Here is a 138839-nt window from a genome sequence, read left to right on the forward strand (position 1 = left end):
CAATTGAGAAACAGTGAAATGTTAGTCATTGTCAGATTCAATACTGAAAGCAGACATCACATGTTTTGTCTTCCCACCTTGAGCTCCCTGCTTACTGTTTGGTTTTACAGCTTCACTTCCACAAACTATTGCAGAATCAAAGTTATTTATGCAATCATTAAAGAGAAGCCTGAATAATAATTAAGAAAGACATTGTTCAAATTTGTTGTGCATAATTAATACTTTTATAAGGAATAATTTATGCTCAAGGCCCACTGGTTCTAATGGATGAGCGATTTATTTTCTTTTTTACTTTTTTTTTATTAAATATTGTATTGACTTTGGGCTTTAGCTGCATCATCTTGATTGTTTAAACTTTCTTTTTGTACTTTTAAAATGAAGTGAACTGTGATTTCCTTCAGCTGTAAAAATCAAGGAAGCAGATTTGACACTGCAACAGAGACACCGTTTATAAAAGGTACAGCCGAGTCATCTTCATTGTTTAGGAGTTTTATTTTTATCTGCTTGGAGGAGGCAGAGTGAGAAGCAGCTACACCTTGACTTCAAACAGCTCTGTGGCACTGATAAGCTGAGTCAGGCTGAGGACTCACGTCAGCAATCTATTATAGAGAGTTATCCTAAGGACTTTATCACTTAGGCTAGTCTTCCCAACATGCTGTACAATACAAAGCCTGACACCACTGGTCAGGTAGAGCCAACACTAAGGGTTCACCTGTTTGCAAACATGACGCAGTGAAATGCACCACACAATGTTTATCTCATGGTTGTAAAGGATTTATAAGGAGATACAGGTGTTGAGCTACTTTGAGCAAATATCTGTAATGTGTGTTGCATTTGCCTGAGAATACAACTAACCTCTTATTTGACGTCATGTGACGGATCTTTGATGTTTTTAATCAAGGACAAAAGTCACGTTAAACTATGGTGGATGGTGTTAAAAGCTCATAATGTCATATTGCTGTGTCCCAGAAACCATAGGGATTTAGTGATATGGTTACTTTTTTAACTTCCTGTTTATTCCAACTAAAAAGACAAAGACAATCCAGGCCATATTTCATTTAAAAAAACATATTAATTAATTTATAGCTACCTTAGACAACAATTAATATAAGTATTCAAACATTCCTAAGCTAACACTACAGTTAGAAAACTGTATGGCTAAAATAAATTATCACAGAAATGTTAGCTAGGACTGTAGGCTACTTATCTAAACTTTTGGCAAAGAAAACTATAAGCAAAGAATAACCAAGAATAAGCAAGCTAACACTTTAACACTGTTCAAGCTAATGGTAATGTTAGCTAGGAAATGATGCCTTTGCTATTGTACTGTTTCCATTAAAAACAGTAAAGATAGCTAGGACGCGGTTAATGCTAGCATTAGTTGACGTCTAACTGTAGCTAATGAGTTATCACATTTATTGTTTTAATTTGAAAACAGCCCCCTATTTCTTCAAATGTTCACAATGAAATGGATGGATAGTTGGATATTTAGCAAAATATAGAAATATAGAATTCCCATCCTGATGAGATGTAAAAGGAAAATGGCCGTTATTGGAATATGGAGAATGAAGCAGAAATAAAATAATTCACGTGAGTCAGCACTTTCTTAAAAACTCTCCTGCTGCTGGATGTGGCAGCAGATGGAAAATTGGCTTGAGATCTTAACTGGCTTGATAGATGCCTTGTTGACTCCTGAAAGTTTGGGGGAGTTGATAAGAGGGACTGAGAAAAACAATGAAGAAGAGATCGGTGGAGGTGAAGAGGGATGGTAGATACAGGAGTGGGGGGAGGAGTGAGAAGCAGATAAATGAAGGTGGTGAGATTATGCAATAGTGAATCAGCAGGTAAGCTGCTGATCTGCAGCTGCCTCACACACATGGCCCTCACTGATGCTCTGGATTTTTTGCAGGACTCACGGGCATAGACACACGCAGACAGACCATTACTTTACACGCACATGTAGACAATCACATCATATCTAACTCCTTGTTACCAACTGTTACCAAATCCAGAGTGAAGCCGCATTAAACAAAATCCAATGTTTGACAAGCTATTAAAGAGAAAAATAATTAAATACAGCAATGGAAAAATCTTTAATGACAAAATCCAGGAGTGAGAGAGTGCATCTGAAGTCAATACCTGGAACACACTACAGGCCGACTTGTGAGTGATCTGGTCACTCTAGTGGAATTTAAAGCAATGCTGCAAGACCACCAATCTAAATCAATTGGGAGTTGTCTATGTTAATAGCCCTGCATTGGACACTTGGACTTGACTTTTAATGTGTTTGTCTGATGTGTGTATTGGCCATGCATCTACTTTGTGTTTTTGATGTCTGTTACTTCAGTGTTTTTTATTATTTTATTTGCCACTGAAAAAGAGATTACAAAATCTCAATGAGACTACCTGGTAAAATAAAGGTAAAATTCAAATTTAAAAAAAACAGCACTCATGCTCAATAAGTCAAGGAAAGGTTTGAGGTTTACTCAAGGTAATTTATTTATATCGCACATTTACAAAAAACTATTTTAAAGGTTGATGATCACTTATTCCGAAGAGACTTGAGATGGATAAATTGTTCTTAGGCATGATTGATTTTTACATGATAAAAAGGTCTTTACATCTGCAGGATGCTGCTGATGCAAAATCACTCTCTGGTCTAGGCTATAAGGCAATAACCTGCACATACCTTCCATTTAATCGGTCACAAGGAGTGGTATGCTAAAAATGTTGGGAACCACTCTTACACAGTGTTTTCTGTTGTTCTTTTGATATGCTGTTGCGAATAAAACAAACTAAGTTAGCTATATAGTCAACCATCCCACTCAAAATAAAGAACACTACTGCACACAGCATTGATGCAGGGAGAGCCACAGTTTAAAGACTCAAACAGGTAAGCCCATTCAAACACATGTAAACTCTATGCATGGCCACTTTATAAGACAGGCTCCTGTTAAACTGTTACTGCCACCTAGTGGTTTCAGATTCAAAAGGCTTCGGTTCCTAGAGGGTGGAAAACCTTGTGGTGAATGTAGCCATAAATTGATGTTGTTGTTGTTTTTTAGCAAAATGATACAATCAGGGCTTCCTGCAAAGTCTCACAGAGGCCAAAAGTTCACAAATTAAAAATCAGTTTGGTCAAATAGCTTGATAACTAACCCAAAAACCTGGCTTTTTATAAAACATGATAATGTAAGTCTAGGCACATTTTTACAAATGTTATTTATCCGCCTTTCTTATCAAACCAAAGGTTTGTATTTGACACAATTTGCATATATTTATGATAAATAGATTTTTGTTTAGTGGTATATTTTGTTGCTGAACTGTCTGCATGCATGCACTTCCAATTACATGCTCTAGCAATTCCAATCATTAATTGCCGCTACAGTTGCTTTACTTCCTCTTTCAGGATCATCAGATTCTTCATAAAAACAAGAACTCGCTGGGTAAAATGATGGCACTAAGAAGGAGGAAAAACTGCAAAAAGGACAGCAAGTCAACCCAAAAAGTATTAAAAGCTAGATCTCTACGGGTTGTTTTGTGTGTGTACTGTCGCTTTATGGGCGGTGGGAAAATACATGAACATTGGTTGCTTTGCTCAGTCTTATGCAATCACAAGCCTGGAGGTCTGCCTACTGCAGCCACTCACTGTGCCTGAATGAAAAATGCCACTGGGTGCAGACGACTCTATGATCAGTCTCTGAACGTGAAACTTCAGTTAAAGTCAAACAGGAGGTCAGATACTATCAAGAACAGCTGAATGTCTTCCTCTTGACACCCCGTTTCTGCAACTTACAGCAGAGAGTCAGGAAACTATACTTCCAGTAAGGTGAGAGCTTAACCAACTGTAAGTGAAAATGTAATGCCGTTTTCAAATAATAAAATTAATTGTCTCTCTGAGCACCCATAAGTCTGTTGACCCACAAGTGTCATGACAATCATTTATTCATGGCTATTTGATTTTCTTTGACTTTACTTTAAATGCATGACATTTTTTTAATTTATTTTTTTTGTCCAACACTGGACAGATTAGCAGCCCAGAATGCGAAGTCTCTGCTTTGTCCGATATATGAAAAAACTGTGGGATCCAGCACAAACATACCGTCTTCTGAGAGTCGCTAACCTGCACAGATCTGCTTGTCACATGCAACACAAAAAGGTATTTGTGTGATTTGGATAAAAAAACACATTTTTGTTTTGTTGAATGTCGTTGGCAAAAGGGTGAATATGATGTTTGTTTGGGTGCAGAGGAATTTAGAGTTTAACATAGTAGAGGTACTGGAAACGTGTTTAATGCAGGTCAGACAGGACTGATGGTTAAAATCAAGTCATTTTGTTGTATTATTAACTCAGCCTTTTTCTTAAACTTAAGTCAACTTTTTTAGTTAAGTGCAAACAAGTGCAGTTCAATGGGACAATGCACTGATCACACACACAACTTTTGAGTTTTTACAGTGTGAGAAAAAACAATCATGTCAAAGCAATGTCATCAGGATTAAGGTTTGGAATTTCATTACAGCTTCATAGCACTGGAGTACAAAAAAATACATGGACAGTTACCAGATAGGAAGGGTTAAATCATAAATTATTATTCTATAAATAATGATTAAAAGTAAAATAAGTGGAGGGACAATTAGTTGAAAAATTACATTTCAAAATTGGCCATTTTCAAAGACATAAAACAGGGAGAATGAAAGATGCCTTGGCTGAGGTATGGGTCAGAATCCAAAGCTAAACCAGTTTCCCAGTCCCCTGTTTGGTTTAAGCATCATTTTTAAATAGGTTAGCCATTAAACAGGATAGTCTTGATGACCTTTCTGACCCACATGTCTGTGACTATAGTTAAAGCCTTCCAGCATGCACAGGGGCAACAGATTTATTCATATTATTTACAGTCTGTTGTATATTCCCATCACCAGTTCATTGAGTTTGACATGTTTCATATTGATAATCATATGAAAACATAGCCTATACTGCATGACCGACTTAAACAACAGAAAACTAGAACAAATAATTAATGAAAAAGTACGTTTTAAAAAGCAGTCATTATTGCCATTATTTATGTTGGTGTCATCTTGATAATATAAAAGTATAGGCTAATGTAGTAGGCCTAGAAGCGACGAATGTCGTTGTTGAGGAGAGAAGCTTTTATTTTGAAATCTTCGACACTCCCCATATTGTTGTTCCTGGTTCAAGAGCAGAAAGAAACCAGAGGCAGACAAACTTTTGAGTAGATTCCGGTTAGTCCCTAACCTTTGCAGAGCTCCTCCTGCATTACTGAATTATTAGATTGTGACCTTAAAATGCGTCAGTTGTATTTAATGTTTGATTTAACGTGTAGTAAGCTAATGTCTGTGTAGACTTAGTGAAATGTGAAGTGATCTGCGACATCCATCTTGGATTCACGTGTTCATAGTGAAACATTCTCGATGAATTAAACAGTAATTAAGTGAAATGTTGATTACAAAATGTGAGAATATAAATAGCAATGTCAGTTAAATAAAGATAAAGCAACATCAAACACCCTCTCAGCTTAGCATACAGACAGTAAATATCTATAGTAATATTTACAGTCTATGATAAATATCCGTCCAAGGAGAGCAGTAACTTTATATCGGTTCTTTTTCAACTGTTCAGCGGCCGTAGTCAGCGCCCCCCCCCCAGTTATAACTTACTTTTTTCTTTCCAGGTTTTTTAATGTGATAATTATTGAAAAATGAAAACGTAAATGTGCTGGTTGGCAGGTCTTTTATTATATTTGTTTATTTTAACCTTTGGCCAAGGCTAGGCAAGCTTTTTCTATCTCGTTTCAGTCATTATAGATTAACTTGAGATACATTACATAGGCCTAGTTTTTCTACAGAAATGCCTGTGTTGTTGACTTTTCCAGCTTATTACTCAAACATGTTTTAAATAGACTGTTTTCCGGTGCATATGGTTCCAAAAACCAAACATAGAGTTGATTCCACTATATCACATTCTTGATTAAAGAAAAGGCCTATCTTTTGATATATAGGCCTTTTCTTGTAGGTCTGGGCAGTCAGGGCAATCGTAAATGCTGCCCTCTAAGTAGCCTTTTATAACACTTGGATATAGTATCATTAAAAGACAGTTAAATCTGAAACTATTTGCTTAATCTCTACCTACTCATGGACATTTTCTGAACTAAAGTGTTTGAATGCTTGTCCCACTTTTAATTTCTGTTAAATCGCTCCAGGTAATGGAGGACAACAAACCATGGGCTCTGTTCTCCGAGGTGGGCGAAAACGGTTACCTGGAGGAATTCACTGATATAATGAAACAACACTTCAACATCGTCTGCCTCAAAGACTTCCATCAAAACTCCCAGCTGTACGGTCCTAAGATCCAGGCCATGTTCGTGTGGTACAACCTCCCCCCGTCCGAGCCCTCATTTCTCCGCTTGCTCCCCTCGCTGAAGGTGGTCTCCAACGGAGGAGTGGGCATCGACCACCTGGATGTGCCATACATAAACAGCCTGGGAGTAAAGGTAGCCAACACACCTGGTGTGGTGAGCGATGCCACGGCAGATATCGCAATGGCTCTGCTGCTGGGATCTGCACGGAAGATTGTTCAGGGTGAGTTAAAGCAACAAACAAACAGGCGACTAAACTAAATCAAATCAATTCCATTTAGTTAGTTATCCGTTTTTGTTATTCCAAACGTCTGTGTTTTATGTTGAACTAGGTCACCAAATAGCCACGGACAAAAATACCACCCACACACCACTAGACCTGATGGGAGTTGAGGTCACAGGGTCGACTCTGGGGATTATTGGAATGGGACACATCGGCTGCAAGATAGCTCAAAGGGCAAAAGGGTTTGACATGAAGATCCTGTATCACAATAGGAACAGGAGGTCAGTTTCATCATAGAAAAAGTTCAACGTGATTTTGATCATTAAGAAGGGTTTTGGTTAATAAAAAAGATGAAAAAAGAACATCTGAGTCACTGAGGTCAGCTGCAAAAAAGACAGTTGATTGTAAATAAATAAACTACATATATTACACAAATATCTCAATAATATGTGTTGAGCTTCTGAACTGACATGGAGCGCATAATATATATCTATATTTTTTTAAAGATTTATTTTGGGCTTTTCGTGCCTTTAATGCAGAGAGAGGACAGTGGATAGAGTCGGAAACCAGGGAGAGAGAGTGGGGAATGACATGTGGAAAGGGGCCACGGGTGGAGGTGAACCTGGGCCTACCGCTCGAGATGAGAGTCTCAATACATGGGACGCATGCCCTAACCATTGTGCCACCAGCACGCCCCAGTGCATAATATATTTGATCTTGAGAACAAAATTGTATTGTATTGAGTATAATTTAAACAAGTTTTAGTGATTTGTTCTTACAAATGTATATCCAATTCTGGCACTAAACCTATAATTAGGTATGTAGTACATTGTATAATTGCAATGTGACACATAATAATGTGTCACATTGCACCGAGTAAGCTTTCTCAGTTTGCAGATATATCACTGCTGTAATGACATATATTTAAAACATATTTAAACTAATCATAATCCTGTTGAGCTGCACTCTGTTTACTGTCAGCTTGATCTCTTCTCTGTGCTGTTCAGGAGCTCTGAAGACGAGCAGGCGGTCGGGGCGAGTTACTGTGAGAACATGGACGACCTGCTGCATGAGTCAGACTTTGTCGTTCTGTCAGTCAACCTGACCCCGGAAACCACGAGTCTGATCAGTCACAGAGAGCTCTCCCTCATGAAACCCACAGCAACACTGGTGAACATCAGCAGGGGTGAGCGCCATTTCAGTTCAACAATTGCAGAAGTTAACTGTTGCAGTTATTCTGAAATGAAACCTGTTGTCTTGTTTCTTGTCATGTCTCAGGTCTGGTGGTGGACCAGGATGCTTTAGTCAAAGCGCTGCAGTCTGGAACCATTTGTGCAGCAGCATTGGACGTGACTCACCCTGAACCTTTACCAAGGTCTTACATATTATCTTTAACCTGAGTAATATTTCTATATATATTCTATTTTGTCATTGTACCAGCCATAGCAGGAAGCTAAATTAACTCCATTGGATCTGCAGAGTCCCTCTGCTCCTTTAAGAAAAAGCTAAAGACCCAGCTCTTTATGAATACCTACTAACTTAATGATGATGGTCTCCATATTATTGATGATGATGATGATGATGGTAATGACGATGGTTTTTGTTTGATAACAATGACTTATAAGATGGTTTCTATACTGATTAGAGCTCTCAAGAACTGCCCTCAATGTTGTGCTTTGCCTCTGGTCACTTCCTGTCAGCACCTGTGTGTCCAATCAGACTCAAAGCTGAACGTTTGCTCTTACTGACATTGTTCCCTTTTTTCTAGATCCTTGCTTGTGTTGTTCTTACTCTCTGATGTACGTCGCTTTGGAGAAAAGCGTCTGCTAAGTGAATTGTAGAATTGTAGACTTGAACATAAAGTTGGGTATTTAACTATAACATTGCCAGATACTACAACATGAGTTGTTGGAAACCAAAAACTGAGCTATAATTAAAAACTGTTGCTGTGCTGTGTTAACGATTTCAAATCCACATTTTAAATTCACCATCTTAACTACCTCCTCCTCCTCGTCCTCCTCCTCTTCTTCTTCTTCTTCTGCAGGGATCATCCTCTCCTTCACCTTCCTAACGTGCTCATCACTCCCCACGTCGGCACCAACACTCATAATACAACAAGAAAGATGGTGCAGAGGATGGTTGACAACGCCGTGGCTGCAGTGAACGGGCGATCTATTCCCAATGAAGTCAAGCCAAAATAACTAACTGATTCATCTGGCTCCAGTTGTTGCGAAATGAAGTACTTTTTTTAGGTCTTAACCCGTCCAATGATCTACTGTAATGAGTGTTATAACTGTTTAAAACTGTTTTAAAATTACTTAAGTAGCAATTAGACATGTTTAAAACCATAGGTCTGTGAACAAATGTTGGATGAGAAATTACAAGTTGAGATAAATGTGTTAGAGTGAGCGGCACCTCATTTCTTTTATTGAATAGCTCTTACATAAAAAATAGAAAATTCTGCAATGCCTGAAAACAAATAAGATAAGAAGAAATAAAGCTACCTCTGATTTTGCACATTTATATTTAGGATCAACTCCTTCCACACAGCATCATCTTTCATGACTGTCTTTTTTCCATGTCCTCACTATCATTAACAACACTAGCAGAACATTTGTGGTCAGCAGGGTCAAACAAGTTAAATAAATTGAGCCATGGTTGAAATGCCTCTAATAAATTATTTACACTTTTGAAATGATAAACTGATCTTTGTTTTCCTTCCCTCTTGTGCTTCTAGTTACAGGTTAGCAAATAAGAGTATCTTCTGTTTCAGACTCGTTGGGCTGTTTTGAGTTTATCCTTCAACTAATTCTAAGAAATGTTTAACCTTAAGTTTTCTAAAATCATTAAATGGTTCACGTCAGTCAAAATAAAAAAAGCACCCTTTTTGATAATAGTGTAAATGTGTTTGCACTATTTTTAAGCGGAGTTGCTGATCTCTACAATGCCCAACTTCTTTGTGAAGCTGCCGCTGGCCGTGACTATGCCTGATTATAATGCAACTGCAAAAAAAATATTTCAACATAAGAGGAAATTGACGGATTCAAAAGAGATAATATCATGCGGCTTTACCTTTACTATTGGGTTTTAATCCCCAAAATAAAGTCGCTTGTAAAATTAAAATTCAGGCATTGACAACATGTACTAAACCTATCTAATCATCAAGAGTCGACGCGTAGAGAGAGACATAAAGGCCCACAACACCAGGCATGAAAATAGAAGTGAAAAACTGCCGAGGGAATAACATTTTGGGCAAATAAATAACGTAACTTGATCTGCAGCTCTTCTTCTGTTTGACTCTGTGCATCTGCACTCTCAACAACACCATGTTTATCTCTTCACAAAACTCACCGACATCCTTCAAAGATTTCACCCTGGTCATGGTGAGTGTTACATCTGGACTTTTTAGTTTCGTTTAGAGGATAAGACTCTATTATAGTAACTTACTGATATGTCTGATGTAGATATGTGTTATAACAGATGTCTAAGTGCTCTAACTTTATTTTCGTCTCAAAGTCTTGACATACTGTGTCTGTAAACTTAAATCAGTTCTGTAGACGCGTTCAAGAAAGTTGGGCATTTTAATAATAATAATTATTATTATTATAATAATTATAAATTAGATTTATATAGCGCTTTTCTAAATACTCAAAGACGCTTATATATTTTATTATTATTTGTTTATTATTATTTATTTATTTATTATTATTATTTTATTATTATTATATTACATATTTTAAAATGATAATCAACAAAAATCCTACGATAGTTGGTACCATGTGATATGTTTTAAATTCCCTCACCATACTGTTGTTAGCTTGCAGACATTTTTTTTTTTTAACCGTCTTTATTGACAAATTTAACAAAAAATGTTTATACATTCTTCTTAAAGAAGATGAACATACAACAGCAAAATACACAGGAACAAGTTAATTCAAACATAAATCAAGACTAGGGGGGATTATATGTAAAAATAAATAAATAAAAATCAAACTTTTCCAAAAGAAATCATCAGGCAAATGTAAGCAGACAACAAACTGGAGCAAGGACAGAAAAATTCAACAAGGGCCAGAAATCAAAACAACAAGAATTTCGATAAGTCAGCACTAATCTTTCTAGCAATCCTGCTAGATTTCAAAGCTGGCGACATTTAGCCTACGTATTTATTTCCACCTAGCTGCTGCCAGTGTGAATCAGCTCCCTTCATTTGACTTTGAACTGAGCTTAAAGTATTCTGTTGATAGAACTATTTCAGGTATGTTTTTGTCCTCCCAGCATGCCATGTGTTGTCCATAGTTTTGGTCATTAGTAAATGTTTTTATAATCCTCTGATTTATTTTTCTGTCCAACTTAAAGTCCAGACTCTAGACATGAAAACTAACTAACACTGTTAACTGTGTTCTCTCCTGCAGCCAGCAGTGGCTGTTGGTAATGTGGGTCAGCTGGCTGTGGACCTCATGGTGTCCACTCTCAACATGACCAGAGCGGGATACATACACACAGACTGCCTCATACCTATGTCTGGTAACAACCCGTATGCCACCTGCAGAGGAGATGCAGAGGAGCTGCACACACCTGCAGAAGGTGATGATTGATCCCTGCTGACACACACACACACACGTCTTTGAGTCACTGATGTTTGGCTGATTTAGAATATTAAATATGCATTCTGTCGTTTTAAAGAACAGCAAAGAGAGACCTGTTTTGATTAAGTTGTAAACTAGTCAATTCTGCTATTAACACCAATTAATGATCCTTCTTTCCTGTTTCCCTTGACTGTGGCGCCAGTGGCAAAGTGGTTAGTTAACGTGCATGCACAGGAGGCTTTGGTCCTAGGTCGACCTGGGTTCAAAACTCGACCTGTAGCTCATGTGGCTCACTCCCTCTCTCAATTTCTTGATTTCCAACTCTATTCACTGTCTCATCTCTCCAATAAAGCACCCAAAAATACAAAAAATCTGGTTGATAAACCTGCAGTACAAACACTGATCTGTATTGAAAAATATAAGATTCCAATGCCCAGCTTGGTCCTCCACATTGTTTTTAAACTGTGAATAACTTGTAAGTAAGCTCCTCTAAAGTTTATTCTGTTGCTGGCTTTGAACACATTCAGAAATCAAATCATTTAATCGTTCAACCTTTTTTCCATCAACAGTGTACATAGCAGCAGAACTGAAGTTGGCAGTTCTTCAAATCAGGGCGCCAATTATTCAGGTAGTTGGTGACATCATTTTTTTAATTGTATAATTCAGGATTTTTAACTGAGTTTTAAGAACATGTGAACTAGTTTTTAGACTATCCATGGACCTGCATTGATAGCTCTTATTATGCTCTATTGCAGACAAAATCCAAAAAGTTCAGGCAGCTTGTGGTGACATGGATCAAAGCCAGCGGGTTCTCCAGGACCGTCATTCTGTCCAGCAGCCACGCCTACCAGAGGGACGACCAGCAGCTACAAGGGTACCGAACACAAACTCATCAACATCATCGTTGACATTCCTTCTCTGTGTGCTATTTCAAATCACGTCTTCAAATCAAACGTGTCTGTGTTCAGCACTCCTTTGAGGTACCTGGCCACTCCGTCTCTGCATAAGGTGAGCGAGGACGCGTTTAAAGAACTCGGCTGGAGGGAGATGGAGCGAGTGCCGGCCTTCCCCGCACTGACGGACGCCAGCACAGAACCACGCCTCTACATCCCTGGAGGAGGAATAACAAAAGGACTCTACACAGACAGGTGCAGAGAAAGGAGCGACCTCAATTTGAATCTTTGTTACAGTTTATATTTATCATTTTGCAGAGATTTAAGAAGTAAAAAAAAGATTCATAGTTTTGTATTTTCAACTGCATGTTCATTGTTGTTGATATTACACTTTCACACTTTCAGCACATGTAGCTGGTTAGTATTTCGGCCCAGTTAGTCATAGTAAAGTTCTTATCTACAACTAGACTTTCTCTTGAGTAATAAATAACAAAACACAAATCGTAAATACCACACAACATGTGGTGTTTTTATCTGGACACTTTAACAAACTAGCACAAGGTTTATGTTCTTAAGATCTTTTTTTTGTATTTTCTGATCATGCGTGCTGAATGATGTGTTCAGTTGTGAGGAGGATCTCCCGCTGGCTGTGCTGCTGCTCTTCTGTTCGGAGGGGGACAACATCCCGGATTCCTTCACGCTCGTCAACCACCTGAACGACTGGCTCCACCTGCTGGACAACCCTGTGAGTGACACACTTATGCAGACAGTCTTAACTCCAGTCTGGTTGAAGAGATATTTAACCTCTAATACTTTACAGTATTGAGAGAAACTAGAGAGAAAAAATGGGAATTAGTCAGCACTTAAGAACTCTTCACCGCAGTACAACATGTGACTTGAGACTGTACACTCTCTAATCATTTTGTCTTGATTCTCGTTGCAGAGCAAAGAGCCCAACAAATGGAAGATCCCAACTTCCTGGAGTCTTCTGTTTGGCAGCGGCATCCCTCCAGCGCTGTTCTGATACTCACATACCTGGATTTAGTTTTTTTTGCTATTTTTAGCTCCACTTCTGGGAAATGCAGTAAGCTCCAAAACCTCACAGATGTTTTCTTTGACATCTGGGCGGTCCAGTTGTAGCACCTTGGTATTCTACAGAGCCTTGTGCATTAGTGGAAATGTATTACTAGTGAAATGATGATTGTTTTTTTGTGCCGTAAACTCATAATACCAAGACCAGGAACTAAATGAAAGGACGTTTGTCTGCTCTAAACAATGAAAACAGACATAAAGCAAGGATGTAAAATAACAAGAAGCTCCAGCTTTTCCAACATTCATCACAGTTTACTATTACTCTTAAGATGTATAGACCAAAACGTACCAACATGCACTTCTGGAATACTGCATCCTTGTACTGCAGCATATCAATGTATTTTTCTAACAAATAAAAGATTGCTACAAAATGCAGAAGGAAGCGAGATTATCTGGAATGATTTCATATTCTGTTTTTAGTGACGCCCACTGGACCCTGCCCTCGCCTGTTTAACTGAAAGTGTTTGGAAAGGTGCCATCCTGTATTCCTGGCAGAACCGCCTCTCTGTAATTTGATTCCTTCCTACAATATGTTTGAGCAGTACATATTGGTAACAAGGAGAGAACACTGTGATTCATACGTTGACCTTTTCAGGCTCGTTTGCCAAGTTTGTGGTTTCCCTGTCTGTCTGCATTGTTTTGGGTGGTTTCTTTGTGGACTGTTGGGAGAGGAATGCCCTGACAAAACATTTTTTAGAGGTGAAACTTAAGAGAAACCAGGAAATGAAGACTTCCACTGAATACTGAATATAGTATGTGTCCTTTAAGATGCAGATTCCATATGAACAATTGGCAACAAAAAGTAATCAGATAAAAAATATACTTCAATCCTATCATATTGTTGATTTATATTGTGCTTCTATGTTCATAATGTTCAAATGAAAGTAAAAGTTCAGTGTCTTAGAAGTCAACCTGCGACATCTCAACACCACATTCATAATTAGACTGTTAGCTTAGATTTGCAGAAAGACTCAGAACAGTGAGTTGTACCGTGTCAAAATCTGCATTATGAACAAGTTGCTGAAAAATTGATTGTCGTTAATGTGACAGACATTTCTTAGCTAGGGGCAGCGTACGCTACTTTGCCAAGTAACTGCAAAAAAAAAAGAAGACATTTTCACCATTTTTACTAATACAACTTTTGTGTAATAAGGGGATATTTAGGGGAGGCTGAGGCTCAGTTGGTAGTTGTCGTCTCTCAACCTGAAGGTCAAGGGTTCAATCCCCAGCTCCTGCAGCAACATGTCCGATGTGTCCTTGGGCAAGACATTTAACCCCACATTGCTGCCGCTGCTTCTTCAGTGGTGTATGAATGGGATTAGTTACTTCTGATGGTCTCACTACATTGCAGCCTCTACCATTAGTGTGTGAATGTGTAGGTGTGACCTGTTGTGTAAAAGCCCTTTGAGTAGTCAGAAAACTAGAAAATAAATATATAAGCTCAAGTCCATTTACCATTTAGAAATGTGATAATCAGTTTAAACGATGAAAGCTAACAGCTGCTTCTACATTTTTTACAGTCAGTGTAGGAAACTAATAAAAGACATGTCCTTTGACAATCAACAAACATGTTCGGAGTGTCGTAACAAGAGAAGAGCCAGGACAGCTTTGTATGTAAACTAGATCAAACCAGTTTTATTTTGTAGATTACACTCTAAGAGAAAGAGAAACTTAAGACAAAATGCATTTCAAAAGGAGAACAAGTCATCAAATCAGCTTTTTCTACTGTTTTCAAATATGTAACATTGTCGTCCATCTTTTTTCTTTTTTTCCATACAAGCAAAAAATATGTCTTTTTACACACATCTTTTTAAAAAGAATATTATATACATCATGGAAACTTTACATGCCACTGAATTTCTCATGTGGGAGGAGGCAGTGCTTTTCATGAACACCCCCCTCCTCCCTCTTTGTGAAAAACTTCAAGTAATCTCATATAAAAAATAGAACATTTTTATTTGCACCTCTGGAAAAAAAGGGTCATCTAAAAATACACATATGAACAGCATTATAAATTGGCAATGCATAGCCCCTATTATCACTCTTAATTTCATGAATGCAAAGAAGCATAATAGAATGAAAACGCTGCAAATAATAAAGTTAAAGCAAACAAAGAGGTGGTGACTCCAGAAGCAGCACAGGCTGTAGTTGAGCAATGAAGCGCTGGTGTGTTTATCTGGTAAAATGTGCTCTCTTCAAAGAATGTCGAAGTGTCGGCTGTAAACAGTTTAGAGAGGATGAAGAGATTTGGGGAAAGCTGTGAGGAGGACTAAGGCGGATTTGAGAGTGACTTGCTCCTATTAAGAGAAAAACAAGGGAGGTGCCGGATTGGCTGAAAAATGCTACTAAGCTTGGATTTTAAAAAAAGAAACGTTAAAGAGAGGACAGCTGGCTGTTGAGGTGGAAGGAGAGGAAGAAGGGCACAGAGGTTTGGGAGAGAGCTGGAGTTCCCTGCCGAGGTTTTGCTTTTTTGCTGCCAGAGCTGGCAGTGCGTTGCTGGCCACAGGTGGCGGTTAGCAGTCGCTGGTTTTCGCCCTGTCATGAGATAAAAAAATATTTAAAGGTTGAATATAAAAAACAAACAAACACAACAGTCAGTTTAGCTCAAGACAGATTGATGGTATTTTTTCCACAAGTTCTTGTTAGTGTTTCCAGTTAGCTCAAATTCAGAGATAAATCCAGACCACAGACAAGAAGAAACGAAACTAGAGGAGCTGTTAAAATGACACACTGTGACCTCTTCGATCACACCGATGTTAGATTAAGAATCAAAAACAAAAGCAGGAAACCGTGTTTAATAAACATGTCACACTGTTTTTCAGATGTTTTAAGTTGAAGACGTTACTTTTTTTGCTGTTGTTGAAAATTGAAAGGGAAGTTATAGCATCAGATTTGATGATCTGCACGCTGAAAAGCAGACACACTCAAAGGATTGTCAAAGCAGAGAGAGGAGCTTCTGAGTGAGCGATCGGATTGGGTAGGAAACATTTGTTGGCTGATTTCTTTAAATATCCGATGAATAACTCGTGAAATTTAAATCATTTTTCTTTCATCAATGCTCAAGTGTCCATGCAGGTCATCATCATCCTGCTGTGATGACTCAATGTGAGCGAAACACTTCAAAACGTGAGCGTCTCTAACGTACTGCTGGTGAATATATTGTCATAAAACACACAATATACAGAGCTAAAGAATGAGGCAAGGTGGGACAAGATGCTGAAAGGAAGGAGGAAGGAGAGGAGCAGGTGTGTGTGTGTGTGTGTGTGTGTGTGTGTGTGTGTGTGTGTGTGTGTGTGTGTGTGTGTGTGTGTGTGTGTGTGTGTGTGTGTGTGTGTGTGTAAGAGGAAATAGAAGGGGAACGGAGTTAAGATAATCAGATGAAGTCATTTGTTAAGAAACTAAAATAAGTTAGATAATAAAGCACAATGAATAATCTACAAACCTTATATTAACATATATCATAAGCTAGTAAAAATAAAGGTTTCACCCCCCCCCCCAAGGTACAGCGGGATTCTATGGTAAACGCTGACTAGCATTTTAACGTACAAAGCTATGGTTTTTGGTTTAGTGAAGCGGAAAAGGAGAAGTTGTTGTGAATAATGTCATCGATGATACATAAAAAGGTGCCAAATTGTTTTCCCAACTCAACGTGACATTTCAGAGCTACAACAACCATAAACCACAAATGTACACACATACACACACCACACACAAACACCATGCTAGAGTGCAGCCAAAAAAAAAAATCAACCAAACTCCAAAAACCACACGAGCGAAGCAAGTCACAAAAACAAGAACAAAACCTCAACTGAAACTAAAACACAGCAGACACCAGGCTCAAACTTACACACACACAAACACACACACACAAACACACCTTTTTGAACAAGAGTAGGCGGGTTTTTTTGGTTTGTTTTGTTTTTTAAAGCGGTGGGTAAACTTCGTCCTCTAAATGTGCTCTCCATGGTTGTTGTCGCTGTCACAGAGGGGGGGTAGAGACACACTGCCCCCCACTGGACAGGCCAGCTCTTGTTATGTGCAGCAAATGCAGCCCAAGCTGTCCGAGAAGAACCACAACAGCAGAGAAAAGACCTCGTCAGAAAAAAAAAAAAAAAAAAAAACGGTACGGGGCTGCTACTCTGGGGCCCAAATTACTGGAACAACACTGACATATCACACAACAAAGACAGGCTTCTCAGAAATGACTTAGTGAGCTGCACAGTCATCAGAAATAAGTGCTGCATCAGGTCTAGCTGCCTGGTCTCAATGGGAGCTTGACGTATATATGTCACTTAGCTGCACTGGAGGCTCCACACAAAATTATGAGGGGAAAATAAAAAGAAACTGAAGCCTACGCTATGCATGAAGTGTAACTTCTGTTTTCAGGAGGTTGAGTCATACACAGGGAAAACATACTGTGTCTGGTTCAAATAACTGTAGCTGAAATCAGACTCATATCTTTTGTGCTTTGGCATCGCTTTGAAATCATCAGATGTGTAGTGAAAAGCAACAACAGTTAGATTCAAACATGATTAGATTAGATCTGGTTCTGAGCGGTATAATAAAAACAAAGTATGGAAAATCAATCGTAAGTGGTATTGTGATGTTGCATGACAGTTGCAGAGTTTGTTTCAACCAGATGATGTGATCACCTTTTTCTCTTCTTCTCGGAGTCGCTCGTCTTGGGCTTGCTTTGGGGTGTTTTGGCTGAGGCTGATTTGGAGATGCTGTCTTCTCTGCGTCGTTTGCTGCATAAAACAAAGAAATGGATTTTAAAAAAAAAACATTGTTTCCTGTTACTGGGAGAGGTGTGGAGACAAAAATTGGGAAGTACAGAGAAAATGTCACCTTTACAAGACCACATGTGAGACCTACTTATCTAGAGCAAACGTTTTAAAGAACTATCATCTGTTATCTTGCTTACTTATTTACGATGGAGGATTAGGACCACGTTAAAAACATTTTTTTATATATATATTTTGAGATTAAAGTTGTAAATTTACGAGAATAAAGTCATAAATTAACGAGTTGTGAGACCAGCCTGCGTGGAAATGATGAAGGTATTTAAAGAATAAAGTGGTTATTTTAGTCTATATCAGAAGAGCAGCAGCATCCTGTTCTCAAATGACAAACATGGAGCATCAATACTTCAGTAAAGGTTTCACTAATAAGGAAATGTGTAGTTTGTAAAAAAAAAACCAGTGAGTTCAAGAGACGTTTTCACTTCAACTTTCAAGGAGTTCTTTATCTGTAAAATGATGAACAGGACACAAACTGTCTCTGCACATGAGACACTTTAACAAGGCAGACCGGTAACAGACACAAATAGTTGTGTTGGGGCTTTACTTAAAATATCAGCACCCTGAAAAGATACTGCAAGAAACTGTGGCTTTTTTTTTTTTTTGAAGAATGAACCACACGGATTTGGAGGAAGTTGTCTAAAGAGGAAAAGACTCTACTTTCATCATTTTCTACTTTCATCATTTCGCGCAGGCTGGTCTCGAACTTGTTAATTTACGAGATTATTCTAAAAAATTTACGAGTTCAATCTCGAAATTTAAATTTTTTTTTTTTCCAAATCCTCCATCGTACTTATTCCCTAAAGTACTTTTAAAATATTTTGTGAAAAACACTTTTGTATAAATAAATTCAATTTTTTTCTATTTCTTTGTGACTTTAATCCGTTGTCGGACAAACATGTCATTGGACAATCATTCTTGTGAAGGTCTGGATTTAAGAGGATTAGCCGGGGGTGGTCAGAAGGATTGTGTGGATGGGGGATGGATAGGACATTTTTCAGAACTGTGATCATTTTAATAATGTTATTGTCCTACACATGATACACTTTTATGTCTAATATATACTGCAAACAAGGGACCGATGTCAGGGAGGATTTTTTCTTTTTTCAACAATTGATCAAAAGCCTTTATTGTCCAGACTACCAACAGTAAACTGAAACACTTTTTACTTAGAAATTAACAATTATTCAAATAAAATATATAAAAAAAACAATAAACTTGAATTGAATAAACCTAGTTATATCAGAGATCAAATAAGCCAACACTGAAGGTTATATGCTAATATCAGGACGATTTATAGGTCAGGCTAAAGTATGATGACTCATTTAAAAAGCTGAACTTTTAAGATATTTATAAAAAAGAAAAGATTTAACAAATGAAAAAAAATGTGTTAGCCGTGGAAAGTTATGTAACCAAAATTCTCAGAAATAGTTTGAAAATCGGTTTCCTCACTGAGGTGATGACCGCAGACACAAACTGACCACAGATCTGATTATTTTTAACTGATACCATGCAACCTTTTCACTAACACACTATCATCACTTTTTCTGCTTGTCTGTTTCATTCAAACATTATAACATCTTAATGTGAGCGTGAACCTGAAATGTAACCCTTCTATATCAAATAGTTTGAAACTAAGATTATCTAATATCAAATAACCGAGTCAGATCATTTATTCAGCTGTTTATATCATGGTGCATGTTTTTTCATTTACTCACTGTGCTGTGCTGCCGTCCAGCTCCTGTTCTTTGCAGGGAGACTGCGCCGGTACCTTGCCATCCTGTCTGTACTCTCCCCCCTCCTCCTGCTGACACCCCCGCTGGTTACCGTTGCACCGCTCTGTCTGACACCTTGACTGAGTCTGAGCTGAGGGGGGAGACTCCAGTATTGGCTCCTGGTCTTCTTTGGACAACTCCCGCCATCGGTTCTACACAGGTACAGCAAACAGCAAGAAGTACAACAACGTTTCTATCAATCAGATGGTAGTTTTTCTCTGTATCACTCACAGGAAACATGCTTAAGATTAAAGTAAGATGCAATGTAAAAATACATGTTACTCTCAACAAAAAACAACAACAAATTAAATGTCTGCTACAACTCACATGAACACAAAGCTACATTTTCTTAAATTTATATATTATAAATAATGATATATTGTCACTCTGGACACAAGATTGTGAATTTGATTTTATTATTAATCAGAATTGCCACTCTTCTTTGTTTTGGATTTTAATAAGCTGTGAAAATGTGAAGGGATTAGGAAGATTTTAAAACAGAGCTTTAGAAATTTTGGTGCTTTTTATTCTTGTGATTGTTTACGCATTCACTAGAGCCAAGGAGTCAGTTCATGGTCGCGCAAGAGTTGCCCGTCAACAAACAGCTTATCTACAGAGACAACAGCCTTGATTTGTTTTTTCTACAAACTGCTTCCTTGAAGGAAAAATAGTCTTGCTTCTCACCATGATTTCACAAGGAAATTAATCTATAGTCCGTAGTTTGTACCTTTCGGCTCTTTCTCTTTTTTCTTCCTGAGTTCTTTGTGTTTGTAATGTTTAAAAGTTGTGATTATGGTCCCGCTGTTTGTGGTTCTTTTTTCTGCAGCTTACAGATCGTGAACACAGTGGAATGTGATTTTATCAATTGTTTCAGGTTGGATTTGGAGTTGAGTAGCATGATTTTTTTCCCAGGTTGTTTTCTTGATCAGAGGGGGAATGGTCCGAGGACTCTGGTAAACTAGAAAACATAATGTTGTCTCGAATAAATGCGTGTATAAGTCCAGAACTGTCCGTCTGTTATGGTTGACATTTCAGTGGGAAGAGTTTGGATTGAGTTTTTTTAACTGTTTGTTCTCTGTAGTAAGAATGAGGATATGTTCCTGACTGAATTCCAGACTTTGTTGTAGTCTCTGAAATTCCCTATGTAAGAGTTAATGAGTCAGGGGAGAGGGCTCGTTTCACACTGGAGGGTAGAGCTGGTTGGACTATAGCCAAACATGTTGAGCAGGTCATGAAGCTCATCAATCAAATGTACCAATTTATCCAGTTTTATCAATTGATCAGAGCAGCACAGGGGTTAAATGTTAGTCCTTAGCATATATATATATATTTTTTGGGTTATTCTGTCAAGCAACACAGCGCTGCCATGTTAAATCGTGCACCAGTCTTGAAAATGGGATCACAGCATCATTTAACTGTTTTGGCATATCGTAGAAAGAGTGAGTGTGTCATAGTGAGCGATAGAAAGTGTCATGATGTGCTGGTACAGTACAGCTACCTGTAAAGAAGAGTCTCCCTTGATGTACTTGGCTCCTTCCAGGACAGCCATGTAGGAGAAGCGCAACTGGTCCGGGGTTTGTATCAGGCCCATACGGCACTTCCTCATGTCCAACAGGATGCTCTTGATGTCCACTGATGAGGGATCTTTCCTCTTGTCCATCTACAGGGCACGGTCATGTAAATTAGCTCTCCAAAGCAGGATGAACCCCGACCTTCTCTCAAATCATGACTCATTTAATGGTTGTATTTTGAAAGGAAATTGTAGCCGGACACATTCTTACACCATTACACATCAACGGCTTATACAGACCGAAACCTCATCATGTTTTAAAGTATTTTCCAGCATTTTCAGCGCAAAAACATAACTAAACTGAACAGCTCCAAAGTAAAAAGACAGATCCAGAGTTCATTAAAAAACAAGGAGGCAGGACTTACCAGAACTACACATGTGTCAACTAATGAAAATGTCCCTGAGCGTCCAATTCCAGCACTGCAGTGCACCACGGCTGGTCCGTGATCAACCCCGAGCGCTCCTGATTCCCGCACTTTAAAAAGGAAGTTTAGAAAGGATGCCGGGGACTCTGGGACACCAAAGTCAGGCCACGTGGTGTAATGAAAGTGGTAGATCTCTCTCTTCTCTCCTGTCTGTGGAGGCAGAAAAAAACAGAGATCCCATCAGCAGGTTAGAAAAAACCTTTTTATCTGCAGTGCTGATTTTCATCAGTTCTGTTTGAGGTCGGGGGTTATTTCAGAATATATAGACGGCTCAAGCAGGCAGACATTCCCAGTAGTTTCTGTATCACTTCATGAAGCACGTTATGAAAACTTGTCATGTCATGCCAAAACAACAATTCAAGGAAAGCTTGTCCTTATTTGTTTTCTTGGCACTTGATCTGCGATCGTTCTTTTTTTAGGCAATAAGGAAAAGAAGAGTTCACTTTTGAAAACTGTAAAAAAAAAAAAACTTGATGAACAAGGATGTTTCAGAAACCCTCAGACATCAGAGATACATGTGATCCCTCTTGGGGCGACAGGCATTAGTAATTTCAGTTCTCCTTTGCCGATTCTTACTGGGAATGCCCCCTTGTGTTAAGTTAAATTTTGGCCTACACTCAAGTTCTGAAGCTCCAGGACTCTGGTGGTGTAGTACGACTTTGTGTCTTCTGACAACAGCGTGACCAGAAAGCACGTGTCTCTGAAGGCCATCTCCCTCTCCTCAGCCGTGGGCCAGTACTGGGCACACTTTTCCTAGCACAGAAGAAAACAAAGAAATCTGGTTAGGGAAACCAGTATTAAGTTCAACACACATGATGAACAGCACAGGTTAGCTGGGCGGCAGGGTTGGCCTTGAGGTAAAAGCAGATGTCACTAAAAAGGAAGACGGTTTGCTCCTTGGCATCAAAAGGGAAGCTGGATGATTTGAGTTTAAAGAATGCTGAGTACAAGTATCAATTTGTACACCTTATTAAGGAGTTTTCTGGTTGTGAATCAGACTAAAATTAGCATTGATGACGCCGCTTTACGACCAAGACCATCAGCTAGAAAATGGATAATATCTATTTTTTTATTTTTAATGGCTGTAATTATGCCACAGGGCACGAGTCAGACAAAGCAATGCACTGTGAGCTGCTGGAAAGGCTTTTTTTTAAATTTCCTACAGAAATCAATTGTCACTGGGTGATTCATATGAATGTTAAGAGACAACAGGATGAGGTTTTTTAGATGAAACACATGCACATGTTGTGGACAACAATCCAGAGGGTCAAGCGGTGACGCATGTACATGCACAGTTACTTTTCAGTTGAGTGATCGTCTTGTCCATGTTATACTATATATATATTTTCTGGAAGTGTTTGATAACTTCATTGAGGGATTGACGCAATAAATGTGTAATTTATAGAGATCTAGCTCTACAGATCAAACATACATCGAAGAAAGTTATTGGCCGTTATCCAATTTTTTTTTCTCCCCAATATCACCCATAATAACATGAATCAGGCACCAAAGGAGGTTTGTGACCCTGTATAAACCAGCTCTCTCAGAACGCTCTGTTTTGGTGTGTGTGTCTCTTTAAATGCAATGAGCCCCCCTTGAGTTTTCTCCGTAGACATCACTCCTCTGTAGAGAGAATAAAAAAAGCGGCGTGTGTAAAAGTTTTGTTCTAGGGGGTGGAGTCCATAGGTGGAGATACCAGGGGAGGAAGGGGGATTTCTTTTTACCAAAATCCCACTGTGACATCACAAGGAGAGCACATTTGAAACGGAGAATTTCTCTCTTTGTTATAAGACTTATGCAGACCACAAACAAAGGACTGGATGGGTTTAATTCAAATTTTGTGGGTCAGTAGTCACTCAGGAAATGCAAATATATGTTCAAAAACACTGTCAAAGTGGATTTCTCATAATATGACCCCTTTAAATATTTTTCAGAAAACAGAAGTCAAATACTGTGAATAATACTTCAGTCAGGTGAACAGCTAACTTGTCATCCCAGTGTTGTGTTTTTTACAGTAAACAGACAGGGGTCAGAACTGTTGGGATAAGTCTATTATGCAACAATCCCTCTGCAGGATTGGAGAGCTGGCCTACATAAAAGATCCTTGACAGGTTAATAATACCCATGCACTAGGTGCCCTTTATCTTCCTGTTTCCAAGAAAACAGTGAGAGTGAATCTCATGGCCGAGCGAGAGCCTAGCCAGCTGCTTTGTCGAGAAAGATAGAGAAAGAGAAAGATAGAGACAAAGAGAAAGAGAGAGAGAAAGATAGGGAGAAAGAGGAAGAGAGAGAGAAAGAGAGAGAGATCACAGATGCTCTGCGTGAGAGAGACAGAGAGTCAGTGTGTGTGTGTGTGTGTGTGTGTGTGTGTGTGTTTAATCGTTGCAGGATCAGAGGAAATAAAAGAAGTTGGGCTTCATCCCAGTTCCCTCCTATAAATCTGTGACCACATTAACTAAACATTAAATTCCAGTTCTCCCTCTTAAACCTTGTCTACACTTTCAAAAACATGTATGAAAACTTTGAGGTGCACTGCATGGTGTGGACAATAACAGCTGAATGTTTCACTTTGTCTGGAGTTTCTCCTGCCAGCCCCCAAGTCGTTTTTCCACAGAAACTCAGAGTGAGCCTACGTCTGATCGCAGCAGGACAAAATCCGGAGAATTCACTTTGAGCAAGTGGGAGGGGGTGGTGGTGTTTATTCCCTGTGATTGGTACACGACCTTAGACTGTATGCAGCGACTATTGTTATCTCCACGCACGTGATGAAACAGCTAAATGAAAATGTAAACATAATGTTCCACTCTTTCCTTGATATTGTGAACTTGTTGAACTTGTTGAATTTCAAGGGCATTTCTCTAGAAATGTACAGGAGTGCATGTGTTAAAACAGCTTTACAGAAGAGGGACGCTTCCCCGTAGGCCATTAAACAGAAATCAGGATTAATCAAACAAGCTGCTTAAGTTATTCACAGTCAGCAGGCTCCAAATTTTAACAGTGTGTGTGTGTCAGAACAAAATTCTGTTTTACTCACCGAGCCTTTCTCAATGACTCTATTAAGCATGATGACAGCCTTGGTTTTCTGCTCCCAGATCATGAGCCAGAAGTGGCCGCATGTGTTCTTGAGGGGGCCCTGATCACACACACACACACACACACAGTCAGCGTTTACCATAGAATCTCGCTGTACCTGGGGGGGGGGGGGGTTTCTTGTTAGTTTCTTAACAAATGACTTCATCTGATTATCTTAACTCCATTCCCCTTCTATTTCCTCTTATTCACACACACACACACACACACACACACACACACACACACACACACACACACACACACACACACACACACACACACACACACACACACACACACACACACACACACACACACACACACACACACACACACACACACACACACACACACACACACACACACACACACACACACACACACACACACACACACACACACACACACACTTTGGATTGGGTCCAGCAGGACAGCGGAAAGTCTTTCACAAATGGAATGTGTCAATCTGTGTCGCACTAATAATAACACTGGACTCACTTAATACATCAGCTGAGCAATTGGCTGAGGATTGATGTAATCAATGTGATGTGAACAGTGCAGAGGATGATAAAAAAACAGTTTACTGAAAGGTCAGAGCAGGTTTTTATCAATCGAGAAAGCTGCGCTCTATGAGGTAATGATACATTTACATTTCTCATGGCATGAAAGGGTGGGAAATACAAGATGGGTAAATATTGTAACAGTAACTCACTGTTTGATGTCATGTAATGTAGGATGTTATTGACTGGGACACCAAAAGCAGAATTGCATAAGTTTCTATTATTAGAGGCCACTCAAAACTTGATCAACCACAGCAAACATTAACCCCGATCTTTGCCTTATTTACACATATTTATTTATTACTTGTCCTTTAAAGCTCAGTTAGCAAACTTCCTGTGGCTATACTCTCAGTGATCAGTCTTTCACAGAATAAAAACATACAATGAAATAAACCGCATAGAAAAAGTGTTTTTGACTTCACTCTTCAGAAACAGATGATTCATAATGCTCAGTAATGGTGGATATATTAAGCATAAGATTTGGGTTATTGAGTTAGTCATTTGGAGGGTTATATAACTTTTAACAAAACAATACTGCTCCTCTCTTCCTGCTTTAGAAATAAAGAAAGCTCTGTGAGCTCCTTTGATTTCGCCTGGTTTTAAATGTCGGTGTAATTACATGATTAGTAGACGTGTGTCTGATTACAGTCGTTTAACATTCATTGAGACGAACCATAACAACAATGATTTCAACCCAACTGCCACAGCGACTGGTGGTGTTCTGCCGAAAGCAGCTTTCTTAAAAAAGAACATCTTCAAAAATGTAGACGTCAACACCAAGCAGCTGACTGGGATCAGTGTGAAACTATGGTTTTCAGGTAGCCATTAAACTGGGATAAAAAAAAAATAGATAAGGTTCACCTGGAGAGATTCTACCCTGCAGATTTCTTTCTTTGCCATAAGACGTCAGTTAAATGACCTCTGACACATTTTATTAGCTTTACTAGTCACTACTTTGAATATCCAGACGATGGGAAAGTCATCATTATGGTCTGTAAAACACAAAGTCATGTGCACACAAACAACATCGTCCACGGGCAAAGGGGTTGTGAGGAAAAAAGCTTTTGTTAAGACAGACATCTATGTTGATTTGTTCATCTAAATGAAAGTAAATATGACTTCATTGTCTGTCATCTTAATGTAAGTCTTTAGCCTTTGTCTGTTATATTATCTGTCATACAGACAAACAAAGGATATCAAACAGCTGTGTCAGATTGGAACACATGGAGGGATATTTTCATTATTCATTGTCTTAAAATAAATGTGTGCACCGCTTACTAAATCACCTCTTCATTAAGATATCAGAAATAACATTAACGTCATTGTTTGTTGGGGATTCAACGCTTCAAAAAGAAATGATTATCCGACTTGGTGAATATGAGAATAGTTTGAAAGATCCATGAAAGTGTTCTTCTCACTACGTCAGAAATTTAAAGACAGAAGTTTTACCAGCTCTTTTTCATTTTTTGGCCACAACATGCACATACCATGTAACCGTTATATAGTGATGATATATTCATCACTTAACATTTTAGGATAACCAAACCAGCACTTCTTTTCAACCATCATGCTCGGTGACATCACATTAACTCAAGTGAACATGCAGTTAGGAAAGTGACACTGGTCAACTCTGCTAATCTGTTGGACATTAACACAGATTTGTTTTTGCTTTCAGTCTGATCAGTCTATCGGAATCGGGTCCTATATTGACATAACTTTACATATCAGATATCAGACTGACGGCGCTGATCCACGGCGCAGATTAAGAAACATTGTTGGGCACTCAAAACATTCTCAACTCGCACAGTCTCACTTTGAAGACGTTCAGACTGAACTGTAAGAAGTGTCAACAAATCGTCAACATCCAGACGGGATGGAACAGTTACTTCTATATGATCAAAAGTACAGTTCTTACACTTCAGTTTAACAGATTTAATTTGAAAACCTTACAGTCAGTGTTACTTCCTGTTTGTATACGAAACCAGCACAAAGCAGGTTTGCTACAGCGTTGTATAGACTTACACATAATACCATCAATAACACTATTAATTATGATCAGTATCAGTACATGTGTATTGGATCAGAACTAAAAAAAGGTTAATCTGTGCATCTCTATTTTATACTTTGAATTTTTTGTTGGAATAAATGTAACATCCTTTAAATTGAACTTGTTGCTCACACATATGTAGCATCTCCCCCCCCCCCCACTGGAACAGAAATCAAACTTTAGGACTTGCCTGTGTTAATATGTAGCTTCTCTGGGCTTCCTCCATTACTACCAGACTTGCGTTGATGTAGTCATTTTCTGTGTTCTCCAGCTTCACTCGACTGTGATCAACTGCAGGCAGCATGAAAAGAAAATGACTTCAGAATTGTTGAAGAAATTATTAAGACTTGACTCCACACAATAAGACTCAGTTGACATCAGATGGCTTACGTTGATGAAAGTTTATACATCAGATGAATACTCATGAGGAGACATGATTACTCGCGTCTTGCTCAATCACATCTGCAGAACTTTTCGAAAGGCATCGCATATATCCTAAAAGACATTATCATTATCAGGGTCACACTGACCCACCTAGACTAATCTGTGACTTCTATAACACTGGAACAGACAACAAGTCTACCAAACATCCTTACAGATATCAGGAAAAACAGTTGACACTCTCTAAGCCAGGGACGGGCAACTTCATTCACAGCAAAGGCCACATTCATTTAATTCTCACTGCCAGAGGGCCAAATTGTAGAATACAAAAACGATTACAGTCAATTATGTCTCAAATTGAACGCAACATATACCAGTGATCAAATATTATTATGGACATATTTCTGGTTTTCACTATTTCATGGCAGATTTTGTCATCTTTTCTTCATGTTTCCAATTAATTGATATGTCAAAATTGACCTGAGGGCCACATTGAGGGTTGATGGGGGCCGCATGTCGCCCCCAGGCCGCCAGTTGCCCACCCCTGCTCTAAGCTGTACTTGGTGTTCTAGTCACAGCTGAACTCTATCAGGTGTGACTGACATTAGAGAACAGTGAATAAACACATCTGTACATTATAATATAAATAACTACAGAAATTCCACCCCAAGGATCAGTAGCACTTCTTTTAAGACGTAGTTAGAGGTTTGGAGAAGTTTGGATGGACCTTTCACAAATGTTTACCTACATGGACTGACATCTCTGTATCTGTTTCGGTTGCGATTCTCCGGACACTTTGCCACTTTGTAGGAGCACTCGTGGGACTGATTCCTGATTTCCTGAAGACAAACATACATTTTTTTTCAGGGCAGGAAATTACCAGACAAACAACTAGCATGGCATTAAATTTAATGGCACACTGACACAGTGATTCAATTCCACCTCTAATAATTATAAAAAAAATAAAATAAAAAAAAGCTGAATAAAGAGGAAAACAATGACAGACTGTTTGGAATAAATGTGTCAAATAATCAAAGTGTACAAAGAGTAACATGTACTTTCAGAATATTATATAACCTCATAATAAGATCAAATTGTGGGCAATAAACTCATACATAAAAATAATAAACAATAAACAAGGGAAATTGGGTAAATAACGAAGCCATTCACATTGATCTTCTATCACATGATCATGCTTATGGCAACATGTTAAATATAAATATATCCGAATATATACTAAACTTTTAACATAAAAAGTGTGAAGTTTAACATGAAAAACAAACAGAAAAACAGCCAAACAAAAAAACAGGAGACACATTTTAAAGTGTTTACTGTTATCTTACTAAAGTGAATCCGCACCTGATGTACAGACTATTTATGTTAGCTCTATGCTAACTATGCTAACACACTTACATGGTAGAGTTTCTGCCACCGGCCCTCTGAGTCTATGCCTTCAAACTCCTGGTCCATATTAACTCAGGCGCTGTCAGTCTTTTTCGACCAAGGTTGTTGTTATTTGTTGTCCGACTATCTACCTCATTACTTAGTCCCGTCTGGAGCAGCTTTTGGTCATGAATTGTTTCTTCTCTGCGCTAGCGAGCTCTCGCTAAATGTTTGTCCGTTATCTCTCGGCTGCAGTTGACATCTGAAAAGTGTTCTAGTGCGCATGCGCCAAAAAAGAGGTCCTTCAAGCAGCTTTCAAACTAAAGAGCAAAGATATTCAGCGAGCGATCGAGATGTCAAACACAAGTACAGCATTTAATCTAAAGCAGCCATTTTGAGAATAATTTGAAACATTTCAACAAAAACTTCTCTTTTACTTTTTGTTCAACATGAAAAATGCAATGATTTTAGTAATAGTTTGGATTAGGTGAAGGTTCTACAGAATTTCCTTTTTTAATTATTTGCACAGAGATTCAGGTCTTAACAACAATTTTAATTATTTTTGTTATTGATTATAACGTTTACATTATAATCACATTAAGACTTTTAAATGAATAAGCCTTTACACATTTTTCAAGCTTTAGACCAACAAATATATTCATATTTGACAAGATGCACCAAGTTAATTTACAGGCATTTTGGTTTGCCATTTAAAATACTGACATCATTTTTAAGAAGTGTGACATTATGAGTGGGCATAGCCTATATGAAGCCAGTTTCACACAATGTGAGAAGCTTTAATTTAGTTCTCAAAGAGATCATCATGATATTGAAGAAGCTGGAGATTATTAGATTATTGTATTTAACAAAAAAATATATATACAGTATATTCAGTTGAAAAACAGATTTGTTTTCAAACTGTTAAAGAATCACTGACATTATATATTGTTGAAAACCTCAATTTATCAGATGAAACACCACCATGATGTGAGCTATGTGATTTCACAGTAACAGTAACATCAGTTATCTGATTATCAAGACTGTTTACAGGTAAAAACAAACATTACGTTAGTTACCGTTGCACTCCAAACTGGTCTGCCTTCATGCCACAGCTCAGCTAACTGCTTTTTATCTTTCTGTCTTTTTACAAGGCAAGTTAATACGCAGAGATGAGACATGATTGATAAACAGCTTCAATGCAACACAATACTTGATGTGTTATATTTTCAGGGATGAATTCAGTTTCTACACTATATATTGTATATTGTCTAACTAAAAAATAGTTTAATCAAAAGGCAATCAAAATTTCAATGGTCATGAAATACGCGTGCAGTATGCTGATGCTCTACATAATTCAGAAAGAGTATAAAAGTAGAGTTGAATACAATGTTTTCTGACAGACTAGGAAGAAGCCTTTGGGGAAATCTGGCATACATTTAAAACACAAAATGATCTCTAGCCATAGGGAGAAGTTTAACCTTGTGTCTTTTCTAAACATTTATGTAAAGAAAGGAGTCTTCTGGGAGATAACAGAGAGCAGAAAGTTATGTCTGTGAGTGTTTGTATTAATTGAACATGAAACATTCATTTGGGGGAAACCTGTTTACTAGAAGATAAAGGGGACTGGGTATTTAGGGCCACATTGGGATGATGGCCTACAAATAGCCATGAATGAGCATAGGGGCAGAATTTTTTTTTACTGACACAAATATTTTATGATATGCCCCCAGGTGCCATGTACTGAATTTTCTCTGATGAAGTGATGTATTTGTATGTCTGACAAAACTCCTCTCTGGTAGCCACAGGGTGGTAGTATTTCTTCTGCTAAATGAACACTAACTGGAACATAACACTTAGTTATCAGTTGCTGTAAAGAAGAAATGTTCCACAAGAGCACATAGCAGGCTAATCATTTCATAAGAGGCGATATTAAAATACAAACGATATAATGAGTTTCTGCCATTTTAGGGATTAATCGTTTGTTTAATTTCAAAATTCCTAAAGAAATGTTAAACGATTTATTTTGAGTATAGCCTATTTTGCATCAGATAATATTATTTTACTTAATACCAATTAGTTTTACCATTAAAGTGGTATTTTTGTTTACAGTGTCTTTATATGTTTTGAAACTATGTTTGAAACCAGACACGGACGTAAGCGTTTTATTTTGAAGAGCAAACACTTCAGACCGGAAGTCGGCATGTTTTGAACGCGCTTTGTTCTCCTGCTTCATGACATTATTTAGTCTCACTCGGGGAATGTAGCGAAGCCGTCCTGTGAAGTTTTCATCAACTAATTGTTTAACTACGACTTGCCGAGACATGGAGACGGAGGTATATATTTCTGTTGTGAGGTAACAGGGACCAGAGAGACTTTAAAGGTGAGTGTCAGTAAGAATTAAATCTAAAGCCAGAACTAGCTACGTTAAGGTTTTGCTGTTACATAGATCTGAACTTCCTCCTCTAAGCTAACAATGTTTAGCTTTGTTAGCTTGTAAATTTCCTCATAAAACTGCATAAAGCGTCTTATCGCATTAGATACATGTTGTAGATGTTATGGCTTCTGTCTAAGTGAAACCCTGTAGATTTTAAATTCAAGTGAGCAAACACCAGGCTCTGCAAGTCAGCAACTCTTTAGGCGATTAAAGTTAGGCACTAGCTTCCTGCTAGCTAGCATGCTAGTTAGCCTGGTGGAAAGTGTAAACACATATTGGTCCCTCTTGTTACGAGCCTCTGTGGACACTTATGGTGCTGTTTTCATATTCCTGAGCGCTTTTATTATGTTGCCACTACTTTTAAAACAGACATTTGTGATGAAAATGTAAAGAAGTGTGTTGGTTGGAGACATTTTAGAATATGTAAAATGTAATCCTCCTTTCGGTTAACTGTTTGCATTCACGTTTCATGGCTTTGAAGAGTCAATATTTTTATTTGTCACATGCTCATACAGATGTGCAGAATGTGTGGTGTGTGTGCATCATGTAATCATAGTTCTGTTTTGTTTAGTTCTGTTTATGTTTTTAACAAAGAAGAGCTCACACTTTCGTTTTTGGATGAAATAGCAGATGTTACCAATTTTTTAATTGCTACAGCAAGCCAAGACACTGGAATACATGCTTTGGACTGAGTGTTATTTCAGGCTGGACAGTAAAGCTTCACCGCGGTAGTGTTTTTTTATTTTTTATTTCGAACATGTTTTAAAAATAAAAATAAAAATACACATTACAAACAAAGCAAACAGCAATCAAAGCAGACTTTCTGTAGTGGCTCGATTATTTTTTTCCTTCACCAGTCCATGTTAGAAAAGGGTGTAGGATGAAGTTAAATAACTTATCCAGTCCTACCCCTTTTATCTTTTTAGCTTAATAAATTAATCCAAGACTAAGCTTTCAAAAATAAAGTCGAATAATACAGATAACGAAGTAACAAAAGCAACAGATATCATGTATTACACACATTAATTGGCAGACGGTACAGACCTTACAACTGATATTGATTCAATTTTATATTTGTTAAATATGTTATTCTTGAAAATGTGTTTAAACTGTCCTAATGTTTTACATGTTTTCATTTCATCACTGCAGCTGTTCCATAAATTAACACCCATAGTTGTAATACAGTGTAGTTTAATGTTGGTCCTTACTGCTGTTTTTTTTAACATAAATATTCCTCTGAGATTGTATTTACTGTCCCTCTGCTGAAAAAACTTTTGGATAATCATTTATTTAATCTATTATTGATGCCAGTAATTTATCCGACATTCTTCATTCAGTTGTATTATAATTCTCAACCTTATTTTATTCCTTTATTATTTGTACTTAACGTTTTCACATGAATTGGCGTAATTGTAACTAATTGTAGATCTAACTGTGATTATGACTTTTACCGAACAGGTTATGATTCAGTCAGTGAATGGAAAAGCTTCTTTCAATTTTTATTGTATCGTCACTTTACAGCTCAGTCAATAGGGGTTTCCTGAATAGATAGCACGTCACTTATTGAGTGCAGTGTTTCCTTGTGTACTGTGTGACTTTTACAACATGCATGCTAAATTATTCTGTGCCACCCTCACTGCAGCCTTCTGCTTGTGAGTAACAATATTGATTTGTTGTGTCCTAACGACCTGTTAGTGTTTCACTTAAATCCAGACCCAGATTTGCTGATTGCAAAATAAGTGACAGTGTTTATACTCAACCTTTTGAAGTGACCTTACCTCAAACTTGCCATGACTAACTTAACTTAACTGACTTAAGGGACCTGTAAGTGGTATTTCTCACCACTAATCCAAGTGAAGTGTTAAATATGTTAATAACACACATCGCACTTTCAAACAATCAAGTGTTATTTGCCTTATACCCAAAATTGTTTTCATGAGAGCAAACCTGTATTCTGTTTTTTTTCTCATCCCATTTTTACATACAGGGCTTGCACCACACCTTTAATTTGTAAGTAAAAAAGAGGCCAACGATTATCCAGTCAGAACTGGTTTAAGTATTGATGACCTACATTTACCAGCGACTTGTGTTTAAAACTGCTATGGCTGCTATAGATAAGGGGACGAAAAAGTAATCGTATATGTTTGAAAATCATGTCTTCTTTCCCGTTCCGGAAATGAAAACACCAACTCTCTGTATATGTAAGGAGATGACGTTATTTTTGAAGTTCTTTGCATTTGCAGCGTTTTTTTTGAGCTGCATTTGTACAATCCAGTGATAAGTCACAGTCACACAACAGCCGGTTGACCTCAGAGCAGTGGATTCAAGCAAACGTTTGCATTTTGCAACGCTGTCTCTTATCTACATGCATGGACTTATCTTTACTTTTCTTTTAGCTTGATCAAGCACGCAAACGTTTGTGCACATGTGACAAACAACAGAGACGTCTACAACAGAATGTTTGCCTGAAAGAAAGGGTTGACAATTTACGTTCCAGTTAGCCATTGCTTATTTTGTCGCAAGTTGACAAGAAGAATAAGGTACTATCACAGCCTGTGGCTATTTGACGGTTTAAAAAAGATTTAAATCACTGTGACTCCAAATCATTGACCATCATTTGAAAGATGACAGAATACGATCTTGTCAATATCAATTATGTCATCACTGATTTAAACCTTTGAATAATCAACCTTGTTCTGGTTGTAATGTAGTCTTGTTATGTGTTGCTTTTATGTGATATACTTTTTCTAAAGTTGTATTGTCATTCATTTTATTTATTCAGTTGTTTGTATTTCAGTGTTTGTTGTTGTTTGTTTTGTAGATCATCCTGCCCAGGCACTATGGATGTAAATTAGCTTTAAAACTAACTCCGGCCCCACAATTGTGTTGTGCAAAAATGTAATTGTAGAATTTTCCACGACGTCCCCTGGTAAAATATTCCAATACATTTAACTAATGATTGTTATGTAAGAATCGATGTATACTAGATAGTTTTGCAAAGTAAGATTGGGTTTTAGATGGAAACTCTATTATTTAGCAGTTCATATGAAAAGCTGGGCTTCAAAAAGCAGCTCTTAGCTTGTTCAACATCAGGTTTCCTTATTACTAGGTCAAAGAGGCTTTCCTTATATTCTCAATTTTCTTTTACAGTTCAACATTGAAGTATATAAAACCGTAAATATTTGGTTTTGTATGGACAGTGAATCAGAGGCCTGCTGGTAAACTGTGAGTAGCTGCCTGTCGCTGACGTCCTTCACGGTAACACAGACTTGAGCAGAGCTGTCTCCCCCCATCACATCACCCATCTGCTTCCTCCCCCCTGCTGTTTGGCTGTTTGGGGTGAAAAGGCTGACAGACCGTTAGGAGACTTGTCATGTTTTGCAGTGATTGCTCGATGAATAATGTTGTTGTTGGTTGAAAGAGCAGATTCTATCTGTGTGACTAAATATCTACAGTATGTTCTGGATATTTCACTTCACTGTAAAAAACAACAACATATGAGTCAGGCAATGCATTTTCCACAAGTTTATGCAGGAGCTCAGATTAGTTGGTTTGCAGCAAGTGGGTATTATTTATTGTCTTCTTTCAAGGCAAAACAAAGAACTAGATCACCAATTGGGGGGAAGCTTCGGTACTGCGGTTAAAGTTTAAACCAATCTATCTAGTATAGTATCGAACATTACTGTTAGTAAGGAATTAGTGCCTGCTCCATTGTGTTGTTGGTGAAATGATAACTATTCATCAGACTGGATAGGTTTTGTCATTTGCAAACCGGAGAGTATACATGATGACATCAATAGAGCTTCCCACCCTGAGGATGACGTCTGAGGAACACGATAGCAGTGATAATATGGTGAATGGTTTCACAGTTTTTGTATTTAACCGACTTACAAATTTCATTGTATTAAGAGAGTAAAGAAGAAGGATGCCAGCAAGTTAACAATTTAGATTTCAAACATTGAAGAGAGTGGGCTTTGTGAAGTGAATGCAAGTGTCACTTTTATTTGACCCCCAAGGACACACACAATTTGTTTTGGTTAGTCAGTGTAAATGTTTGTTTAACTCCACAGGACTCTTTTCAAAGGGTCTTAAAATCAGTCCTTGATGGTGAGACCCCCATAGCTGCACGTGGCCTTTACTGTAGCTCACTGTGTGGTCTGTGTGATCATTTCTATGTTGTGGCCACAGTCAAAATTAAACATAGTTCTTAGAAATCCAGAAAGCCTTGCCTTGCATAGCTTTGCAAAAGTGACAAACTAGGCCTGGACTATATGAGTTGAAGATGTGATAAAGGACCAAAAAATAAGTGCATATAAACTGTATATCTGTTTCTATGTTCATCTGCTGTTCTACAAGTTTTATGCAATACCTGTTTGCAACATGTCCTTCCTGAAATCAAGAAACTTCTTCTGGTGGCTTATGGCTAGCTTTAGCCACATCTGACTACATCAAAATGTTGTGAAAGCATTCCTGTTATACCCAGGCCTCCATCCAGTAGTTGCAATGTATGCTGAGTGACTACAAGTGTTGTTTTTTACTCATTGTGAAAAATACAGACTTTAGTGATGTGTTTTTGGAAAGGCTCATATTGTGATCACGATAAAATTACAATTTATTGCGCAGCCCTATAACACACTTCTTGTACATCAGAGATGTGTGAGAACTGCTGATTTTTTTAAAAGTCATTATTGGGACCAGTCAAAGCCTGACATGGCTCTTCTTCATTTTGGTCCTCTTCATAACCCAATGGGCTGCATAGACTTTGCTCCGTGAAGCATGCAAATGGGGTCTCCCCTACTGTGGCCACTTGTATGGTGATGAATGCATAAATAGTAAAAAAAAAAAAGTCATGTTTAACTTGTCTTGGAAAAAGGACATATTTGTATGGTCTTGTGCCTTGTTCTACCCAATCATTGCATCTTCAGTTGAACTTTCACTTGAGTTTAAACAAAGTCATTACCTAACCACACGGTACAGATACAGTTCAGAGGGTCCCCAGCCTTGTTAGCTTTATATTGGACTGTTCAGTAAATAGTGCCTAAACAGCCTTGGAGACATTCACTCCATTACCTGCTGTCCACATGAACTGAGCGTCTGATATCATTCTTTGACTAGCAGGTAATAGACTAAATGGAGATTGATAAAGCTACAGAGTAAGCTAACAGACCGTTGTTGGCCTACTCCTAATGAATGATAGACAGTCTAAAAATATATATTTTTTTAACTTTACATCTTGTTCTATAAGAAGCAGCGACTGTTTCACTCAAGATGAAATATTTCCTCTTAATGTGGAAGGTAAACCGTTTATGTAAATAAAGAAAGCAGCTTCTCTGTAGAGCTTGTAATCCAGTCTCTGAGCTGTGCCTCCGTCTCAAGCCGTAGTAGCTGAATGCATTGTCATGATCAGGAAGTCTGTCCTCTGACTGGAATGTCTCCGGAAATTAGTGTACGCGTTGAACACTTTTCAGAAGAACACTTTGAAACGTTCATTTCCAGTGTTGGGAAGCTGATTATTGCATGTGGGATTTCTTTGAAGGAAGGCATAGGTTACAAAGAACTCAGGAAGCTCACACCCTCTATAGGCCTACCCAGATCTGGACTTGAGCTTTGACAAACACAACAGCGATGCCTTCTAAACACATTACTGAATACCCAAAATCAAACTGTGTTCAAATATACGCTAAGAATTAAAGATGGGAGTTTGGTTTGTTTGTTCTGTCAGTCGGGCACCGTAAAATAAAATGAGTAACAGAGAGAACTCCCATGATTCCTCCAGTTGTTGGAGGAATGTTGATTGAGAGCCCCCTGGTGGCGGAATCTACATACTTTACCTTTAACTACACTACCATTTAATACTTTTTAAGGGTTGTTATCAGGATTCAGTGAACATACTTCTACATCTTTTAAAACAGCACTGTGTTAAAGAAGTTACATTTTTGGTACTTTTATTTGAATTATATTTTCCATATATCATTCTCTTTTAATTTCTCTGTTTTTCTTGGACTGATGAATCAATTCCAGTTTTGAATATAGACTCACTCTGGATGATTTCCTATTTCACCCTTACTTTTTAAAAACCACTCGAAGGTTTAAGGAGATGATGCATTTTCAAATCAGCCAAAAGTCATGTCTTATCTATGGATTAGTTCCAGCAAAAAGAGGAGCATTTTTCAGTGGGGGCGTGTTCAGTGTGTTTCCTGCTTTTATTTGTGCTGCTGAAACTTGTTTACTTTGGAAAAAGAAGAAGCACAGTGGAGCAATGTTAATATGAAAATTCAGGACGGATGTTCCTTGGGAGATTGCCATGTTTTCTTTGAAGCCTATTAAAAGTCCTAAAAATCTAAAAATGCTTTAATGCATTGATGAGCCAGTGTGTCCTCACAGACCTGTAATATAAATGTTCCACAGCAGTTTGGTTATGCACCTAATCTCACCCATCTTTGTGAAATTACAGGCTGTGGAAAACCTGTTTTTTTGTTTATTGCAGTTCAAGAGCCAACATGTTATTGCTTTGTGGTTTGAAGGGCCTTACTTGTTAAAGCCATTACCACTACAGCCCCGAGTGACACATTCTGTTACTATATTTTTCCCCTCCATCTTGGCACATAAACTACCATGTGTCTCCCAAAAAAACTCTGTAACATTTCACTGACCTGTCTCACTAATGGATTAAAATCACATAACAGTGGTAATCTCAACATAGAATCAGATAATGCAAACCCAGTGAATCGCTTTAAGAGTCGAGGGACGGTTGAAACCATTTATTCTGCCGCAGAAAGCTTCCTGGCCCCGGGCTGTCTTGGGAACTGGGACACCATCCCAGTGTGTGAGAGCTGAGAGTTGCATATGATTGCCCTCGAGCTACAGAACTTGGATACATAGATGTATAGTCACAAACACACATGACTGCAGTCACCGGAAAGTCCCACTCACTGCAAGTACAGTGCCGTGGCAGGCTTTTTTTTTTCAATTTAATGACGCCCGGGGAGTGTAATTTCACATTCACTTGCGGGTAGCCTGAAATTGCTCCTCTCTCTTGTTAAAGTTTCCTCTTGCTCATGCAACTTTGCTAGTTGACCTCATACATCATCAAGCTTTGTTATGATGTGGAATTATAGTGTAAGGACATCACTTTAACCAGCAGCAGCAGAAAAGCTTCACAATGGAAGTTGCCTTCATGGTCACTGGCCTAATTTAGGATTGAGGATACTCGGGGATGATGACTCTGGAAACATCCTGTTGAAAGTTTCCAGTTGTTACTATTAAAAGACCCGTTCGCTTTATTACATTGACTTTTTAACCTAGTAAATATAAAGCTGCTTTTTCATGCCTTTACAAACAACAGTGTCGTTTTGTGTCTACAAATTCAGCACAGTTCGACTTCGGCCTTGTTTAGGCTGCCTGTCCAAATCTAGGTTTTTCTGTGTATCCAGATTAAGTTTGGAAGACAAACCATATGAAAAGCATCTTCTATCTGAGCTGCAGTAGGAAATGGATTGCAATGCCTTCTCCAGATGTATCAGACCAGCTGCTTGTACTGTAGTTAACTCCCAAAGCAAAACAAAACTGAAACATCTCATCAAATCCAGTGTGACATCAGAGCAACTGAGCAGTAACCTTGCTGCTCCTCACTGAATGAGGTCGATGTGACGGAGGAGGCACGCACTGTAACGTGATAGTTTAACAGTTTGGAGGGCGGGGTCATGCGTCTCTTTATCACACTTAGTGCATTGGAGAGACGTAACCTGAGTATGCTGTTGTAGTATTAGCATCAGCTGTAGTAGCCTGTTGACGTCCGGCCACACAAACCTGATCTGATCATCGGACCGTAATGATCTGATTTGAGAAACAAATCTGATTTTGAGTCAGTTGCAATCGTTGCCTTGACAATCCTAAAGGAAGTAACAACATCAAACTGAAGTGGTGTGTATGACCTCGTCACCTCACTACCCACTGGTGTTCTCTGCTTTGCTTGCATGCATAGGCAGCTCTGGGTTTTAATTGTCACTCTTAAACTTTCAGGACCTGCAATTAAAACTCATTATTCTTTACAACTTTGCCACAGTGTGATTGGCTTGATGAGATGCAATTATGGTTTAGAATGTTTTTTTTAATCTAGTTTATTTTTAGTTCACAGTTCAGCACAGGTTAACTTTACATTAAAGTTAGTTATAGATCTGAGTCAGCGAAATCTGAATGATAACTCTCATAAAGATATTTTGAACTGTTTACGTATTCATAGTTGAGTTGTTGTATTTTGGTACCCCAGCTTTGAAAATTGTCCAAGTTATTTGACCCAGAATGTGTTTAGCAGCTTTAGTCTTCATGGTACAGGTTGTTTGGTTGGCAAATGTCTAGGGGTTCATTTTAAATGAAATATTTAGGAGTTGTTGACTTATGATCAAATCACCCTCACTGCATTTCAGTGCCATGTTGTTAATGCAGACGTATGCAACTTGGCCGATGAGGAGGAAGAAGAAACGGCCTCTGAGCTTGTACGGCCTCGAAAACAATGAAGGAATCTGTCTCCTGACTCTGCTGCTTAAAAGACTTCTTGACATATCTCATTTAAATGCTGAAGTAGCCTTAGTAAAAGTTAACTGCTGCCTGTATGTCATGGTGAAGGGAGGACAAACCGCAGCCAGTCAGAGTGAGGTTTCTAGGTTACGAGAGTGAACATTTGCACTTTTTGCAGGATTGCTGTCCCAGTTGAGATTTACAGTGGGCTTGTTAATTAGTCACCGTTTGGCTCCCACTGGAATTTTCCTGAAATTAGTCTCTAATGACAAACACTCACACAAACACACACACGCACAAACACAAGCTTGGCACATATACAAAAAAGTATAGGGAAAACATTCTTTGCTTTCATTTGACAATTTTGGATGCTCTATGATTTTTTTAATGTTGAATTTGCAGTTTTACTTTGAAGCCTGTGAAGGCAATGTGTCATTATCTCTATAATAATATGTTCCTTTGTAATTGTAGAGACCCTGATAATCCCGATCTTTTGATAGTCAAGGAAGAGTTTACCTTAAGATGGATACGATCTCTTAACCAGAGTGTGTTTGTTGGAAAAGCACTAACTTTGTGTTGTAATAAAAAGTATTACAATATCAGTGCTGCGACTGTTTTCATGTTTCATATATTGACGGATGAGTTGGATAAATACGATGTCATAACACATCACATGATTATAAAGTCGTATTAAAACCTGATGCAGCTCTAACAGCTGAGATTTTAAAGATTTTTGATGGATTTTGGTTTTAGTCTGCAAAGAAAAAAAACAAAACAGGGCAAGCCACTCTGAACTCTGTGCAAGGAGATGTTTGAATCGCTTATATTTCCAGCTTTGTCTCTGACCAGTTAAAGCTCATTTATATTTGCTGCATTTCTCATACTTATTGTAACATGAGGCCGGATGTTACTGTTACAAAGATGGATTCAGCAGCCAATGTTGAACTTTGGGGTTATACTCCTCGATGAAACGCAAATAGTTGGATATCATCCCTCATTTTATTCTGCTTTTTTTTCTTTTAGTTTTTCTTTAAAGGAACCAGTCCAATGTGAATACATTAGCTGGTTAGGGATCCATCAGCACCATGGAGGCTTGCACAGCACCACACCCACAAACTGTGATGGTTCATTTCTGCCTCAGATATTCTTCCCTTCACAGTCTTTTGTGTTGATGAATGTCAGCAGGACAGAATCCGAAGAATAACTAGCTTTCTTTCATTTTATGCATTTTGAAGCAAGGTGTGGCTGCTCTAGAGACACACCGACACAGCTGTGGCAACATCTGAGATCTGCAATGGGAAAACACTGGATTCTGTCTTGTTTTGCCTTCGGGTGATTAACACACACTCTAGGGAAAGCCTGCAGTCATTTTAGATGAGCAGCTTCACATGCACAAACACACAGATACGCCTCAAAAATTAAAAGGATTATCTTTCCTTAAAGCAAAAACCAGAGAAAGGCCTCATTTAAGGCGGTCTTATCTTAGAATTTAACAGAGTTTTAGTGTTTTGAATTCAGCTGATGTTTTTTTTAACTGATTCTGAGAAACTCCATTGCATGTGCTTCTGTCTTCTCTGAAGATCATTTCACGTTAATGCATTCAGCTTCGCATCTGATTTTCTGTATTTTATTCTCTCTCTTTTTCAGGTTGGTGTCCCACTTCTGAACATCTGCATCTCATCACTGTGATTCAAACGGGGTACAGACAACACAACGACTTCCAGACCTCCTGTAGCTGCACCAAATCACTATGTCCTAGCTAACACTAGTCTGACCCCCTCCCCTGACCATCCTGTCCCTTTAACCCTAGTTCCCGTCCTCCATCTTCATCCCTTTTTCGGTTGTCTCTCCTGATGTGCTGATTTCTGGTTGTAGCAACAGCGGCGATCCATCCAGTGCAATGAGCAGCCTGCACCAGCAGCATTATGGCAGCACAGGCTCAGAGCGAGACCTTCACTCTGCTGCCTCCTCTGTCAGCCTCCCGTCTGTCAAGAAGACCCCGAAGAAGCGCCGCCTGTCCTTACACTCGCTTTTTGGCCGCCGCCGCCGTCATGATCGCGATCCCAAGCGCAAGTCCAGGCCTCTGCAGGCTGTAGCTGGAGTGGACGGCATTGTCAGCACTGAAATCATCCAGCCAGAGGCTCTCCAGGATAAAACCTCAGCGCACTCTTCACTTGCCGCAGCATCGACTTCATCTGTGTCGGGTTCTTCATCAGAGCTGATGGAGTGCCCACTGTGCCTCCTGCGCCACGCACGGGACCGCTTCCCTGACATCATGACCTGTCACCACCGCTCCTGTGCAGACTGTCTGCGGCAGTATCTTCGCATCGAAATCTCAGAGTCCCGCGTCAACATCTGCTGCCCCGAGTGCGCGGAGCGCTTCAATCCCCACGACATCTGCATGATCCTGGGGGACCGAGCCCTCATGGAGAAGTACGAGGAGTTCATGCTCAGGAGGTGGCTGGTGGCTGAGCCTGACTGCCGCTGGTGCCCGGCCCCAGACTGTGGGTATGTACGAGAGCTGAGGGATTCAATTATGTGAAACAGTGCATACAGATACAGTGCATACAGATACAGTACAACTTACTTTTAACATGAAATATGACTTGGTGGCTAAAGGAAGGTTAATACTGGTTAAGATTCTTTGTGCAGCTTTCAATTCAACCAGTAGTTTCAATTATGTGAAATTGTTTTCAAACTTCGACTTACATTTTATGATTCAGAATCTCTATTTCGGTCCCCTGAGATGCACGGATGTTTTGTTCATCTGATACAAAAAAATACCCGTGTCCAAAAATAACACTGAGGAAACCTGGAATAATCAGGCCTTTTTGAAGATGCTTACCTCAGCTTCCACATTGATGGCTGAGTTATAAATAACTTGCAGCAGTAATAGACCTGTTTGTTCTGTCCACCTAATGAGTCAGCAAAAAAGAATAGATTTAAGCATCCAACAATGATGATTCCCATTGTTAAGAGACTGTACCTGTCATTTGCTTACCATAGTCATACACTTAAAAGCAGCATGTTGAACAGTATGGATCATATTAAAACTAAATGTCAAAGAACACATTTTTTTACCCTAAAATACACCTTAATGTGTAAATGTTGAAGAAGCAGAGCAGAGTTGGTTTTCTGGCACAACTTCACCAACTACCATGAAGAGTAAGGCTTGAAGAGGTCAAAAAGCTCCAGCAACACTTGTAGTATGAAGATCAACTTTATTAAACACAAACAGACATATGCCGAAACACGTCGGTCTGATTTGATAATGAAGTTGATCTTCATTTTTTTTTTCAGGTTTATTTATTATCATGGATGAAATGCAACTACAAAGTTTGATTATTGCAGTTGATTAATAGTGATAGTCACTTTGACTCACAATCATGAACATAATATTTTGAAGTTTTAAGCTGTGAAGCAAAAAAAAGTTAAGAATGCTAAACCAAAGACATGTCAGTACACATGTGATGTGTAGCATATATCATAAAAAAGGAACAGAGGACATATTTAGTGCAAAAATGAAATGACCAAAGAGGGAAATAAATCAAACTCCCAGCTATTGAACACAACATCAGGACCGATGTATAGTTAAGAAAATATAAAAACAGAAGAAAGCAGAAAGGTTCTCAAAGACTGAGACTCTTAATAATTTCAGACTTTTTCCAACAAACCCTCCACAGCTCTGTTATATTTGTTTCCCTGCAGTGGCCCAAATAGGCTGCTGTATAGTATTGAGCAATGAAAATGATTAACTTTAAGCTTCATGAGGTTGTGCAAAACATCAGTCCATTCCCTTAAATTTTTTTATAAAAAGTGACAGAAACTCTGCTGATTGTCAGAGGGAGAAAGTGTTTCTCGGGTTTCTCTCTTTCACAAGGAGTTGATGAGTGTAGGTGAGGGTCAGGTCGGGGTCTTGTAGGTTTGGAGCAGGTAGGGATTCAACAGTTTGCTCACAGGGGCCCGAGCTGAGACCAGGTCACTCTGCCTCACCTGTTGTTTAATGCACCTTGAGGCCATGACTACTGACATGTAGACAGACTCAGACAAAGACAAACACACAGCGTAATCGCAATAGTTCATCTGCATTTGCCTCGCTCTGAAAGAAACGATTTCTGCAGATGCTGGAATAATTTATTTGTTTTATAAAAGAAAACTTGTACTGTAAAGTGTTAAACTGTGTTAAAGAGTTTTGAAGCTCTTACTAGCCCACATTCCCTGCATTAATTTGCCATTGTTAGCTAAGTATTGAAAGATTGCCGGGGTTCAGTAATGACTTCACTCTCTTTTGGCTTTGTTGCATCAACACTGCTGACCCTGTCTTTCAGAATAATGGCTCTTTCATAAGCGTGTTTCAGCTCTTCTTGCTCTCATCATCTAATCAGCAAAGCTCTGGCTTCACTGCTATACGCTGACATTCTTTCAAGTTATATAACTACTGGTATGTTCATACTAGCTATTTGACCTTTTTGTGGGGGGTTTTCCAAACCTCAATTGATAAAAAGATTGACCACTTCACATCAGTGTAAAAACAAGTCTAAATATGAACAGGATTATATTTCTTACTCTGATACATTATGGTTATAAGTGTTGGTGTGTGATCTATGTAGTAAAGCAAAAATCAAACCAAAAGGTCGATTTGACATTCACTTTATGACTTTAACACCATTTGTCATCAGCTTGCCTCACTGAGGTGTTAGAGAAGTCTGTCTGGATCCTGTCTAGACTGAATGTTGTGTAGGTATACGGTGCCCACACACTGTTACTTCCTTTACTGCAAAGTGTTTCAGCTTCTTGGGAAACATCGACTAGAGTATCATAAAATTATGCCATGAAATGAATTCCAGGAGGCGAATCTGTTCTTGTTTTCGTCATGTGACACCATAGCACATCAAATCACCATAAAATGTTGTGAACATTTCACAGTATCTGTGAACATAGTCCAATCTTCCTCTTGTTTTTATTATCTCTCCTATCTTTTTAATCACTTCTGACCTGAATTCAAACAATGTGAGGATAAAACCAGTTGATGTTCATGAGGCGAGATGGTACATGATATTTTGTTCATGAAAACATCAAGACAGTATTTTAACACTTATTTAAAGAAAACTTTGATTACAAAATATTTGACTGGAAAAATTATATATTTGATTCAAAGTCACAAAATGCAAAACAATGCAGGTTCATTTTAAAGATCAAAAAACGTTATAACAGTCTCCAATTCCAGATAAGACAATACAAAAAACATACATGACAAAGCACAGTATGAAAAACACACAACATGAATGCAATGCATGGTATAAAAATCACTCAAATGTACTGAAATGTAGTTATCAATTTCCCCCAATTTTCTCCACTTTATACTCATTGATACAATTCCTTTTTATTTAGAGTTGTGTTTTTAAAACTTGAGGATCATAGACTGTGGTTTAAAAAGCTGCATCATTTCAAGAACTGTATTTATAACCCTCATCAGGGACATCAACTTTACAAACACAAAATCTATCTGTGAACAATTTAGCTGATCTTTTTTTCTCCTGTGACGTTTTGAACATGTAACACACACCCTCTGTTCATTTCTCTGTGTGCGTGTGCGTGTGTCTCTGTGTCTCCGTGTCTGAAGTGGCTGCACATGGAGCACGTGTGATTCTGACAAAAATAAATGGAGGTGTTTGTTAGGAACTATATCTTCAGTTTCTGGAACGAACACAGGGCTCTGTGACGGATTCTGTTTTGCTAAGTCTACAGCTGCAGTGTATCTTTTCTCAAAACTGTTGTCACTGTTGCTTCTCTGGTATCAGCTGATCTTAGCATGCCCATTGGATATATTTGTCTAATTCTAACCAAGGGACCAAGTTTACAGCTGCGTATATCATTGAGTTGCCATGGCAGTGGTGGGTACATCAGCTGATCATGTTGCTGCTTACTTAACTTTGATACATTTCAGGGAATGTGTGCAGCATGCTGTTCATTACAGAGTCACATGCATAAATCAAGTCATGATGGTGTTTACCTACAGCATTAGTTTGAGGGGTTTCATGCAAGTTACAGACTTTTTTTTGTGTGTGCATGATGTACGCTGAAGCTTTGTTCTTCTGCACACAGTGATTTCCAGTGTACATCTGTTCCACATTGTCCTCTTTATACGTCAGTCTCAGTGTTTGTTTTTCCTTATCCTCTGTTTCTAATGTTCCCATGATAACCGTGCTATGAGATGCGCTTTGGCTACAACAATCCCAAGGTTAAACTGAGGTTCTCATAAATACACTTACTTTATTAATAGGCTGTGTGCTCTGCTCTCCTTTCCACAGTATTTAAAGTGATCCTTCAATAAAATGACTATTACTGTCTCAGCTTACAAACACCAGAAGGATTTGAGTTTGATTTAGAGCCAGCAATCCAAAATGTATTTTAATGATTATTTTCACAGGTAATAAATATATTAGATTGAGGCAGTTATTGTGTTGTGTCATAAAGGAGTGCAATACTTGAGGGATGTTTTAGTGCCAGTTTGTTAAGTTTGTATTAGATCTGCATGTTTAAAGCCCAGGAGCTGTTGGACTTTGCTTTGGTCATGACATGTAGTTTTCATTAGCTCCTAAACAGACCATTGTAATGATTGATGAGGGATACTATGGTGACATGCTGTCATGCAGAACTGATTGTGCCAGTCTGGCCTGTAAAAAAAAACAAAAAAAAAACAGAGCCCGTAGGGGTGACGGTTGTGGAAAGTCAGCTAATTTCCTGTGATTATGTAGGAAGCACTGCTCATGTTGTCGAACTCCGGAAGATGTAAAACGCTGCAGTAAAGAGGAGGCTTTTAACTGAAACTCACCAGACGTAGCTCATGATTTTACACTCCTCCTCACCTCCACATTTGTCATTTTAGCCCCGCTGACCTCTGGTGTTGTGCTGAAGTACTACATCCCCCCTGTCTTACCAGCTAACCTTGACCACCATGTTTATTTTTCCTCCTTCTTCTCCTTCTCAGTTATGCAGTCATTGCGTTTGGCTGTGCCAGCTGCCCAAAGATCACCTGTGGGCGTGAGGGCTGTGGGACAGAGTTCTGCTACCACTGCAAACAGCTGTGGCACCCAAACCAGACATGCGACACAGCGCGCCAACAAAGGGCCCAAACTTTCCGGCTGAGGAGTTTCAGGTCCTCCTCCCTCAGCTACAGCCAAGAGAGTGGAGCCGCAGGTATCAAACTAATGACTACCTGCATGCCAATCACATTTCCTTGTAGCCTCATACTCACACACAGAGGCATTCTTAACATACAATCTGCGCTATTTATAGTCACCAAAAATACCTGTTTGTAAAAATGCTTCTCTTGTTTCCCTCGACAAGGCGATGACATCAAGCCGTGCCCACGATGTGCTGCCTATATTATCAAGATGAATGATGGGAGCTGTAATCACATGACGTGTGCAGTCTGCGGCTGTGAGTTCTGCTGGCTGTGCATGAAGGAAATCTCTGACCTGCACTATTTGAGGTGAGACAAATGTCCTGTTCAGAAAAATCTCATCTGCCCTCTTTTTAGGAAATAAAACACTTGTTCAATCCTTTCTGGCACTGGATTTTTCTCCTTACAGCATTTTTAATGAATCCAATATCCAATTATTCTAGAATATATTGATTATTGATTTGGTTTATTATTATTTTTTGCATATTTTTATTGATTCTCAATCTAGAAAAGTCAGAAAATATAGCCTCAAAATGTTATTTAAATAGAGTAATGCGATTTATATTTTCATTTTTATTCTGCTACAGTATTTCTCTTTGTATTTATGATTCAGCGCCAGTTTTTGAAGTCATGGTAGCCATCCACTCACATCCCTTCTCCTCTCTCCCTTTAACCCTCACAGTCCATCAGGCTGCACCTTCTGGGGGAAGAAGCCCTGGAGCAGAAAGAAGAAGATCCTCTGGCAGCTCGGCACGCTGGTGGGAGCACCTGTGGGCATCGCGCTCATAGCCGGCATCGCCATCCCTGCAATGATCATTGGAATCCCCGTCTATGTGGGCAGAAAGGTGAGAGCTAACACAAGACAAGTGACGAATAAATGAATGTGATCCAAATGTAACAGTTCACTCGGATCGATAGAGAGCCCATATTGGGAGAGTTTTAGTTCCAGAGAAGTTCTTGATGATGATTCCCTCCTCAGATCCATAATCGCTACGAGGGCAAGGACATCTCTAAACACAAGAGAAATTTGGTGATCGCTGGTGGTGTGACGCTGTCTGTGATCGTGTCGCCGGTGGTGGCAGCAGTCACTGTTGGTAAGAAAAGAGTGGTTTTCATTCCTCCACTATCCGTTTCTTTTTAACATTTACATATTTTCAAAAGTTTCTCCTCTGTGTGTCATTATTTTACACTGAGAACCCTAGTCAAGTATCATCTGGGTTTCTGAACAATTGCATCCCATTTTTGTTTTAGAGGGGGGATTATTATTATTATCCCTCTGCCCCGTTTAGAAAGGAATACACTCTATTTTTGCTGTTTAATCCCAAAATCCCACTGTGTACATCTCACCACATCTTTTACATTTTGTCGTGTAGGTATCGGTGTTCCCATCATGCTGGCTTACGTCTACGGAGTTGTCCCGATCTCTCTGTGCCGGAGCGGAGGCTGTGGGGTGTCTGCCGTCAACGGCAAAGGCGTGCGTATCGAGTTTGATGACGAAAACGACAACATAGGCAGCGGGGCAGCCGCAACAGGTGAGAATATCTCTTCCTCTCCGAAAGACCATATGTAATGTCACTAATCATGTAACTTCTACAGTGACAATTAAATACAAAGACAGAGCACAGATTTTAAACAGTGTACTTCTTGGGACAGTATGACAGGACTATACTTTAAGCCTCCTTAAAAGAAGGTCAACAGACTATGAAAGACATTTTTCAAAGACAGTTGTATCATTAAGTCAATTGCATTTTTGTCTCCTTGAAACCTTTACTGTAAGTATTTTCAGTCATTTGCTGCTTAACTCTCTTCCACTTCTCAACTTTTTGTCCCAACTCCCTTTTTAAACCTTAATCCCAAGTAGGTTATTTGACTCAGGACGAGCCAAGCTTTCAAATATACTTCAAACATTTCCTCTCCTGTCATACAGTCACTGTTGACTCTGTTGTGTGTCAGTATAATTGCACAATCTCCCTTTGAGGTCATCAACAGCACATGATTATTTGGTAAATACCAGCGGCTGGGTTGTGGTGCCCCATATGTTCTGGCATATTTTTAGCTTCTGTTAGGCTGACAAAAGTACACATTTGTCTTTCACTGCCTTTCTGTGTATTTATAGATTATAAATAGCCCATAAAGAGCCTAAACAGCTGATGGGAGGTAGGTGTTTGTGGTGTTAAATGGCTGGCCCGATGTCAGCGATGTGACCAGTCACTGTCAGTTTGTCTCTGTCAAACTGAAGCCCTTTGAGGTCGAGCTGGTTTTTTCTTCCCCAAGAGGCGTTCAGGGAGACAGGAAAGAATGGGTTGGGTTTCTCATTGCGTCTGTCAACAAAGCCAATTATAATTATGAGTCTAAATGACAGCCTGGACTTTGGCCTTTCCAGGAACACGAGGTGTGATATTTGATGTTTAGTCACACCCAACATGTCATCGTCCTGTTGTTACAGGATTAATTAAAGGCCTGCATAGCAGTGACTCATTGAATCAACTTCAGCTGAATAAACTTACCTTTGTTACTTTTGTTTTCTGTTATCTGATGGCTCGTTTGTCTTTATTTTCTCAAGCCAAATTACACTTTTACTTCACCAAAATAAGTGCCTTACGAGGGCTGCTCAACTAGGCAAAAATCTGAATCATGATGATTTTGATTGATATTGAGACAATGATAAATTAAACGCAATCACAACACCTGTACGACTGCATCACATGCATTAATCAAACTTAAACACTTAAACATTCTGAACACGGATCAAATGTGTAAAAATAATACAATTAAGCTTTCCTGTTTCCTCCTCAGACACCACCTCAGTGGCTGAGACGCGTCTCAACAACCCCAGCCTCGGAGACGGAGCGAGTGTAGGCGGCCTGACGGGCCTCAGTGTCAGCGGGAGCCACATGGAGCGCTGCGGCATGAGCTCAACCCAGCGGGACAACATGAGCGACAACGCTAGCACCACGGCACTCGCTGGGACCAGCATCACAGGCAGCCTCTCAGGAAGCTGCTACAACAGGTAATAGACCGGATGTTGTCCTAATTGTTAAGAAATGTTCACAGAGAGAGCCTGAATGGCTTCATTTTGTTTATTTATTTAGTTATTTTATACTTTGTAAAGCACACATGCAGACACTTATTGTTTTAGTTCTCATGTCTCTTGTCTTTTTTCCCCCCAGGATGGAAGTTCAGGCTGATGTCCAGAAGGAGCGCTGCAGTCTGAGTGGAGAGTCTGCCACGGTCAGTCTTGGGACAATCAGTGACAACGCGAGCACAAAAGCCATGGCGGGATCCATCCTCAATGCCTACATGCCTCTGGAAAGGTCAGCAGCCAGAGTTGACTCATTCTCCTGACTCCATCTGAACATTTCTGACCTTGTTTTTAAATCTCTGTCAGAGTTTTTTAGACAAGACTCCTTGGGGTCGGATAGTTTGAATCAAAGTCCTTGTTTTGTTTTTTAATCATAAACTAGTTTGCTTGGAGCTTTTGGCTCAAAGGAGTGGTTACTCAGGATTGCTTTGGTCACTTTGGTTACTTTATGCTTGCTAAATATACAAGTGTATTTTCAAAATGGGTGCCAAGTATAGCAGTAATAAAAGTGTGTTTATATTTTGCAGAGATAACAGTCTGGAAGTTCAGGCAGACGTGGAGTCCAAACAGGAGAAGGTGAGGCACTGCAGCGCCAGCAGCAGCCTGGATGAAGCCAGCTGTAGCAGCAGCATTGCCGGCCTCAAAGGTGCTAGCGGCGGAGCGTGTTCATGCCCGTCATCAAGCTGCTGTGCGCAGCACGACCACCACTGCTGCCCCTTCTCCATACCCTCCACTTCAGGGGGCAAGAGGAGCAAAGGAAAGCTCTGGAAAAGAGGTAGCAGTAGCAGCAGCAGCAAGGGAGAAACAAAAATCAACGAGATGAGAGGCGATTTGGATGCTCAGCTCCTGGAGCAGCGCAGCACCAACTCGTCTGAGTTTGACTCTCCGTCTCTGAGCGGCAGCCTGCCCTCTGTGGCAGACTCGCACTGCAGCCACTTCTCATCAGAGCTCAGCTGCTCAGATCCCGAAACCTCAAGACCAGCTCAGCCCCCCTGCTCCACCACAATAGACCCCCAATCTCATCATCCCAACAACGCCACCGCCGCCTTCAATGATGTCAACATCACACCAATGCCCGAGGTGGAGCACGACCGCCTGGAGCATCATCCACCTCAGAGCAGCCGCACAGCCTTCACACACCGCCTGCTGTCCACATCTCCTCCCGCTTCACCAAAAGAGGAGGGCAGTGGGACGTTTTTGTACATCAGTGAGGAGAGCAAAGGCACCATGGCAGACACAGATCCGGAGAAAGACAAGAAAATAAAAGAGACGACCAAAAACACTACAGCACATTCTGTAAGCCCGACGAGGAAGCGCTGTATACAAACAGACATCTAAAGGAGCCTTCTTTGGGTGTTTGGGCAGTGTTACTACTGCTAAATAAGTTAGCCTTATAACCTAGTTTCACTCTTTGGTGAAGCATCTTTGGACGCTAAAGGCTACAGATAGAGGTCTACTTATTTTTGTATCTGCTGTGGAGGCAGACATGTTATGTGAATGTCAGTCTACACAGTAACAGAAAAGGTCCAGGTCCAAGTTGGAGAGACATTTTTGAGTAAAGTTAAAAGGAGCACATGAAAGTTAAAGCAAGGTGTGAAGCAGAAGTTCTATTCTGTTGTTGAAGTGTCAAGTGGAGAAGCAACGTTTATAGTAGGTAGAGTTGGATGTATGTGGACAGGTGTAGGTATGTTACCTGGTTGGTGAGACACAAAGCCCATCCAGCTGTTATGAAGATCTGCAAAGTCTGTCCCCCGATTGCTTTTCTTAATCAAAGCTCAAATTGACAAACGCAGAACTGATCAAGCTGGGTTAGGAGCAGGTCAGATGTCTGATTTTACTTTTCAAAGTAAAAGTTGAGCTGCTACCTTAAAGCCTCAACCTTTTTTTTTTCTTCCCTTTTTGACATCTACAAGAATCAGCTTTTCTTTGGTTTTTTTTTTTGCATGATTCAGGGATGGATTTGTCATCACTGTGGTCCACCGCTGTGCCACCAGTTCACTCTGCTACTTCTTAAAAATGGCATGAGAAACACCACACAGCTAAAGGATTGTGGTACCTGACAGGGACCAGTCAATATAGTAGCAAATTTTATATTTCCTTAATCCTCTATAAGCAAAATATATTATTGTTGTTTTTGTTAAAAATGTGACTCTTGTTTTTGTGCTTTTGTCTTTTTTGCTTATTTTTATTTTCCATTTTGGGAAAGTTGGTTTTAATGTTCAAGCCCTGTGTTGGGTCCACAATTTTAGTGTTAAAGGGTGTGAACTGTGTTTGCGACCCAAACTTACCTACCCTCCTTACTTTTTATATATGTATTGAAAATTTAAGAAAGCTGACAACTGGCCTATGTTAACACATTTTCTCCACCGTTTTGGTGGATCAGTTAGGTTAGGTTTATTAAAGTAATTACAGGGAATTCCATAATCCGACATCTCTGAGAGAATCCCAACCTTTACCATTATAACTGTAGCAATTTGTACCACTTCTCAAAACCAGTCCATTCAAACTGGAAAGCCAACTAAACAATATATTGGCAATGAGGAAGATGACACTGATGTCAGCTCTGATATAATTAAAGGTGCAATGAGAAACTGCTCCTGTGTATTTGAGCACCTCCGTCTGTCAGTGAGAGAATATTCAGTAGTGAATGTATGATGATAACGGGGTTCTGATGTTGATACTCCCTTAGTAAGAATCAAAAGCAAAGTTTGAATTCCTAATTTAGCTCTGTTGGTGTATTATAACTACAATGTGTTGTGTTTTTTTTTCTTCCTTGAATCCCTTCAATGGATTCATGCAAATACTGATTTTATATTTGTTGGACCCAAAGTGCCTTTGGGGGGATAAAACATTTTATTCATTTCTTTTTTACATGTCATCGTTATGTATTTCTTCAAAAGATTAACATAAAAAAATCACTATACAAGGAATTATATTTGCCTCATTAAATGCATAAATCCTCGTGCTAAATACTCACCTCCTCCTGAGTGCTAATGCTAGCTCTCTCATTAGCTCGTTTAGCCTACCAAAGACTGCTTTCAGGCTACTACAGTTAAAACTAGAACACATTAGTCAAATTCAATCTAATACACCGGGAACGTTTAGCCCATAAGGTCCAAAACTGTCTCCTACACATTAGAAGAAAAAAACAAATAGCAGCTCACTTCTGGATTGAACCTGTTTGTAGAGCAGAGCTTTAATTCCAAGACCAAAAAATTTGTTTGGATTTTAGTTACTTTTAGAAATATTCCTTTGAACATTTAAAAAAAAAAAGGCACTGAAGCATACATTGGGTTGTTCATCAGCTCCTGTTAGCAATAAAACCCTGTTCTTATCCAAAGTGATCATTCAGAGTTGTTTAAAGCCTCAGACATGTTCAGCTGAGCCGTTGTTATAAAGATTTGGTCATCAGAGCAGTCACGCTCCTCAATTTCTCACTTGTTTTTGTTCCCTCTGTTAAACACCTGTGAGTTTTTATATTTTAATTTGAAGACTTGTGCCAGGTCTATTTTCTAACTTGGTCAAAAGAAGCTTTTACTCCTTGAGAAAAAAGGATATATTCCCTAATTATTTGCTTTATAATGTGCATGTAAATGCATATCTTTAAACAATAAAACTCTCAATCAAACTTGGCGACTGTTCATGTGTTCATTCTCCCTTTCTTTGATGATTCAGATATAAAAGAAGATGCAGAGACAAAGGCTCAGTAAAGCAACCACATAGCGGTTTTATTATTTACATTTGCATTCCAACTATTTACATACGTTACATGCGCTTTACATTCCATGAAGTCGCACTTCAAACCTCATGTCAAGCGCTTTCATTCAGCTTAAAATAATGCTTTGATTTGGAAAACACAAGAAAATCTATGAGAAAGAAAACATTATACTTCATGAAATAAAGGTTGTGGCACATTGTGCTGTTTAAAGATTAACATCATAGTGAAAGGCTAGCAGGGGGTAGCTAACGCATAAGGGTAAGTTCAAGTACAATATAAAAGGCCCTGAACATAGAGAAAGTTGTTTTCAGTGATTTTGATTTTTTTAATTATTAGTGTAAATCCGTGATCTTCAACTGGCAGCCAGTTGATCTGCGCCCCCCCCCCCCCCCCCCCCAAAGCTTCCCATCCGGCCCCCAGAATATAAATAATCTCGGGTGATAAAACAATAAACATAAAAAATAAAATCACAAGGCTGAAATACTCAAATTAGGTTAATGAAAGAAATAAAATTTCCCCTCTGACCAACGTCTTCACATCGGGTTGACAGCTGTCAGACTTATGTGCAAGAATATTTGAAAGTCCGGCCCCCTCAGTGTCTGTCAAGAAAACAGCTGGCCCTTGAACAAGTGTAGTGGATGGCCCCTGATGTAAATGATTGATTCCAGGAAAGTCTATTTGTCCCTTATTATTTTTCAAACCAGTCTGAAATGTGTTTCTTTCTACTGTGAGAACCAAGCGGTAAAAGTTGGATTTATAATGTTAAAAAATGAGGGTGATGTGTTCTTAGTAACAGAAAAAAATTCACAAGAGATGCCTTGAGAAAATCAAGCAGAGTTTTGAAGAGACTTCCCAAAAAATAAAATACTGTACACCTATTCACAAACAAAGAAGGACAGTCCTCTGGTTACATTCGAGGTTGAACCTGAGACCTACATGAAGTCTTACAGTACATGATGAAGTAACATGTAATGCTAAATTCAGCAGCTTCAAAAACAAGGAAGTGACCATTTATAATTAAAGATGTCTTCTGAGCTCGGGATTTTTGGGATATTTTAAGGTAGAAAAAGACAGTCGGCACGCCAGAAGCTGCTCCAATTAAATTAAATCGAATGGAAAAATGACCACCATGTTCATGTCTGATGATGGGCGAGGGCCTGAAACTTTACAGGTGGTAATTTGTCCATTAAATTAAATTTAATTGGAGCAGCTTGTGGTGTGCGGACTATTTTTTCTACCTTTGCACATGTTTTTGTTCAGCACCCAGTACTTAAGTTTTTGAATGTGCGTGCTGTTTGATATTTTACCTTTGGGAAATTCTTATTTTTACATCTTTGATTATAGTCACGTCAGAACACGTCAATTTGATGGAAACTGAGAACAGCCATGCTTCATATTATTCTTTTATGCCTTAACGTCAAAAGCATGACATCTTGAGCTCAAGCTGTGTGTTTTAAAATAACCAGATTATCAACCAATTATAAGGAGAAAACTATCGGTTGTTTTCACCACATTACCTTTAATGTTGATCAGATATCAGAAGCAGCATGTCAGCATGCAGAGGTGGCGTCTTGAGAACTGTAGCAGCTCATTTCTTCAGCTAATATAAATAAAACTGTCTGCTCAAAAGATGAAAATGAAACCAAAAGATCTGAAAATGTATTCCTGGACATACAGTTCAGTTATGAATCTTTACAAACAGCTAATCAGGTGTGCTCAAGTGTAGTGTATAACAAGTCATCCATGGTTATCCAAGGACTGCAAGAAAACTTGTTTTTTTCTTGTTTTTTTTCAGAGAAACATTGTCTTGTTTTCTTGGGATAACAATTCAAATGAACCCATTATCACAAGGAAACTAGCTTTGTCCACCTGGGATAAATTAAGACATGGTCGTTCTTGGCTTCCCTACGTTTGAAAAGCTCCCTAGCTGTAGACATTTTATAACAGCTTGTTGGATTTTTTAAAAATAATTAAACATAAACTGTAAATAACTGTAAAAGCAGAACCTCTGGACAGATAAAGATTGTAGTGGATCTTTTGAATCTTTTGAATTTCTCATCGACAATCCAGTGAAGCTGAAGCTGTTTCTGACAGTGCTTTTATTATGAGCTCAGTGAACCAAACCCAACCTCTTCAAACAAATTCAGACTTTCATTCTTGGCGGGTTTTTTTTGTTGTTGTATCCTTTACTCAGATAGAAATCTTAATAAGGCACACGTAACACGCTCTTGCTTTCCTGGTGTTACTCCACCATTTGACAGAGCTCTGCGGTTTGTTACAAGAATCTGTATTCACAGTACATTACATCATAATGTGAATGACTTTCAGTGCAAGCAGGCCACGAGTACCTTGACATTAGCCTCTTCAAATAAAAGCTGCCCATTATGTAAGGTTGTGTACTCAGGGAGTTATGGTGTGGTGTGTGCACACACCGCGGATGGTGCAGAACTGGTTGTCTGAGAAGCTGTCCCAGGACGTTAATGCCTGTCATTTTCATCTTTACAGGTCATACTTATGGCAGATGATGGCTTCAAGAGTCCTTTTCCTCCATTACTGCTACAGTACTATTGTGTCCACACCTGTCGCCTCACTCTGCTCCCATATGGCTCCACAAACAAACTTCAAACCTGCAGGAAATGAGGACAAGTCAGCCTGTTTTTACTCCAGTATTATTGCACAATAAGCATTTTACATCTTATTTCTCTAACATTATCGGTTGTGCTCATTCATTGTCTTCAGTGTTTGATTTCCCTACACATAAATAAGCTGATTGAGAAGAGGGATTTCAGCTTAAGCAGTTTTTGGAAAAGAAAAAGAAAAAAGTTCTGTTAACGCATACGCCAGGCTTTCCCAACCTTGGGGTCACATGTAAATGAAATGGGGCCACCTGAAATGTGTATTTATTGATCAACAACATAAATGTATAATTAAATAAAATGGACACAGGCTACTGTGGGCCATAGCCAATGCCAAAAAAAGAAACTTGCAGAGTATCTGTCTGTCTGTCCTCCATTGTGCTGAAATGTCATCCCAACCTTTCTTCCTCTGTCCATAATAATATCCTTGAAAAAGCCTAAATATGGTCTAAATTGAGTGTTTACTTGCAACACACTATAAAAAATGATGACATGATTAAAAACAAATTCATTTGCGCAAAATGCTGTATCTGTTTTGGACGTCTAGGGTCGCCAGATTTTTTAGAAGTAAAAGTGGGGTCACGAGCCAAAAAAGGTTTTGAACCAGTAACATATATTCTCTACAACATATAGTAAAGTATAATCCTACAAATACACTTTACTTGTATTTTCTGCGTTTTAAAAACCAGACATGTCCAATGATAATCATAAGAAGATAAATGTAACCTTTTCCTGTCAACACAGAAAACTATTTGATAAATATTCACCAAGATGTTCACTCCCTTAAAGAATGTGGTCTCGCAGATGTTTTCATGTGGGTGAATAATTCCATCCTTACCCGTGGTGTGTTTGCAGTGCTGTCCATCAGACTCTGTCTCAGCATGCCCGTCACCACCTCCAGCTCCTGCTCCGCCTCCCGGACTTTTGGGTCCAGCTGGAGGACTTCCTGCAGGTCACTGCTGGCTGACAGGTAGTCCTGGATTCCAGGGTGACATACATAGAAGAGGCATAAAAACAATGAATACAAATAAGCACTACTCGTTCTTTATTCAGCTTCTTAAATACACAAAATGTTTGAGTTCAGGACATTTACCTGTAAACCTTTATGAGCCAGGGCTCGTCTGTAGAAGGCTTTCTTGTTGCTCGGCTCCAGCTGCAGAGCAGAATCACAGTCCTGTTTGGCCTCCGCAAAGCGACTCAGTTTCAGCAGACAGATGGCTCTACAGAAGAACAAAGAAGAGAGAAGTCAGAGAGAGCTGCATGTCCATACCTGTCATCCTGGTTACTGCCAAAGGAAGTTAATGACTGCAGAGATTAGCGCACTATTGCCCAAATTTTAAATTTGAAAGTAGCCAGGCATCTCCTGTACTCCTCTAATAATTTGAGCAACTTTCATTTTCTGCAGTGCAATCCTTTCCATTGCAGGGGCTGCAAATAAATGCTAATGTATGGTAAATATTGCGCATAATAACATATAAATATGACTATTTTTTTAATGTGCCAGGTAGGGCTGATAGGGGTTTCAATCTGTGGGCTGAGGGGATTGAGTAAAATTAAAGAGATTTTTTTGTCCAGGGACTGAGAATATATTAAAACATTTGAGGAACTAGTAGCCAACGTTAATGTCCCTTGTAAACAGTTTTTAAAATATTTACAGCTCAAGAACTTTATAAGATCCAAACAAAAATCAGTCCATGGCCATGCCTGCTTTATCTCTTTAGGAGAAAGTTTTAACTAAAAATCCCTTTCAAAAAGGAATAATTTCAGATGTATATAACCTCCTGACTGCTAAGTCCATAGAATCCTCAGATAGTAAACTGAAAACATGGAAAGATGATCGACAAGAGGAAGGCATGCATTAAAGCACAGACTCAAACAGCTAACAAACTTCTTCAGTATTTTAGACTTTATTGTTCCTATGGGGAAATTCCTCCTCACAGCACCATCTCTGTCCAAACAGAAAATTCCCACCAAAGAACAGAACATACACAAAACACAGAGTACAAAACAAACAGAGTTAAACAACAATCAAGAGTTCCCACTCTGGCCTGTTCAATGAGGCCCTTTTGTTAACTATTTCCACTGTTACAATAAAATTGGTTAACAAGAGTAGAGTTTATATATTACACCAGAAAATCTCAGGAATATTGTTTTTAATGTTATATGAAATGTTTCCACTCCCTTTCAAACAAAAGCAGGTTTATCTGGAACTACATCCAGATATCAACGCCACACAAAGTTATAAAACAGATCACAAACTGATTTTATGTCCCACTCATAGAAAGAGAAAGAGAAAGAGAAAATCTGTTTCCAATCAGATGATGGCTGCCTTCAACCACACAAGCTGTATCACATTTAATCTTAACCACAGAGATAACAGCAGTAATGGACTGGAGGTGACATGCGGTGATATGTGGTGCCCTCTACTGTTTCTCATTATAACTGTTCTTCAGGGAAATCATCAGATACCTTTACAGTCGACATCCTGAGAGACGTCTGTAACACTGAATGTGATTTTTTTAATCAGATAAATAAGATACAAATATAGAATATTAAGAAATATGGAGCTGCTGCTTGATTTAGAAAGTGTGTGGATACTATTGGTTGCATCTTATTTATGATTTTACTTTTTAGAAAGCTGCACAAATGAAGTATTCAGTTTGTTCACACAAGATATTGCTCCCTATATTTTTATATATACCTTTGTTTTACCTTCAGTTCAGTGTCTCCATCTTGTTTCAAAGCACACAGTGTTTCTTTTAGATCTAAGGGATGATTCAACTTGTTGAAATCCTCCCTGTTGCAGATATCAATCCCACTGTGTGTGTGTGTGTGTGTGTGTGTGTCTGTGTGTGTGTGTGTGTGTGTGTGTGTGTGTGTGTGTGTGTGTGTGTGTGTGTGTGTGTGTGTGTGTGTAGGTACGACAGGTTGCAAACCTGGGTATTCTCACACATACCTGTTGGTGTAGAGGGAACACTCATCAGGTTTTAGGGTGAGACATTCGCTGTACTTCTCCAGAGCCTCCTGGTACTGCCCCGTCTTGACCAGGTCATTCCCTTCCCGTTTCAGTAAAGTAAAGCGGGCCTCTTTCCTTCTGGCTGTTGGAAGAAATCCGCAAAAAAATTACACTCTGAAACACTTGGAAAAAAAACATGAAATGATCACGATATGGCCATGAAAATAGCAGACAGATATTTTCCTCCTGATTGGTCATAACATACTATCACATTCTTCTTTCACTTTCTCATTTCCGTGTTGAAGGGGCTGAATTTGGTTTGTGCTCGGGAACTGATCGGAGAAGGAAAAGCTTCTTTAAAGATTTTCTTTTCAGCATGGATCAATAAAAACATCAGCCTGTCAGCAGAAGTCTGACTGAATGAAGGAGATGAGTCAACTCCTGCTTACTGAGCTCTCTGCTGTGCTGAGAAAACCACTATGTGTAATGACTTTGGCAAAAACACAAACACACACACACACACACAGGCACTTTTAAATACATCCACAGACTCATGAACACAGTCACACAGATGGATAAGAACTTCTACTCAGAAAGGGTTTAAAAGTCATGTGCATGCCATTTAGATTTTCCTTGCTGAGTTAAAAACTACTGTGTGACACTAAATTGAAAAGCAAGTCACTCATTATCATCTCTGACACTCATAACCTAACACTAAGAAAATCTGATTTTCATATTCTTTACATGAAAAAAAAAACATGAAAATATTTTCAAATACATTTTTAAATCAGAACTGATGGGATTATCACTCCCCTTAAGAATACAAACAGTATAGGTTATTTTCTAGATTTATTTTATTTTGTGTAGCACACATAGCAACAAATGACACAGTCTCAGCAAGGATTTCATCATGCCTGGCTGATATCACTAAATGTATGAATGGACACCACCTTCAACTCAACCTCTCAAACACTGAGCTCCTTTTCATCCCAGTGTGTCCCTTTATGCAACCACAGATCAATATCCAGCTTGGAACAATCAAGCTGTGTGTCTGTAACCTAGGTGTCATGATTGATGACCTGCTAACCTTTAAGGTTCGTACAACCTCGATTAGTCAGTCATGGTGATTTGTCTTGTACAACATCAGAAAGATCAGACCCTGCCTGTCAGAGCATGCTACACAACTCCTGTTACAAGCTCTTTTTATATCATGCATCAGCATCGACTAATGCAAATCCGTATTGGCTGGCAGGGACAGATCTTCCTGCACGCACGCTCAAACATCTGCAAATCATCCAGAATGCAGCAGCACGTCTGGTGTCTGCATGTCACCCCGCTGTGCATAACCCTCCACTGGCTCCCAGTTGCTGTTCGCATCAAATACAAAACCCTGTTGCTAGCTTACAAAAAAGCGACAAAAACAGCTCCTCCTCGCCCATCTACGTAATTACGACCCGACTTAGCTCCGCCCATTAAAACCTAGAGCTGAAACGTGAGAAAATCAGTCAAACATAGTTCTCAGTCTTTTCACATGTTTAAAGCTATCATCTTGCAACATATTTAGCGTGCTTGGAGACATATTGCTGATTTTACTTTACAGGGACTTTAAACTCTCTCATCCAGGTTTACAATCCCTCCCACTGACTATGCTCTGCCAATAAAAGGCGTCTGGTTCTACCTTCACAACAGGGCCCTATAAGTCACGAGCTACATTCTTCTGCTTGGGTGGTGAAAGGAATTTCAGAAGCTCTTTCAAGAACACAAATGCACTTAATGATATTGAACCTACTGATGTTGTTTATGTTATTTATGATGATGATGATGATACTGAGGATGTTGTTTATGTTGATTAGAATATTCATGATGATTATGATATTGGTGATGAAGTTCTTGATGTTGTTGTTGATGATCCAAAAAAAGAACAACAATCTATTTTTATACGCCCTGTGCATTGCCTCTGTGCAGGCCTACTTCCTGTCAGCACTTGGGTCTGAATGGACTTGAAGCATATGGTGGCGTTGTTCCCTCCTTTGAATCGCTTTGAACACAAGTGCTAAATCACTTCGTAGAATTGTAGGAGCTATTCGTTTCATTTCAACAGAAGTGAAAGTGAAAGTAAAAATAGAGTGTTGTTGAGTTTATCATTGAACATGAAGAAAATAGTATGTAAAAGATTGTTCAGAAGATTTGGAAAAATAACATTTTTGTGTTCAACATTTCCAAGTCTCATTAAGTTATTAATATCCATTTCTTGGAAACGAGTCTGTTCATGATTCAGCATGACTTCACTGTGTTTACCCTGCTGGTTATCATTATTATCAGTACCAGCAGACTGACTGATGATAAGTACGACACTGAATGTCACAGTTAATATTTTTCAGTGTGACAACCCTGAGGATATCCTTATTGGTGTGAGTAAAGTTTGTTTATACAGCACGTTTCAAAAACAGACGTCACAAAGTGATTCACACTAAAGGTTTGAGAAGAGACCTTATAAACAGACAGTTACATAAAATCAAATATCAAGATAAAAAAAAAAAGGGGAAGTCAAAACAGATGAGAAATTAACTGCTTTTTAAAAGTGTCCACACAGAGTTCACGGCTCTCAGTTCCTGGGGAAGACAGTTCCAAAATGTTTCACATCCTCAAAGGCACCAGTCTCCTTTTTATTTCAGCCTCGTGCGAGGAACAACCAGCAGACCCTGGACAAAGGCCCTCAGGGACCTGCTGGTGTTATACGGCCTCAGCAGCTCAGTGATGTAAGCCGCAGCTTGGCCATGCAAGGCCTCGAAACACAATAACAAGAACGTTAAACTGTCTTCTGAAACTGATGGGGAGCCAGTGAAAAGACTTAAGGAGAAGTGTGACATGAGAGCACATAGATAATTGTGTCAACAGCTAAGCAGAAGCATTTTGAAGCGGCTCACGGAAGTGACACTAAGACATGTGAACGCAGAATTACAATAATCAAGCCTTGATGAAACAAAAGCATGTACAATCATCTTTAGCTTAGGTCTTGGACACAACAGGTTTGAGTTTAGTTATATTCATTAGATGATAAAAGCAGGAGCGGACCAAACTGTTTACATGATAGTATGTAGTTGTTTCTGTCATGGTTTATTCTTTATTTTGTCATTTCACCCTCCTGGAGTTCCTGTCTTCCTTGTGTGTTTCCTTACTTTACTGTGAGAAAGGGGTCGTTAGCACATCTGGCTCATTGGCTCCCAGGCAGCTAAAGAAGCTGCAGACGCAGAGCTGCAGCTCTCTCATTCACAAGGTGTGAGTGCCAGCGAGCACACCAGCTCCCTACCTGAAGCGCCTTTTGTTTTGACCTAATTTTGACACACACACACACACACACACACACACACACACACACTCACACTCACACTCATCCATACACACATATTTTTCTGACTTTTTTTGAGTGAGTAATCAGTTAAATGAAAACAGTTAAAACAGTGAGTTTCCGTCTTTGTTACAAATAGGAGCCAATTTGAAACATTGGTCACAACATGCACAGAGACAGAATGCTGCCTCCGTTTTTCAGTGAAGTACAATTTGCCTGATTATCAGAGATATAGACTAAGGTGTATGTTACGAATTAAAAGTATAACATTGGCTGGTACGAGTCAGGACAGAGCCAATGAATATGAGGTGTTAACCACTGATAACAAGTTGAATCTCTCACCATTGGTTTCCCCAGCAACAGAAGTGTGCTATTCTGAGAAGTCCTCTGATCTGTATATGTGCTGTAGATAACGTGTTTGTGTGTGCCTCGCCCAGTTTGGGGTTTTGTCTGTGCAAAGATTTATATCCGGTGTATGGAAATGTTATGAGTGCATACAAATAAAGCAATTAATGGTCAAGTATATGTGTTAGATTTATAGCATATTTACCACACTCCATGAATTTGAATTGATGACACATGTGGAGCCTTTGGTCTATGTGAGCAGGAGCAGCCTGCCAGAAACCTGACCTGGATTGTTCCATTACAGCAGCACTACACTGTGAGGATCTCCTTACCACCTTGCATTATTGATGCTCTATACCCAGACACACGAACACACACTTTCTCACACAGTATCTCTCAGCAGGAGTTTCTTCTCCACAGCTCAACACACTGATTCTCACTGACTGACTTCTGCTGTTGCTGCCTTATAATTCCATTATTAATAAAAAAAGTTTCATAATAAAAAATGTGGCACTCACAATAGTTAGAAAAAACCTTAAAGACAAAAAGTGGTCTTTTGGGAGAATGTGCAGGTTGAGGTGTTTGTGAATGCTTAAGCAGACAACCTAGGAGGCAATACTATACCCATAGCAAACGTTTTTTTAAAATGTACACTCCCGCAGTCGACATATTACCCTCACTAAGCTTAAAGCGAGTGATGTCACCGACCTTCGTCCTGAGTAGCCCTGGCGGCCCGCGCCTGGGCCACTTCAGCGCTGACCGGTTTGTCTCTGTGTTGCTGCTGTACAGACAGAGGGACCACAGGAATCTCTGGAAGGTTCTCTCTCCAACCAGGTCCATCCTGCTCAATTAGCATCTTGGTGATCCTGAGAAGAGACATCGAGTACAAGTCAAATTAAAAGTGGAATCTTTATATTTGCTGTAATGCTGGTTGTTGGAGGCTTAGACGAGGTGAACATGTAGTCATTGTCCAAGTATTACGACTACTTGTAAGCTGATCAGTTTTTTTCTGTCTGGATATACTTCCACCCGCATTTAAACTTTCTCTCCAAAAATATGCATTTTATTTATCTTCAACATTATGTAACAGCCAAGCATTAGTCAATTATAGTAAGAAATGAGAAATGATTAATTGACGTCTACACCATACAATAACAAACATTTTGATAAGATACGATACTGTGTGATACGATACTATACGATATTATAGGAGATATGTTGGGTTAGGCTGCTCTGCACTGCCTTGCAATAAGGGGTGGTGGGAGATACAATATCATCCTGTGTGAAAAATAATTCTGGACTCAAGACAAAAGCCCTTACAGAGCAATAAAACTAACATAAGATTTCAATATTAGTTGGCCTTTTTTTCACAGCAGACATTATGAATTGTCACAATAGGAAAGCCACAGATGTAATATCAACCATTTCTATGTTCATTCAGGTGTATCAGTAAAAGCATTTCAATTCACCATAGACCCTGCTGATTATCCTATCAATGTTGCTGAGTGTGTATTTTAGTCAGCTGGAATAGTGACTGTGAAGTAAACCTAATTTTGAAGATGATGAAACTTAGTTGTTTATAAACTTATCGCATTCTTTTGTGAAGTCTTAAATTAAAGTGCCAATCTATCTGCAGTTTGACCACGGATTAAAATAAAATTGGAAGGTACACTATTTTAAAAAAAAACAGAAAACGTTCAAGATTTCAAACGCTTCAAACACTCGGCCCTCTCCGTGGTGCTGAATGTGTTGCCCTAATCTGACGCAGTTATGCCTCACCTTCAGACCTTCACTGATTGTTTTCATTCTTCAAACCTACAATCTCTTCACATGTCTTCACATGAAGGCAGAAATAAAGGCCTGTGGTTCTCTTAAATGAGCAGCGATTTACCAACCAAATACTACAGCAGCAGATTTCAAGAGGAGCTACGCAGTGAGGTCAACTCTTCAGTGTTTGTTTGAATGAAAAGGTGCAGACTCTTAGGCCTTGATGGCACATGATTAGCAAGCTAAGCTCTTGTTAAAGGCCTGTTATGTAAAGGCATTGTTTAAACACACAGGTTGAAAGCTAGCAAATTTTCTGCAGGGCATACTGGGGGTTGAAAGTATAATGAAAGGATGCACACAACTGATGTATTTCTATTTGATGTCAAAAAAGAATAGTATCTAATGCAACAAAATACATTACAAAAAAAAAATCATCCAAATTAAAAGTTTGGAGGGGGAAATAGAGATGTTAAAAGAAATACCTTCTGAATGAACTTTAACATGAAAATAAGTTTTTCTTGGGATAAAAATAAATCATCAGATGAAATGTAAAGTAGCCATTAGGCAGTTTTCAGCTGACCTGTGGACACTGTCATTAGCCGCCTGCACGCTGGTGTCTATCTGCAGGATAGTCTTATAATCCACGTAGGCCTTTCTGTAGCGCTCCAGTGACTCATAAGCCATCGCTCTGCGCAGCAGGGGCTTCAAGGAGTAGGGCTGCAGCTCCAAAGCCCTAAGAGGATCAGAGAGACGCGGAGAACAGAGAGGATCAAACCGTCTACAGCTGCTCTCTGTGTCACAGGTGTCACTGAACTCATCCGTAACACTTCATTCATAAACATGTGCAGTGATTGTGTAGAATACATGCAGCAGACAACACCAGAAACAGACATCAAGTGTGTGTCGGTCCACTAGATAAAAAAATACAACTTAAAAATAAGGAAGAGGTCATGTGAGAAAACTGCAAATTATGTGAAGTAGTTGACTTCAATTATAATGTGTGACAGCAAAAGCAGCAAAACAAGACATGGACAGAAACTTTGAAATTACTTTCCATACAAAACTAATATATACTGACCATAGTTAAGTCTCTAAATAACTCTGTCAGGTGTGACTTTGGACAGAACCATTACTGCCAGTTTAGCAAAACCATACAAAGTTGAATAGAATTGTTTAAATATAAAAAAGTTACCTAATTACAAAACCTACAATTTTGGTTGAAGTAAAAGGGAAATGTTATTCTCATAAAAACTCATATTGAAGTGGAACTAATCCAGTGTCACATGTCAATGACTCTCTGAGTATTTCTGTTTAATACGTTTTGTAGCTCTGCATGAAAAGTTGGACAAACTGCTTCAAGTGATGACATGTGAGTCGGCCTCAGTTTGGTCTAAAGACTACAAGTTTAAAAGACAAAGAAGTTGAGGGTGTGTGTGTGTGGGGAGCAAGACAGAACTGAGATAAAGAGACCTCTGTTACTAGCATAACAAACCCCTGACACAACCATACCAGTTAGGTTGCATTGTGGGTAGTTTTGCTGCCAAATTTTGCAACAGTTTTGAGACAGTTTGCTTGGTCTGAGTTGCAGATTCATGTTAAACTTGAGCATTAAGCTGGAAGATTTCAAAATCAGGATAAAGGATAATTTGACGACTGTGTGCACATGTTTCTCTGCTTAACGCTTCTGATTCGTTGATTGATGTAAGATTTGTTTATTGTCAGTCTTGTATGCTGCTGTCTTGGCTATAACACTCTCTTGCAAAAGACATCTTACATCTCAATGAGAATGTTTTCCTTGGAGAAAATGAAATATTACAAAATAAATAAAATAAAATAAAAAGCACAACATCTGGTTCTATTTTCTAAAAACTGCTCATCTTTAGAACAACAGTGTTATTCAAGTACAGTTTATTAAATGGTGGAGATCTACCAGACACGGAAAGAGACATATTATAAAACATAAAGAAAATCAACGTTTACAGAGTTAACACCTGCTACTTACTTGTTGCAGTCCTGTATGCAGTTTGTGCTGTTTCCATCCTTCAGGTAACAGGCTGCTCTGTTAGAGTAAAGAATACACAGGTCTCCTGGACTGTCGATACCTGGAGGGGAACAACCACTGGACAGTTATTTTAAAGACCAGACGCTGACAGAGCACTTTGGTCATACTTTGATGTCGGTACAACACAAAGGTGTTAGGGGAGTTCTTCACATTAACATTAGCTCTCTTTAACATGTTCTGTATTTTTTTTTATCCTTGCTTTTGAAATATCAGGAGAATATATGCTGACGGCGTTAATGATAGACAGAACATATATATTTGCCTTTATCAGTCCCTTTGGCAGAGTCAATTTCAAAACTGTGCTTTTCACCTGCACTACACTTTCAAATCTGCATCAGAGCATCAGTCACTCTGCTTCACTGCTGCAGAACTAACGTGCTGATACTCCTGAACAAATTTACAATGATTTAAAAAAAAAAGACAATCACACACATGTATTGTTTTCAGTGTGTTCCTTTAAGAGTCTCTCTGCTAAGTCTTCTCTGACTTTAAGTCTAATCTTTTTAAGCATGTCTCTGGAGTTGCATAAAAAAAAAGCAATCCCTCTCGCCGGTGTTGAGAGTAAAAGTTGGCTGAGTGCTCTTAAAGGTGCAGCGTGATATTCAATCTCACGAAAAGTCCCCACACAAAGTCACATGACTCCTTATCTATGGTCAGCTGTGTCATCTGGTGCCAACCCTCCATCGCATTTACAAATCACCAATGGCGTCATTTTTTGTTGTCAGCTTCAGCTTTTTGTGCTCTAACACATCACAAATAGTTCACTTAACCACACAGCTGACTGATCTGAAATGTGAAGCATGACAGCCATGAGCATAATTCATTCAAATTGACACGAGATACTGTGCTTAGTGAAGCCAAAAGGCACTCTGAGACAACTTGTATCTAATATCTTTACAAAGGCCAGGACACAGATGATAGAGCTAGCTTTCTGTCTGTCTCTGAGTCCCCCTCAGCTGCTCCTTCTGAAACACATGAGTATTACACAGTCAGAAGTTGTTTTAAAGAGTTTTCTTGATCTAAAAGTGACAAGTTTGAAAAGGCTATTTCAGAACAGTTGTGAAAAAAGTATAATTTAATAAATGGAGTTGCATTATTATGGAAGTTTGACTGTAAGACTTCTGACTAATATAAATGATTTTCTTTTCACATTTTTAGAAAATAAAGCTAAACAGATGTCATCCTCTCAAAGTACATTTTTCCAGTCAAACAATTTAAAACTACATATTTTTGGATATGTTGCTGTTTGTAAAAAGCAAACAAACTCTTTTGGAAAAATCAGCCCTACTCCTAACTGAAGGTAACTTTAATACATGCTTTTTCTATTCATGTATCTCTATTCACATCGACTAGGTCAGTAGTGTTTACTTACGGTACTACACTGTTTATATCCTATATATGACTGCTTCTACAAACTGAGAGAATTCCAGTAAAATATTATTTTTAGCATATATTTTCCTTTGTATAGATTCATTCTTTCTTGTTTGGTTGAAACACTGGTCATGAGGTGAATTCTTTACGAAAATACACAAGCTGCTCATATCTCTCCTCACCTGCTTCAGCACACCCATCTATTGACTGTGTGTACTTCTCTAAGGCATCCCCAAACTGTCCATGTTTAAAGAGGTGGTTCCCTTCATTCTTCATCCGGGCCAGGTGAGGAGGAAGGGCCCCAGCAGGGGCATCCAGGTAACTTGTGTCCACTGCAGGGCTGCCCTGCTCCTCTTGTCCACCCACGGTGCTGTTTTCTCTCCGAGTGCCATTTGTAAATCTCTTCTCTGGAGCTCTCTGAGCCTGGGGTTTTCCCACGCCGCCTTCACCACGGTTTCTGGTCCCGCTCCCTGCTGTTGTCTGCTGTGATCTGCCTCCCCCTCCTCCTCCACTTCCCGGGGGTTTGTCCTGTGTGTTCCCCATAGCTGCACTCCCTCTGCAGTGTCTTCAAACTCTCTTCCTCCCTCTCTGCCTCTCTCTTTCTCTCGCGGAGCTGCAGCTGCATCTGTTCCTGGCTGGGGATTTCTTTAGGACACGCCCCCTGGATGAGATGTTAGTTGTGATGTCATAGTGGGGGGAAGTGCCACAGTGACGCAGTGCTGCAGTAGGGCAGTTCTGATGGAAGAGCCTCAGATTAGGTTTCAATTGACACCTGAAGAAATGTATTTGCATTTTCCCTGGATTTAACCATTTTGTCTTTCCTAATCAACTTTTTTTTTTTAGATTTCAAGTTATTTAGGTTTACTTCAAAAAAGAACAGAAAATAAGTAAGAATGATCATTTAATGCAGTCCTGGTTTGAAAATATATGGTTATTTTTGAAGTAGTTGAGAATTACAAAAGAGTTTGGGATGAAGACTGTAAATATATGAGCAGGTTCTTTTTAAAGGGACAAACTCCACCTGCTATGCATGATTTTGATAGCATACATTTATGCACACAGCAGTACATACATATTTGAAGCAACTTTTCTGAAACAATGGCTCAGTTTGTGTTCAAAATACTTACTGACTCACAAACTATTTTACGGAGGCTTCATTAGATATTAATGACGCAAACCGCTTGTTTTATTTCTTCTTTCACATTACCGAATTATCATTTCACAATAAAAGCCCCATTAAAACGCTACAACACTTCTTCAAAGGGAACTCACTTTCAGAGTTCATCACTTACAGAAGGGACACAGTAAAAGGGCTTACAGTAGCTTACCTGAGTGTAACAAAGTAGTTATTTATGTTTCCAATCACTCAAACTTGTGGAGCCTCCGGGGGGTCACAGCAAAAATATTTTGAGGACTACTTTGGTGTTCAAAATCAGAATCAGTTTTATTGACGAGGTGTGCTCACGCTAAGGAATTTGACGTAGATAGACTGTGCTCTCTATGTAAAAAGGTAAAACATTAAATATCACACAATACACAAAACAAAAACTAATGTGTACAATCTTAAATGAGGTATATCCATTCCACCTAGCATCTACTGAACCTGTATGGATCAGCTCATTGAATAGTACTTTGAACTTGGCATTAATTAAACTGATAAGTATATTGCTCATTAAGAATGGTTATGTAATTAGGAAAAGTTAACTCATACAGATTCATAGATCCAGAGGTGCCCCCAAAAGGAATAAGAATGATAATCTGCAGAAATTAAAAAGGAATTTAAAAAAAGAGAGAGACAGAGTCAAGGTAAAGAGAAAATGTTTTTAATTTGAAAATGTTTTCAATTAATCAAAATTTGCAAAGTAAAAAAGCACTGCCCTAACATGGAATTGCAAGTTTTGAGAACAATTTAGTAATCTGATGTCAGGACCGGCAATGTATTTATTTACATGATAATATACTACAAAAATAGCACATAACAACAACTGTCAAAACCACTGCTCGCCCTCTCTTCATCGAGCATCAAAGACGACCACTGAAAATAGAAAGTCAAGGAAAATGTGCAGATATATACAATAAATTCTCAAATCATACATATTATCCACCAAAAAAAAACAATTTCTATCACAAAATGTGTGAAATTAGCAATATTAGGACTAATATATAATATCAAGTGGTTAATGTTAGTTCTCCATGCTTCTGAAAGTTCTCATAACATTGGTAATGTTTGTAAATACTTAAGTAAGGTCTTCATAAATAATTAGGCATACATATGAGACAAACCACTATCCAATATTAATGTACCATAACATGCTAAAGAATACTGGTCACGTTTCATGCAGTTCCCCATGAATCTACTACCACACAGAAATAAAACTTTGAAGGATACATCTCTTTGTTCTCTTCTTGTACATGATTCTGTAACCGCACTCTCTGCATCGGATTGGATCACGGGCTTTAATTTCATTTTCGGTGTGACACTCTGAAGGTAAAAATAGAGAGAAAATTACAGAAAAAGACAGATAACAACATAACAATGTATTTTTGGTCCATCTTTCCGACGTTTCATTGGTTGCTCGTAGTACTTAAACCCCAAACAAGAGGATAGTTATGCTCAGGCGCGTCTCACCCGTGGGTGTTGTGACACCCACACTTTCACTGAAAGGTATTTTCATCCCCCACACTTTTTACCAGTGGAGTCACTGATGAAAACCTATTGGTCAATTAAGATTCATTAAGTGACAATTAAGCCAATCATATATATGAAGACCGGAAATAAAGAGACTGAGGCATAAGGCAATAAGAAAAGCAAAATAAAAGCATCACAAAGAGCAGTTTTGAATCTGGTTTTTAGAGCTAACTGGGTTATTTCACAATGGATGTTCATAAAGTTAGTGTCTAATTATCTTTTGTAACTTTGTCTTGTTGTCTGATGTGTCAGCTAACATTAGTTATTGGACATTAAATGAATCAGAATGTGTGGTGTGTTACACATTTAGGGTGTTAATATACAAGCATTAGAACACCCGCACTTTTAAAATCGCTGCTCCAGCCCTGGTTATGGTGGTACCACAGATAATAAGAGACATGAATGGACAGCAGTAAGATGAAGAATGGCACTTTGTTAGCATTAGTAACAGCTGAAGAAGCATGTATTATAAACACAAGCAAACACTCAAATGTACCGCCACATATGTAGATCATGGGTTGCTGTTTCGGTGGCTGGGTTTCTTTCTGTGGATCCATTTTTGTTTCTGTAAAAGTCAAGAGAAGCACAGAAGGCTCAGTGTGTTTTAAATGTACAGCATGCTAACGATGCTGACACAGAAACAACATGGCGGTAACGACAAAATGACGCTAACTCGTCACAACCAGCGTCAGTAGTGAGCCACAAACATCATTAATAATTCTGAACATACAGAATGATTGATATAAATTATATATACAAAAGGGAAAGATTTTAAATGAAGAAAAATTCATCGTTTGCTCAAACCTCCTGTTAGCTATTTACGTCTCACACGCTTCCTCCGCACATGCGCACGAGTAGATTAATAAAACGTGTTGACCTCCAGTCCAGCAGGGGTCGCAGTGTAAAACTCAACAACACAAACTATCTATCATTAAATCCATCATTAAATCCATCATTAACCGAACACTCAGCTCGTAAGAAGAGATTTCAGAAGTATTTTGGAGAGTGGGGCGAGAGGGAGAGGCCGAAGATGCTTGTTTAAATATCTCTTGAGAACAGGTTTATTGAGGAGGATTTAGGAATGTGAGTAAAAAATAAATCCAGAAATTGAAATTAAATTAAATTGAAATTAAATTAAATTGTAATTAAAAACAGAAATTGAGGAGGATTTAGGAAGTGAGTAATGATTCAATCCAGCAGATGGCAGTAATGCAACTTTTTGGATGCCAGCTGCCAATAAATTCCAAAGAAGAAGAAGAAGAAGACGACTCAGCTGGCCCTCCGCTAGTTTTTGACAACAACGAGTCTGTCGACAATGTTCAGATCTTGACTGTCGGACATAAAACTGCCCTAACTTTCTATCAGCCCGTTTTCTTTGTGGTTTTGAAGGTTTACACAATGGAGCCGTCTGCGCCCAAAAGGTTAGTTTTCATTTGATTGAATCAAAACGCGATTCATAGTAATTAACTAGCTAGCTCAAATGCTAACGTCGGCTGAAGCTAATTTGTTTAGCTGGTTTTCTGTCAAACTTTCCACTCGAGTCAAGCACCATTATCACAAGCCAAGCTTTTAATAAATCTCCACGCTGTTTATTGTTAAGTAACTTAAATGACTTGCTTCGTTAGTGCCTTTAGGGATCTGCGCTGTTATTTGGACATTAGTCTCAAACATCAGTGTAATAACACGAGTATAATCTACAACCTCATAATTGTTCACTCATGTTTCTGGTATACATATTTACTACGGTTGTATTGCAACCTAAACCAGTTTCAGGTATGTATTTTTGTTTTCCAATCAGTCTATAACTTACTCCTCGTCTGTTTTCAAGATATATTTCAATTCAATCCTCCATCAGATTCAGAGGACTTCATTGTTGGAACAATTTACACAATCATATTAGAAACAGTACCAGCCTCAACTTATTTAAAAAACAAACCATTTATTTCCTACTTGGCCAATTAAGCAATGCGCCATCATAATCTTTCTCTGCCATAAGAGCTTATTTTCTTTAATTTGTCTCTTTCTTGTTTTTCTTTCTTTTACACCTTATTGAGTGTGAGCCCCTCTGGGTTTATTTAACTCCTCCAGCACATTTCTTTCAAAATGTATAGTTTGTTAATTAACTAATCATTATTTTCTGTCTGTTTTTCCATTGCTCTATTATGTTTATGTTTCTTTTTTTTGTGTGCAATAAATAAAATAAAAATAAACTTAACGCAATAGGAGCAGCTATGCTGTTTGTTAACATGATAGTTTTCTAAAGTTATTTATCGAATTTGAACTGATTAATTATATAATTATAATTTTACAAAACAGAATGTTATTTCAATACTTTTTTTAATAGCATGTAGAACATTTTAGAATCAGCTAGTTCATAGTTTTATATGTTGAATTTGCATTTATACTATGATGATACTATGATTACATTATTTCAAAGTTTGTATTAACTGTTGTGCATAACCTTATGCTTGGTGCCTTAAGCCAATCTAAATTGTATTCAAAGGCTCGTACTGCATTTTGTTTATGATTTGATTAAATATATATAATCATAAAAGGTTGGGTTTTTTTTCACAGCAAGCTGAAAAAGCTGAGTGAGGATAGTTTGACCAAACAGCCAGAGGAAGTGTTCGATGTTCTAGAGAAACTTGGTGAAGGGTAAGATGTTTTTGACACTTCCTGAAAAGTATGAACTTTTTAAGAACCTGTTAAAATACAATTTATCTAATTCACTCTGGACAGATTTTGACATTGTGTGTGTGTGTGTGTGTGTGTGTGTGTGTGTGTGTGTGTGTGTGTGTGTGTGTGTGTTTAGTTCTTACGGCAGTGTGTTCAAAGCCATCCATAAGGAGTCGGGTCAGGTGGTGGCCATAAAGCAGGTGCCTGTGGAGTCTGACTTGCAGGAGATCATCAAGGAGATTTCCATCATGCAGCAGTGTGACAGGTTAGAAGAGAACAACCCTCCATTTTATTTAGTTATAAAACATTGTCTAAAATCCTGTTTTCCCCATTCAAATCACTTTACTGACCATCAGCGGTTGCAGCCTGATGTGTCGATCAACAACAGTTCTCTCACTTCTGCTGTTTGCAGTTTGAAACAAAACTTTTCTCTTCTCCTCTGAAAACTCTGTTCTGCTTTTCATGGCAGCCCGTACGTAGTGAAGTACTATGGCAGCTACTTTAAGAACACAGACCTGTGGATTGTCATGGAGTACTGTGGAGCCGGCTCTGTCTCTGACATCATCAGACTGCGCAACAAGACGGTGGGTGTTTCCAGACAAATGTGGCTGCGTTGCCCTTATGATCCTCAAATGTTCAAGAGTTTATATTTCTAGGATGTGTTTTAGTCAAAGATTATCGTATGTTTTTTTTATGTCTGTAAAGTAAATTGCAAAACTTGCGTTTACTGCTTTGATTCTGCTATTGTATGGTATGCATATATACCAAACTTTTCCAACTCTCTATTTTCTAATAGTAATGAACAGTTTAAGCTGAAAACAGATTGCAGAGTATGTCCTCAGTCCTATGTATAGTGGCATAATAATACTGTTATATTGTGTCTGTGACTTAACTGGCAGAACTACTGACTGAAATTCAGAAAATACATGAAGTCATAACTGCGTCACTCAGTTTGACTTCCTACTTTTCTCTTGGATGTTATTTCATCTCCTTGTTTTTGTTTCTTCCTTCTCACATCAGTTGACAGAGGATGAGATTGCTACGATCCTCAAGTCGACGCTTAAGGGTCTAGAATACCTTCACTTCATGAGGAAGATCCATCGGGACATCAAGGCAGGAAACATCCTCCTAAACACAGAGGGTCACGCTAAACTGGCAGACTTTGGAGTTGCTGGACAACTAACGGTAACATTTGAGGTTTTTTTGTGTTTGTGTGACTGTCACACTACTTGGGATGTATAATCATTTTATGAATCAATCTATCATTCTGAAAACCTCATTGTTCATTAAAGTTGAGAAGAATCAGACTCAGCTTTATTGACCATGTATGCTTAAACACACACAAGGAATTTGTCTTTGGTAACTGTGCTCTCAATGTTAAAAAAAGAATAACATTAAATATAAGCAATAAAAAGACTTGTATGTACAAAGTTCATAAAATGATACCAGAATTGTTTTTCTCTGTAGGACACAATGGCAAAGAGAAACACTGTGATCGGTACTCCGTTCTGGATGGCCCCAGAGGTGATCCAGGAGATCGGCTACAATTGTGTGGCCGACATCTGGTCTCTGGGCATCACGTCCATAGAGATGGCTGAGGGCAAACCTCCCTACGCTGACATCCACCCCATGAGGGTGAGTGTAAATGCTGTTTGTTGAAGAAGTGGGAGCTTATAACTACCAAGGAACAGCTGAGTTGATGTCCCCACCCTTCTCCTGCAGGCTATCTTCATGATCCCAACCAACCCTCCTCCAACATTCAGGAAGCCGGAGCTTTGGTCAGATGAGTTCACAGACTTTGTGAAGAAGTGTCTGGTCAAAAATCCAGAGCAGAGAGCGACTGCAACACAGCTTCTACAGGTTGGACGAAGAACCCTCACACTAACAGATATAATCATTTTACAACAGAACATAAGTGCCTCTTATAGACTCTGCTTCAGGAAAACTTTTATTAAGTACATGCAAACATTCACACATTTTTTGTTTTTTTTGTATTGTCATTGTGTAAGAAAGCTCCAAAAGCCTTTTTAACCTCCCCTGCTCTTGTGAATGTCCAGCACCCGTTCATCAGCCAGGCCAAGCCGGTCACAATCCTGAGAGACCTGATCACTGAGTCCATGGAGATGAAAGCCAAGAGGCAGCAGGAGCAGCAGAGAGAGCTGGAGGAGGAGGACGACAACTCTGTAATCATCCTGTCATGACAACAACAACAACAACAATCCGTATGGAATACGTTTAGATGATATGATCAACTGTCTTTGTTTTTGTCCAGGAGGAGGAGACGGAGGTGGACTCTCACACGATGGTGAAGTCTGGTTCGGAGGGTGCAGGGACCATGCGGGCCACCAGCACTATGAGTGACGGAGCGCAGACCATGATCGAACACGGCAGCACCATGCTGGAGTCAGACCTCGGCACCATGGTTATCAACAGCGACGATGATGAAGAGGAGGAGGAAGACCAGGGATCTATGAGGAGTGAGCAAACACATTGACCTCTTCATATTGGAATGTGATGGAAGTACTGGAGTTGGTGTTTCTAGGGCTCTACCCGGAATATTGTCAGTGGGAGTAGACTTCGCTGATCAATATAAAGCTTCAGCAATTTTTTTTTCCCAGTTCAGCAACACACCCAATTAATTTATGCGTCTTAGCCCCAATGATGAGTTTAAAAAAAAACAACCTGCAGAGATTTCTGACAAAATACTAGTCGTCTTTTCCACTGACGATGTATTCATACCCCACTCTCTTCCTCCTCCTCTTCCTCCTCAGGGCATGCCACCCCCCAGCAGCCGATCCGTCCATCCTTCATGGACTATTTTGACAAGCAGGACTCCAACAAGGCCGCCCAGCAGCAGGAGAACTACAACCACAACCAGCCCCAGGAGCAGCCCGGCTACCACATCCAGTCTAAGAACGTCTTCCCTGACAACTGGAAGGTGCCTCAGGACGGAGACTTTGACTTTGTGAGTAACATCTGCCAGCTTTAGTGGCTAGAAATAGAAAAACAGAAGCAGCACCGAAAATATCCTTTACACAGAACCAAATATGAGTCATCCCCTTTTTCCATTGTTATTTGTGTGTGTTTCCTTCCTCAGCTCAAGAACCTGGACTTTGAGGAGCTGCAGATGCGATTGACCGCCTTGGATCCCATGATGGAGCGGGAGATCGAGGAGCTCAGGCAGCGCTACACCGCCAAGAGGCAGCCCATCCTGGACGCCATGGATGCAAAGAAGAGAAGACAACAGAACTTCTGAATCTCCCAAAAATCACTACCATCACATAACTTGTGCCCCATTGACTCAGAGGAGTGAAGATGACCTCATTGTTTCTTTTGGAAGCCCACTGCTGTTCTCACCGACTGCCAACTGGCCTACACATGAAGTTACAGGCTCCTTTTTATTCACATTTCGGCTCTGGGAATCTACAACTCATCTGCCTTGTTTCTGCAGCATGTCTGGATGCTGTTCGTCCATTTAAGATCTTGAATGACGCTCAAGATTGCAGCCAATGTAAAAACTTAGGCTCTATTGTCACTAAGTGGAATTCCCCCCATGTTCAAATCAAATGACATTTCTTGCACATAAACCTTCAGGGAATCCCCATCAGCACATAAAGAAGCCTGTCGTCTGGCAGCGAGCAGCAGTTTAATCAGCAGGTCAATGACGTGTGGTCTTTCTTCCTCAGACTTTGTGTAAATATAATTTAGAGCCTAGTTTAAAAACAACATCAACAAGAAGCTGTGGAGGCTTGTCCATGACCAAAGACAATCAAAATGATGTTGATTAAGATGATAATGCCTTAAAATATTTGAAACCTGGTTTTCAATGTAATATAAAAAGCAATGTAATATTACAACCAAGTGGGCACATGGTTGAATGCCATTTCCTTACTTTGGTGATGAGGGAGGAAAATGGAGAGAGAAGACGTAGGTGACAGGATTGTGCATGTTTTCAGTCTTTGGTGGATCAGAATATCCTGAATTAATTTCCATTAGTTTTTTTTGTTCTATTGAAGTAGAGATTCTGGGCTTCTTTGAACACTGTTAAAGAGCCCAGGATGTTCAGAAGCCTGTTGTCTTCATCCTATGTAGTGCCTCATTTATTCACTTTGTCCTGTTTCTGTCACTCCAAACATACCAACACTCTTCAAGAACTGAAAATCAGAGCTTTAACTAAACTTAATGATCAATTGTACTGACAGGGTTAGACCTTAACTCATTCCTAGGCTTAAAAGAAATGTATTTCCATTCAAGCAAAAAGCATTCCAACATACTGTACGACTTGTTCTGTTTGTCTCTAGAGTCTTTTAAAAAAACCTAATCATTTTGTTTTTTTGTAAGAAAATCCAATTATGATTGTCTCACTTGAGGTTACAAAGTGTCTGTTTACATATTTTACAACAAACATGAAGTCATCCTTTATCTAAAGCAGTGAAGAAAACAACAACCAAGAAGACCAAACAACAGGGCCAGTCATTGAAATGGTTTTATACATTGAAAAAACAACAACAATAACAACCTCTGGTTCAGATGAAAGGCACAGTTGAGTGATACTCCATGATAACATGCCTTTAGTCTCACATCTACAGTTTGAATTTGGAAAGTTTCCTCATAATTCCATTCATTTTTAAGCAAACTTCCCTGTAATCTACATTGATATTTTCCTACAAATGCATTAGGATGGCCTTTTTATTCTCAAAGGTGTGACATTATTAATGAAGGATTTACGCTGTACTCTCATCTTGCTCTCAAACTGATTCCAACAACATTTTTTAAAATGTTTTTGGTCCATGTTTAACCTAAATGTATACACATATATATATATGTATGTATATGTATATGTGTGTATTGGCTATTATCAGATCCTCAGCTCTCAAATAATAATGTCAGTATTGTCTTCACATGTCTGATGTCAGTCTGCCTTTTATTTAATTTATTAACAATTATTAATGTTTAATTGACACCTCTGACTGAAGAGGTCAGACATATCTCATCATGAAGGAAACAGTCTGATCTGCTGTTGTCATAGTTACATTTGGACATATTGATTATACACATGTATCAAAAATGAGCCAATGAATGAATTGTAATGTCGTTACATACTTAACGTCCAATATGTCCACAGGTTGCTGTTACACGTGAATGTTAATATGCAATCTTGGTTCTGTAGGTCAGCCCTTACCTTCTGCATATTAATCTATCTTTGAAAAAACGATGTAATGCTGGGAATAAGACTTGTTACACTGTCACACCTGATTGACAAAACGGGCAAACTGAGCCAATGTTTTAACCATCTGGATCCAGATCATTACTACAATCAGCACCCTGTCAGCCTATCAATGATCAGGGCTGTGTTGTTTTTGTTTGTTCGATTATTATCCTTTTATCTTTAACTTCACAGAAATCATTCACTTTTTTCATAAATTAAATCTTAAGGTCATAACTCACAAGCATTTACACTATTTATTAATTGTATTTTTGTTTACCTTTTTTCCACAATGCTGGTTTAAATATAATAGCTGGATTGGCTGTTTATATTTTCGCCACCTTTGTCAAATACAATGTCTTTAATTCTGTGTGCTTTAGACTATGCATGTTTATAATTCTGTTTGCTATTTAGAGGAATGCAATGATTGTGCAAACTGCACAGATAAAGAGTACTGTTGATAGCGAAGCTGCGTTTCAGATTGAACAAAAAACGATTTGCTCTGTACAAAAAGTTAGCCCCATTTGCCATAATATGTATAGATAACATCAATCAGTCTTTGACTATAGCTTTATGATTTTGTTGTCATTTATTTCACGTTCATTTCTCTGCTTTATAACGACTTGAGGGTGTAGAGTGGAATGTAAGCATTTATGTTTGAACCACTTAATTTATTATATTTTGTTTGTACTACTTTCTATAACGTTTTGAAAAAATGCAATACATAATAAAAGTTACTTATAGTTAACCTTAACTGCCGTGAAATATTTTTTTATCTTATCTCCGACCTCATAAAAGGAGACTTGAACCTCTGACTTGGACTCCAGTGCTGAAGAAAGCTCATGAATGACCACCTGTTTTACCGTAATACTCTGTGTAGTGGCGCACTGATGTTCGCTTTCTGTCCTATTTTCCGTCAACTTCCTTCAAAAATGCGGTGTTGTCTTGTGTAGAGAAATTACGGTACACTTTACGGCAGCAACTGTTTTTCTTTCCAGAAGCTGTTGCAAACACGTTTCTTGCATTTGAGCCACTCTGCGTTCAAGAACAAGGGAGAGAGAAAAATATCAGGTTCATCATGTCTGCGCTCATCAGAAGAATCATCAACACTACATCCGCCCCGGCTGCCATCGGCCCTTACAGGTGAGAAAACAGACAACAATATGTACACTTCACTGTTTACAGTGACACGTGTGTTGCATTAACTTGTACCTACATAGAAAGTTTGTGTAATCACAGTAATCATGAGGACAGTCCAGTAGGCTATATGACAAGGGGGCGGGACTTACGTGTTCAGTGAACTCACCTGTTTGACTTGACCCCATAAAGTAGTGCCAAAGTTTAAACTTTAGCAGAGCAGAAGGAGCAGCTGCAGAGTAGAACAACTCTCAAACAGACTTGAAATGGCAGCTATTGGTCGAAAATTTCCCTACACACCAAAAGCCCCCGTCAGACAGGGAATATACAGGTAAGGTTTTAAATTCAGTGAAATAATGCACCTCGACGTCAAATGTAGACTACTTTAATCTTAATAAAATGCCACTTTTTGTTGTTAAATTTTAAAACAAGTTCCCAGAAATCATTTGAAACCTGTCACATCTTGTAAATCTTATGTTTTCTTTTATTGCTTCTTTTTAGATTCTGCTCACTTTGCACAGTTTTAGGGTTATGTTATGTTGAGGGGTGTCTCTGTCATGACCAATCGGCTGTCAGTGGGCGGAGCAACTTCACACAATGAATGAATGGCCTTCAATCCACTTCAACAAGCTCTCTAGAGCTTTGCAGGAATGCAATTGTTTTGCCATTCGGGCCCTGGTGGTAGATTAAGGCAACATTATCTTACACTTATAATAATATATGATATGATAAATAACCACAAATAATGCTCAGCACAGAAGTCAAGGTCTATTATTTTATTTTCAAATGCATAAAAAGTTTGTGTGAGTCCTTGGCTAGAAAAGTAGACAAAATAAGTTAAGAATAGATCATGATGAAAACAGAATATTGGCCTGAAAAAGGAAATATCAGCAGGTTTGTGCAGCTGCTTGTGGTTTGATGTTTAAAGTGTTCAGGTGTATGTAATGAGGTTATTTTTTTCTGAATGCATGTGCGTTTCATTCTTAGCCAGTCGGTGGTTGTGGACAGAACAATGTACATCTCGGGTCAGCTGGGGATGGACGTGGCCTCTGGTCAGCTGGTAGATGGAGGAGTGCAGGCCCAGGCCAAACAGGTGAGACTCACAGGGGATGATGATGATGATGATGATGGACAATGAGTGTTACATCTGCAAGTTATTTTGTATTGACTTTAGAGGGCTGTTAGTCTGAAGCACAGCCCCCATAGTTGACCTTTATCACAAGTGTTTTTCATTTAAGATCAACAAGAAACCAAGTTTTCTCTAACAAGGATCCTTCAATGGATCAGTTTTAACTGAAGCAGCTCAACTGGTTCACTTAGAATTGAAGCTGAAAACATTAATTTAGTCTGTTTTGTTTGAATGACAATTGAAGTAAAAGTCACCTTTTTGTGATGTGATGCTTTTTGTGGCTTAAACTAGATTTCACAGAAGATGCATTAAAATAATTTCCCACTGTGTGTCTCTCTCTCTCTCTCTTCCCTCAGGCTCTCGTCAATATGGGCGAGATCCTCAAAGCGGCCAACTGCAACTACACCAACGGTGAGATCTCAGAACTACCAAACGTTTCATGACTTCGCTGTTGCTCCTTTTTGTTTCCGAGAATAAACTCTAAACTCTTTGATTTCAGTGGTGAAGACGACGGTGCTACTTGCTGATATCAACGACTTTAACAGCGTTAATGAGGTCTACAAAACATGTAAGATGAACCTTTGTTATCATTGTTATTGGGTTTTTTTCAAAGCTCAAAAATAACTGACATCCAATTTTTTTGGTTCTTGTCTTACAATTGAAAATGGTGTACTTTTTGTTCCTCTTGATATTCTTCTGGATGTATGAAAGCAGCCACAGGGGGGCGTCCTTTCACTAAAATAGTTCAGTCATCAATACAACTGACTTGCTTCACTACCATAAATAAATACTGTTGGATTGAAAGTTGGTATTATCTTCATGCTTTAGTGACTTCAAGTGAGGCACTGAATGTTTGGAAACGTCAACAGTAAGGATTGGAGGCTGATAATCAATCAATCAATCTTTATTTGTTTAGCGCCAATTCAAAACAATGTATGGGCCATTGAGGGGACTCTAACTGTAAACAATCAAGAATTTAATTTATCTTGAAATAGCCTAGTGGCTACTGTGAGTGCCCAGTGTATGGAGGCCATGGACCTGCTGGCGGGCGGCCCGGGTTTGAATCCGACCTGTGGCTCTTTTCCCGCATGTCATTCCCCACTCTCTCTCCCAGATTCCTGACTCTATCCACTGTCCTGTCTCTGAATAAAGGGTTAAAAAAAAGCCCCACAATAATCTTATAAAATAAGAATACAAATAATAATTATCTGTCTCATTAATACCTTTTGAGGTGAAAGACAAGTTATTATACTTGAAGTTAAAAAAAACTCTGTATTCAGTTTGCTGAGTAGCAATTCTATTTTCTCGTTTTGGTTGTTAGTGATGAATCACTATTTGTATATTTTTTTAAAAGAAGCAAAATACTATTACAAAACATGTAATGTCTATTTAGTAATGCTAAAGCATATTATAACCAGTTTCTATTTCATGACTATATTTACAAACAAAAAAAAAAATCCTATAATATCACAATTAAACTCTGTGAAATGTTATTCCCGTTGGCACACTCGAGGATCTGTACATGTGTTCTCATGAGGGGATGCAGTGCCTCATGTTTCACTGACGTCCCTCACAAAACGACTGCTGACAGGTGTATCAGTCACCTGACAGACAGTCTCACTCAGCTCGTCCTCTGCCGTATGAATGTCGCCCATTCTGACTGGGCTTTTCCCCCGTGGATCACAACAGACAGGTGTAATAGAGCTGCAGTGTCCCGTGAGTTGTAAACAGACACCGCTGTGCAGGCGAACAGATGTAACCCAACTCTCCCATCAGGCTTTGCTGTGCCCCCCCCCACCCCCATCCTCCTCCACCCCCCAAACTCCCGTTTTCCTCCTGACTGTACTCAACCCTGAAACTCAAACAGGACCCTGACCCTGTAGAGATGATGTGTGTGCTCTGTGAATTTAGAAATCCTGGCTGCTGCTACAATTAAAACCTAAAAACTGTACGATTTATAATTTGTAGAAACATTAAAAGACCAATTTACACTGTACTGTAAACTTATAATTACATATTAATAAATATGTCAACAGAGGTTGGTTACACAAGTAGTTTTCACACTTGACAGAGCCAATATTGGACACCTTAGCAGTATATTATTAAATAAACATTTGTATCATTCTTAGTATCATAGGGATATAAATCATTTAGAAATAGTGGTTTTAAAGTGCTTACAAAAACTAAACATGGGAAAAAAATTCCAGTGTTTTTCAAATTTCTAATTAGGCACAGTATTATTGTTATATTCAACTATTTTCTTTATTCATGTTAATAAGCTTATTAGTTATTGGGCTTTGTAAGTAATCAGCGATTATTAAGGACTACTGTTGTAAAAAACTAAGCCAAAAAAACTAATAAGCCTTTCAGCTTGTTTTTTTTCTTAAGTCACATAAAAACATGTTCAACACCAGACCTTAGACAGGTAATGTGAGGACCATGGCTTTGATTTGTTCATGAGGAAAGGAAAGCTTATTCGATATCTATTTGGTGATATGAAAGTGCTGACTGTCTACTCACTTCCTGTATTTCTTTGCTGAAATTAAAATGAGTGTAAAAACTATCAGGAACATTTGCAAACTGCATATCCGAGTCAAATTTAAAGTGAGATTGTTGCTGTTTCTCAAATGTCTGAGGCCTTGTAGCCATCTTGTTTTCTAATGTGGGTTAATTATTCTGGTTTGATTTTAAAATGTCTGTTTTCACCTCTGAGGTGGCTATCAGCAGCTCAGAGGTTCCTCCATGTTTTAAAACAAGTTTCTTATTTCGAATACTAGATTTTACAGATTAAGTGACCCAAATATTTTTTTTAATCTGGCAACACATTTTGGTTTTATTCAGTAATATTTATATTTAGACATAAATTGGTAATTTGCTGGGCAGCAAATTTAAGTTACACTTCAAAAAAGAAGCACGTATGAGATTTTAAAGAAAGATGTAGTTAAACCTGATGACTTCTAAAATACACTTTATTTTCATTGTCAGTATAACTTGAATGTTGTCCTTTCAGTTTTCACCAGTAACTTCCCTGCCAGAGCTGCTTACCAAGTTGCTGCTCTCCCCAGAGTGAGTATGAACCACATGTTTACATCACCACAGAACTACAGTGTAGAGGGTGTTGACTTTCCATGGCAGCTAGCTGCATGCTCATGCATCTTTCTTCATCTACAGTATATATAAGAGGGGCAGAATAATACTGAAGAATGTTGTAGTAATGTTGAGAGAAAACAAAGTGTTGAAGCAGTGCTAACTAAAGAGTAGGATTTCACAAGTATCTTTTGTAGCAGCATTTATTGAGTTGTTTTAACTGTTGGATGGGCTGCCATAGTTATAGTTAAACATTTATAAATCATTGTGTGAGCATGTTGGCATATAGCTAAAAGCTAACTACACGTTAGCACAATCTTTCAAGTTTGGCAATTTTGCAATCTTAAGTATTTATTACCCAAATATCCTATTTTCCTGTGTTCTCATTGTCCTCTGCTTTTTCTCCTCAGGGTGGACTGGTGGAAATTGAGGCAGTCGCTGTTCTCGGTCCGCTCTCAGACTCCTGACTAGCCGGTCGTGTCACAAACAAATTGTAGTCTCATAACCCTCAAGTGACCTTTAGCATACATTAGTTCCTCCACTTGGTTACTTCATACCTGACATACTTTCATGAAACACAACATAATAACTAAATAAAGATTTCATCTCTACAACCAATAAAACATTCCCTGCTGCCAAACTCGGCTACTCTTTGTGCTGTGTTTGGTTTGGTATCTCGATTTCTGTTTCATGCAGCTCTGAATAATAATAATAAAAAGGAAGTAGTAAAACCACGGACTCCATAATTATTCACCCTCAATTGTCTCATCCCATGTGTGTGTACTGCATGAAGATATAAAAGAAGTACATGTATCAGACAGACACCATTTCTGAGGTTGTCTTTTTAATTTGTCAGTTCATAGCTTATTACAGTTTCCAGGGCGGGCAGATAAATAATGACACATCAGACACATAAAAAGTCTCACATGTACTCTTGAATCATTTGTGCATTATATAAATGATGGAAATCAGTGGGAGATGAATAGAGTATCAGCTCTTCATATCCTGAAATCAAAGCCTGCTACTTAGAATAATATAGTCTAATAAATCAGTATCGTTTGGTATAGAAATATAATTTGGCTTTGGTTTAATTCTAATAATTACGATGTTTTAGAAAAGTGCAAAATGGGGTCTTAGGTCTTAGATCATTGTGAAAAGAAAATCTGAAATGAATGTCCATGCAGATCATAAAAAGACATGTCAGTAATTTCAAGTTATTATTACATCCACTGGAACTCAAGAAACTCAGTAAGTGCAGAAGAAATCTATATACAGTATGCAAGTATACATTTTAGCCATACACTACTGTGGAGGAAGGCAAAGTGATGACTGAGTGGCCCTGACTGAAAGAGGTTATCACAGGGTCTGCATGTTGGCAACAGGACATCGTCTGACACACACACATGCACACATTCACTCATGCATGCGTACTAAGTAAGATTTTTCAAACAAACTCATCTGTGCAGAAAGATATGTTGCACCTCACTCACTGGGAGCTGAAAAACAAAAAGAGATGAGTGTGTTATTTTTTTAACATAGAAATGATTCAATTGATTTTGGTACATTGTGTTGACATTACCTGGTGCCTCCTCAGTCGCTGCAGCCTCTGCATTTTCTGTTTGGAAAAAAAAGACAAAGAGTTTTCATGTTAGGGACAAACAATCCAATTTACAGGAAATATTAACAATGGCAACCTGGAGGAGAGAGTTATTAATATACAAAATGATATATACCACATATATATATATATATATATATATATATATATATATAGTAATACATTAAACTGCAGTCTATTAACATGTCCTTGTTACTGATCCACTCAGGACAATAAAAGGATTTTTCTTGGGTGAAAAAAACTACTTCTAATGAAGCTGTTGACAGAAATGTCTGTGGATTCCTTTTTGGTTAAAAGTTTCAAAATCATGGCCATCACAAGAAGAAAAACATGTTAATGGTTATTCACACTGTCATAACTTTAAAGGCTTGTTTCAGATTTTTTTCCACATAAACTGTCACGACCCTGACCACTGGCAGACCCAGAAATGGATGAGCTGACATGTCCACCCCTCTAATGTGTCATTCAATCCTCTCTCTCTCTCTCTCTCTCTTTGGCTGTGAAACAGAGTGAGGGTGGCTGTGTAGACCTGACAGCGCTCAGTGGAAGCCCTGTGTGTGTTTGCGTGCTCTAGTTTCTCTGTGGACTCAGATTGCACCTTAATGAGACCACAGTGTCAACTAAGTGTCGGCAACACACGCCATCCACACACATCCACACACACACCTACACACTGTCTAAACTGACCTGTGGTCAAGCACATAGGGTGAGCCCAGTTTGACAGCACAAGGGGTCGAGTTCAAGTGGAGACACGGGTTCAAGGAGAGTATACTGACTGTTATTGACTTAATGAGATGAATATTCTGGAGAAGGATCAAATCTGAAGTTTATTTAATGAGTGTCACACCGTCAGGTTAAAGGCTTGTTATTTTCCGATCCTATTATTCTACCATTTGTTGCCCTGCTTACTTAAAGAAGGAGTTTGAATTTATTTCCATTCGCTGATAAGAAGATTAGTTTTACTTGATAGAGGGGATTCTTTGCTAAATGTCATCCCCTAAATATACTGCAATTGAATTTTGAACCTTGCAGGACTAACATAGCCTTATACCTTAACTTAGTTAAGGTATAAATGTGCAGGGTGTCTGCCTAAATAAGTGTGAAAATATAATAATTCAGGCCAGAGAATTTGTTTCCCCTCTCACTAACAGTAAAGGCAGATAGAAAAATAAACTATTGGAGGGACATTCTAACAACATAAGAATGCAAGGTGTTGTATCTACCTTCCAGATGAATGCAGTTTATTGGCTCTGCAACCACATCCATATTTCTTTATTTTGCATGACATTTTTTTATTTGTGGACACTTTGCATTTGTCATAAAGATGAAAATGAGGAGCAGCCTCTGTGAAGCTGGGAGCAGCTTGTTCAAATGAATAATGTTGTATTTTGAAACTGTAAGAGAAAAGAAAACAATACGTGTGAAACTGCACCTCTATTTATAAAACGTAAGTTACAGCAAAGTATACAGGTTTTTTTTTACTTCATGTAAGCAATTTATTTTAGATGCATTCTTGTTCAAGTTCTGTTCATGTCCTGTCAGCAATCAATACCTAATATACTTTATGAATAAAGCTACTGGAGGACAAACCTGCTCGAACAGTTGGGCATTAACGTTTCTCAGCAGTTTTAACCTTTCAAGTATCCTGACCACATTATTTGTTTAGTGAGTAATAAAATGTTCTCTGAGCTGAGCTGCCTCTGCTGAACAAACTCTAACATGAAATGATGTTCACACTTCACACACAGTCCACATATTAAGTCCTGTCCATATTACTGTTCCTTTTAGACTTCAATCTTTTGTGAAGGTGAAATCTGAATTCTATAAAAAAAACATATAATAATGTTGTTAAAGATTGCTATAAAAATGAATTCTATATGAAGAGTTTATTTGCAAAAGCAGATAACTCTGTTGTTTATGTATTGTTTATTTCAGGTAATATCACTCAGACTGAAGTTGTGTGGCTTTGACCGAGTTCCCCATAGAATGTATCGGGTTTTTGCACCAAAACAGATTTTGGCTCACATGACAGCTCTATTTAAAGTGCTAAATCAAAACTCTCAGGGCACTGTTTTTCAGAATGGCTTTTATCTGTTTTTTGCAAGTGAACTCTTCATGTGTCATCGTATGTGTGACTTTAATGTGACAACCCCCCCCCCCCCCATGGTTTTCATTAAAGATCAAAGTCATGTGTGTGTTGTTGGATATTGCTTGGTTACCGTCATTGCAGTGGGACTGGAGAAAGAAAGAAGGGACATTATGTATGTTGACGCTGAGGCAGCCTCGTTCATCAGGCAACACTATGCAGGGGGTTGTGCCCAGCTCAACCAGGGTCACAGGGGTCACAACCAGGTTGGAAGGGTCACATATAGTTTGGGACAATTTTTTTCTACGTTTTTAATCCATTGAAGCAAGTGAAGATATTTTCTCTTTGGATGTTCTGTAGATTAAAATGCCTCAAAAAAAAAAATCTATTCAGAAAACCGCCAGTCTACAACACATGTAGATGTGAGCTTCCATACTTTTTGAAGTCTTTAGATTGTGTGATAGATGCCATGGGCTATCAATAGGCAGCCAGAATGTTTGAAATATGTCATTTGCGTAGAAAATCAATGAATTCACACAACCTTGAAAGCCACTGCTGACAGCTTCAAACTGGTCCTCTGGCAGAGACAAGTGTGGTTTATCAGGAAGGTTAAAGATGTAATCAATCTATGTGGAGTTTTTTGTTTTTGCATCTCACACTCCAGGTGGTCCTTTGAAGTTATGAAGAAAAGCACCTAAACTCCACTTACTCAATGCATTAGAATCCGGCCTACCTTGCTCAGGAGCTGCAGCTTCAGGCTCTGAAGAGCTCGCTGCGGTCTCTGCTGTGCTGTCTGCTGCTTCGAGAGTTTCAGCAGGAGTTTCTTCAGGTGCTGCTGCTGCATCTTCAGGTGCTGCTGCTTCAGGTGCTGCTGCTGCATCTTCAGGGGGACTGGCATCAGCAGGCGGAGGCTCCTCTCCTGCAGGTGGAGCTGCAGCTGTGTTTCCTGCAGATGTTGCAGCTACAGCAGGTTCTTCTGCAGGCGCAGCATCCCCGCCCTCAGCAGCTGTCTGGTCGGGGATAGTTTCACTGTCTTCAGCGACTTTGCCATTCTCATTAGCTGCCCCTGTCAGGAACACAGGCACAGGACAGAATATCATCATCCACAAATCCAAAATGTCAGTTTGAAATCAAACATTAAATGTGTCACAGTGTTGCTTTTCAAATCATCAAGATACCAAAGCCAAAATATTTTAATCTAATAAGTATGAGAACATGATTAAATCTCAGTGAGAGAGAGTCAAAGTCCTTTACTCTAATCATTCTTTCTAATGCTGCAAAGGACCCTTTAAAAAGTGTAAAAAATGAAGGGTTAGGGGTCAATAGTTTTTAGTAGAGTATCGTATAGTAAACACTTGTCTTTCTTGATCTTGTTGTTTTTTTTTATTTTTAAAGTTATTTTTGGGCCTTTTTGGTTTTATTGGATAGGGCAGCTGAAGAGAGACAGGATATGCTGGGAGGAGAGAGCAGGGGATGACATGAAGCAAAGGCCGAGGTCAGATTCAAACCCACAGCCACTGCGATGAGGACTATAGCCTCTGTACATGGGACACAAGACATAACCGCTAGGCCATCGACGCTCCTTTCTTGATCTCATTTAGTTTCTTTTTAAAATCGTTCCTTGTGTTTTATCCCTATTTTCAAGTCCCTAATTTTCTGTCATATCTGTAACTCATGCCTGTAAGCAGCACTTTCCTTCTGGTGGTTATATGGTGACATGAAAAAAACAACAATAAAACCAACACAGAGACCCTGTCAGGTTTATCATTTAAACACGAGACAGCTTGGGGTGAGGGCTGGTGTTCTTGGGTTTCCATTGTTGAGTTGACTTTATGTTTGTGTTGCCTATGTGATGACTAAGGAGTTTTCTTAATCCAAAACCAGGAAGTTAACCAGTAACAAATATCATCACGGGTGCCAAGCAACACTGAAAACAACTCTTCCAACACAATCAATGGACCTTTTGATATTCGGCCGATTTCATTTGCGGGTTTCAGAAATGATGGATGTTATCTGTGGTAAACAGACACAATACACTTGTTTATATTTAGAAGGGAAATAAAAAGAATTAACAGAAGTTCAAATATTTTATTTGCTATGTAATGCAATCTTGTTATATACGTATTATATAGCAGTTATACACTTACTATATATATATATATATATATATATATATATATATAGTATATACTTAAATCTATACATATATACTGAGAATATAGTGTTAAAATTAGAGTCTATTGCACACAAAACAACTTCTGATGTCCAAGGAACTGATCAGCAAATCAATCATATTCATCAAAAAAGGGGAAAAAAATGTAATTAGCATTTCCTTAAAAAAAAAAGAAAGAATAAAACAAAAAGCTTCAACTTGTCAAATGTAAATAATGTGTTTATTTTTAAAAACAAAAAATGTATTATGAGACTTCCACTGATGCAAAACCACAAACAGTTCATGATAAAGGATTGTTGTAAATAAACGTTCCCAGCCTCTCACAGTTTTCAGCTCTATGAACTTGTTGCCGTGCTTTAGGAACATTGTGCATCACTTCCTTATAGCACTTTTTTTTCAGAGTGATTTGCATTGCAAAGTTGAAAAGCACGGATCAGGGAAGTCCTGAAGGTTGACCTTCCATGTTTTTATACTCAAGGTGTTTTATTTATTTTTTTAAAAAGGGAACATTTAGCATGACATGAATAATTATAATTATGATAGTGAAAAAGTATATCACATTGGTCAGCGAAAGATGCTAACTTTAGGGTGACAATATAAGAGTTGTAAATGAACACGTTCTAAGGGCGAAGCTTGGGTTGATGGACGTCTAGTTTCGTGAGAGCAACTAGCAGCACTAAGTAAAGGAAATGAGCTTTATGCAAAGAATAAGATAAGAGCCTGACTACTTTCCATCTGCCCTTCAAGACGATTGTTACAGGAACACATTGTCCTTAAGATGAAAATCCTGAAGAGGGACTTACAAAGTCTGTTATGAGAACAGACTGAATTATCTGACCACATTGATGAGATAGAAGAATTCTAATTATTGGGAGATTTTTTTTTTTTCAGTTCACCTTTACCGGGAGGTCAGAGGTCAGGGAAAGCTGCAAGCTTACAACTTTTGAAAAATAAGAAATTCTCAGGGTCTTGTTGGTTTCATCACTCACTGTATCACTCTGATGCTTTACATTTTAACATCTTTACTTGTCAATGTGTGCATGTGTCTCCATTGCACTAACAGGCCCTTACTATCTTATTTGAAGAATGCAAGTAGAAAATGAGAGAAACAGACACATTCTCAGAGGGGGTCCAACTTAGTGAATCTTTTACCAGTTTTTCATCTCCTTATTCTCTGAGTCTGTCAACTAATGCCTTAGCTGGCAGAACTGCAAACACAGTCTCACTCATTATGTTTGTTAAGCAAACAGATTAGGCAAAAATAAACATTTGACACCCTCTGAAGGTAAATTGCACACTTATATATCGGCAAGGTTCACACTATTACTTAACTGGTCTGAATTCTAACACAGGATCCAGTGTTGGTGTTTTACTTTGAAACGCTTAATACTTTGCACAACAGCCAGGCCATCCCTGACCCGCCGCAGCAAAGGAGTGTCCAAAATGGACTTCTCCATTTCCTATTGAAACTGTAGACTGTCACCAAATCTGCTTTGGTCTTGCTCAAGGACAGGGCCAGAGACCACTGTTAAATAATCACAATAAACTTTCACATCCTGTCACTGTGGAGCTCTGGCTTACTAAAGCAAAGACACCAGATACTGTAGCCAGAGACACACATTGATCATTTTCATGGCTGGATACCTTTTATCAGAGCAGTGCTGACAACACTATAATCGTGGATGATGCAACATTCCAACCACTTGTTGCAAGTCTATTTAAGGTATGTACTAAAATTAAAAACAAATCGACCTATTGTCTGTTAATTATTCATACATATGAATTGCATGATCTAAGACGCAATTCCAGTGGTATGATGAAAACAAATACATCTTTACAAGCATATTAAAGTCATTTTGATCTCTTACATGCTTGGTCAGTGCTTAAATGCTTAACATTTCACAAATTGTATAGTAATTTACACAATCAAAAAGATATACTGCTGTACTCTACATGTAAATTATAAAGCTATGATATTAAGTATAATTTTGAGATAGGACAACTCTTTATGCTTTTTAGTCATTATCCAAATGCTGCCTGTGTCTTTTCGATATATTTATTAAATTACATGTAAGTGGAATGCTTTGTGTATCACCTGTTGTGCTGGCTCCGTTGCTCTCCGCTTGTTTATCCCTTGGTCCAGTATCCACTGCTGAAGTTTGTGAACTGGTGGAGCATCCCATCCTGTCCTGTGCACATAGAGGACTGGCTTGTAAACTTCAGAGTGAAGAGATGAGGAGAGGCTGTTGTTGCGCTGATGACGTCGTGCATAGATATCCTCTCTTTGAATGGAGACGACTCAAACTTTGGATAGTGAATCCCCTGGAGGAGAAACTTTAAAAAAAAAAGGGGCCGGTCGTCAAACTCCTTTAATCTCGTGCGTAATTGCGCATCCTGGTTCTTCCTTCCTGCTAAACAGCGCTCTGCTATTTGTATTGTAGCTACAGGTCTCCATATAGTTGGGAAGGCAGGTGAAATGTGGGCTTGTGTTGTGTACCGTAACTTAGGCTGTTTCCAGGAGGCGGGCGGAGGGACATAAATACATTATTTAGTCAGTGTGCTGCGGCCACCTCTTGTGGCGGGGAAAGTGAAACTGTTGCCACAAATAAGATTGGACTTTTCGAGTAGCATCCAGCTTGTGAGTGGAGTTTTCTGAGTTTTTTGAGACGTTGAATGAGCTATAATAATTTGAAATACTTGATTTGATAAAAATTGCTAAAAGTATCAAAAGTAAAGAAAGTCTTTGGGCTCCTGGTGTGCCACTGTCAGAGCTGTTTGTGTTTTGTTGTGTCTTGTTTGTACTCGTGTCTCTGCCACATTTGAATGATTAAGGTGATTTGACCAGAGAAAAATATTTTTTTGAATCTTGCTTTTATTTACCAATGGGCGGCTAATTCTAAAACAATTCTGCATTTCTTAAAGTTGACCAAATATTAAAAAGATCAAATAAATCATCCCTGTAATCAAAAAATTATAGATACAATTTTTTTTTGATATGAAGTGAAAACGTAGACACCATCAGCCACTTTGTATTCCATCTAATTAAATACATTTAACGTTATTTTTCAGTAGCCTAAAAGTTTGAATTTCTGTAAAATGTATTTGTTACTTAAGCACTACTTAAATAATAAAGTGTATTACATAGACTAACAATCTTGACTATTGTTTTTTTTGCTGTAGACCCCGTTTATTTATACATTATGTTTCTTATGGAGAAAAGGAAACATATATTTGTAATTAATTAGTTATTAACTGTCTGGTAAAATAGTTGTAAACATAGATTATATATTTATAATATACATTGTTGTAAACAATCTGCATGAGCAATCTGCGCAGAACTCGTTTGCGCAGGCCAACGAACGATATAGCAGCGCAGTGCATGATGGGACTTCCTTTCTCTCCGAGGCCATATTGGAGTTAACTCACAGTAAGAAAAGCTCCGAGTTTTCTTGTTAAAAATCATTGGGATTTGACCTATTTGAAATAGTATTCACATCCAGACCTTAACGACAGTCTCATTGTGCTTCTCTCTCGCCCGTAGGTTGGCCATACCGGACTAAACCGCAAAAATGGTGGCCGCAAAGAAGACGGTGAGTGTCGATGGTGCACACGCTGCTGCTGCGGGGCTGCTCTCACATGGAGACGTGCTTCACTCAGGGCCTGCTACCTAGCTGTTAGCTACATCGGGTTTAATGTATTATATGCTTACAACACGGACATTTCTGCGTGTGTTATTGCGGTTGTAAACTATTTAAAGCATATTATATATTATATTACTCGTTGTCCCCCCTTTAAATCATTATTTTTAGGCTAATTTTGATGCGGGCGGTCTGTGTAACACCGGCAGGTCAGCTAATGCTAGTTGGATGAATCTTGAACACTGTCAATTGTGATTTAAATAAAATGGCAATGACTCTAAAAGTTTGATATGCCTACAATCCGATGTCATGGTGGCAAATGCCATATTCCTGTAATTAGGAGAGACTTGTTACGACCTCAGTGATGGATGAGTGGTTAAAGTCAGCTATGCAGCCGTCACTAACTTTAAGTATGTATGTCTTGTTCAGAAAAAGTCCATGGAGTCCATCAACTCCCGTCTCCAGTTGGTGATGAAGAGTGGTAAATACGTCCTGGGATACAAACAGTCCCAGAAGATGATCCGTCAGGGGAAAGCCAAGCTGGTCATCCTGGCCAACAACTGCCCTGCCCTCAGGTATATGAAGACCACAAGTCTGATTCAGAGAATTGTCTCCGATGCTGTGGCAATAGTAACATCATTTGAGATGTTGTGTGTGTGTGCATGACTTGTGTGTTATTAAATCGTGTAGGTAGATGAGCCTGTTCGGATGTTAACAATGCCATGAGATATCATCCAAACAGGACCAGAATGATGCACTTCCTTTATTACAACTTTAAAGCACAAAGTAACACCATGGCATGCTCAGATTTGTAAAATACTGTTGATGACAAACTTTTTAGATTTTGATTAAACTATTTAAAGCACAGCAAGGATGCTGTCGACTGGGTTGTGTGATTCAATTGCAGAATTTGAAGCTCTGAAGGGCTTTTTTTTTTTTTTTTACAGTTTCATATAGTGTGATTGCACATTGATTATCATGGATTGTTACTCTTATGTCTTTTTTAATAACAACAGTTACTGAACTAAACAAACAGTAGACATCACTGCCTGGAGAGTCCAAATTAGCATGACTTAAAGATTTCTCTCTGGGCATCCCAAAATGTATGGGGAAGTGAAGTTTATTTCAATGTTGTGAGTCCCCTATACACTTTAAGTTTTTGAAGACAGGACAATTCTCTCATTTAAGTCTGTAATTGTGTGCCCTGCACAAGATGAATTTCCAATACTGCTCAAAATATGTGTTACTTTACACACATGGCAACCTTTTTTTATAATAAATAATAAATAGGTTTTGGACATTTTAAGAATTAAACATTTTACTTGTGTTCTGGTGTATCTTATGTGAATAGAAACATGTTCATTTAGATAATGTTTGGTTCTTGCATGAATGTGAAACAGAAGAAAATGTTAGAAAACTTTCTAACAGAATTGAAGTGTCAACAACCTGGTAATTTTATATGCAGTAGAAGCTGTGTTTAAGTCATTTTAGAGTTTAATGCGTCAGACACTGGACTCGTACCTAGTAACATCTCTAATCAGGTTAAGTTGTCAGCAGGATAAAGTTTAAAAAAAAAAAAAAAATCACAATTTGTGTAAAACTTGGGAAATTTATGATAAGCTTGAGCCTTGGTTGAAACCATTGGTTTTCAAACTCACAAGCATGCTAGTGAAATAGCGCCTGTGACTGACAATTCAGTCCGACACAGCTGTTCGTTTAGCTATTTCTTTTAGCTTTGTTAATATGTCCAGAACTTGTAAAATGATTGTGCTGTTAGCTTGTCTCACCATGAATGACTGGATTCATGACATTAGAAGGGTTGCAGTCTTGAAATAGGTCAGTTCATTGTGAGATTTGATTTATCTATTGTTTTCTATTTGATCTTAACACTTTTCTTGTTTCTGTCATGTCCAGGAAATCTGAGATTGAGTACTACGCCATGCTGGCAAAGACTGGTGTCCACCACTACAGTGGAAACAACATTGAGCTCGGCACAGCCTGCGGAAAATACTTCAGGGTGTGCACACTGGCCATTATTGACCCTGGTGAGTATCCATTTTTTATCTTGGAAACATCAATATTGTGAAATTAAATCCCAAGCTTTTCCATTTTGGTTCATCTAAGGCTAAGTCAGATTTCAGGAGAGAGGGGCCCATGCTGGAATATTTAATAGATTTAAAGGATGTTTATGAAACAAGTTTGTGTCTTGTTAGAAAACAAGATTCCCCGGTAAGCCTGGTTAACAGAAAATAACAGCAGTCATAAAAGCCATATCCCATTATTTTCACACCAAACTTTTTTCAACCACAAATTTATATCTTTTGATTAAAAAGTGATATGCACCTCTATCCAGTATCCCCTATAGACACAAGTGATTTTCTACTAACACTGGCATTCAGTATATTAAGTAATTGCAAAGAAATCATAACTGTAATCTGTGTGTTTGGTAAATGTTATGCTTGTTTCATGAATTGCTTTTTGGACAGTTTGATCTGTGATTTAATGTTTCAAAATCACTCCCTGGTTATCCTTCACATAAATGAAATGTTGCTCCAGAAATGTCCCTGCAGGAAACTGTTGGTTTAATTCATGTGTAGTTATCGGGACCGCAACTAAACTTTGTAATAGTTGATTTAACTCCTGTCAACTGGAGTTTTCTGTGCGAATTTTTGCGCCTGTTGGACCTCTATAGTGGTCCAGATCAGGACAAGTGGTTCGCTACATGAAAGCCTAAAGGAGCTCTCAGCTGAACTGCCAGTTCTTTCTGGAATGTTCATGACATTTCCATTGGTAACATTTACCCTCACAATGTTGACATGTTTTAGAATTTGTTAGTTATCAAACAAAATCTATCAGATGTCTTTGTACGAGTTAAAGGACTTTATTTTAACACTGTCTTTTGTTTTTCTCTCTTCTCAGGCGATTCTGACATCATCAGGAGCATGCCAGATCAGCAGCAGCCACCTCAGTAGAGCTGATCCCCCACCCCGTTGTTATAAATAAAATCGGTGTTAACACGAAATGCTGCCGTCATGTCATCTCTTATTAACATAAGCTGCATCTCTTAATAATATAAGCTGATTGTCCAGTCAGTCCTGCAAGTGTCCACCAGGGAGCATCGGTGTGCCCTTCAGATTTTCTCAGATGAAGTTTCCCTTATTAACGGTCTCTGAGGGATTTCCTCTGGTCTCCGCTGAGCTCTTTACATTATGAAGCTGTCAGCGGGAAACTTACAGGAAATGAGTCTGAAAACCACAGTGGATCTTTCTTTCGTGACTTGCATGACAACCGGATTATCTGTTTCTGTACAACTGACGTTTTCAACCAACCGACCGACTGCTTATCGCACAGTTGATGTCAAAATTACGCAACTGCTGATCTTTCAGTGTTTTGTTTTTTTCTCTCACATAAACCGTGGGGATGTCCGCCTGCTTTATTAGTTGCAGTCTGACTAATCGAGTAAGGACACTTTCCTCTTGGGTATTAAAGGCTTTAGGGTGATGGTGCCTCTGTCACTCATACTGTTGATGTCCTCCGATTTGTTCACGTAAATGTAGTCCCAAAAACACGGGTTCTCTTTAGAGATCAGAGGAACTAATAAACCATGTTGGGCGTGGCACTGAAGAGTTTAGATGGTGAAAACAAAAGGACTATACTTTGATACCGTCTACATAAAATGTGTATGATTCATGCTTCCAGATTAATGTTGATTTAAGTAATCAAGCAGGGAACATGCATTTATTAGACTTATGATCTTGTTTATTTTGACTCACGGGTTCTGCTTTAAGTTTGCTTTAATTAGATGAAAAATGTCCACAATTGTCAGTTTAACAACCGACATTTTCAAAAATCCGACCTTTGACTAACTGCTATTTGGCCAAGCAGTTATTTTGAGCGCGTGTTTGGTAGAATGGGATCCAGGGTTCAAGATGGCCTAGAGGTAATGATGTGTGCTCCATGAACAGAGGCTGTAGTCCGCGTCACTGCGACCCTGGGTTTGAATCCGGCCTAGGCCCTTTGCTGCATGTCATCCCCCACTCTCCTCCCAACATTTCCTGACTCTTCAGCTGTTTTATTCAGTAAAGGAAAAACTACCAAAAAACACTACTTAAGTAAAAAGGACATGGCTGGTTTGTCAAATATGGTGTCAGACAGATTGCCAGACAACCAGACAAGCAGAATGTAATAAAATAATCCTCCTTCAGTCCAATGCAGACATTATGAGAATGGTACATGTCCTGTTTTTGTAGTTTGATCCAGACTCATTTATTCACTTAAAATCAGGATATATTTGCTGCTAAAACAAGAATCCTCTCTTTGATTTGTCTCCTGCAAGTCTTCAAAACTTAACTACAGCTCAGTATCTCTTTAACCTCTGAATTACTCGAGACTGAAAATTTGAGTCAGATTTTTCTAATTGGTATATTTAACCATGAATTTGTTAAATAGAGGGAGTTTCAGCTTCTCATATCTGGCTGTTGGTTTGTTGCTCCGCTACAGAATCACTTTTGTACCTGCAGCTATAGCACTGCTTGACAAAGCTAGCACAAGATGATGCACTTTAAACATGCCAGATATTTCAAACTTTTGAGTGGGAGTCTGTGTGTAAGGACCTTGCCATGATCTATTATAATGGATAATGTTTTCTGTCTGGTCTTTTTTTTTTACCTGTACTGTTATGTGTTGTATGTTCCTATTGAAACACTGAATCACTGAATCACCTCTAATCAACTAATTTACCTTTCTAGGTACTAATAAAGAAACCGAAACCTTAACCTCAAACTGCTCGAATCAGATCCACTTTCTCCTCAAAAATGAAAGGTAATATACTATTTTTATGACATCAAATGTTAAATAAAATAACTTAATAACAATTAAACACATTAAATAGTTGGGACTTCTGTGATCGTAAACCTGCTATTTACAGTATCTGAAGGGTAAAAAATACAGACTGGCAATATGTTTTTTGTTGTTGCTTTGTCTTCAATGTGATGAGATGTTGAAATCATTAGTTATTGTTTTATTCATGCTGAACATCTACCCAGAAATGGAGAAATAAGCCGTCCACTGTCCGTTTTGCCCAGTTTCCCCCCCTCACTGCTTCCCTAAGCCTTTTTCTTGATTCCCAATTAAATCGAATGAAATCATCCCAGATGATTTGCTCACGTGCTGCAGATGCCCCGCACCCAATGAGACAATCCGCACCAAAAATAGAAATGAAAGCCTGTTAGAGCTCCTTGCAGCGTTCTCCAGCCCTCCTTCACATTTTAAACCTACATTGTTAAAGGTCTATTCATTTATTGTTTTTGTCCCTTTTGAACTGATCCCAAATGAAGTTGTTTGCTTGTCAAGTAATAGAGAGCTAGTTCTAATTTTATGTGTATGTGTATTAGTCATTATGCCAATTAGTCGTCCCTGACTTTACTCTGGGCTTTATGTGTTCAAACACACATTATTGATCTTACACTTCTCTATTTGTCTCTGGGCAATGTCATGACACACTAAAGTAGAGTGCACAGTTTTATATACATATAGTGTTTTATTGTATATTATGATTTTAAGGGTAAATTCAAATATCTCAGTAGTTTTTAACATTTAGAAATATTGTATTTATTCATATTCAAATGTAAAATGTTTATTCTAGAAGGTTTGAGAGAAGGACTGGAAAGCTATCCAGGTCATTTCAAATCTGCTGACAGACTTGTGCAAAGCCAACTTCTGGCTCCAGCGACCTCTCTAGCAAGAGGAAAAAATCTCCCTTTTTTTAAAGCTCATGTCATTTAACAACCCTCCATCTACATCCAACTATCATTTGAGCAAGAAAAGAGACAGAATGTGACCCACTTGTGTTTTTGGCTGAAAGTAGGTGAGCGTGTCTGTCTGTCAGCCGGCTGTCAGACCCAAGGTAATGCCAGCCTCCAGTTTGAGGCGGGCGGATGTAAATCCTCCCTGATTTGCCAGCATGCTCATCCTCACAGTGGGAGGTTGACTCTCTAAGGGCAGCAGCAGTAGGACGGACAGGCATCATCTGAATAATGGCCCCTTTTTTTTTTTTTTGAACAGTCATGTCCTTAAAATGTGACTGTTTGGTAAAATAATCTGAGGTCCACCATGTGACGAGAGATTTAGAACTGTGCTGGTTAAACAAGCAGACATAGAATATATTAGTGGACTATTTATTATTTCACTAGAATTGAAAGGGAATGGGATAAATGTAATGTCTACATTAAAACAAAAGAAATAAGGTGCTGTGCTGCTGTGGAATTTTTGGTATGGAAACAGCCCATTGGTGCTCAAACTCTGCAGATGATGCATCTATTTTTTGTTGAGTCATGTTTCCCAAGATGTCAGCTCCCTTTCACAGCACACACACACACTCTCTGTTATTCAAATTAAACAGACATGATGTTGTTTAAATTCAGCTGCAATACAACTTAACTTCACATAGAACTAGTCTAAATCCCTGTTTAGACATCACATGTTGACATCAAATCTGGCCTTTTTCTCAAGACATTTTGACATTGGTGAATCATAAAATCAAATATGGCTGAATACAGTTTATCTGCTTGATTGTAGGATCCTGCTGGAGAAAAAAAAGAGGATCCTGCTAGAGTACACGCTAGTACCTTTGCTAATATCATTTATAATCTGAAAAGGGTTACATATTGAAGAACTAGAGGGGCCTTTAAAGGCAGGGTTGGTAATTTTCTAGAGATACACTTTTTAAGATTTTGGTTGAAATTGTCTTTAGATCCTGACAGACGTTAATAATTCATGTGCTCTGAAAAAGGAACAAAGAAATTTGATGAACTCCATGTCTCCCTGCTCGCTCTCTAGCCCTTGCATGCACCAGCCCACACAGTGCATGAAGGTGAGGGGCGTGGCTTTTGAGGGAGCACAGAGGGCAGGGGTGCAGACGAAGCACTGAGGGAATGCTACTTTCAAAATCATGCTAGTTTTCAAAATGTACCAACCAACCCTGCCTTTAAGTTGTGGAAGTTGGCCATAATTAGTACATTTAGCTAACTGGTTTCATATTAGAAAATAAATGCCTGAAGTTGAAATTATGGCTTTTGAAAATTTGATTTTCGTATTGTTAGCTCCTCTTTTTTATGATTATTATTTTGACAGTGCTTTTCCATTTTAATATTTCTGTTTTATTTATAACCTTAATTGCATATTAGTGGTTACTTTCTTTAATTGTGACATGGCAACCTTTAAGGACAGTAGAAGTACGCACATCATGTAGTTGACAAGCCCGCACTTACCCATTGCCACTCAATCGTTTCAATAATTACATGTTTTGATGTGAACATTTAAAAAAAGTACATTAAATAAATTGAACATGACTGAAGGTGAATCTTGATTAAAATACTTTTTCATCTACAGGCTTTCTAAAAGTAAAAGGATGATTACCTTCCCTGAGGAGTTTATGGTTATAGTGACGTTTGTTTGTAAGTAGGCTTAAAAAAAAATCTGCTGACCTGGTTTTTGGTGAATCCTCATAGAGGGATGTCACATGGGCTCAGGACAAAACTATTCCATTGTGCAGCACATCTGACTTGGCATAAGAGCATTTCATGTAGATGTGTGGCCTAGTCCTGGGTCTGAGCTCCCTCCTTGTCATATTAATTTATCTTAACAGTTAACCCATTTAATTGAAATCTTTTGTTTTTGAATGTTAATGTTAAGGATTCTGATATAAAAGCTCAAAACAATCATTCACCTCAAAAAAGTACAACAGCAGACACTGATTGATTCTGTTTTTTATTATTCAGAATTAAAGACATGGGCTCATGCAGATCCAACAAGAGGACGTGTGTGTGAATGGAAAAGCGACAGAGAGAACAGCCAAGAAGTGATTCTAATCAAATTAGGCATCAGCTGTCCACTGGTCCGGATTACTCTGCAAACCTTTTCCCCTAAACCCTGCACGACTCAGCTCAAATTCTCCTCACAGTCAGGTTAGGATCCGTCAGCTTCACAGTCACATAACAGACAACAAATATCTGTATCATTATTTTTTCTTTTTTTTACAAGCTTCCATCATCCAGAGGACGGCTGCTGCTCATATTAGAACCACTTAGCTACAGCACACCTCATAGTCAAGATGAACAAAACACAAGCACATCAGTTGTCACTGTCGCTGATTTAAAGTGCATTTTCATTTTTCAGCTTTGTTGGATTTGCAGAAGCAGTGGTCATAATTCACACAGGGGACAATGATGAAGGGGCCAACACATGGCTACAGTATTCACTACAGCATTAGTATCAGACGCAGTACTACTTCCTGGTACTAGTATTTCTAGGTCTAACAAGTTGTTCTGCATAGTCTGAGTGACAAAATGATGCTCTCCTGTTTATATCCAATACTACACAGGAATGATTGGAAAAAGAGGGATTAGGTTGATCTTATAATGCTTGTTCCATTATTATGTCTTTACGTATTGCCTGAATAGTTCCAGGCAAAAGGACAAAAGACAAGCATCTAGCTCCTTTAGTTGTGTTTGTCCTGTATGTTTTGTGCTACTACTCTAAGCTAAATCAATACTTTAGATTCCCATCCATGGATCATTTCAAAAAGGTCACCAGCACAGGAAATATCTCAAAATGATATCACTGTATGTGCAAGAAAAATGTTACAACATATAAAGGACCTGGGAGTTTCGACAACAACACTCAGGCCCGCAAACACACACACACACACACACTTAGACAGTCACTGCATATACAGCATGTCACGCCGTCTTTATAGGAAAATGCCCTCAGTCCAGCTAAGTTAGCTTATCTAAAAAGATCAGATTGTATACCATGATCCATGTAAAAAAAGAAAAGAAAAAAAAAGAAAGAACAGAAAACAAAGACACAGACAATGCTGTTGAAACTATACGGGAACACAAGACAAACATTTTCAATCATAAATGTTGACACATTTACAATTTGACAGTATTGATGTTATCATTGAATCTGAAGTGTGAGAATATGTGAAACGTCGTGATAAGTGCCTCACTTGATGATTACATCAATGCCAGTACTAACTTTTGCGATATGGGAACAGACAGGAAGGCAAACTGGAATATTCTGATACAAGTCAATGGGTGCACAAGTTTTTTTTTTTACTGGCAGTCAGTGAGTTACAGGTTCACAGACAGTGTTTAGACTGATACAAAAGGAAGACGGACAGTTGTTGGTACTGGTTAAGGAACCTTTTTTTTTTTTTTCAATATGATTTCCAGCAGGACAGAGTTACATTGACACACAGATGAATGATATTTTATCAGGACAGGACAGCCTTCACTCCTCGCTTCTTTTTCTCTCTGTTTTCACTGTTATACAAAAAAGTCATACAAAAATACCTCGACATTACATTCAATGAAGGAATTTGTCCTTTTCTGGAAAAAATAAGTGCTCTTGCATAACCGAACGTGTATGTCGCTTTTCCTTCTCACTCTCTCTCTCTCTCTCTCTCTCTCTCTCTCTCTCTCTCTCTCTCTCTCTGTCTCTCTTCAGGTAGTTTGTTTCTAGACAAAGACCACAAGGGAGATTCACAGTATCAGGGGAGGTTAACAGTTGGTGGCCAGACCGGTGCAAGTTTCACTTAAAGAAAAGTGCAGATTAAGTTTGGGACAGAGTGTTCAGGGCGTGCAAGAGTTCAGGCGCTGCCAGGTGACATGGCAGCTGCCAAGAGGGAGGGTTGGGAGCGGCTAAAGTTGCTGCGGTTCTGTCCTTGGAGGAGGACAGAGGAGACGATATAGGGGGAGGACAATACGTCACAACAACCAGGAGTGGTGTTTCGGGGGGGGTGGGGAGTTGATGTCAATACTGGATCAGGGTCCTCCTAATCTAATCTAAGGTTGGCAAGAATCCAAGCTGAAACCAGCCGGTAAGACTTTGTTTGGTCTTGTTTTTCATCATAAACCAGCCAGCGTTGGGGGGTCCTACTGTTGGAGGGAGATGTGATGGTATTGGGAGGGTTTCAGGGTACAAGGTCCGAGGATGTCTCTCATGCCTCCATATACTGGGGAGGGGGCTCCTTGGGCGGTATGGCAATGGCCTCCTCGTACGGCGGCAGCAGAACCTGTAATACAATGAGAAACCCGAACAGGCTCAGTCTCAGTGCATCCCTCAAATATATCATCCATTCTGACAGTTACTGTTTTAAACCTCATCAGGTGTTTCAGCTGCATCTCACACACTACCTTTACCACCATAATGAGAGGGTCCTGCTCCTGTTTAAGATCCTGATTTTACCTAGAATGTATACCAAAAGTTATGACTGATTCTAAACACAAAACTCCCAGCTAAATCCCCCTGCTTGTTTTTGTCATATTCAAAGAGGTTAAAAAGAGAGAACCCTCTGTATATCATTCATTACTGTTTGCAATGGTTCTGCTTAAATGGATGGATGTGCATAATAGCTCTGATGTACAAAGAGTCCTGAACGCAAACGGTTCACAAAAAGGTTTAAGGTTGAAAGTGTGTCGTCATGTCTTCACATATTCTATTTTAAACTATTTTGTAGAGTTCTATTTTAAATAAAAGTGTGACACTTCCAAGTTAAATGTTGTCTTTAATACACATGTGAAGGGCCACTTGTTTTTCAGCAGAAACAGACTGGACAATAAATACAACTTAGCTATAAAATGCAACATTTAACAATTCAAAGCTGAGACAACTGTTGCTTTGTCTGGAACGACGCAACGTTTATGACTAATAATATATTTCTTGATAAGCATACTCTTTGCTATTTCAGTGTTCTGGAAAAAAAAAAGTATAATTTTCATTATCGTAATGATGTGGTGACATAGTCTGAGTCCAAATGTCCACCCTCTGAATACGTGTACTGAGCCCTCATGGAGTCCAGTCGAACCAACTGTGAGGTGTTCACCATCATTACGTCAAGCCGGTGAGGGCATGACACAGTATGACTTTCTAAGTCTCAAAAAGACTGTTCTTGAGGCTTAAATACTAAAATACTTAAATATTTTGATTACTCCTGTAACTGGTATCTCCACATATCTCATTGCACATTTATAGTAACTGCATAGTACAGATATGTACACACTCAGTTAAGTCAGTGAAATACACATTTTGGGCAGCACATTATACAGCACAAAAATGTTATTTTAGACAGCCTCATTGATGGTTGCCGGTTTCTTCTCCATCTTTCATACTCTTTATTTATTCCAACCCTATAGAGGGCATTACTAGCTCCAAGGATAATGTCCACATGCATCTCTGGGCTTTGGAGGGCAGCTTGCAATCTCTCTATTTGAGGTCTTTCTCTGTAAATGGTGTTATAAAACCAGCACTGCTGCTAATTCAGTGACAGAGAGAGAGAGAGAGAGAGAGAGAGAGAGAGAGAGAGAGAGAGAGAGAGAGAATATGCTCTGAGGGGATGGAATTGTGAAGCAGCCAGGGAGGCCCGGCGAACACATCACAGAGAGGATTTGAAATGAAGCGGACAAGCAGACAATTATGTAACATGTCCAGAAGAAGAGAGGACGAACAGACATATAAACATGGAGGAGGAGAGAGAGAGTGAGAGAGAGCGAAAGAGACAACCCTTGTGCATTTTAATAGCATTTATATAAAAGCACAGCAGATAAGCAGCTGGGTACTTGATGTTTGCGGCAATAAAAAGCCATTTAGACACACTGCTGGCTTTTTAATAGTAAAAATAGATTGAGGGCTCAATTCATTCACCACTTTCTGTAGGGCGAGGGATAAAAAAAAAAAAATAGGTTGTCACTATTCTGGCTAATATAAAGACCTGTGTTGTACCAGTACTTGTTGTATTTAACTTTTAACTGTTCCTATTACTTCTCTCATTCAAATTTTAAAAGCACTTGTGGTCATCAAAGCTTGGCTGACTCAGTTCTTTTCCTATTTTTTGTAGTTTTTTTTTCAGTAACTTTGGGGAAATTTTCCATATTCAAGGAATTTTTTATTTATTTTATATTATTATTTTTCAACTTTTGATAAATCCTACCTTTCCCCCCACAGTATTCAGCTTATTCAGTCAAAATCACATCTGCTACAATCTGAAGCTTTGTAGTCGATGTGACGCAACCTTCAGTTGAATCTTTCATCCATAATATCCAATAATAATAGTTGTTTTTTTTATGTATGCTTTACATGCAAGACACTTTTTATATACGTCTCAATTAAGTGTTTAATGCAAAATGTGTTTTGTCTTGTGGAAAAATGTATTCTTTGTCTTCATTGTATCTACCTTGGTAAGACCTGCAGATCACCTAACATTTCTATTCGCTACAAAGCCATTTGATACACAATATGATATTAGAGCCTACTGGGTTAGCCCCTGCATGTGGATGTGGAGTGGGTTTCATGAGGTGAAAAACCTCAGTGAAGCAGCGCCACGACAGCAACAAGGACAAAGTGACAGATGTAGTGCGTCGCATTGAGACGACAGCGAGTGTGAGGCAGATTAATGTCTTATGTATCTGTGATGAGGATTACAGACAGACGGACAAATGGAAACCGTGACTATGCTAAAACCCCATGAGTCAATGCTAAGAGGGGGGTTGGGGGGTTTGGGGGGCAAGTGGGGTGGACGACAGCCTGCTCAGCACTGCCAGCCAATCGCACCTCGGGTTGACCTACAGCACCTACGACACTGCTACCCACAGCACCAATGTCACTTCACTGTCAACAGAGATACACTGCATGGTCAACACTGAGTCTTGAGCCTGGACATTTTTCTCTACAATGTCTACGCTATTCTACAAATATCTACCAAAACAAAAACAATATTTTAGATTTCTACTTATCCTTAATAATGTGCTAAACAACTCCTAAAGTGTTATGAGAAGGATTTTAGTATTTGTCCCCTTTAAACAGCCTTTGTATTATTAATCCTGGTCTTTTTATTCTTCATTCTTGTGTAATTTCTAATTTGAAAGGATTCTTTTTGGCTAGGTTATTTTATGGCTAAAATCTTCACCTGAACATGAGTATAGATACTGTGACAATGACACCTATTCTTTATCCTACTTCATAAAGTATTTAGATTTTCATGGAGGACATTCTTACCTGAATCTCTTGCAAAGTTATTTTAAATAAGAAATTATGCAAAATCACAGGATTCAAAAAATAATCAAGCATTTTCTTGTCCAATTTTTGTAGTTTTTAAGTTTAGATTGAAAAAAATGAATAAAGAGACTAACAGATTTATACTGAAAGAGTAAATCAACTTGATCAAATGAAATGTAGTGAAGATAGAACTAATCTTTCCTTCTCTAATGTTGCATCTAACAATAAACATCACCAAACACTAAACAGAAAGTCACTGGTCTTTTTTGTGTTTGTGTTTTTTTATGGATTTATTTCACTTCTGAAATAAGAGGTCGAGGTTAATGGGGTTTTATGAGAATTTTAATTTAATTCTTTTTCAGGCTCTAAATTGCTGCTCTAAGTACAATTAATGCTATATAATCAAATCGAGATTTGTAATACTACATTCCTTACCTTGTGTATTAAGAGGTATCAACTCATTGAACTGCAATTACATACAAAAGTAATTATTGATTGATCTTAGTATAGTTCAATAAAACCTCACAGATGCTGGGAATAACATCTGACAAACTGAGAAAAAAAAACAGCTTTCATGGGATCATCTTTACCTTATGTAACAAACTGAACCACACCAGGAAAAAAAAGCAATGCTGCAAAAATGCAATTATACTATGATGTGAGTGAAGGGAATTTTCAATGTGTCCTTGAGGCTGGTTGTGAGGACTCACCGTGGTGTCGTTGGTGGTGACATAAACCAGAACCTCCGTGGTACCCCTGCCGCTCACGTATCTGTAGCAGTTCCACACACAGCCAATCAGGTAGGCCTGTCCACAGGAGGGGAAAACAAACACACGATGACCTTTAGCAACGCTGTATCCACTTTTCATTAATACTCATGCTGCATGCTGTGATCTTATCCATTCTTCAAGGTTAGGGATGATGACAGCATGGAAACATCATGTGACTATGTGATACAGACTGTGGTAAATCTCCTACCTTTGCAAAAAGAAAGGTATATATACACCTTTTAAATTCACTACAAGATGCTTTAAAGTTTAAACATTTCCTCTTAATGGTTCTTCATGGTCTTCTGACATTTTAACCGAGGCAACTCATCAGGCATCTCTTTCCTGAGGAAGGCTTTGGTAGCACTGGGGTAAAGGTTTGTCTGAGTTGGCAGAAGAACAGGAGGTTCATTGTCTTTATGTGTGAGTAGCCTGCTGAGTCGGTGCCTCTGCCAGCAGTAAGTGCAACCAACCGACCAACCAGCAAACCAGCCAGCCCGCTAGCCAATCACTTCACCATCTGCTGATTTGACCTAGTCACTTTGATACCAAGGCTAAATGGAGCTTTGCACCATGATATTATAAAATACACACGCACAAATATTCCTCTAAAGCAACATTTTGATTACACCAACGCCTGCTTTTTAGTGTTTTCTTTGTTTATATATGTTTTGTCTTTTTGTTGACCTCAAACAATCAGATTGTGCTTGTTGGAAAAATAGCATTTAGAATATAAACGTTAACATGCTTTACTCTAAGGGTAACCATACATTTTATATTCCATACTGTCTCCATCTCTTATTCATCCAGCTATCTACAACTCTGTATCTGCCATCTCTTCTCGCTCCAGCTCTCCTTCTTCCTGTCTGTCTGTATCCGTCATTTATGCCAAGTGCAGTCAAGTGGAGGATGTTGGCTTCAGCAGGAACTTTAGCAGGTGTTGCCTGTGTGCTGAGAGCTGAATGTGTCCTTGAGGTTTAAGATCTGGCTCTTTTCCAGTTGACTAACTCTACTATCATTCCTAAAGGAGCAAATATATACTGTACTTTAAGCCCATTCACAAAAGTGGGATTCTTTTTTCTTTTCAAGTATCAAAATTATGTGTGTGTAGTTAGAAGGCACAGGTTAATATTTGATGTAAAATTTCCCCATATTCTCCGTGCAACAAAGCTCTTTGCGTAGCCTTGACATTTATAGCTTGTGTCTCTGTTATTCCGGCAGTGTATCTTCCAGTGACTGCTTCCTATCATAAAACCGTGGCGCTGGCGTTGGATATCTGCCGAGAACATTTCCAATCTGAGCTTAGAGGAGAAACAAGTTGATTTGATTGTACAGATGACTGCAACTCCATGTCCCATCTCGTCCCAGAGCCCCAGAGCAAAGCCGCGCCTGGAGAATCATCCATGCATTGAGGGGAAATTAGCTTGACAGGAGTTGGTTTCCTGTTGTCCCTGACCCACTGCTCTCTCTGACTGTGTGATAATCTCATGAAGAACATCAATAATGGAAATGCTCACACCGGCAGTGTAATTATACAAGCCATATGGTTCATGTCCATGTGCACAGTGTGAGACTTAATGGCCTTAATAATCACATGGCAATATCTATTAAAAAGCCCTCTACAAGGAACAAATGCTCAGATTATGTATTTTGCACCATTGATTTCAGATATCATTATAATTTAAGTTTTTCCTTTTCTAAGCATCCGTACAGTTTTACACACAATGAAAGAGGATGATGGGAGAACCTGCAGTGATACAGTGTGACTCTTGTGACCTTACCTTGAAGGAGAGAATGCAGCCGATGAAGAGGAGGACTGCAAAGACTAGGCACAAGTTGTTGGTGGACATGATGTCCTCTTTGTAAGGGAATGTCCCTGGCTGTAAGGGAGGGCGAGAGGTAGTGCGAAAGAAACCAAAAACAATTCAGAAAAAGGTAACACTGAAAGTATGAAGTTGTTTTTTACAGATCTGTTATTCCTCTTCTTTTTTTTTTTGCACTATTACCCAACAGATGCAACACAACCCCTTAATCTGTCTTGTTGTTCCTGTATTACAAGTCATTTGTATTGTAACTTTTACAATTTCATGAGAATAAAAAGTAGATCTGTGCTGGGAAATATGTAGGTGTTTGGTTTGGATTGAAGTGGTTCTCACCAGCTGCTGGAGGTAGTCCTGCACCGTGTTGGGATAAACCACCACACTAATGGCTACAAGTGTGTTAAGGGCAAAGTCGAAGATTTGGTAGCAGAAGAATGGAATGATCCAAGCAGCGTGTTGCTACGTGGGAGAGATGGAGAACAGGTGAAGGAAAACATAAAGCACAGACCTGCCTCTGTGTATAAACAGTAAATATATAAATATTTTTTCAGACTTCTGTTTTATTTTGTTTGTTTATTTACCTTGTAAGCACCGTACGTCGCCATGCCACATATGAGAATCATGAGTAGGGATATTGCAGTGGCTATGCAGATATCTGCACAAAGAAGAGCACAAAGAAGCACAGGGATGTGAGGACAGATAATCTAGATTACCAGTGATGAGTAACACTAAACACGTCATTTCTCTGGAACATGTGAATCCACTGACGTAATCCCAAAGTCTTTATTAGGGCATTGGTTTTAAAAACACCTTAAGTAACACCACTATATTTAGCACCTTATCTGCCTGGGACAAAACATGATCAGCACGTGGACGTGGGTAATCGTTATGCAAGATGTTCTATATTTAACAAAATGTAACACTCTTCTCACATTCACGTTACAGCTGTGAAAGCTGCCGGATGAGGTGCTTGTCAGCATCACTGTAGCTCTGTTAGTAATAGACAAATGTGTGCTGATTAGTGGAAGGGAAGCCCGACCACTATGCAGTCCTGTCACTTAAATTACACAGAAACAGTACTGGCTGTTTCTGGCTGTTTCTGGCTGACTGGAATCAGGGCATCCCTGTTATCAGTAAGAATGAAAGTTTCAATGTAAAAAAGTCAGTATGTCATCAGTGATTATTGCAGTACTGACACTTTGTTATGATCCAGGAAATGATGATACCCTTCATCTTAATCCTTTAACACTCATACTAGAAATAGCCTCACATACAACACAAATAAACAATACATAAATATAACATGTTCACTGCCCCTCACCTTTAACACGTCATAAAATGCATATTGTTTTTTTTTTTTTAAACTATGACACATGCTGCGACTGTTTCACAATCCTTCATGATGCCACACAGGCAACAAAGCAATCCAACAAGAGGAGAAAGCCAAGATGGCCGCTCTAATCTGACAGAGAATTAGAGTTCGTTTTTTAATCAGAGTGGCCAGTGACAGGGTCTGTGCTGTTCCACAGGCGACTGTGATAATGATAGCTGCCGGAGGGGGGGAAACACTGAAAACACACATACTCTCTGATTTCTTCTCTATGAAGCTGGGCCGACTCAGCTATGTCTGTGCTGAGAGCAGCATTATGGGCAAAGTGGTGGTCGGCAGAAAGGAGAGGTGATTTTAAAGCTGCAGAAATGCACGGGGCTGTAATGACGAGTTAATCGCAAGAACAAATAACTTCTGTTTAAAACAGTTACAGTGTTATTTGCTGAAATGAACAAGATATGACTGAATTTATATATTTTTTAAAAGAGGAAAATATAATAAGATTCATAGATGTTTTCTGGGCAGCACAAATACACATATTTGTTTAAGGAAAATACAAAAAAAAGAAATATCTGGATGACAGACAAAGGTCATACATCTCAATCATATTGTAATACTGAGCCTTTATAGAAGGTCTTTTCTGTATTCTTTAGATACTGTAGTACTCAGATATAACTTCAACAGTGTATATATTTAATTTAAACTGGGTTCAATTTAATATGGAAATGTTCCCTATGGTAATTAGGCCTACATTTTAGGATATATCTGTGTAAGAGTTGAACAAAATCAGATTTCCTATAAATGAAATATTGACTGTGTGCAGCTTTATGCTTGTGGAGATTTAAACACAGTTATGTATAAAGCATATCACTTTTTTTTAATTCCCATCCAAACTGTCCTGGTACATCCTGAACTTTGTTTCAGTAGAATAATCAGAATCTGAACATCTGTATATGTGATCCTGAGGGATTAGTTGCACTCACTTGCATCATCCATGACATCAATGTCGGTTCCGAGCTCAGAGCTGGTAAGGTGGTAGCGGTATTGAACTGGGTCATTGAGAGCCGACAACAGGATGAGTAGGACCACGGCATTGATGAGCTGTTGGGAAAAGAAGATCAATATTTATACTACATTTCACAGTGGAGTGATGCCAGTGTTGTGTTAGCCTTCAGGATTAACTGATCTGATGGATCGGGGAGTTTTTCTTGGTGAGAGTAAAAGTATTTTAAATGGGAGCACCTATAGGTGGGATAAAGAATGAGATATTATTTGAATAGAGTTGCTCTTTAAGATTTAATACAGCTCTGCATGTGGCTAGATCTAGTGTAAAACAACAACAACAACAACTTGATACTATATGAAATACCAATTGGGGCTATTCTTATTGTATTATTAACTCTCGATTGATTAAAAAAAATGCAATTAACAGGTTCCTGGATCCCAAGGCCAAATATCGAAATGGCTTGTTTTGTTGCACAAGAAGGCTAACAATCCAAAATCAAAATACAAGGCATTAATTAAATTATATGAAATGAAGAAAGGCAATAAATGTCAACATCTACTATCCTTTAAGTGACTTCAAGAGAAAATGTTTTTTCTTCATTGTCTAAATTATTGTGAAGTATTTGCCCAGGGTTTCCGTAAAGGTTCAAGTCCAGGATTGAGCAATGTCAAACTAGTTAGATCATAAATGATGACCTTGTTATTCCTATATGTCCACCTTCTAGAGGTAACTTAACAGGTTGCTTTATCTGGCCTTGGCTCGATGTAAAGACTTATATTTAAATGAACCAGGGTCAAACAGAGAGAGAGACTAATGCTTACTAAAGGTCAGGGATTTAACAGGCTTAGTGAACTATGTTTAAAACTTTAGGTTATCTCACATGCCAAAAACGGAAGCAAACTCATAATTCTAAATGAGGACGAATCAAACCATTATGATACAGGACAACAAATAGTGTAATGCAAGTCCATTTGTTCAAAGAAATGCCCAACAGCATTTCCATAGACTGAACGAGTATTGTTTGTTATAAGCATTCATTTGACACAATTGTTTACATTCGCAGCCCAAAAGAAGCTTTGACTGAAACATACTTATGCTTAACATCTTAAACTCTTGTTTAATTTGTACAAATATTCAATTTACTGAGAATATCCTCAAAATGGCAATCAGAAATGAACGTCGAAAACAAAAACAGCAGTCGCTAAGTGACGTCACTTGATTGCCAGCTGATTGTAATTACCTTGTCTTTCACAATTTAACACACATTTCTTGAAATTTCGGCCTGACATCGAATGAAAAACGAGACTTACCATGTACCATATTCCCAGAATGATGGTGCCCGTCCGTACATGGCAGCAGAGGCAGCAGCTCGTCGAGTACCACCGGTCCCACGGCGAAATCATGATTTTTATCCTGCTATGAATTTAGAGCTAGTTCATGAATGCTGCCGAAAATGTAATTGGTCACGGCTGAAATGTCCCAAAAGAAGGTGGAATAGTTCACGTCCTCGTCCAGCGTCCGTGTTGAAACGATGTTTGCCTGTTTGTGTGGACTCCTGGCAAACGGAGAGCAGCCGCTAATCTGGCTCATCCCGGAGTCACATGACCAGGGGAGGATTTTGACCAAGATCCGAGGGATGGATGGATGCTTAATAATCATCCAGAATATTCCAGCTCAAGCCATACATGGCCCTTTCCTTCTGTCAACTTTTATTTTATTTTTTTTGTTTTTTAGTAAACAACCTTCAATTACTTGCAATTATTAACATTGCAATTCACTGCTTTACAAGTGTCTATTTATTTACTCGGTCACTGCACTTTAACTGTCTATTTATTTATTTAGTCATTGCACTAAAACTTTATTTACTCATCCAGTCACTGCACAATAATAACTGTATATATTCTTTCAGTCACCACAACTGTCTATTTATTTATTATTATTATCATTCATTCACTGAACAGCAATTGCTCTGGCCACTTTTTACATACTTCTCTGTCATATCACCACAAATATATTGTTGTTGTTGTTTTTGTAAACACTGCTGTTTAGGATTGCTGCTAACAAAGTTTCGTTGTGTCCTTGTATACAATGATAATAAAGATTCTATCTATCTATCTAACTAACCAAAGAAGAATTTAAAGTATTTTTAATCTGAATTATTTCTAGCCAACACTTGATTAGCTGGCACTAGTCTGCCCACATGGATATTTTACATGTATGAACAGAATCTGCTTTACCTCAGTGAGGAAGATTCAAAATCCAGGGTTAACAGTATCATTTAATGAATGCAAATGTATTTTCCCCAAACAGAAGTGTATATCTACACAATATGTAGCCTGTTGCTATGGTGTTACAGTAATAGTGAAAGTAAAAAATGAATTGTTTGTGCATTGGGTAGTATCCTATTTTGTAAACTTACAGTGTGATGCGTTAAAACAGATCTAAATATATAATGATGTATATAATGAAATCTGCATAGATTTACAATGTGGGGTATCTTAAAACACTTTTTTATAAAACAAGCTCAAGAACAAATTTGAAGCAGAATCACATTCAGTTTAGTGGATGGAGCCTTGAATATTCTCTAACCATATTTGTGTGTTTCTTAAATCATTATACCAGCAAATGTGAATTTAGTTTTTACCAATCATTAATTCTACTGCGGAAACATGTAGCTGAATGGGCTGAGTTGAATTTTAATTTGAAAAACATAAAACGATTCAGTCAAGGATTAGATTGATTTTTTATGTCACTACATTATCTATATTTTTGATATTTGCAGAACCACTGGACTAAATTAAACCAAGAGTTTAAGTGAAAGATCTCTATGGACCTTAGACGCAACACTTGACATACAATATAAAGAACTGTGCCAGTAGGAGCAGTCATTTTCCCCATGCCCACTGTCTGGGCAAAGTGGACAAGAGTGCCATAAGGCCCCAAAACCTCAGGTTTTCACTTTGTGGCAATTAATGAGTAATATTTTGACAAGTTTACTTTTTTGGTAATATGCACTATTGATGCTGATGTTATTTTTACTGTGCTTTGAGAATTTGGTTTGAAGAGGAGTCCAAAATCTAGTTTAAGGCCTTTAATCTTTGAGCTAATATTGTGCTTACATGATCCATTCAAATAAATCTGTGTTAGAGAGTCATTGTTAAAGTTTGTAGACCTGTATGTTGTTCCAGTGTAGGAATAATGTATACAATGCACAGAGGAGAAGGAAGGGGGTAATGACAGTGCTCCCCACACGTCAGCCTGTCTGTGTCTCAATGTGACATTTTGCACACTTTGACCTTCACTTTTTAAACACATGAATGTTCACTTGTTGTTTTCTGTTTTTCTCTCAGTTTTAGAACAACATGAATCTCTAGCACAGGTCACTTTGTCCCCTGTCTGTGCAAACATCCTGGATCAGGCCCGACAGATGGGCCCCGGTGACCACAGCTTTAAGCTCTGGTGGGCGGACCGCATCATCGTCACATTAGGGGATTTTCCTCTCCTGCCATGACTTAATACTGTCCAGACTGCCACCTCTTTAAAGGCTAGAAGCACAGGCTGAAGAGGACATTGCAATGGAGTGTCCATTTTAAGATGTTCCATAATACAAGTTACAGAAAGTGTTTCATCTCTAATATAAAGTATTCATGTAGGTGTAGACATAGGACATAACAGCAGGAATTCAACATGTTTTTCTTAGGCCTGTATGAGCTAAATTCAAACCAAAAGCCAGTATTTGGGTGAACTCATTTGTGAGGTTTGCCCTCTAATGCTGCCACACTTTTTTGGTGAAAGCACTTCCGGTCCGACATGAGGACTTTGGAAAGATCTTTTTAAGGCAGCATTAGCAAGCGATTTTCATAACACGGTTTAGAGCAACTGCTGGGCCGTCCATTAGAGAGTGACCTTTACTATTATAATGCATCTGCCTTTTATACACACAAACATAAAAGAGTAAGTAACACAACACTCCAAAACAAAACATGACATCCCTCTGAAGTGAAGGTAAATGGACAGGGAGCCAGAGATTGAGAGAGATTAAAAGCGAGTAAATCCTAAATAAACTGAGAGATAAGGGATGGGGGGGGGGGAGTGATGAAGAGGAGGAGGTCAGGCTCTGTAAGCGTGCCATGCGACTGACTGGGGCAGAAGTCTGGCCTCAGAATGGTCACTAGAACCACTCCAACCGGGGCCAGGCTGCTGACACACATTTGCTCAGTCACATGTAGTGAATCAACATTGAACTAATCACAGTTTGGGGATTAGTTAGACAGAAAACATCAAAACAAGATCAGGTCAGAAAGAGAGCATCATTTCAGTGCTGCATGATTGGAATTCTGCTAAAAGCATGGTGCTTTTTATTTATATTTTTAGGCTATTTTAGACACAAAACATGATTTAATGTGAATTTATTACTAAGTTAGGATGATTTTATTCATGAGGTTGTGCCTGTGGTGCTACACCATCTATGAAATGTTTGTTATTTTCCTTTCAAAACATGAAGAATCATTACAGTCCCTGGAGAATAAAAGCTAAAAATAAGAGACTTGAAGTTACAGTAAAAAAACAAACTTAGTGATCCTCAGAGACAACACAGCTTTTCTATGACTTGATATCAAGCAATTCTTATTTATTTTTCATCTTTACCAAACAAACATAGAAATTTTATTTATATCTTCTCAATAAACAAAATCATTCACATAACTGCTTTCTAGAGACAAGTATATAAATACATAGATTGGATTTTAATCATCAGTAAAAATTTAACAAAAACAAAAAAAAGGTTGCCTGAAGCCACAGCGACATATCATTTTGTTCTATCAGGTCTACCAAACACTATGTATCAATACCATCTGATCAACATGTTGATGCTCTAAGACTCTTTGCCTAAAAACACAATCCTGTTACTGTCCGCTCCATCCGAGGCGCACAGAAAGAGCTGCAGTTTGTCTCATTAAAAAGCTAGTACAGTATATACACTAAGTTGTACTCCAGGAACAAGTACTTACAGATAAAGCAAGAGATCGTTCTTATTTCATGTACACAAGTACTATTATCAAAGACATGCAAGATGAAATTACTTTCTGACATCAAAACTTGCAACTGGATGGAAACTCTAAAAAAAAAAAAAAAAGATGCCAATGTACTTTCTATACAACTACAGGTTAAGGCAATGGAATTAGATTCCGTTTAATATATGTTAAATATGTGTAATCGTGTATGTGTGTGTCTTGTTTTAAACCAACTCTGATGTAAAATTAAAGCTGCTCCTTATCATATTTCTATGTTTTCATTGTTAACCCCAAACATCCCCCCCCGCCCCGAAATCATAAAGTCTGGAACTCAGGTGCAAACCTCAAAAAGTTACACATTTCACATTCCAAAAAAAAGGTAGTACAAAACAAGTCATTGACATCAAAAAGGAACTCCTTGCTGCCTTTTGCACAGTGCAATCACAGAACTGGAAAAAGCCCTTACAATCTGTACATATGGCATGGCTTTTCTAGCACAGAAACTGGAAGAAAATGCTGTTAAAAAAAAAAAAAAATACAATTCATAGATTGCAAAAAAAAGGGACAGTTAAGTCTCTAGAAAATCAACGCACAGTTTAGTCAGGTAAAAACAGATGCACTCAGAATGATAAAAGTGGAGAGACAAAAGATCAGTGCTACTGATTTATGGGATTAACCCACTCCATCTTTACTTCACGTTACAGTGCCCCCTGGTGGTTCATACTAGATACTGTGCTCTCTACATAGCCGTTAGCAACAGTCCCCAAAGTAAAGCCAGAATCTGTTCACAATGGCCCACATTTCAAACTTAAATATGGACATCTTGGAATTAGATATCAGACGGAATTGTGTCTTTTCAGCTGTTGGTGTGCTCCGAAGTGACTTCATAATTTTAACAAACTTTCTAAAAAACACTTCTTGAGTGTTTTCAAGCCGGCTCTGACCCTCAGACTGCAGTGCATTTAACAATATTTGGTCAAAACTACAACTCTTTGGAACAACCCATCACCGAATGGACAGTCAAGTGGTGGTTTAAACTGTAGGAAAAAGACTGAGAAGATTCTGTCTTCAGGACACTTCAAACTGCGCTGTTCTGATTTAATTAGAATTCACCATGACAACAGCTGCCACTACGGATAGGTAACGGATGAAGTTCACATTTCTTTTGTATTCTGATAAAGTTAAAGGTCACTGTTGATCATTTATGTTTCCCAAACTAACTTTATGGTGATTCTGTAGTAAAATGATTACACTGTAAATGTAATAAATAGGGCATTAAATCAATTTACAATGTTCAAAATTGAATACAAGGCTTCAGCAGTCAGGGATATCATTTTCAAGAGCCTGTCTTTGTTTTGTGGGGTGAAATGTTGATTTATTTTTATGGTTTTGATATGGCAACAAAACTATGTATGAGACTAAGACGTGTGTGGGGACACAAAAAAAGTGATGGATTTGGCTAACACTGCAGATTTTTGCGACCTGTTTCCGTCATTGTAGTTGCACTTTGTGGATGGAAAAAGTGTGTGTGTGTGTGTGTGTGTGTGTGTGTGTGTGTGTGTGTGTGTGGGGGGGCAGCGGGGGGGTCTTCATATACAATAATTAACATTTAAAGATCTCAGAAATAGGCTTCAAACTACTTTTGAAATATTGACATTTAAGTTTCTGAAACGTTTCCTCACGTTGGGTTTGACCTGGGCATTGTCATTCTTGAACATTAATTATGAGATTTAAACTGATTCCACAAGCCAATCATAAGAACAGTCACACAGCAGCTATTCAGCTATTTCAAGCAAGCAAGAGCAATGTGTAAGAATGGTTAAAGACGAGTGTTACTGACATTTATTTTTTCGCTGTAGGAATTTAGTACTCATCATTGATGTCTAATATTGGCTGTGGTTATCGAGCTTCTGCTGAGCAAGTTCAGTTTTCTAATCAATGCATTGTGTATTCTACCTGCTTACTATAATATGGATAACAAAGCACTTTGTAAGCTATCACTATTTTTACCATCTGAAAGTAATAATTTAAAAAAAGGGGGCCTCTATTTCCACCTAAGATTCTTACACAGGTGGCTCAAACATTTTATAAAGGGGTGAACAATGCTAATAGTCAATGTGTCATTACTTTGTGTGGAGCCAGAAAGAAGCTGATCAAAATGACATGCGTCGTGTCTACAAAGTTAAAATGAATAGTCTCAACAGAAAAATGAGCTGCGTTTGATCTGTAGGAGAAAAGTTCATTTTTACTCAGATTCTTTCTGGATGCTTGATGAGCTCTTAAGTTTATCATGAATGCATTTGGACTATTTTAAGCCCATTTTCCGAAGATGTTAAGTGCAGGCTTGTGATTCTGTACTGAGATAGATTAGAAAAAAATCAGAACCAATTCTTTTCAAGACCAGCCGTAAAATGTAGCTTACGCTAACCTAATTCAATCGTTAATATTTGTGGTCTTATGGGCATGTGGGGAAAATACAGAGTGCATTTGTCTGGGGAATAAATATGTTTGTTTTTCTTGTGGCATTTATTTTCATAGTAGAAAAAAAAACCGTGATGGATTTTCAGGTTTACCACAGTTAAACTTATAATACCACAAGTTAAACAATGGGTGGAAAAAAACACTTGTGATAAAAATAATATTTATTGAATGAACATGTACCTTCACTGCCACCACTTCCCCTAAACTCCAACCTGGTTGCAGAGTAGCAAATAGTGCAAATTAGTTAAGTTTTCAGTCCATAGGACCACATTTCATCTCTTTGTTAAGTCAAGCAGATATTATCCACTGCTTGTTTTCTCTTTGTTTCATGAACTGATAAACTGTTGATGTATCTCTGAAAGACGCTCTGTACCTGGTAGTTATTGCATGTGACACAGTTAACAATCATTTGCATATGCTCTGTCTGGACCTGTCATGAGACTTCATGTTTCCCTTCGGGCCTTCTTCTTCTGGGAGGGCTTCGGAGGCTCCACAGTCGGCTCAGACTTCTCTGCAAGTAGGTTAAAAAGGAAAATGTATTTAATAACAAAAATACTGTTTAGAAGGAGTTTTCTTCCTTTATGCGAGTAAAAATGAATTAAACTACGAGTTGTTGACACTTACTCTGAGAGGAGGATATGCTTGGATTTTGCTTCTTAGAAGCCAGCACAGGCAGCTCTTGGGGTTTCACCACTGTATCGACCAGGGGCGCTGTGCTTAGCGTCTACAATCAAACATATGCAATGAGGTCAAACAGGGAGAATCTTTTGTGCAAGATGTTCATTTCTCTGGAGACTATTGTTTTTTTTCTTACCTGGGCCTCAGGGGCAGACTCCTCCTCGGTTTTCTTCTTCTTTTTCCTCTTCTTCTTTGACTTGGCTGCCCCGTCAGAGGGGTCCTCAGCATCCTTCTCATCCTCCGATACCTGCCATAAAAATATTAAGGTTAATCATACATTACAATAAATAGGTCAAAGTAAAAGTGATGTCCGTGATAGATGGATGGCACGAGGGATGGGAAAAACATGAATAAGGATTTGAAAGATCCAACATTTATTCTGTTTGTTTGATGAAGTGTTGATCATCTTGGTGTTTGTATTGCTGTCCTAATGATGTTCCAAATAGAATAAAAAAGGCAATAAAACAAAACTCGTATTAAGGCCTTGCATATAGAGGGATTTCTAACAGACGGACTATGCCACGTGGATGATTTGGCAAAGAGTAAGTGAGACCTTGTGTGAGACAGGCTGTTCCTTTGGTGGAGGTGCTGATGTCAGCAACACAGGAGGCTCCTCGTAGTTTCCCCAATGCTCGGCTGGAGCATTCCAGTCAGAGCTGGGGTCCGCTGATGCAGTCCCATCTATGAAAACAAACGAGGAAGATCTCATCAATAGGATGGCTTTAAAAAATATTGTGAATTTAGAAGCAGATGGATAGAATGTTATTCAACATGGACAATGCAATTTCATTGGACTAATGAATGCATTTGTTTGAGTGTTTTAGCACACATGCAAATTCTTAACACTTGTCCACGGGAGGCTTTTGAAAGTATTTGTGTAGGAAGGGATATTTTTGCATCTCTTAAACCAATCAAAACACACATGTTACATTTGAATTAAGGATTGTACCTTATAACATAGCCACATTTATTATTTTCACCCAAGTGATTATTATGAAAAGTTGTTGAAATACTCACTGGATCCAGACCATTCATCGTCAACATCTGGGCTGCTTGCCCACTGAAGCTCAATTGAATTTGATATTGGGTCTAAAGGAGAAGGGGGAAGGAGATTGAGAAAGAGTGGGAGGTCAAAAAAGAGTAGTAAATCATTAATTTGTGCTGAAAAAAGGGAAAAAACTACATCAGACATTCTCCTTATGAATCATCCTGTAAGCACAGTGTGGTGAGCTCAATTCCAACCTGTGGTGTTTCGTCCCAGCATGGAAAAGGTCACAGGGTTGAGGTCAGTCTTCATCCGGCCATCGATGCCACTCCATGCTGCTGGTGAGAGCACACAGTAAACATAAGTTAGGGATTTTATGGCCGGAATACTAAAAACAGTGAAGCTCTGATGTGGTGATTTAGTCAAACAAACTAACTGATTTGGTAAAAAGGAAATCAGTATGTTTTATACAGCAAAAGCAATATATAGCAAAGGTAACATACATCAGAAAATATATTCTTCATTTCTTTTCTACAACCATATCATCTTTCTTGAAAAAAGGACTTTGTATTGCTCATACTGTTATACTCCACTATCAATATCCTGATTTGTGCTTTCAAAAGATTTACCCAGATCAAGGTGTTACCTTGGGTCTCCTGGGCCCAGGACTGGCGCTTAGGTGGGGCTCTGTAGAGTGTAGTCGCTGGGATGGCGCTCCACTTGGCTCCCTCCATCGCACCCATCTGACCTGGGATCAAAGAAATGTCAGTCCAACCTCCGCCATTCACTGAAGGCTCCTCTCTCCAGCTTGAAGGCACTGAGGAGAGATAACACAGGTCAGACTGACAGTGTTGTGCATCCATCACTGTATCTTGATATTAAACAAAGATTTAGCTGGAAAATGGAAAAAAAGAAAAGAAAAGGGATGCATTGAAATATTTTTTTCCACTAAAGTCACATAAAATAATTGTTAAGGTTTATTCATACCAGCTCCACTGGGTGCATCCCCTTTTCCAGTTGTTCTTGAATGCAATGACTCTAAAACATTGTGGAGAGAAACAATGCTTGAGTAACATACAACATGCACATAACGTGCATCAGTGCTATTAAGCCATCAGGGATCTGTTCACTTGTGGTGCTACATATATGCTAAGCTCAGTATGAATACATTTTGATCACACTTTTAATGACAGTGTCACAACAAATCGCTGCTATATAACGTGTTTGATGATTACCGTTGTGTCCTTTGCTCTTCTTGGTGTTGGTAGGTGCTGTTGCTACAGGGGCCTCCACATTGGTCTTCAAGGCATCCACCCCTCCAGGGCTACCAGAGTCCTCTGGGCCCTTGTCCTTCCTTCGCTGCTGCTTCTTTTCTCGGTTACTGACTTTGGTCTCCCATGCACCTTGTTGACACAAAAAAACATCAACAGTTAGTTGACTTGATATGTATTTAACATGGGGAATGAGTTAGATGATTTATTTAACCAACAGGCTGACTACACAGAAATGAGGCTGTAAACTGGCTAAAACTAGTAAGCCTTTTTGAAAGTAGGAAGTTAACATTAAATTATCCCACAGCTGATTCTTACCATCATCAGGCTCCTTTCCAACAGTCGTAGACACATGCTGGACTGGTTTCACATCCGCCTTAGTTTTCTTTTTGTTCTTTTTCACCTGAGCTGGAGCCAGTACCACTTGAACCTGCACATGTAAAGAAAAACAAGTAATATTTCAAGTCAACAAAGCGAGGCTGCTGGAATGATTGTATCGCTTTATTTTGGCAGCAAATGTAAAATACCTTCTCGGTTTTGATCAGCGGGGCGGGCTTAGAAACGGGCTCAGCCACTTTAACTTCCTCCTGGGCTCCAGTCACTGGTTGTCCATTGGATTGAGTCCTCTGAGGGGAAAAAGATAAACATATAGTTAACAAGACGAGGTTAATCACCCAGTAATAAACAAGAAACTTACCTTAAGTCTATTCACATGCCTTTTATTTAGAAATATTACAGTTTGAACACACGTAAGAAATATTGTTTCTGTTTTTAGTCAAATCCAATTCTTTAGTTCTTCTGTAAACTATGAATCTTGAAAACAGACACGTTTGGCTGTGGATTGAATAACTATTATAGTATTTATGTCTCACTTTGTGTTTCTAAAATATTTACATTACTGACTAATCAACAGCTTTAAGTTAACCTACCATGTTCATAGAGGTTTCAAAGGTTCAAAAGCTACTAATACAATTTATTTGTCTGACACGTTTATTCCCAATTTTGATTTAAAAGTTAACTAAAGCAAAGTGATGCTAACGTTAATGCTTGACCTAGCTTCCCTCTTTGACAGATGTCTTTACACGCAGCTAAGGAAGCTAGCTCAGGCTAAAACTTCACATTGTGGTTTGTTTTAATTCAAACTAACTGGGTTTTTTGGTCATGTTGTAAGTGTGGCACAGGGTGATGGTGATGTCGTTCATGTGGCAGGCTAACTGTAGCCCATGTTGAACGTCTTGTGTAGATAAAACAACAATGGGTTTAAATGTACACGCTCGCTAAGGCTAACCAGCTTATACACCGCATTAGCTGAATTGTTTCTGGACACATGCATGAATGGGCCTAACTAAACGTTGTGACCTAACTGCACTGTAACGGTGCCTACTATACCTTTTCAGGTGTTTTCTTCTTGTTCTTCTTCTTCTGCTCCTCTGGTTTGGCAGGTTTAGCCACACTGGCCTTGTCGGGCTCAGCGCCGCCCTGGGTGATCGGGGATCCCCGCTGTTTCCTGACCAGCAGCCGGCCACAGAGAGCGGCCCAGGACAGGCTGAGTAACACCAGCACCCCCACAGCGGCCGTGGACAGGATGACCCACGTCGGGTACTGCTCAGGCTTCAGGTCCAAATCTATTCCGAACTGGGCCCGAACATATTCATTACCCAGCGACAGGGCCTCCCTCAAATGGGTGGAAAGCAGCTCGGCTTTCTCCAGCGCCAAGCCTTTCAGGTCTCCAGCCATCTTTCGATATCGCGTAAACACTACTAACGGTTAGCTAAATGCTAACAGGATGCTAACCTTACAGTCTATGATGCTAGCGGAGGAGTGGCTAACCTTATTTCACCGTGTCGAGAAATAACAGGACAACTCATTTCACACTCAATCAAAAACGCTTCATTTAGGACGCTAGATTCAGTGAATACCTAGGCAGTGTCTCTATAAAGCATGGTTATTTATTTTTACCGAGTCACCCTTAAGGCTATGAGGGACAAAAAATGACTAAAGTATAAATAAATTAATAACTCAATTAATGTGGAAATGTATGCATTGATACATATATAACTGTAGAAATACGCTAATAAATGAATAAATACATGTAAAAATATATAAATAGCCTTTTTCATTAACAAATTGTATTTATTATTTATTCATTGATGTATTGTTTTCAGCATTTATATATTTATTGATGCATTTATTTAATTGTTTATTTATTTGTACATTATTGTATGCATTTCTACCAACATTTATTTATACTTTAGCCATTTTTTGTCCCTCATATAAGGCTGCCGTTTTTAAGTTGGCTGTCATTATATTCCAAAGTTAATGGACACAAATATATTTAATAATATATTAATTACAGTAGGGATTTGATGATTTGCACTGAAATTCCGTGTTTCTTTAGTTTTTTTTTTATTTTATTTTAAATAAGAGCATATTTGATGAATCACAGAAGAGGACATGGCCCATTATTCAAGTTTACTTTTTCGTTAAATTTTATTTTATTTACCATTTTGTTTTGCACTATTTAGAATTTATTACTGTAAATATTATTTATCTTATTTTATCTATTTTACCTTATTTTATTTTATTTTATCTTATTTTGGTTGTATTGCACCGTGGGATGGAGACAAACGCAATTCTGATTCCACTGTATGTCTGGCATATTTTGAAATTGACAACAAATTTGACTTTGACTTTGACTAGGAAGGAAGTTCTATGTGAATAGCCAATAGTTTATGTATGCTCTGTATGTAAGACACTTTGAACTGAAGTATAATCATTGAATATTAAATATAGCCAGGACCATTTAAATCAGTAACCTATTAGTATTCTCAGATCAATCTGCAAGCAACTGGCTGAAGGGTAGCCTAAGTCCTGAAAGGAGCACAGTGTCTTGAGGTGTCATCTGAACTAGAGGGTCCCTTTTAGTTACTTTCTTGAGACAGTAGATTTTGAACTGAACACAAAAAAGACAAATATTTTGTCAAACAGAAACTTCATCTAAGATAAAAGCTCATTTTATTAGGGAAGAGTGATAAAATATATTCTGCAGATGTAAGTAGAGTAAACATAAACTAAACTGTACTCAAACAAAACTATTTTAAGTTTGCAAAAAAAAACTACTCAAGCCAAAGTAGAAGTTATCATAAAACCTACTATTATTCAAGCATACGCAGAAAAAGATGCCTTCAATAATGATATAAGCCTACCATCAGCCTCAGCATGTTAACATTGAGATACAAATGTCAGTTTACTTATACTGTATGTGGTGCAGGTGGAGATATAGCAAGATTTAAACATTTCCTGCCAACTACAATCAACAAGATATCAAGTGTTGTAAAAAAATATCAGATTTAAAACATGTTTGAATGGTTTCAGAAGTGAAAGTATGCAGGATAAAAAATAAAGATGAATTGTGTGAAAGTAGCTGAAACAGCATGAATAAAGAAAACAGCTGAACTAAGAAATTATCATTTTCAAAACATTTTATTGACCATTCAAATGTGTGCTAAAACAAATCACTGCTTCCTCAGTTGAATATATTCTTGATATTAACCACCTTTAAATGCCCCATTTCTTACAGAATTATCACCTTTATCATCTCATAAACGTTTTAACTTTAACTGTTCATATACCTGCCCAGAAGTTTGTTGAAGTCTTAAATAGCAATTAGCAGCGTTTTCAAGGCTTTTTCTTCTTCCAGTTACATTTTTCAAGCTATTTGACTGCTAACTAACAAACCCAAGTTATAATTCTCAAACTCTACTGTAAAAAACAACATAAATGGTTGCTGAAAATTGCAACTGTAACCTGACAACCATTGTTTTGTACTTTATTATACTGTGAAGGTATTTTAAAGGTATTTTAGATTTATTTTTTGCAAGTACCTCTATACAAAAAAAGAAGAAATAAATAGGTTAAAAGTAACAAAAGTAACAAATCTTGACAACATTATTTAACCGTAGTTTCAGAAATCTGCATCCAGAGTGAATTCACAGTCCATCATGTTCGACATCACTCCAAATCTCTGATACTCTCCAACTCGTTTCTCGAAGAAGTTGGTTTTCCCCTCTAGTGAAATAGATTCCATGAAGTCGAATGGATTCTCTGCTTGGTAAACCTTGAATGAGAGGAGAGTAACAAATATTACTACACACAAAGTTTTATCTTTTACAAAGATAAAACTAAAGTAAAACCCACACATCTTGTGGTTACCAAATAAAATGTAACTAGTAAATATCTAAGTCATATGCCACTATGGTCATATTTTTAGTGAGACTTTAATTCTTCTCAACCCAGGGGTCCTTCACTTTAACTGTTCTTATTAACTCTCTCTCTCTCTCTCTCTCTCTCTCTCTCTCTCTCTCTCTCTCTCTCTCTCTCTCTCTCTCTCTCTCTCTCTCTCTCTCTCTCTCTCTCTCTCTCTCTCTCTCTCTCTCTGATTTCCAATGTTACCCACTATATTATCTCTCTAATAAAGGTATGAAAAGCCACAACATATATATATATTTACCTTAGCCAGTCCAAGGTCTGTGAGAAGCCTGTCAGCCACAAACTCAATATACTGCTTCATCAGACAACAATTGATTCCAATGAGATCCACTGGTAAGGCCTCCGTCAAAAACTCCTGCAACACCAAACATTTGTATTTACAAACAGTTCCACAACTGTCATGGTCTGAATATTTAGGTACTTAAAAATCAGAAAAATCAGTCAAAATGACAATTGACTGTTAAGCTACAACTGATATATTATAATTGTAGGCAATATTAATACAAAATAAAAAAACAAACTAATTACGGTATATACAGTATACTACAACTATGGCTGACCTGCTCAATGCTAACAGCTTTGGTGATGATGTCCTTCACGCGGTCCTCTGACGGCTTCTTCAACAGGTAGCTGTACAGCAGGCAGGCAAAGTTACAGTGCAAGCCCTGTAACAAGAAACACATCCATAAACATGTTCAAATAATTCTTAACTGACCATAAAAACAACAACAAAATACAACATATAGATATAGCCCCCCCCCAATATAATGGTAGGGGAAACACTGGAGGTATTATAGAGAAATCCATTGGATCTGCAGAGTCCCTCTGCACCTTTAAGAAAAAGCTAAAGACCCAGCTCTGTCATGAATACCTACTAACTTAATGATGATGGTCTCCATATTATTGATGATGATGATGGTAATGACGATGGTTTTTGTTTGATAACAATGACTTATAAGATGGTTTCTATACTGATTAGAGCTCTCAAGAACTGCCCTCAATGTTGTGCTTTGCCTCTGGTCACTTCCTGTCAGCACCTGTGTGTCCAATCAGACTCAAAGCTGATCGTTTGCTCTTACTGACATTGTTCCCTTTTTTCTAGATCCTTGCTTGTGTTGTACTTACTCTCTGATGTACGTCGCTTTGGAGAAAAGCGTCTGCTAAGTGAATTGTAGAATTGTAGGTCTGCTAATAAGCAGAGGAAGTGATTTCCATCATGATAATGGTGTGCAACTATGAACTTAATGGTCTTTAAAAGCATAGTATAAATAAGACAATTACAACATTTCTCTAAAAGGTTACAGCAAGCTTTAAATCATCAGGAACACTCATTAACCCATACAACATTCATTAATCTATTCAACATTAAAAAAAAAAAGCTGTTTTACCAAAACAAAAGCTGCATTTTAAGTGAGAGAAGATGACTAGGTTTTTTACAAACAAGTGATTCATTCATCTATAAATGGTTGTTAAATGTTTGTTAATCAACAGTTGGTTAGCTGGTTCATACCAGTCAACTAGCATAAATGTAATTAACATTAAAGGTTCAATAGTAATTAAAAAATAAGGAGCATTTCTTGTGACATCTGTTGAAAATTCTCTGCATTCCAAATCAAATGCTCTGACAAATCCTTCCAATCATTGGATGGACAATTATTTTGTACCAAAATAGAAGCTCTATTGGACAGATTAAACTACATGTTATTTTGTTTTTAAAATATATCTTACCTCATCCCTGCTTATCAGCTCGTTGGAGTAGGTAAGACCTGGCATTAGTCCTCTCTTCTTCAGCCAATAGATGGCAGCGAATGAGCCAGAGAAGAAGATGCCCTCCACTGCTGCGAAAGCCACAAGTCGCTCCCCTAAGGGAAGAAAGTGTAAAAACTTCCTTTAATAACAGGAAGTCTCATCTACCTGAGAAACTCTCTTTCTTATGTGACCAACACTATCACGCTTTGTCTTCCTTACCAAACGAGGATTTGCTGTCGTTTATCCACTGGAGGGCCCAGTCTGCTTTTCTCTTCACACACTGCATTGTCTCAACGGCGTTAAATAAGTTGTCCCTGTGACACAAACGCATAAGACACACAATATAACCATCACTAAACATGCAGCATGTGATAAGTATCTAGTGACTTGCACTTGTTTTAGAGACTCAACTGTGAATTGAACTTGATGTAGTTAATGTTTTAGGAGAGCAACATGAGTTAAAAAAATATTCAAATAAAGAAAAAAACAATGGAAGGCTTGTAAAGATAGTTACATAAATGGATAGGATAGGATAGTACTTTATTGATCCCCAGAGGGGAAATTCGGGCGTTACAGCAGGACAGACAAGAAAGCTCAAATACACATTAAACAGAATAGATAAAATAAATACAAATAAAAACAGGGGGTATATACAGTACAAAAATGAATGATGAAGTTAACTGGGGGGAATTGAGAATTGAGACAGTATTTGAAGATAATGACAAGATAAAGTGACAAGTGATGATTAAAGTGACTTGGTATGATAAATAAATAGCAGCAAGTCATGTAAACAGCAGAGAAGAGAGGCAGTGTTGTACCACAGTAAATGGAGCAAACATGTAAAACAAAATACATTCAGTTCATATACTTTTTGAACAGCCAGTTGGTGCAGAGTGAGTGAAGCTTTTGTCTTCAAATTAACAGCAGCTGAGAATGCAACATCAGGCATGACCACAGTTTTCTGTTGATGTAGCCTGTGATGAGCAGGTGCTGGTCTTACAACTTTGTCATATCTTCAGAAGATTAAATGTATCTGTATGTGGTTATACAGTTACTCTCAATGTACCGAGGCAGAAGGATATGGTTAGATCTTTATCGTGTCATTACAATTCATAGCAACTGGATTAAACCAATTTTATGTATCCGACTTGTTGATTTTTGTTTTGTTCTGAATTAAATAGTTTTGAGTAACAAATGTTGTACCCTGCTGTGGTTCATTAAAACACAAATAAAATTCAGACCCACTGTGCATCACATGTTAAGACTGGACCATAAAAAAAGCACAGAAAACAGAAACACACAAACCTTTCCTTAAGGTCCCTGATGTAAGTGTTGATAAGCATGCTGTACATCTCTGAGTGAACAGTCTCAATGAGGATCTGAAAGCTGTAGAAGGAGCGTGCTTCCGCAACCTGCACCTCCTGGCTAAACCTTTGCACCTGTTAGATGAGACAGAAACACACACACACACACACACAAAAAGATTTAACCTCAAATTTAACTGAAATATGAAGTTGAAGATTTGGCAGCAAGATTTTGCTGTTTCTTTATAAAAGAAATATGATGTTTTGGCAGCTTGCAAGGGTGCCAGTTTGAAAGTGAACCCTCTTACCAGGTTCTCGTTGACAATCCCATCACTTGCAGCAAAGAAGGCTAGAACATGGGAGATGAAGTGTCTTTCCTCAGGTTTTAAACGGTCCCAATGTGGCAAGTCTTTGGAAAGATCAACCTGAAAAATCCAACATCAGCATAAACATAAAAATGTGTTTCTCGTTGATTGATAATTTGTTTTCCAGAGATGGCAGCTGAATCCTATACAGTTAGTATTTGAGGCTGTTACATTACAAGTTCAAGTCTGATAGCATAGTTGAAAGTCAATAATTTCTCATTTAGATAAAATCGACTACATTTTATCAATACAACTAAAGGTAGGTCTTTACGCACGTGTTTAGCACGTGTTTATTTCCTTTATTTTGCAAAATTCAGATAATTTCTTTTGTAAGTGAAACACCTACTTCCTCCACCGTCCAGAATGAGGCTTGTGCCTGCTTGTACATCTTCCAGATGTCGGGGTACTGGATGGGGAAAATGACAAACCGTCTGGAGTTTTCTCGGAGCAAAGGTTCATCTTCTGTAGCAGAACCATTTGAGCAGTCATGGTCTTTATCTTTCAAGCCATTCTACAATAAAGCAAGAAAGTGAACATTTATAACGTAAGCAAACATATTTAATACCAAATATTTAGTAAGGTTAGTACTCGAAATTGTTTGCTAAGAGTTTTGGCTCGACTAAAATCAGAGGAACTGTACCTTTAAAAATAAAAGTAGGCCACTGCGCATGCGCATTAGAGCGTGCACCCCAAAACAAAGCATATATCCTAATTAAATGTCCCTTTTAAGCTAGTTTAAATGTGTTTCAAAGCTCTTTTCATATTCTGCCTTTGTCTTCGTGTGTTATCAACTCTACATTAAAGGTTTCTGTATTGTTGCCACTGACGGTTAGCTTAGTTAACATTACAGAGGGTAACATTTAAAGCGGATACATTCTGTACCTAAAACTTAACCTTTACTCTGATATACAAAAGCCTAAGTCTGAAGTACTAATGTCTCCATTAACTGGGAAAACAGGCTGACTCGCTAACAACGTGCTAGGGACACTGATTAATTTGATGCTAGCGTTACATCATGAGCTGCTTACCGTATCACTCAGTTCAACACTTTTCTCATCTATTTCCAGTAGATCCATTTCTTGAAGCCACTTTATTCACCGTCGATGTCATGGAGTTTGGTTCTTCAAGCTGCTGCTCTGTGTCATAACCTTGCTTTATGTGTGCAGCTGCAGCTTTGTTGGTTAAACAGACCACAGAAGAGTTTAGCGCCTCTAGAGGTCAGACGAGAAATGTCTTATTACAAAACCCCAGTAAGATGACACTTTCTGGAAATTACGCTGATTACACATAAAAACCCCTCAATCTCTATTATAAGTTACCTACATTCACCTTGCTATTAGTCACTCATAGCGCAGTCTTGATCATAAAGAAAGTGAGTAGGCTAAATGGAAATACAAGCATTTGATAAAGAAGGGTAACACAATGAACTTCAGATTAATAGACAGGTTTATTGGACAGGAATGTGTTGTACTATAACATATGACATCTCTAGCACGGAGGACATGCTTACATTTGTATTGTAAACATGGAGGAACTTAATATAATTCCCAGCATTTATAATGACAGCATGACAATGGTATGAATTCAAAGCTGGATGTCAATGTGTGAAAGCTAAGATATCTGGACTGTTACACTGGTATGTTGTGTATCCCCAACCGGAAAACATCATTTGTGCAGGCCCACGCACAGTTTTGGGACTTGAGCATAAACACCTGATGAAAGGCCATTGGTGGATCGTCATCGACCTATCATGAAGACAAGAGAGTGTGAGACAGCAAAACTTTTGTTTGCGACAACAGTCAGATTGAAAAGGTGTACAGAGTGTTTAATAAAGACACAAGCAGAAGGTTGCATTAGAAAAATGTTGCAGGTGTTATACCTGTGGATCTACTTCGTGTACCACATAGCAAGATTAGTGGGTAATGCAGGAACCGTTGGTCTCAGTTTTTAGGTATCAAGAAGGGGGGGGGGGGGGGGGGGGGGGGTCACTTTAGGAATAGATCATCTTGAGCTGTAAGGGTAACCAGTACCATGGTGCACCAGCTCCGGGTTACATTCAAATGTAGTAAGAATGTCATTTCTAATTTAGGACGGAGTTTATGCACTACTAAGATTTAAGGTGTTGTATTAGCTGAGATAGTTCCAACGTAGGCAGAAGTCACACCTTACATCTAGCACCTAGTAGCTGTAACGTCCTTCGTAAAATGTGGTGGTCATGGTTACCGTTTTTAAAGGTGAAAAATCTTGAAAGCTAAGGAGGAGAACGTTTTTTTTGGCTGTTTGGTGTCAGCAGTGTATTCTCCAGGATAGAGTATATCCCTCGGATATGTATGATTACTTTGCTCCCCCCCACAGCAGAGAAAATGTAATCTGTCAAACGACAGTTAAATCACCTGATGGTGTAGTTGAAGAATTCACCACTCGGTGTCACTGTTGTTGTTTTGGATTAGCTGCAGTTCAAGGGTGTAGTGTTTAGTTATCACCTATAATCATAATGCTTCTTTATATTTTACAAACGTTTTGTTTCTGTTTGTGGATCAACAGCAGTTAGTCTGTTCAGAGACTATTAAACCTGAGAGGCAGCACTGTAACAAACACTGCCTTTAGAAAAATGCTCGTCACTGATTGGTTACATGAAGTTAAAATGTAATTTCTTTGTTTGGACGTTACATCCTACTAGTTAAGATGAACCTTACGTCTCTGTGGTGTAACCAAAAAATGTCAACTAACTAGCGTGCACTTAGGGTTTAGAGTGAACTTCACCTTCAAACTTAAGACACACAAAGCTAGTGCAACAGACCACTGCCTGTAACATGTGAACTTTAAAAACTCTATAAACAGTCACTGTCATATAAATTCAGTGGTAAAACTGAAATCATGTTAACAGGATTCTGACAGGATGTAATGTTTCATAGGTGAGCAGAATCATTTGGTTTTCCAGTCTAAGACAGTGACAGCTTTTCATTGTAAATACACAATGACAAGGAAAACTACATTCGATTTTCTTTCATTGGTTTCTGTGCATCACATATTTATAGCAGTTTGTTCATCACCCGACCTCCTTAAAAAAAAAAATCAATCCATTTATTTATAACACTTCCCACTAGGTCTGAGTAATAACACTGATTCATCAGTGCATTGAAATATATGTTCCCCCAATTCATTATCAGTTCAGAAAATCCTGAAATCCATTTTTCCATGGTAATGTGGGTGTCGCCACACCGTGATCCGTGTTGTATGGAGTCACCACATCACTAATCAACGTCTTTAAAACACATTTTGGAGTCAGTTTGTTCTAAATCAACACAATTATTATTTAACAGATCGCAGACAGTACTGTAAGTAATTATTTTGGTATTTCTGTCATCTATGCATATCATTTAATCAGTCGTGAAGCATATTGATCAATATTGAACTGTGACACAAAGAATCAAAAATCAAATTCAATTGCGAGGTTTTTGACAATACCCAGCCTTACTCACAGCTTTGTACACAAGGCAGTCCCGTCCATGTAAACATGATGTAAACACAGCCCGACAACAGTACAGCTGGTGGGACTCGAGCTTCTCACTCATTGTAGACAGTCATGACTCAGAGAGACATTTACACAGGATAAACTTGATTTCTGCTGTATTGGTGTGTCAAGTGTTGCACATTCTTCCTTTAATCTAGTTTTATACTGATTTCTTGGTTTTTGTTGTTGTTGATGTTGTCTTTAATGAATTACACCGCCTTTTTCACACGCATACACTGACGCTGGAATAGACAATGACTTAACACAGCCAGTTGACCCGCCTCTTGACACCAGGTAAACCAATGAAGACAAGCTTATTTTCTTATACACACAAAGTCATCAAAAAAGGGAAAGACATTTCTTTTAACTAGCTTACCTGTAACTGCCCAAACACCATGATGAGGATACAACTGTCTATTGTGGGTTGGAAGTCTTGTTCTGTGATAATATGCTTAATACGCTTGAATGGCAGCCCCTGTGTATTAAGAACAAGAGTTTACAATGAATATACAGAAGAACACGCCATCGTTTTGTCTTTTCACTTTTTGTGGCAAACTAAGGGCACCAGAAAAGGTTTGAAGAATGACAATGACAACAGAAATAAACGTGCAAAGTGTGCAAATTTCACAATGTATTATCTATGCCAACTGTCTACCTGTGAATGGCTGTTTTATGGTACATCACTATACATATACAATGCACACAGACATACCAAAACATGTTTGGCCTTTAAAAAAAAAAATCCTTTTCACTGTTTTCAATTGATACTTACAGCTAGTTTAGCAGCAATGGCTTCTCTTCCTTGAAAAGGTGCTCCTTCCCACGTCAAACAGGCCTCAGGAGACTAAAAACATGTGTAAGAATATATTCAATGCATGCATACCATTTTTTTAAAACCTAGTTTCAAATCATTCACAACAGTAACTGTCACAATGAGTGATAAGTATGGAGGCATTAGGTTTGTAGGTATGGACATCATGTGTTGATGTTGCAGATTTTTACTTTTATCAGAGCTGGCCATAGTTAAATGGACACTTGACAAACGTACATATAGGTTACCCAACTCCATCCTGTTGGTATTGTCAAACTGGTTGTAATATGCCTGAACAAAGCCTTCACCAATCTTCTGCCATATTTCTTTCTCTCCAGCCATTTTTGAAGCGTTGGATCTGTAAGAAGAGACGAGTCCTGTCATTAGCAGTCAGTCCATGTTACAGTTGATAGAAGGCTCTTCTTTAGCTTAATATTCTTGTTCTAATAGCGTCTTCAAATAAAAAGGTTCAAAATAATACTGTGCAGATGAATAAAATGTCAACAAGTTTTAAAGGTAAAAGAGACATGACATGGAGCCAAATAAACATTAAAAAGCTTCTTAAGAGTCTATTTTAGTGCAAGTTCACAACTCAACCTTCATATTATGCGTTGACCCTAAATTCAGTACTCTACTAAGGTAATTATAGGTTTCAAACACAAGGTCAACATAGACAATATGAATGCGTTATGTTGCCAAGCTTCACTGTCTACAGGCACTTCATTGATTTTCCAAGAGGTACATCAAAACAAGTTCAAACTCTCTCCAACTATGCTTCAGATTTCAATGGGACACAGAAGAATTAAAATGTCTTGTCAATGTGGTCCTCTGATTTCAGCTTCTCTCAGACTATCTATAAACTTTAACAAAACGAGTGGTTTGAATTATTCTATGGATTGATTCCTATTAGATTCTTATTACAAATGTAATAGATATAAACAAAGAGCTGGAAACACCTGTTAGTTAATATTATAGATATTTTACTCTCTAGTTAAGTCAGAGTTCTCCATTAGTTCTAGATGTATGAACGATTGATATATATTGAAAAACACAGTAAATATTTCAGATGTTTTATTTGATATACGCTAGTCATTCAATCAGTTGTTTTCTGTACCTTTATTAAGTGTGTGTACGTTGTTAGCGGAGGCTACCATACACTGTAAATAATAAGGGGGCTACGGAAAACTTCTGATGCATCAGAAGTTACAACCGGTCCAGCCTGGGATTTTAGCAGGTTAGCTAATGCAGACCTCGTCATACAGAAAACTATTAATAAACAATTTCTACAGCGGGAGCCACCGTCATAACTTATCCAATACAAAACTTTCTGCTAGCATTAGCTCACACTGGCTTCTCTGTGAATTGTGTATGTCATTGTATCGCCGTAAAAATCGACTAAACATAACCATGGTAGCGCTGGTGATTTTTAGTACGTTGTTGCTGGTAAGCATTTGACTGAAAACCATTTCTTGACTATGTCTGTATAAAAATGTGCTTACTTTTTCAATCAGCAGACAAGCCAGCGTGGAGACGGAGTCAGTAAAATCGAGGCTGATGCTGTTCCCGCTTCCTTCCTTCTTCTTCGTCTGTTGGATTTTATGGCAGGAAGCATCCACAGGCGTTACATCATCGCCATCTGCTGGACAACCAAGTCTTGGTCTTTCACTTCAGGTGTCCTTCTGAGTTATTTCTCTTATACATGTTTTAATATTTTTTAAACTCAAAAAAGGAACTGAATTCCCTACGAACAATTTGTAAAATGTATTCTGATGCCCAGAATCTCTCACAGAAGAATTTTGAATACAGCAGGAACAGCATCAAAAACAACTGCGTATTATTTCGAGAGGACATGAACTTTAAAGTTTGATAGAAATGTTATCATAATAATAATAATACAAAAATAGAGATTTAAATGTAAAACAAATATTCTTGTTATTCCAAATGTAGTACTTATGGTGATGTTTGCATACCAAAGACCAGCATAACAGTAGCTCTTCATGAAAACTTGAGTTTGACAGGAAGTTTTTCCAATATTACATTGTAATTTCATGTAAAAAATTGAATTCCCAAATTGCTTTAAATACATGTTGAAATTCAATTCCATGATGTATTTGGATTACCTCTCTGTAGCACATAGGGTCCATAGGGTTCTCCTCTGAGGTATGATTCACTTTTGACGTCCCTTGCTGGATGACCAAAGAAGGTCAAGTGATTCTGTTCGGTTTCTGCCAGGAGTGAAGGAGGACGGAGTTCTTCCGCTGCGACAAACCAAATCAATGCACAGAACCCTGTTTTTTTTTTTTTTTTTTAACAGGAGGTACACTGACAAAAACAACATCAACACAAATGTGTCTCAATTAAATCTTTAATTATTGTATTAAAAACATCAACATAAAATATCCTGTAAATGAAAAATCTGTTTTTAAAACTACTTTGGCAAATAATCTAATAATTAATCATAGCTGTGACCATTGTTGTTTTTGGATCGGTAAGGGCATCATCACATTTCTAAGGTACAGAGATCTCCAAAGGACCATATCCAAGGGAACAAAATTCAATAGTAACTCCAGCCTGAGGCCAAACTCTAATTCATCATAGTCTCTCTAACCAAGATAGCTCATCTATAGTGTGCTTTGTTAAAAAAGGTGCTATCAAAGATGTAGTGCCATGTCCATGAGGCAACTCTTATCCGTAGCCTGTAACATAAGGCTATTAGTAAAAGTGAATCTTTTGAAATGGAAGACATTAAATGCTTGACTGGATAAGATCTATTTTGTTTAGGGAGAGTGCAGAAACATTAGAAATGCATATTAATGCATGAACAGCGTGCAGGTCTTTATAAACACCATTTACAGGAATGTCCTTTTTAAAAAAAAAGCTGGGTTATTTTCATGTTGTACATCTGTAGATCTTCAGAGCTCTTTCTTGCCTTCCTTCTTTACAGTGTCCTATAGGCATGCTGGATGACTTTTACCTCCCGACTTGTCACAAATCCAATATCTGACATTTCTTCAAACATTGTGAAACAAGACAGAACTAAGACCCATTTAGGCACTTTTTTAAAATCATTTTGCTACAGTTCAGTGCTTTCATCTTGTTGCCAGTAAAATGACACTCAAAATGCAGAATGTCTTTCACACATCACTTCCAGTTACTTGTTCATAAAGGCTACTATTGCTTATTTGAGGCCACTGCACCAATAGCTCCTCGTTCAATGGATGGCAGTAAAAGTTCTCTCTACAGTTTCACCCAACAGGCCTCTGAGGTTAGAACCAAGTTATGTGTTAAATGCTCCCGTGTGTCACTGCTCTGGCTGTGATGGGAAATAATCGTCTGTTCGGAACACACTGGGGATCTCTTGACGTTGATGTGGTGCTGGTCTTCTTGGGCTGGACGGTTTCTGTTAGTTGACAAACAAAAAGAAATCTGAATGAATCAATAGCACAGCCTGGAGTAGAATTACAGAATTGTTGAGAAAGATTTAAAGAAAATATTGGGAAAAGTTTCTCTGTTTCACATCTGTTAATACAATAAACAGCCTGAACCTCAAAGCTAATGGGCAAGCAAACAGAAAAGACAAACGGAAAGAAACACAAGTACATGAAGGAGCTCTCACATTTAAGAACCCCGGGACACTCATTGTGCGAAGGATTTTCTTGAAAGCACCCGGCAATGTTCCTAGCTCTCCTTCTGCCTGCGTGACCTGCTCCTCCATCGCATTGACATTGGCGCCAACCATCTTTACAAAGGCCTACAGGCAAAGCAAGAATAATACATCAAAAGCTGATTACATTGGTCTATGAAACATTGGTGAGACAAACTTAATGCAAGAGAGTTCAACATTAAACTATAATAAATGTGAAGACTTCAAAAGCTCATGCATTTGCCTATTTGTGAAGAAAATAATATTTGATCTTTTTTTTAATTTATTTTTTATTTTTTTAAATGGAGGGCCAATAAGGGATTTTGAAAGGTGTTCGATAAAAACGGCATTAAAAACATTAGGAAAATGTAATAATTAAAAGCAAAAAATATAATTCATAGGAAGAAAATTGACTTAACTAAACAAGTACAAGAAAAGTTAGAAAAACAACTCTGTAGTTTACTAGTTTTGGAGGACTCAAAATCAGTCTCGGCCTCAAGACCACTTTTTGTAGCTCTCAGTCTCTTCTTGCAATCAAAAGCATTTTTACTCTGTCTTGTCTCGGTCTCGGACTGGGTGGACTCTAGATTTTAAATAGTCAGTGCCTTGCTCAAGAGCAGGGCTCAGTAAACCCTCCAGCACCCAGTCCCAATTTTCATGAACTGAAATGAGCTGACTGAACAGGTAAGTGAGAAGTCCTCACAGACTGAGCTACTGCTGCCCTAATGAGCATCTTT

At 38.5% G+C, this 138839-nt stretch overlaps 15 protein-coding genes across 27 annotated transcripts in view; 6 read left to right on the forward strand and 9 right to left on the reverse strand.

Annotated features, from left to right (window-relative positions):
- Positions 1–3624: 3624 nt before the first annotated feature.
- zgc:136493 (uncharacterized protein LOC692276 homolog) lies at positions 3625–9298 on the forward strand. Of its 3 annotated transcripts, none has more exons than XM_029277519.2 (7): positions 3625–3829; positions 4034–4159; positions 6218–6596; positions 6706–6877; positions 7604–7782; positions 7875–7971; positions 8641–9298. In XM_029277519.2, exons 2-7 carry the CDS (start codon positions 4043–4045, stop codon positions 8795–8797), a joined length of 1101 nt encoding a protein of 366 aa, XP_029133352.2. In that variant the 5' UTR covers positions 3625–3829; positions 4034–4042; the 3' UTR covers positions 8798–9298. The 3 variants fall into 3 exon arrangements, with proteins under 3 accessions (XP_029133352.2, XP_020490377.2, XP_020490380.2); XM_020634721.3 differs by having other exon boundaries at positions 3626–3829; positions 4029–4159; XM_020634724.3 differs by lacking the exons at positions 3625–3829; positions 4034–4159 and adding an exon at positions 5161–5240.
- A 465-nt stretch (positions 9299–9763) lies between these two features.
- On the forward strand, positions 9764–13549 carry psmg2 (proteasome (prosome, macropain) assembly chaperone 2). The gene is made up of 7 exons (XM_020634718.3): positions 9764–9979; positions 11009–11180; positions 11752–11810; positions 11938–12056; positions 12151–12330; positions 12700–12820; positions 13019–13549. Exons 1-7 carry the CDS (start codon positions 9923–9925, stop codon positions 13097–13099), a joined length of 789 nt encoding a protein of 262 aa, XP_020490374.1. The 5' UTR covers positions 9764–9922; the 3' UTR covers positions 13100–13549.
- Positions 13550–14774: 1225 nt separating this feature from the next.
- ptpn2b (protein tyrosine phosphatase non-receptor type 2b) lies at positions 14775–29438 on the reverse strand. Of its 2 annotated transcripts, none has more exons than XM_020634717.3 (10): positions 29210–29438; positions 28545–28635; positions 27606–27706; positions 24771–24869; positions 22352–22489; positions 21677–21886; positions 21240–21401; positions 19685–19893; positions 17820–17915; positions 14775–15702 (listed from the first exon to the last, which is right to left on the reverse strand). In XM_020634717.3, the coding sequence occupies exons 1-10, from the start codon at positions 29264–29266 to the stop codon at positions 15681–15683; spliced, it is 1185 nt and encodes a 394-aa protein (XP_020490373.2). In that variant the 5' UTR covers positions 29267–29438; the 3' UTR covers positions 14775–15680. The 2 variants fall into 2 exon arrangements, with proteins under 2 accessions (XP_020490373.2, XP_065804306.1); XM_065948234.1 differs by having other exon boundaries at positions 28541–28635.
- A 1965-nt stretch (positions 29439–31403) lies between these two features.
- LOC109984511 (E3 ubiquitin-protein ligase RNF19A) lies at positions 31404–54030 on the forward strand. 3 transcript variants are annotated; one of them, XM_065947871.1, is made up of 11 exons: positions 31404–31559; positions 41778–41829; positions 42006–42638; positions 47122–47330; positions 47481–47625; positions 47999–48161; positions 48296–48410; positions 48690–48848; positions 50113–50326; positions 50487–50630; positions 50926–54030. In XM_065947871.1, the coding sequence occupies exons 3-11, from the start codon at positions 42031–42033 to the stop codon at positions 51734–51736; spliced, it is 2568 nt and encodes an 855-aa protein (XP_065803943.1). In that variant the 5' UTR covers positions 31404–31559; positions 41778–41829; positions 42006–42030; the 3' UTR covers positions 51737–54030. The 3 variants fall into 3 exon arrangements, with proteins under 3 accessions (XP_065803943.1, XP_020490350.2, XP_065803944.1); XM_020634694.3 differs by having other exon boundaries at positions 41778–42638; XM_065947872.1 differs by lacking the exon at positions 41778–41829 and having other exon boundaries at positions 31408–31559.
- Positions 54031–54101: 71 nt separating this feature from the next.
- On the reverse strand, positions 54102–69239 carry spag1a (sperm associated antigen 1a). The gene is made up of 8 exons (XM_020634709.3): positions 68785–69239; positions 67172–67271; positions 65750–65902; positions 64111–64268; positions 59709–59850; positions 57846–57972; positions 57591–57728; positions 54102–56743 (listed from the first exon to the last, which is right to left on the reverse strand). Exons 1-8 carry the CDS (start codon positions 69143–69145, stop codon positions 56738–56740), a joined length of 1185 nt encoding a protein of 394 aa, XP_020490365.1. The 5' UTR covers positions 69146–69239; the 3' UTR covers positions 54102–56737.
- A 1164-nt stretch (positions 69240–70403) lies between these two features.
- polr2k (RNA polymerase II, I and III subunit K) lies at positions 70404–72226 on the reverse strand. 2 transcript variants are annotated; one of them, XM_020634728.3, is made up of 4 exons: positions 72096–72226; positions 71788–71856; positions 70992–71084; positions 70404–70637 (listed from the first exon to the last, which is right to left on the reverse strand). In XM_020634728.3, the coding sequence occupies exons 2-4, from the start codon at positions 71846–71848 to the stop codon at positions 70615–70617; spliced, it is 177 nt and encodes a 58-aa protein (XP_020490384.1). In that variant the 5' UTR covers positions 71849–71856; positions 72096–72226; the 3' UTR covers positions 70404–70614. The 2 variants fall into 2 exon arrangements, with proteins under 2 accessions (XP_020490384.1, XP_065803879.1); XM_065947807.1 differs by lacking the exon at positions 72096–72226 and having other exon boundaries at positions 71788–72084.
- A 259-nt stretch (positions 72227–72485) lies between these two features.
- stk3 (serine/threonine kinase 3 (STE20 homolog, yeast)) lies at positions 72486–79927 on the forward strand. The gene is made up of 11 exons (XM_020634708.3): positions 72486–72712; positions 73866–73946; positions 74104–74232; positions 74437–74551; positions 74988–75152; positions 75435–75602; positions 75690–75827; positions 76025–76150; positions 76240–76444; positions 76739–76932; positions 77065–79927. Exons 1-11 carry the CDS (start codon positions 72492–72494, stop codon positions 77221–77223), a joined length of 1701 nt encoding a protein of 566 aa, XP_020490364.2. The 5' UTR covers positions 72486–72491; the 3' UTR covers positions 77224–79927.
- Positions 79928–80153: 226 nt separating this feature from the next.
- rida (reactive intermediate imine deaminase A homolog) lies at positions 80154–85257 on the forward strand. 2 transcript variants are annotated; one of them, XM_020634701.3, is made up of 6 exons: positions 80154–80316; positions 81298–81403; positions 81796–81850; positions 81939–82007; positions 84450–84505; positions 84937–85257. In XM_020634701.3, the coding sequence occupies exons 1-6, from the start codon at positions 80252–80254 to the stop codon at positions 84991–84993; spliced, it is 408 nt and encodes a 135-aa protein (XP_020490357.1). In that variant the 5' UTR covers positions 80154–80251; the 3' UTR covers positions 84994–85257. The 2 variants fall into 2 exon arrangements, with proteins under 2 accessions (XP_020490357.1, XP_020490358.1); XM_020634702.3 differs by lacking the exon at positions 80154–80316 and adding an exon at positions 80484–80641.
- Positions 85258–85350: 93 nt separating this feature from the next.
- On the reverse strand, positions 85351–92890 carry si:dkey-284p5.3 (uncharacterized protein LOC557830 homolog). 2 transcript variants are annotated; one of them, XM_020634699.3, is made up of 4 exons: positions 92499–92890; positions 88940–89296; positions 86106–86141; positions 85351–86022 (listed from the first exon to the last, which is right to left on the reverse strand). In XM_020634699.3, the coding sequence occupies exons 1-4, from the start codon at positions 92584–92586 to the stop codon at positions 86009–86011; spliced, it is 495 nt and encodes a 164-aa protein (XP_020490355.1). In that variant the 5' UTR covers positions 92587–92890; the 3' UTR covers positions 85351–86008. The 2 variants fall into 2 exon arrangements, with proteins under 2 accessions (XP_020490355.1, XP_020490356.1); XM_020634700.3 differs by having other exon boundaries at positions 88964–89296; positions 92499–92887.
- Positions 92891–93723: 833 nt separating this feature from the next.
- rpl30 (ribosomal protein L30) lies at positions 93724–97063 on the forward strand. The gene is made up of 5 exons (XM_020634703.2): positions 93724–93830; positions 93945–93993; positions 94471–94616; positions 95956–96086; positions 96961–97063. Exons 2-5 carry the CDS (start codon positions 93973–93975, stop codon positions 97011–97013), a joined length of 351 nt encoding a protein of 116 aa, XP_020490359.1. The 5' UTR covers positions 93724–93830; positions 93945–93972; the 3' UTR covers positions 97014–97063.
- Positions 97064–101795: 4732 nt separating this feature from the next.
- laptm4b (lysosomal protein transmembrane 4 beta) lies at positions 101796–113623 on the reverse strand. 2 transcript variants are annotated; one of them, XM_065948334.1, is made up of 8 exons: positions 113331–113623; positions 111998–112115; positions 110266–110339; positions 110021–110143; positions 109646–109744; positions 107808–107903; positions 107533–107563; positions 101796–104119 (listed from the first exon to the last, which is right to left on the reverse strand). In XM_065948334.1, the coding sequence occupies exons 1-8, from the start codon at positions 113421–113423 to the stop codon at positions 103980–103982; spliced, it is 774 nt and encodes a 257-aa protein (XP_065804406.1). In that variant the 5' UTR covers positions 113424–113623; the 3' UTR covers positions 101796–103979. The 2 variants fall into 2 exon arrangements, with proteins under 2 accessions (XP_065804406.1, XP_020490391.1); XM_020634735.3 differs by lacking the exon at positions 107533–107563 and having other exon boundaries at positions 113331–113621.
- A 3006-nt stretch (positions 113624–116629) lies between these two features.
- mtdha (metadherin a) lies at positions 116630–124346 on the reverse strand. 4 transcript variants are annotated; one of them, XM_065947943.1, is made up of 12 exons: positions 123837–124346; positions 122975–123073; positions 122766–122877; positions 122412–122579; positions 122164–122214; positions 121823–121924; positions 121434–121511; positions 121209–121280; positions 120745–120872; positions 120328–120438; positions 120138–120237; positions 116630–120024 (listed from the first exon to the last, which is right to left on the reverse strand). In XM_065947943.1, the coding sequence occupies exons 1-12, from the start codon at positions 124182–124184 to the stop codon at positions 119957–119959; spliced, it is 1437 nt and encodes a 478-aa protein (XP_065804015.1). In that variant the 5' UTR covers positions 124185–124346; the 3' UTR covers positions 116630–119956. The 4 variants fall into 4 exon arrangements, with proteins under 4 accessions (XP_065804015.1, XP_065804014.1, XP_020490367.1 ...); XM_065947942.1 differs by having other exon boundaries at positions 121434–121514; XM_020634711.3 differs by having other exon boundaries at positions 121823–121993; positions 123837–124334.
- A 1565-nt stretch (positions 124347–125911) lies between these two features.
- Positions 125912–131344, reverse strand: rrm2b (ribonucleotide reductase M2 b). The gene is made up of 9 exons (XM_020634686.2): positions 131163–131344; positions 130481–130645; positions 130078–130194; positions 129771–129904; positions 128685–128779; positions 128445–128578; positions 127277–127381; positions 126958–127071; positions 125912–126564 (listed from the first exon to the last, which is right to left on the reverse strand). Exons 1-9 carry the CDS (start codon positions 131208–131210, stop codon positions 126412–126414), a joined length of 1065 nt encoding a protein of 354 aa, XP_020490342.1. The 5' UTR covers positions 131211–131344; the 3' UTR covers positions 125912–126411.
- Positions 131345–131562: 218 nt separating this feature from the next.
- On the reverse strand, positions 131563–136069 carry LOC109984504 (nuclear transport factor 2). The gene is made up of 5 exons (XM_020634688.3): positions 135959–136069; positions 134697–134817; positions 134421–134492; positions 134025–134123; positions 131563–131879 (listed from the first exon to the last, which is right to left on the reverse strand). The coding sequence occupies exons 2-5, from the start codon at positions 134799–134801 to the stop codon at positions 131763–131765; spliced, it is 393 nt and encodes a 130-aa protein (XP_020490344.1). The 5' UTR covers positions 134802–134817; positions 135959–136069; the 3' UTR covers positions 131563–131762.
- Positions 136070–136806: 737 nt separating this feature from the next.
- bloc1s4 (biogenesis of lysosomal organelles complex-1, subunit 4, cappuccino) overlaps positions 136807–138839 on the reverse strand; it is a 4105-nt gene continuing 2072 nt past the window's right edge. Inside the window, exons 4-5 of the mRNA XM_020634687.3 lie at positions 138076–138210; positions 136807–137859 (exon numbers count right to left, since the gene is read on the reverse strand). Coding sequence (XP_020490343.2) covers positions 137761–137859; positions 138076–138210 — 234 coding nt within the window. The 3' untranslated portion in view covers positions 136807–137760. The remainder of the gene's footprint in view (positions 137860–138075; positions 138211–138839) is intronic.

Source organism: Labrus bergylta, chromosome 19 (genome assembly GCF_963930695.1).
Source record: "Labrus bergylta chromosome 19, fLabBer1.1, whole genome shotgun sequence".
NCBI classification, from domain to species: domain Eukaryota; kingdom Metazoa; phylum Chordata; class Actinopteri; order Labriformes; family Labridae; genus Labrus; species Labrus bergylta.

Excerpts from the sequence above, each read along its gene's own strand:
- LOC109984504 (XM_020634688.3), bottom strand. The coding sequence starts at position 134,801 with ATGGCTGGAGAGAAAGAAATATGGCAGAAGATTGGTGAAGGCTTTGTT. Across the intron at positions 134,493-134,696 it reads TGGAGTTGGGTAACCTATAT|TCTCCTGAGGCCTGTTTGAC; the intron begins GTACGTTTGTCA and ends ACATGTTTTTAG. Across the intron at positions 134,124-134,420 it reads CCATTGCTGCTAAACTAGCT|GGGCTGCCATTCAAGCGTAT; the intron begins GTAAGTATCAAT and ends CTTAATACACAG.
- zgc:136493 (XM_029277519.2), top strand. The coding sequence starts at position 4,043 with ATGCGAAGTCTCTGCTTTGTCCGATATATGAAAAAACTGTGGGATCCA. Across the intron at positions 4,160-6,217 it reads GTCACATGCAACACAAAAAG|GTAATGGAGGACAACAAACC; the intron begins GTATTTGTGTGA and ends AAATCGCTCCAG. Across the intron at positions 6,878-7,603 it reads TATCACAATAGGAACAGGAG|GAGCTCTGAAGACGAGCAGG; the intron begins GTCAGTTTCATC and ends TGTGCTGTTCAG.
- polr2k (XM_020634728.3), bottom strand. The coding sequence starts at position 71,848 with ATGGATCCACAGAAAGAAACCCAGCCACCGAAACAGCAACCCATGATC. Across the intron at positions 71,085-71,787 it reads CATGATCTACATATGTGGCG|AGTGTCACACCGAAAATGAA; the intron begins GTACATTTGAGT and ends TTTTACCTTCAG. Across the intron at positions 70,638-70,991 it reads CAAGAAGAGAACAAAGAGAT|TGGTCGTCTTTGATGCTCGA; the intron begins GTATCCTTCAAA and ends TTCTATTTTCAG.
- ptpn2b (XM_020634717.3), bottom strand. The coding sequence starts at position 29,266 with ATGGACCAGGAGTTTGAAGGCATAGACTCAGAGGGCCGGTGGCAGAAA. Across the intron at positions 24,870-27,605 it reads GAAGCTACATATTAACACAG|GGCCCCCTCAAGAACACATG; the intron begins GCAAGTCCTAAA and ends GTGTGTGATCAG. Across the intron at positions 17,916-19,684 it reads CTGGACGGCAGCACAGCACA|CAAACGACGCAGAGAAGACA; the intron begins GTGAGTAAATGA and ends TGTTTTATGCAG.
- psmg2 (XM_020634718.3), top strand. The coding sequence starts at position 9,923 with ATGTTTATCTCTTCACAAAACTCACCGACATCCTTCAAAGATTTCACC. Across the intron at positions 9,980-11,008 it reads AAGATTTCACCCTGGTCATG|CCAGCAGTGGCTGTTGGTAA; the intron begins GTGAGTGTTACA and ends TCTCTCCTGCAG. Across the intron at positions 12,057-12,150 it reads GACGACCAGCAGCTACAAGG|CACTCCTTTGAGGTACCTGG; the intron begins GTACCGAACACA and ends GTCTGTGTTCAG.
- si:dkey-284p5.3 (XM_020634699.3), bottom strand. The coding sequence starts at position 92,586 with ATGGGATGCTCCACCAGTTCACAAACTTCAGCAGTGGATACTGGACCA. Across the intron at positions 89,297-92,498 it reads CAACGGAGCCAGCACAACAG|GGGCAGCTAATGAGAATGGC; the intron begins GTGATACACAAA and ends TGTTCCTGACAG. Across the intron at positions 86,142-88,939 it reads GCCGGATTCTAATGCATTGA|AAAATGCAGAGGCTGCAGCG; the intron begins GTAAGTGGAGTT and ends TTTTCCAAACAG.
- laptm4b (XM_065948334.1), bottom strand. The coding sequence starts at position 113,423 with ATGATTTCGCCGTGGGACCGGTGGTACTCGACGAGCTGCTGCCTCTGC. Across the intron at positions 110,144-110,265 it reads CGACGTACGGTGCTTACAAG|CAACACGCTGCTTGGATCAT; the intron begins GTAAATAAACAA and ends TCTCCCACGTAG. Across the intron at positions 104,120-107,532 it reads GATACCTCTTAATACACAAG|GTTCTGCTGCCGCCGTACGA; the intron begins GTAAGGAATGTA and ends ATTGTATTACAG.
- spag1a (XM_020634709.3), bottom strand. The coding sequence starts at position 69,145 with ATGGGGAACACACAGGACAAACCCCCGGGAAGTGGAGGAGGAGGGGGA. Across the intron at positions 67,272-68,784 it reads AGATGGGTGTGCTGAAGCAG|GTATCGACAGTCCAGGAGAC; the intron begins GTGAGGAGAGAT and ends GTTCCCCTCCAG. Across the intron at positions 64,269-65,749 it reads GCTAATGACAGTGTCCACAG|GATCACCAAGATGCTAATTG; the intron begins GTCAGCTGAAAA and ends GTCTCTTCTCAG.
- rida (XM_020634701.3), top strand. The coding sequence starts at position 80,252 with ATGTCTGCGCTCATCAGAAGAATCATCAACACTACATCCGCCCCGGCT. Across the intron at positions 81,404-81,795 it reads TGCAGGCCCAGGCCAAACAG|GCTCTCGTCAATATGGGCGA; the intron begins GTGAGACTCACA and ends CTCTTCCCTCAG. Across the intron at positions 84,506-84,936 it reads AAGTTGCTGCTCTCCCCAGA|GGTGGACTGGTGGAAATTGA; the intron begins GTGAGTATGAAC and ends TTTTCTCCTCAG.
- stk3 (XM_020634708.3), top strand. The coding sequence starts at position 72,492 with ATGGCAGTAATGCAACTTTTTGGATGCCAGCTGCCAATAAATTCCAAA. Across the intron at positions 73,947-74,103 it reads CTAGAGAAACTTGGTGAAGG|TTCTTACGGCAGTGTGTTCA; the intron begins GTAAGATGTTTT and ends GTGTGTGTTTAG. Across the intron at positions 75,603-75,689 it reads CTGACATCCACCCCATGAGG|GCTATCTTCATGATCCCAAC; the intron begins GTGAGTGTAAAT and ends CTTCTCCTGCAG.
- rpl30 (XM_020634703.2), top strand. The coding sequence starts at position 93,973 with ATGGTGGCCGCAAAGAAGACG. Across the intron at positions 93,994-94,470 it reads TGGTGGCCGCAAAGAAGACG|AAAAAGTCCATGGAGTCCAT; the intron begins GTGAGTGTCGAT and ends TGTCTTGTTCAG. Across the intron at positions 96,087-96,960 it reads ACTGGCCATTATTGACCCTG|GCGATTCTGACATCATCAGG; the intron begins GTGAGTATCCAT and ends CTCTCTTCTCAG.
- rrm2b (XM_020634686.2), bottom strand. The coding sequence starts at position 131,210 with ATGGATCTACTGGAAATAGATGAGAAAAGTGTTGAACTGAGTGATACG. Across the intron at positions 130,195-130,480 it reads CATTCTGGACGGTGGAGGAA|GTTGATCTTTCCAAAGACTT; the intron begins GTAGGTGTTTCA and ends TGGATTTTTCAG. Across the intron at positions 127,072-127,276 it reads AAGCTGTTAGCATTGAGCAG|GAGTTTTTGACGGAGGCCTT; the intron begins GTCAGCCATAGT and ends TTGGTGTTGCAG.
- LOC109984511 (XM_020634694.3), top strand. The coding sequence starts at position 42,031 with ATGAGCAGCCTGCACCAGCAGCATTATGGCAGCACAGGCTCAGAGCGA. Across the intron at positions 48,162-48,295 it reads CCGTCTATGTGGGCAGAAAG|ATCCATAATCGCTACGAGGG; the intron begins GTGAGAGCTAAC and ends TTCCCTCCTCAG. Across the intron at positions 48,849-50,112 it reads CAGCGGGGCAGCCGCAACAG|ACACCACCTCAGTGGCTGAG; the intron begins GTGAGAATATCT and ends TTTCCTCCTCAG.
- mtdha (XM_020634710.3), bottom strand. The coding sequence starts at position 124,184 with ATGGCTGGAGACCTGAAAGGCTTGGCGCTGGAGAAAGCCGAGCTGCTT. Across the intron at positions 121,994-122,163 it reads GGATGCACCCAGTGGAGCTG|TGCCTTCAAGCTGGAGAGAG; the intron begins GTATGAATAAAC and ends ATCTCTCCTCAG. Across the intron at positions 120,873-121,208 it reads CGATGAATGGTCTGGATCCA|ATGGGACTGCATCAGCGGAC; the intron begins GTGAGTATTTCA and ends TTGTTTTCATAG.